At 35.4% G+C, this 122,431-nt stretch overlaps 1 protein-coding gene across 3 annotated transcripts; it reads right to left on the bottom strand.

The window, feature by feature from the left end:
- Positions 1-20,436: 20,436 nt before the first annotated feature.
- LOC149797410 (SLAIN motif-containing protein 2-like) lies at positions 20,437-106,528 on the bottom strand. 3 transcript variants are annotated; one of them, XM_089962195.1, is made up of 9 exons: positions 106,137-106,528; positions 86,645-86,790; positions 84,492-84,644; positions 72,123-72,281; positions 66,214-66,252; positions 63,633-63,737; positions 53,637-53,747; positions 46,805-47,123; positions 20,437-33,137 (listed from the first exon to the last, which is right to left on the bottom strand). In XM_089962195.1, exons 1-9 carry the CDS (start codon positions 106,418-106,420, stop codon positions 33,044-33,046), a joined length of 1,410 nt encoding a protein of 469 aa, XP_089818321.1. In that variant the 5' UTR covers positions 106,421-106,528; the 3' UTR covers positions 20,437-33,043. The 3 variants fall into 3 exon arrangements, with proteins under 3 accessions (XP_089818321.1, XP_089818322.1, XP_089818323.1); XM_089962196.1 differs by having other exon boundaries at positions 20,437-32,841; XM_089962197.1 differs by lacking the exon at positions 63,633-63,737.
- Between the last annotated feature and the right edge of the window lie 15,903 nt (positions 106,529-122,431).

Raw genomic sequence — 122,431 nt, 5'->3', positions numbered from 1 at the left:
TTGTTTGAAAATTAACTTAGGTGTAACTTTACTGATGGCTATTGTCACTGGTAAACACTTGTTGGTATTAATAACAACTAGAAGATGATATACCTTTTGCCAACAAAAATAAATAGAAATCTGTATGGACCCCAGCACAGTAAGGGCTTATCCAGGATAACATTTTCAGTTAGTAAAATTCATCTTTGCTGACAATTGTGCCACACTTCAAGTCCTATAATACCTAAATAGAAGTAATCGATTTTCAACAAAAAAAACCCCCGAACTTGTGAACTTTGTCTGCAGAGATACATCATCTTCCATCTTAATGACACTACTGAATCTGTACCTTTTGCACCACAATGCACCGCACCAATTAGTCATGTTCCCTGTTTCATATGCACACTGCTATCTACTCTGCTGCTTGAATGACAAATCAGGAGATGCAGATACCAGTGAAAAATTCACAATGACTTCATTTACAAGTGGTGTAAAGGTAAATTCCTTCAACTGAATGTTTTTTTCTGGATAAAATATTGTTGCATCAGGAATATAAACACTAATTTAGCTGTTGTATGTACAAGTAGGATGAGAAAATAATTTAAAAAATCACTGATACATACACTGATGGGATATTTTAAGGTAAAACACTTTTATACACTTTTATTGCAAGCATGGGTGGTTGCTTTTAAAGTAATGCATATACATGCTGCCACCGAAGAAATCACATGGTGGAAATGGTGAGAACTTTGCTATATGATAGCTCTGTATTTTGTTTATTATATGCATCAAAACCTGACAAAATTATAATATTACTCTGAAACAAATTGAAAACTGAATAATGTATCCATCCTGTTTTTTGCAGTTTGAAACAAAGCTCTTTCCTTCTTGTGATAACATTGCAATTTACATTACAGTGTTAAAATATAATGCACAAACCATTATCACCAACTTATTCTGGCACCTTGAAGAAACATTTTCAACTACATGAATAATAATAATAATAGTAATAATAATTGAAATGCAGAATATTTAGTGCGTCATCTGTTTTTTTGTTGGGTAACATTGAAACCCAAAGAACAAAAGTGGATCTGAGTAACTGGAAAGAAATGCATATGATAGTTTTATGTTCTGCTTACATTATCTTTAGCATGCTTTAGGAAAAAAAGAAACATTACACAGAAAAATTAGAGCTAGTATAAAAATGATGACGGCAAATTTGAGTCCCCTTTTCCTAGAAGACCATAGTGTGTAGGTGCCAGTGTTGCATTTTCCCTATTCTAGCACATTTTATCTTAAAATTAACTGTGAAGCAAATTTATTTCATGCATGCTAATGCCATGTAAAAGATGACAAGCATGGATTTAAATGTAAAGTAGCTCTCATCTTTGCTGCTTGTACTTGTTGGGTTGGCTGCTTTGATATTATTGTTGTAGCCATGGTTTTTGTTATCTTCGTTAGAGAGGAGCAAGAGAGATCTGCCTCGTATTTTTGTACCAAAATATAAGCTCCTATTACATTAAATTCCATATTACAAACTTGAGGAGGTACTACACATATTTTTAATTTTAAGATAGCAACTCTTCTGATTCTTTGACAACTTTGGTAATGGGGCCTATGGAGATTTGTTTTTTTTAATAATTTTATGTAAAATAAAACAAGACTAAATCGGCATGCAGAGGCAGAAAAACAGAAGAAAAAAGATATAATTGACCTTAACACACAAGAAAGGCATCATCACAGTACAGTGGAAAATGTATTGATATTGAAAACGTATTGAATGAGAATCTTAAAATGATGTGTCTAGCTTACGACCTTTAGACGACTGGACAATTAATCAATTTCATCCAGGTTGTCAAGTTGCTATAAATTCCTACTCTTCAAATATTTACCTGATCTAACATTTTAAAATTAGCAGAATACTTGCAATGTCTTAAAAAAAGCAGCTTTGTCTCAGAAGAGTAGTTATTTCAAGTTCCTACATAGAGTATATTCTTATATATGTATTTAACAGAGTAATAGCACTCTGCCTTATAAATTCACAATTCATGTTTTAGAAAAGTTTACTGAATCTCTGTAGCTTCTTGAAGAAGGCCCATCTCCTTAGTTTGATTTCACAACATGCATGCTTCTGTTTTCAGTGATTATTACTGTGATTCTCTTGTATTGAAAGAGCACTGTACATTTGAAATGAAAGTTAACAAATAAGCAATCTTGTTTATAAGTACATATGTCAGAAAAATGTGACATCTGCTATACTTATTATTTGAAATGTAAAATCAAACAAGTTTTTTGTATTATCCAGCACTGAACACATAGTTCCTCCTAATAGTATAGTTTATGGACCTTTTGTGTGCAGTTATAGTCCACTATATTAACTATTTTAGTCCCAAAATTGTATAGGCTTTTTGTTATCTGCAGGATTTGTATTAACATTTATGGACAAGTTTCATGTATAGATAAAACTTGCATGAAACAATTGCACATAACTGGTTTGTTAATAAATGGACATATTTAATTCAAATGGAAAGATGTGTTTGATTGATTCATGAGCTCAAGTTTATTTTTCCAAGTTTTGATCTTAAAATTGACCTTTAAGGACAGATTCCAATTAGTAAACTAGGAACTATTTTGGTGAGAAAAGTTCCATATTGTGTCATCAGTGCTATCATTCCATATCATTAAGCCAGTGAAAATGCTCTCATTTCAAATAATTAGACAATGAAAATGGTTCAGCTCCCAGGATATTTCTTAATTAAAATGTTTACTTACATTTAAAAAGAAGTCATGCCTTTGGTCTCTATAAATATTTACTCTGCAACATTGTGTGAGATGCTTTACTCAGTATTTGCTGTTGAAATTTTTAATGTGTGAGAAGAAGTATTGAGGTACATTTACTTGATGGATCAATTGGTGTAATGTTTGCAAAGTTTTGTAGATTTTTCTTAAGAATTCTCAAAAGGATATCATGTAGCCTATAACTGACAGGACTGTAACCTTCATTATACCCTCCATTAATCTGTCTGGCAGTGTGTCCGTAAGCACACCAGAACTGCTGGGAAATTTTTGGTGAAACTTCGTTGTTATTTTGCCTTTGGGGTAATCATCTGTAACAGCAATGTCATCCTTTGCTTACATTCCCTGGGATCAAAGGTCAGATTTACTCAATTTCATTTGCAATGACAAATATTTTATGACAAGTCTATATATGCAATCACTGCAACAGGATGCATCATCTATTTGATGGATTTTATATTATGATCCCTTAGTCACTGTCAGAGTGGGGATATGGAAGAGGTGGAATATGAGGTAGAAAGTAGGGGTAATTTAAATGGCAAACGATTGTAACTTGTTCTAGTTTAAAATTTAAAAACTGTAAATTGATATTTTCATTTACTTTCCTAGCAGAAAAGGCAAAATTTTATCGGATCAATGCAAACCTTCCATTTTAAATAAACTGATATAATAGTTACTATATAAGATAAAATTGTTTGGTAGTTTAAAAATAAAATTTCCCATTTTAAAATTGTGTGTAGACAATGCTGTTATATCAGAATGGTTCACTCTGGGATAGCTTGATTTGATAAGGTTTAATAACTAAGATGTCTAAAATGTATGCAATTTTCTTTTCTAGTTTTTTAATTAGTTTTAGGTAGTTGAGAAGTTCTGCATCTCAACAAAAAATGGCACAGAGTTTGTTTTCTGTACGGTTAAAATGTTTTACTCATTAACAACATCTTCATTTTTAAATGTTTGAAACAATTTGGTTAATGAACTTGGGAGATTTTCAGCAAATTTATTTGTTTCATGTTTATATATGAACAATCAATAAAAAATGTTGGTGTAATGAGTCATTTACTTAAATCTGACATCATGAACCTTTTTTTTTATATTGGTGCCAGTAAAAGATGTGCAAAAATACTTTCTGTCTGTTAATCCAACAATATCTCTCTTAGCAATCATGCAGTAATGTTGAATTAGAATATCCAGATTTTAAATGTTATGCTGAAGTAATAAAATGAAAAGAAGAATAAAAGTAACAATTATATCAATATGGAAAATGGTATGGAAGAAGCTACATAGAGGAGTTTGATAATTGGGAGGAGTTGGATTTATTTATTTGTTATATTGAAAGTACATTTAGTACTTGTAATTATCTTTAAATCTGCTTGTTTCTTGATAGAACAATACATGAAAATATGCAGCTATTCCTCTAAAGTGTCTCTATTTTTCCTACAGTTTTGAGAAAAGTAATTTCTGCATTTCTTGTTTGGTTTAGTAAGAAGTAGAAAAATTGTAACATTTGTACAAATAAGGTAACTGGAGGAAAAGAGTGGGAAAATAATTAAACATAGAAAAAGAGCAAAAAGTTATTAAATTTCATGATTGCAAGTCATGAGAAGAAAAAATGTTTTCAATTAAACTCTTCTTGATTGGGAGCTTCAAAATTTCACAGATAAAGTGATGTAAATCAATCAGGGAGGTCTATTTTGGAATGTAAACAGGTACGCCATGTGCCATTAGGTGTGGATAGCCATTACATATTAATGACACACCCAGCCCCTACTTATGGTTCCAAATTGAGGGTATTGGTATATGCTTTAATTTCTTGATGTTAACATTCATAATTTATGAACCTTGAAGACCTATAGTGATTGGTGCATTATCGAGGCCCCACAAAATAATATGCAGTAGAAGAGAAAAATCGTATCCCAGTAGCCCAGAACATATTAAAATTAAGGCTTGTAATTAAAACCCAGCAAGACAAGAATCTTTTGATGGCAGTGGTATGAAATAAATGTGCTTTGCCAACATTGATGCAAAATCAAATAAAGGATGAAAAAAAATTTTTGGCAGTTTTTTACACTGCTTGGAAAGATTCCAATGTTAAATTTTGAATAACTGAGTAATTAAATTAGAATTTCTTTAAGAGTTTTAGTCAGACAACCAGATGCTTTTGTTGGATAGCCATATTTTCAGTATGGTTATCCAGCGGTCAGTCCTACTTTAAAAAAAATTCTGCCCCTGAGTTAATCTGAATGGTCTACAAAATCACATGTGTCATGAAATCAAAGGAAGGAGATGAGGATATGGACAAGCAGAAGCCCATATAAAGATAAAAGTTGATATGGGTTGTGCTGGTTACAAGATTCAGCTTATGTTGAGATTTAAAATTGATGGAAAAGGGGTAAAACCTCCATTAAAATGGGACTTTGAGAAGTGAAACATTTAAAAGGTACATCAACATATAGTATAGGGTATTTCACTGAACAAATGGCATCCAGTTATGTTGAAGGGTAGCAGAGCTTTGGTCAGTCAAAAGAAGGGTGAATGAAAGGAGAGATGGATGAAAAAGGTAAATGCCTTAAATTGTGGTGCTCCATGAATTGTGTAATCTCTTAAACCTACTACATTATTTTTCATTAGATGTTTGCTGTTTGTATGCACATGCGTAAACACAATGTAAAAAGATGGAACAAATATGTTTCCTTGGTTTGTGATCATAATGCTTCTGCAGTGATCAACAAAACTTAAGTATCTGGTTGTCCTCTTCTATATGCCTGTCATAAGGTGTGGCTTGCACTTCAAGATCGTAAGAAACATACTGATTTGGAGGTACAAAGGTCAAGGTCAATGGATTAAAAATTAAAAGGTTTCTGCATATAAATTTCATTTCTCAATCAAGTACTAACATCAAAAGTTAGAGAAACACTTGTACTTGGGATAAAAAAGAAGCTTATTGATGTTGGGGTCAAATGTTAAAGGTCAAGGTCACTGTTACTGCAAGAAGAAAAATGATTTTTGCATTATAACTCTAGTTCTAGACCAGGCACCTTGTGGTGAGTTTGTTTGAGGGCTTGCACTTTACATATGGAAGAGGCCTATTGATGTGTGTATCAAATGGTTAAAGATCAAGGTCATTAATTAATCCCCAGTGCCAACCCTGCCTTACTAGTATTTATATAAGGATTATTAAGGAAGTGGTTGGTGTATAATGTGCCATTCATAGTACATGTTATAAATTATCCATTATGAGTACATTGGAGATTGTAATCAACTTGTATACTCCTTTCACATTGAAAATGTAAAGAAAAAAAAGTAATTACCAGGGAGAGTGGAAATGTAAAATGCAAGAAAAGCATGCATCATGCTTGAAACATGCAATAAAGATAGAAATACAATATTATTGTAATACAGTGTTATTTCTTTTACGAAGTAAATATGCACCATTGTGAATTAATTTTAACTGTACTGCACATTCAAATGAATATTTAAATAAAAGCACTTATTCAAGCAAGACAATGTAACACTCCTTTCTGGAAATACTACTTCTGAACAAGTGCTTTCCACCTGCACTATCAACTCATGTATTTTTCTTACCTCACTCACTCTCTCAATAAAGACTATTTCAAAAAGTTGAACTGTGCAGTATGCATGATCTGTTCATTGCACACATGATATATAGTTTGGACAAGTTTATTTCAGCAAGAAATTCAGTTTGTGCTGACTTAATGTTTTAAGTTTCAAAATCAATGTAGTCTATCATTATCTGATTATTAGACTGGGATTAAAGATGTTAATTACTGGTAGATGGACTGCAGGAGAAGAAGAAGATGAAGAGGTGGGTTTGATACTTGATGATTACCTGAACATGGTTTACCCTTGGAAAATGAATACTGTTTTTGCTGTTCTATGGATATTGTAACAGGTTTTTTTTTCAGCTGTGATTGTTTGGATGAGGCAGAGATCACACTATCTTCAGGATGTTCTTGGATAAGGCAGGGATCATAGAAGCTCATGGAAAATATGTATGTGTTCTAATAGGGATTAGACTAAATAAGCGTCCAGATTGTTGCAGACCTGGCAAACATCATCAAAAAAGGAGCTTCACAAATCCTGCATAGGGGTCATATAGTAACTCTGGTGATTCAATATATTTGAGACTGTTTTCAAAATTTTATTGGGGGCCCCGAGTGGCTGAGTGGTCTAAAGCGCTCTCTGTTACGGATCACTGCCATCTCACCTCTGTCTGCATGTGTTCGAGTCCAGGATTCGGCCAATGTGGGTATGTGAGAAAGCTTGCCAGTAGCTTCTCGTGGGTCGGTGGTTCTTCTCGGGGGTTTTCCCAGGTTCTTCCTCCACCATTAATACTGGCTACCATGCATAGCCTAACTTGTGCTGAAAAATTGTGTTAAACCCCACAACAACAACAACAACAACAAAATTTTATTGTTGATTGTTTTGATCATTGTTGCTACAAACAGGAGACCTACCATATTGTGAAATTTTTCTGCCACTCATAGGAGAGCTTCCAATCAACCTGTACATTTTATTTGATTGAGCATGCTTGTACATATATTGTTACAGTATAAGCATCATGGCTTTTTAGATTGTCCACTCCACTCAATCTGGTGGACACTGGTAATGGATTAATTACCCACTATGAGTAGTGGATGTCCACTCAATCTGGTTGATATCCCCCTAGTGGAAAACCAGAATTTCTAAACAGAGGCTGTTTACATCTAAAGTCATGTATTCCCAGTATAACTTTGACAAAAACCAATCATGTTATTCTAAGAATAAGATAAAAATAGAAAGTTGTTTCTTAGACTCACTGGTTTCTAAATCAAGGTTGGGACTATGTCAGCTTTAGGTGTTTACGATAAAACATTCAGGTAAAACTAATTTCTGGAAAATGTCAAATTCCAGTAAACAAAATTACATTATTCTAACATGCAATGAAATAAAAAATAAAAACAAACTTATAAACAGACAGCTAAATTAAATGCACATAACACATACTATTCCAAGACCCACTTTGAAGAAATTATTGAAAGTATTAATAAATAAACCTCGAAAAGAGATTACAAACACCATACTATTTATAAATACAGTGTGTGCAATCAAGAACATTGGAACATTATGACATACCAGAAGTCTTTACAAAGTTAATTCCACAAGAATAAAGTGTAATTCTATGTTTAACAAATAAAGATACTTGATGCTACAATAAAGTTATTCTGTACCTTTAGCATTTTAATTTTTTAAATGTAAGGAATTGTGTACACTGTATTAACTGCTGTGTTCTATCAGTGGTTATTCTAGTACCAAAACTAGTACACTTATGTTGTGGAAATCGAGGCTATGACATCATATCTATGACTATTTATGTTATGAACATAGTGATTTCAAAAACAAAAAAAATGTTCTACCAGGGATATGTGTTCAAAGCCGTTAAATATATGATGCCACATATTCACAGCAATCAATGCAATTATAGATTTTATAGCCTTGGCAAACATGTAGCTTAGCAATTCCAGGTGATATACAAGGCTTTATTGATAAAGCTGAAACTAATCCGATGTACAAATCTGGACAGTAAATACAACCATATCTAACACAGATACCCATTTTCAGAATGAAGTTTGCATGATAAGGTAGCATCATGTTTCAATCACAAAAGATGATGACATGATAGATGTCCAGAAGAAATCAACTGCTACTGCAATATGGACAACATCAAAAAAATTGTTCCCCATCCACACATACTAACTGGCCTCACCTTTTCTTTTTCTATGCCATGTACATGTTCAGGCAGTTAACCTTTGATTAATATAATGCTTTTATTTCAACTAGTCCAAAGTTTGTACAAGTGACTTTTATATGATGCTTAGTTTTGGTTCCCAAGATTCAGTGCAAGTTGGGAAATTTGGACATAAGTACAAATTTTAGTGCTGTCCGAATTGCTAAACCCTGTATAAATATGCTTTTGGTCTGCTCTATGTCAACAAAATATTTTATTTTGTATTTATGTCAATTTCTTAAAATCAATAATCTAGTCAAAATTAGTAACTAAACTGATCAACAGTATTTGCTTGGCTTTCAGAAATAATTTTTCAGTACTTACCATTTATATTGAAAGAATGTACTATACCAAATATACATGTATTCTATCTGTATTAACTGAAAATAACACAAATTTATTTAACACCGAAAATAGTCATCATTACACTTGATTCCTTTCATACATCCAGTTGCTAATATCAGACTCGTCAGATTACCAAACCAACAATCCTAAGGATACTTTTTAGCAGTTGATTACGGAATGCAGCATCACCTGTTTCACAGAGACTGCATAGCTCTAAGGTGGAAGTAAATATGCGTCTATTTCTTGAAAAAATGTGCTGCATGGACTTACATTTGGGTCAAAAGTACTAAACTGAGGCTGGACTAACAGGTATTTTAGATAGTGCTTTTTATATGTCATTGTGTGGGCACAATTTAAAAGTGACAGAAAAAATCATTTAAAAGAATGAAAACAGCTAATATATGCTTTATTTTTCCATTTGTTTGTTTGAAAGGAGAATTCTCTCAAAAGTACTATAATTAAACTTTGCATATTTTGTGAACCACCTAGTCTCGGGAATCATTGCTTGGAAATTTAACCTGCATCTCTTGTAATTAATGTATGTGAATGCATTTTAGTATGCAAGTTGTTGAATATTAAATGGCAATGAGTAAAACTTAAAAAGTGTTGAGCTGAGCTGAGAGGTAAGTTCCATGTGATGTAGTGAAGTCCACTATCACATAATTATATTCTGAAACTTTCTAATTGGGCCAATAAAACTCAATCCATCCACTATAAGCCACAACGTGGACACTCCACACCAACCAGTACATATGGCCTGTGGTGGAAACAGTGTGAAAGGATGGGTATGTGAATTTTCCATAACCCATAATGTGTGTATTGTAGACAACTAACTGAATCTCAGAGTAACCATGTACAAACATGAATATAGACTGTCTTACCAAGCCAACACATTACATTTATAAACATGTTCTGCAGAATGCAATGTCTTGTCTATCACTTACATTACCTTAAACAGGACCTAAATTCATAATTTTTTGATAGCTTAGTAACATTAATGTTCATCAAAATTTTCTTTTCACTGGGCAAAAACTTGTGGATAGCGTCTCTACAGCATAATGATGAAAAGCAATTACTATACATAGTAGCATCTGCATGAAACTCAACTGCATAACCACTCATGTGCAGTGTGTTGATGTGTACAGATATAGAGATTAATATATTTATTTAGTACATACAAATGATAAAAAGACTGTAGAATGTTTAACATATTAGTAGCATCTAAAATTACCCTCAGAGAGTAACAAAAGAAACCATTGTTCTGTATTTTGCTATTCATTTTGAAAAGATATTTTTACCAATACAAACTGGTATTTAACAACAGAACCAAGTGTCCTGATATCACACATCTTAGCTTGTCAGTGCAATTCCACACATGTAATGAAACTGTAGAGAGGAAGAAAAGTTTGAAGCAAGTTGTTATGCATATTTGATTTAATTATGTCTGATCTATTATATACTTATTTCAGTTTAATTGCTTGTTCATCAGTTTTATTTTTTGAAATTTTTTTTCATTACATGCTATTGTAATGTAAATTTATTCACTAGAGGTGATATTTTTTCCAGAAAATAGTTTGACCTTGACTGTTCGTTTTAGTAAACACCAGGTGTTGACCTAGATCCGGACCTTGATTCAAAATTAGTAGCAACCACGTAAATAAGTTCTCTTTTTATTTTAAAATAATTGGTTATTGTCACGGTCATGATGGAACTACTGAGTTAAGATGTAAACAATTTTTTAAATTTTATTTCTTAGAGTAAAATTGTTAGTTTTCGTCAGGGTCACACTGGGTGTTAGTGATCTTAACAAGTAAATAATTTCGACGAAGTTCTGGAACATGATCATGTGACCCCCTTTTTGCGTTTTAGAAGACGATGCAACCTTTGTTTTGGAGAGATATTCTCAGTAGTTGGGATTTTTCTTTAAACTGGAAGGTGTATGTTATGCTCTTTGGAGTTATTTCAAATTACTTAGATTCAAAAGGATTAATTTTTCCCCCCCGGAAAATACGTGTGCTCATGTGAAATTGTTGAACAAGGACAGCTTTTATTTCTTGCTTCTACAAGGAACTGTAGAATTCAACACTACAGGCTACAGCATATGTCATCGTCTTCCATCTTGGATTCTTCATCAGGACTCGAACTTGAAATCATTAGAAAATTTTGTTATTAGGACTTCAGAAATTTTATGCATGGATTATTCTTGGATTATCTTTGGATTTGATTCTTTAAACCGTCAGTTCATATTTTTTATTTTTACATAATTTTTCCAGGAAAATTTATATTTTTCAAAGCTTGTTGTTTTCACTCTTTACTGTGTTACTGTTTATTCGAGCCGAAACACGTTACATAAAAATTGGGGGCTCGTCTGGGATAATTTTGAATTTTGGATATAATATTTAAGAAACCTTTTTTTTTTTTTTTTTTTTGAAATTTGAATTCCCTAGTTTTTGAAATCTTAGTGAAATCGGTAAGCTTTTTCTGAAATATTAAAAGTGGAAGTCTTTCTTTCAAATCCTACCCAGGAACAATAAGATCATTTAAAAAAAAAAAAAAAAAGATGAATTGATTCAACTTGCCAGAAAATACGCTCTTTGTGAGGTAAAGCCTTCCTAAACGAAACAGGAAATAATAAATATTTTGGTTCAGTATTTGGTAGAAAAGAATGTTTTGGATAAAAGTGCTTTGGTTTCGATCAGTACGTCTGTATCAGACTCTGACATAAAAATGAAGGAATTAGAATTAAAATACAAGATGGAATTGGAGTTGAGGAAGCTGGAGCTTCAGAAAGATAAAGAAGAAACAGCAGTTACAAGAAAAACAAATGCGGTTACAATATGAGAGAGAGAGAGAGAGAGAGAAATGCATTTACAAGCGGAAGAAAAAGAGAAAGAAAGACAAATACATTTACAAGCGGAAGAAAGAGAGGGAATATCAATGTAGAATGAAAGAAATGGAACTGGCAAGTGAAAAGTACATTTATACTGCAAATCCAAATTTAAGTTTTAATCAGAGAAAAAGAAACAAATACTTTAATCTTTTTGAAAAAGTTGCTGAAAATTTGAAATGGCCAAGGGAGCATTGGACTCGGTTATTACAATGTGTACTCACTGGTGAGGGTGAGGCTAGTGGTATTCACAACTCACTGTCAGTTCACCAAAGTGGTTAAAGAATGCATCCAAAGGGGCTGAGTTAGTCACTAAAGCTTATGGGCAAAAATTCAGAAACTATAGAAAAGAAGCTGGAGAAACTCGTATCGTATTTGCTAACAAAAAAGAGCAGTTGTTTGATAGATGGTGCTTAGCCAAGAAAATTGAACGATATTATCATAGTCTCAACTTATATTACTTGAAGATTTCAAAAAATGTGTCCATAGTGACGTTGAGACATTGTCTTATCTTGACGGGCATCAGATTGGAACCTTGGAAAATGTTGCTCGTGCTGCTCAGTATTCTTTAAGTTCCTTGTGTAAATAAAACTTTTACTCAACAGACTTCTGGCAAACAATTATTTCAGCCTAATACAAGCCCTTCTAAAACTCAAATTGGCAAAATTTCTTAAAGTCAAACTTCAAATAAGCTTCATTCAAGATCCTTCTCTTCCTACGTGTACCTGTTGCAAGAAAAAAGGACACATTATTTCTTATTGTACAAACTGAAAAATAGGCATCTGAATCAAGACGGACCTATTCCAAATGCTCTTATTTTTAAGCGGTCAAGGTCACGTATTGAAAGCAATACACGTGTTGGGTCTAATAAACCCCAGTCTGATTTACCTTTGGAGCATTATGAATCGTTCATATCGAAGGGTTCTGCATCATTCATGGGTGACTCGGCCAATCCCATCCCTATTATAATTTCAAGGGACACCGGAGCTTCTCAAGTCTTTTTTTGTCAGATACTTTGCCTTTTTCTGACAAGTTTTCTTCTAATGAGAGTATTCTTATTCAGGGAGTAGAGTGCGGCTTTGTTAATATTCCTCTCCATTGTGTAAATAAGTCATCAGACTTAGTCTCAGGACCCGTGACAGTCGGAACAGTCTATTTTACCCGTTGAGGGCATTCATTTATCACTAGGCAACGATATAGCTGGAGACAAGGTTGTGGTTGATTCACTTGTAACTGACATGCCTTGCTTGGATCAGAAAGTCGATCCAATTGAAAAAGAATTCCCTGATTTATTGCCAGCTTGTGCAATTACCAGAGCTATGGCAAAGAAAGCTCTTGAGAATGATGTTGATTAGGAAAGTATTACTTTAGCTGACACATGTATTGGTCAGGTTTTTGGCAAGGTCACCTTCACTCCTTGTTTAGATCAATCAAAAGGTATTGATGACAGTGATCCTCTTTAAACTACTCGTTCTCTTTATCCTAATCAGGGTGATAAACAACAATCACTTGTCGTCGAAGAGGAAAAAGATCCTGAGATCTCTTGTTTGTTCCAAAAGGCCATTAGTGAAACTGATGCTACTGAAATTCCTGTCTGTTATTTCATTAAAAATGGAATTCTTGAGAGAAAACGGAGACCTCACGAGGTGCCTGCTGATGACGAATGGTCAGTAAACTATTGTAGATCAAAACCTTACAGACAGGAAATACTTAGTTTGGCCAATGAAACTCCTTTGGCTGGTCATTTAGGGATGAAGAAAACTTATCACGAGATCTTGACTCACAGCTATTGACCAAAAGTAATGTTAGTAAATACTGTAGATCTTGTCATACCTGTCAAATGGTAGGAAAACCAAATCAGAAACTTCTCAAGTCTCATATACAACCTATTCCTGCAGCTGACGAACCATTTAGTGTGTTGTTGGTGTGTGTGTGATTAGGATATTTAACGTAGCTTTACAAAAATTTCAGTCATATCGCTACGATGTCTGCAGTGTGGCAATTTATAGTGATGTCTAGCACTGGGGCATCATGGCACAGACATGTAGCATGATGTCCCACCCAGTCACACCGGGCCGACCAGTCCTAACACAAACTTCTTAATGCTGAGCGCAAAGCGAGGCAGATGTTAGTACCATTTTTGTAAGTCTTTGGTATGGCTTGGTCGGGGTTAGAACCCACGACCTCCCGTTTCCGAGGCGGATGCTCTGACCACTAAGCCATAGGAACGGTCACGAACCATTTAGTAGAATTATGGTAGATTGTGTTGGTCCCTTACCCAAGACAAAGTCAGGTAACCAATACCTGTTGACTATTATCTGTGTGTCAACAAGGGTTCCAGAGGCCATTCCGTTGAGGAATATAAAATTTAAAACAATAGTAAAGTTTTGATAGTTTTTACTCAATTTGGCCTTCCTAAATCAATCGGGTGAAGGGTAAAATTTTAGGTTTGGGACTTTCCTGCCTATTATGTTTGAATTTGGCATTCAGCAACTCAAGTCAAAAGTGAAATTATAGTTTGACAGAACTAAAATGGAGAACTTTTGAGTTTGGTAATAATAGAGTTCTGTCTCTCTTGCTCATTCTTTTAAATTTTATTCAGATTGTATATTACGGCCCTTACAAGGTTAAGAAGAAAATGAATGAGTTAAATTATAAAATTAGTGCTCCTGGGATCAAAATAAATTATGAGTGCCATTATATTGAAATAGCCAGGTTAAACATGCAATTAATTTAGTTGTACCTGTCCCACTCAGTGAAGATTTAAGTGAAGGAATATCATCGGATTCTACTGATGTTGGAGTGACAAATCTTCGGAATTCAGAAATTATGAAAGATTTTGACCAGAAATGTTCACATTTGCAAGAAGAAAGAAAGAATTGAATGTAAACAGTTATTATTTGAATATGAGCACTTATTTCCAGATGTTCCTACAAGAACCAACAAAATTTTCCATGACGTTGAAATTGTAAATTACAAACCTGTGAAACAACACCCGTACAGGGAGAACCCTCTCACACAGGAATACTTAAAAAAAAAAAAAATCATTATTTGCTGGAGAATGATTTCATAGAGCCCAGTAAAAGTTCACCATGTAAACTTGTTCCAAAACCAGATAAAATTTTCTGTATGCGTACTGATTATAGAAAGGTGAATAGTGTGACAAAAACAGGTTCATTCCCATTACCAAGAATCGATGACTGTATGGATAAGATCGCGAATGACAAGTATGTCACCAAATCTGACCTTCTGAAAGGATTTTGGCAAATTCCTCTAACGGAAAGAGCACAGGAAATTTCAGCATTCATGACTCCAGATGGACTTTACCAATATAAAGTAATGCCATTTGGGATAAAAGGGTTGCCAAGTACATTTCAACGTCTTATGAATATGATTACCTCTGGTCTAGACAAGTGTGATGCTTACGTCGATGATGTCATCATCTACAATAACACCTCGAAAGAACATTTAGCAACAATTCGGAAATTCTGTGATAGACTCTCAGATGCATGTTTGACAATTAATTTATCTAAAAGTGAGTTTTGCCATGCTAGTGTAACTTTTCTAGGACACATCGTGGGACATGGACAAGTTAAACCTACAGATGCTAAGGTCAAGACTATCTCTGAATTTCCCATGCCTGTTAATAAAGAACAACTGATGCGATTTTTTGGTATGGCAGGATACTATCGAAATTGTTTTCCCAATTTTCTATAATTGCTGAACCCCTGACAAATTTATTGAGTAAGAAAAACAAGTTCCTTTTGACTGAAAAATGACAGGAAGTATTTTACAAGTTGAAAGTCATACTTAAAAGCACGCCAGTTCTTACAGCTCCAAAGTTCAGCCAATTGTTTAAACTGCCTGTTGATGCAAGTGATGTTGGGGTTGGAGCAATTTTTATTCAAGAAGACAAAAATGGTATTGATCATCCAGTGTGCTATTTTTCTAAGAAATTAAATAAGCACCAAAGAAAGTATTCAACAATCGAGAAGGAATGTTTGGCTTTGATACTGGCATTACAACATACTGATGTTCAGCTCCTTCTTTGATTATTGTGTTTAGTGAACACAACCTACTTACTTTCATCAGCAAAATGAAAAATGAAAATCAAAGACTACTCAAGTGGAGTTTGTTGATACAGGAATGAGATCTTGACATCAGGCACATCAAGGGAAAAGATCATTTAATAGCAGACACACTTTCCGTGTATAACAATGTCTTATTTCATGTACAATGTGTGTACTTTTTAACCTCATATAAAATTAGTCTGTGGTAAAAAGAAAGCTTTATGCATAAATCTTTCTTTTTCTTTATGGGGGAAAGTGTTATATACACATGATTTAATTATATATGTTCTAATATATATTTATTTCAATTTAATTGTTTGTCAGTTTCAATTTTTCTAATTATTTTTCATTATATGCTATTGTAATGTAAATATATTCACTAGAGATAGTTTCTCCAGAAAATAGTTTGACCACGCCTGTTTGTTTTAGTAAAAACCAGGTGTTGACCTTGATTCAAAATTAGTAGCTACCATGTAAATAAGTTCTATTTTTATTTTAAAATGATTGGTTGTTGTCAAGGCCATAATGGAACTACATGTACTGATTTAAGATGTAAATTTTTTTTAAACATTTCTTAAAATAAAATGATTGGTTTTCATCAGGGTCACAGTGGGTGTACATGATCTTTAACAAGTAAATAATTTGGATGAGCTTCTGGAACATGATCATGTGACCCCTTTTTGCATTTTAGAATATGATATAACCTTTGTTTTGAAGAGATATTCTCAATAGTTGGGCTTTTTCTTTGCACTGGAAGGTGTATGTTGTGCTGTTTGGAGTTATTTCAAATTAATTGGATTCAAAAGGATTACATCTTTTTCTTTCCTGGAAAATACATGTGCTCATGTGAAATTGTTGAACAAGGACAGTTTGAAATCATTAAAACATTTTGTTATTAGGTCTTCTAAAACTGTATGAATGAATTATTCTTGGAAAGTTCATATTTTTTCATTTTTTACAGAATTTTTCCAGGAATTTCTTTTCTTCAAAGCTTGTTGTTTTCACTCTTTCTTGTGTTACTGTTCATTCGAGCCTAAACATGTAACAAAGTACAATGTACATTGTTGCTACATCATCTATTAATGTTGGAGTCATCTATCTTCTTTCCCAGATCATGTATTTAGGATCTCTTTCTCAGCATTGTCTCCTGGATCTCTCCATGCCCTGGAGATAAGACCGTGATTATTAACTTAGCAACTGTTCATTACCCCCTGCTAAAAGTATATGCACTTACTTGTCATGAAAAGTTGGCATGTATTTCTGGGTCTTACTCCATTCCCCTCAGCCCCCTGGAGTCATAATAACTTGAAAACCAATGAGATCACTACCCAAGGGAGCTGCTGTGGCTCAGTGGTTAAGACACTGGTCTTATGACCAGAGGGTTGTGGGTCAGCCTGATCTTCATTAATATGTGTGGATCTCACTCATAACTGAACTCCTTAGACCATAATGACAAAAGCTTAATTAGCAAATCTGATCTGAATCTGTTCAGAAATATGTTCTCTACTGTGTGCACAAGTTCAGCCAATCAGATGCAAGATTACTTCATTATTAAGCATGGATGGTGGTTGTAACTGAACCCATCCTAAGTTTTGAAAATAAAAGCTTAAATACTAAATTTGAAGTGTGTTCACAACATTAGACATCTGGATGCAACATCACCTCATTAATAAATGCTGCTGCCACTCATAATCAAACTCATCTTCAATAATGATGATGTAATTTTTCATACCAAATCTGATTAAATTCCAATCAGAAATATGGCTGCTAGTGTGTTAACAGGTTCAACCAATCAAATGCAAGATCACATGTGGATGTTGTTCATAAGCAAACTCATCCAGGATCTTGATGATATGAACTCATAAACTGAATACATGTAGCTGATCAAAATCTGAAAAGAAAATGTCCTCTAGATCAGGTGTCGGCAACTAATGGGACGTGTATGAGAACCAGTTTTGTATAATAAATGTAAGTACTAAAAATGATAATTGAAAGGGATGAAGAAATACTTGTTATGCAGCACTCTACAACTTAGCAGACCTGGCGCAGCAGTTCTAAAGAGTCTGCCAATGCCTGTTCTAGATTATTCATAAGCTCAGCCAAATAAAACTCAGGATTACCTCATTAATACATGTGGATGTTGCTCATAACTGAACTTGTCCAATATTTTGATGATACAAGCTTACATACCACATATTAAAATCATCATAACAAATTAAAATATATCTTACTCTGGGTTATAATAATACAATATACTGGCACATGGCTTACATGTATAATTTACTATTGTTTTTTGGCACATATTTTCAATGAAACCATTAAATTTGTTAACAGGCCTGGATCTACTGTGTGTACATGTTTCCTGGGACAACAATACACATGATGCTAACAATAGTTTTATATAAATATAATATGAAACCCTACCAGCAATTATTATTTGCACTCCAGTTATTTTTTTACTCATCTGGAGAGCTTTCATGTTTCTTGGGACAACAATACACATGATGCTAACAATAGTTTTATATAAATATAATATGAAACCCTACCAGCAATTATTATTTGCACTCCAGTTATTTTTTTTACTCCTCTGGAGAGCTTAACACATTAACCCCTGGTGACAAGTTTGCGTGGCAGGAGGTAGTAGCCTACTGCCAAGCTCTGTAGCGTCAAGGTCATGTAAGTGGGTGGTATTATAGAAAGGTAGACAGATGTAGCTCTACAATGATACCAAATATTCTGGAAGTTCTAGTTGCATTACAACTACAGATCAAAAAAACTCATTTTTTGGACCCGACTTTTTTCTACCCAAAATTTGCCCGCAGTCAGAATCTGATTTTGTGTCTGGATTTTAGACTTTTTGGTCTCAGATCTAAGGCAGACCAGTTTTTGAACTGCAAATAGACAGATGAACCTTTGCAAAAAGTAGGACAAGATGGGCATTTGGAATACAGAGTGATCTCGATACGAAAATAATGGGTCCGTTAAGCAAAAAAAAACAACAAAAGCTCCAACTTTTACCCTTCTGCTCATAAGCGAGCCAAATAGCCAATGAAAAACAATGTTTCTAACACAACTAGGCAGTATGTTATTGGAAGATCACCTGGAAGTTGGTGTTTTAGGATGTATTAAGAAATAGCTTTCAAAATGTGTTTCCTATTCGAAATTCAGACGAAAATGACAAAAACCTCCAGGGGTTAATGTGTTAAGAGAAGTGCTAACCCAACTTGCCAAGAAATGTCCAGCTAGCCCATCATGATCACATTCCATAAATTGTCAAGCTTTTGCAATTGATAAAGTTTCAATTCTCCTTAAAAGTATAGGGTGATAGTTTTTTTATCCCAGAATTGTGTGTAAATCATGTTTTGTAGTGTAGAAATATAACACCCCAAGATTTTTTTCTGACATGGCTCCATTTCACAGACTTTTGCATGTTTAGACCATAAGATCTTGGCATGCAGTAAATATATAAAACTAATATAGTTCTACGAGTTAAATATGCCAGGGCATATGTTTTGCAGAAGTATGTTTGATATCCATCAGATTTACACATCATATTTATATTTATGCTAATATGACCCCTATCTGAAGCAATATAAATAATCTAGGTGTCTAACAACAACATTAAAATAAGTCTCCTAATGATGGTTTAATTAAAATATTTTTGATCTTTTACTGAATTTAGCAAACAGTACATATATGTGTAAAATGAGTACCCAATTGCAAGCTGCAGAAGCCCTGATCCATTGCTACATAATGTACCAGCAGTACAAACTGCATGAGGCAGCCCAGATCCATTGGTGTATAATGTACCCTGATCCCATTTTAAATAATGTACCAGCAAACTGTACCAGCCCTGAGATGTTGTTGCATAATGCACTGGGTCTTTGCTGTTTGGGTTTACAGACTTACTCTGATATATACACTGTAAGATTTTGCAATCGCAAGAAAAAAAATTAAATTATAAAGGTTAATAAACAATAAAAGATAGATTGGACACACAAACACATACACCACAAACCATATTCTGCTGACCAAATCACTGACATGCATATAAAATTTTACAAACATATGTCCAGGAAAAAAATGGGTGATCCCACAGACCAACCATACTTATTAGACATGTAAAATTAACAATTTTGCAATTTCACATCAACCTTGACCTTCGACTTACTAATCACATTTAATGAGGGTCACCTCTCCTCAATGAAGTTTATCAAAACGGGGTGCAGGAAACTTGTAAGTAGACCTTAGACAAGGGTCTTAAACTCGAACCACATTGAGGGCCACATGAGGGCATTTTCGATGGTCCAAGGGCCACACCACCTTTGTAATCTCTCATGACACCTTGTGATGCCAATCATTTTGTGGGATACAGGATATGCCTTGGTGGGCTGAATGCACCTTGTGGGCCACGTGTTTGAGACCCCTGCCTTAGACCACGCAGCACCATATGTGGCATTTTAGAAATAATTACCATAGCTAATCAAGATATGCTGCAGAAATCACCTGTTTACAGTTAGATAGACAGATATCACTTTAAATTTGCAGAATACAAATTAATATAGAACCTATTAGTTGCAATATTTTTATTCCATTGTTGTTTCTATACATGACAATGTGCAAGCATTATGAGATCGTTTTCAGTAATCTATATAAAAACAGCAAAAGATACAAAAGTATCCAATGTATTATTAATAGCAATTCACCACATAAATATACATACTTGGCATTTTGTAAAGTTCCTCTTTTAAACATACATACTGATTTATTACAAGTTAACTGCAATAACCACATTTGTAATTTGTGCATAGGTGATTAATGTTTCAAGAAAAAACAAAGATATTATTCACACAAGTACACCTTGGCAAAAGTGACCCAATGGTTTAGCCTTGCAACAGAAAACATACATTTTCTGGGAATACATACATTTATTAGGGCTGTATGACTGCCACATCTGAGCTATTCCATTTAAATTTAAACAGGTGCACTTGTGTGTTTGTGGGGTGGGTGTTGAACATTTTTTAAGTTTTTCTTTCTGTACAATTTTAATGTTTTCCATAGGTGAGACACTAAATACAACCAAGAGGGTCAACTTCAAGGCCTACATGACAAAATCCCAAAGCATAATTGTAAAACATGTTACCCTGACTCCAGGGTGCAAAGGATGTGCCAGTATGTTGAATTGTTTTAGCTTCATAATTTTCATAATTATTCATCTGAAGAAATATAATCCATCAAGGGATTTAAAAAATACAAGCAAAAAAATGTACTCATAGCCCAATGCTAATTTTCTTGTCCTAGTCTCAAAACAATGCATCCCAAGAATAAAGAAAATCCATTAAGGGGTTTAGGAAATCCATCAAGGGGTTTAGGAAATCCATTAAGGGGTTTAGAAAATCCATCAAGGTGTTTAGGAAATCCATCAAGGGGTTTAGGAAATCCATTAAGGGGTTTAGGAAATCCATCAAGGGGTTTAGGAAATCCATTAAAGGGTTTAGGAAATTAAACTACTGATACAACTCCAACCAGAACCTTATGACTGTGACCCTGTTGTTGAGGTAAAAGGGGCCAGTGAAAAAGTAATAGAATGAATTCTTTTTTAGCTTTAAAATGATTGATGCCAAATACAATTAGAATCTATTAAGGAGTTTAGGAATTACATACAAATGGTTAACTTTAATCAAAACCTTAAAAACACTATTAATGCAAATGCTGCTAGAAAAGTGACAATCTCACTTCCCACTAATGTGTGCTAAAAAAATATCCCCAACCACCTTCTCTAGATAAATGCAATATTATACACCAAGCAAAATGCAAATAGATTTTATTTGCAACGTAAACAATGCCTTATTAAATATCTCATCACTGAGCAAAACAATTATCTTTGCCAAGCTGATTAAAACCTAACATTTACTATTAATTAATGCTTAAAATAATTAAAAGTTTTTTTAATCTCTTCATACCTCTGCTTTCTAAAAGGAAATCATTAAAAAAAATTTTAATACGAAATTCACTGTAATTTCTATTTCTGATTCTGAACAGCAATTTCTTTAGCTGAGAAATTTATCATGGAAATCAAGATTGGAATTTAATTAAATTTATCATTATCACCAAATGGAGACAGGACCCTGAATTGCAAGAAAACATTGTTAAGTATACAAAAAAATGCATTTTGCTCATGTATGATGCAACTCCAAACAGTGTACAAGCACAGTTGCCATCACATATTGCTCCAGCAGATCATTGTCTAAATTGTTCTATCTAATGCAAGCATGACCACTAATCTGCCAAAACAATATGCAGTGGCATACCTGGGTCTACACTGATTGGAGCTGGATGCATGTGAAACACAACTGTATAGACTATACAGTACATTGATTCCTATGAGAACCCCGTTTCATCAAAATCTATTTGTTTTAGCAAACAATCAGAAGTCTCAGTGTCAGTGCTGTTGCCATGTGTAACTGGCAATGAAATAAAGGATCCTTTCAGAAAGTTTATTCTTTGTGATTTATCATTATATGAGCATGGATTAAATATATATTTTTGAAGTAATGCTTATTTGTTAATCTAAAAAATCACAGTGGAAAATTCACTGCTATGTTGATCAATATTGACATTTGTCCACCTTGCTGAATATTCACTTGAGAAGACAGGCTATTTGGCAGTGACAAATTGCCTTCTGTACAAACAATGCATAATGCCTTCCTTACTGAACCAGTCCTGCTCAGGAGTAGGATGGCATGTCCTTAATGCATGTCAATTCCAGGCCAAGAACAGTAAATTTTCTTATATATATACACCTGTATGAGGTCAAACTTGGCTGTGTTACGAAGTGGAATAATACCATGTTTGCATGGCAGCACATTTTGACAATATGAATAAGAGTTACCCAAAAGGGCTGAAACTCTAACTGGGTGAAACCAATATCTAGGTAAACAAGACCATTTTTTAATTTCAATTGCTAAGTTCTGAAACTATGTATGGTTATACTTCATTGATAACAAGATGCTGAACCCTTTGTAAATATTGCCATCCACTACGGGGATTGGTAAAAGTAAGATTTTCGAGATATCCATGACATTTTAAAAGTATATTTCAATATGACATTTTGGTCTGGATGAATGACACAAGGGAAGCAGCATGATATTGATGGATAGGACAGTTTTAGCTGTGATAATCATAATAATCCATCAGGATTTATTGATCTACTTTGACTTAAACCCATGGAAAGGTGCAACTGAAAAACTGAACTACCACAAACTGTCCAGAATGGATGCCAGAGATGACACTCACAATGATGGTAGGTTTTAATTGTGATTGATGCAGTTTCTCACCAAAAGCCATAGGAAGTTAGCTACTGAGGTATGGATGACAACAGTGTTAAGTGTTCTTGTGTGCACCACTGTAAGAATATATTCCACTGCCTTTGTATGCCTCTGAGGTGGAAAACATCTTGCTTAAGCCATTTCTCCATCACTGTAGTGAGAACTGTTGATTCCTGTATTATGATTATTTGGTTTTAAACTAAGTTTGTGTGTGTGTGTGTGTGACTTGGATTTTTAACGTAGCTTTAACAATTTCAGTCATATCGCTATGATGTCTGCAGTGTGACAGTTTATAGTGATGTCTAGCACTGGGGCATCATGCCACAGACATGTAGCTTGATGTCCCACCCAGTCACAACCTGACACTAGGTTGACCAGTCCTAACACTAACCTCTTAATGCTGAGTGCTAGCGAGGCATCTGTTAGTACCATTTTTGTAAGTCTCTGGTATGATTAGCCTGGGATCGAACCCACAACCTCCCGCATCTGAGGTGGACGCTCTAACCACTAGGCCACTGGAGTGGTTAAAGTAAGAAATAGAAGAGAACAAACACCAACAAAGTTAGCTGAATTTGACATATAATATATTTCCCTAGAAATCAGAATACAAAGTGAAAATGTTAAAAGAGCTTTTGGTACTGCAAATTTAATCCCAAATAGTCCTGAAATTTCAAACATAAGTCCTAATGAATAAAGTTCTGAATAAACTTTATTGGTGTTTCAAATAAAATCCAAAGTGAAGGTGCTGACATGCCTCTAGTGCCTGTAGTCTTAAATGTACTAATGGCCTGAAGCATAACGATGTGCCAACAATCTTTTGATGAATCACAATAACATAATCCAATAAATCCTTGTCTGAATTCACAAAAATTTCAAGTTAATGTTTCTGTCCAAGAATATTATTATAGATGACCACTTTGAATTTTTAGTGAATAAATAATCTGAATAAATAAATTCCAGCCCAAATGAAGTACTGAACACAACAAATGATTCTGCTTCATGGTCTTACAGCATGAATAATTCGTTTTTCCAGTAAACAATAAATAAAAAATCTAAGACAAACAAAAAATAACCCGGATAAGGGCCATACATTCATTTCTAGAACAATCAAAATTATAATTAGGTCTGTTACTAAAAGTATCCTAAATAACATGATAAACATAATGTCCTTCACTCAGACTGAGAACATTCATAATATTTAACCTACATTCACATAGAAATATAAACTATGTATTAGTTGGTTAGAGAATATAAAAAAACGATTTCAGTCAAGTAGACAAGGAACTTGATTTTGGACAAGGTCAGCTACATAACCCACAGCATATAATGAATAAACAGTAAAAGCTTCGAATTAAATATACATTATGTATTAATATACCTGAGAGCATATTTTAACAAGATACAGACATGCAGGTTCAGCCAATCAGGATTGGGATGAAACAACGGTCATCATGGTCGCTTCAGCAGATGAGAGAATACCTCAAACTCCTGTCGATTCGTTTGTGAGATTGATCTGGTCATTGATCCTAAATTTCCCATTTTAGTGGAACAATCAGGCTGAGGTGACACTTTGATTCTCTTGCGTTCTATATCACCTTCAGAACCCTAGGTGTTGGAGGGTAAGCATATATATTAGGCTGTTCCAATCTATAAAATAGCATCGACTGTCCAGGTCTTTGAATCCAGGACTGGTGAGACAAAGGTTGGGAATTTGTCATTCAACCTTGTCACAAATAGGTCCACCAATGCTTGATACCATCAAGCACAGTTAGTGAGTGAAAACCAAGGTATGAAGAGACCATTCCATTTCCATTAATTGGTCCCTGTGGGATGAGTCCACTAATACATTCAGCTGTCCTAGGATAAGTCAAATGTGGACATGGATTTGTCAATGAAGACACTTTAGAAAATCCCCCCCCCCCAAAAGTACAAAGGTCTAGAGACTTGGTTCCACTTTGCCATTTGAGACAAGTCACCATAGTGGAGATGTTGGACAGAATGAGAACTCCATTCCCATGCAGGTTCTCCAGTCATAATGAAAAACTTTCATCTTGAGATTGTTGATATGTAGATGCCAATCCTGAGTGAGCTAAACTCCACTGGCAACCCATAATGATGGAAGGAGACTCCCCCAACCACCAGTCCTCTATGTTCACAGCCATAAAGACTGTGATTGTGGGAAGATATTCCAACTGAGGTTTCCTCAGCTTCGAGATGGAACCTCATATAGTGCAGAATGTGAAAGTTGGTCCAATGGTCAAAAGCTTGGCCTCCATTTGGACCACAATAATTGTAATGGGAGCCCAAAATGGCAATCTAGGACTAAGATGTTCACTGCCACATTAAACAAAAACAGCAGGGAAAGGAATTTTCTAGAGGGTGGATTTTTCTTTATAAGCAAGGAAGCTGCCATTGAACTGACACAGTTCTTGTTCCTGAGATAGACATACTCTATTTACTAGTGTTCAGCTTGGGATTGTCTTGTGGAGAAAAATGCCGGGGAAAACAATCACCCTTTCTTTGCTTCTTGTGCACTTTGTTCATGAGAACTGTGTTTTTTGAGTTTGTAAATCTGGAAAGAATGGTTCCCACTGGCCTGTGTTCTAGGGACAACCATGTGATCTTTGATGATAGTCTTACAAATCCCTCCACTGCGCTGTGACTGTAAGGAAAGGAAAGCTGGTATCCTTGGTGGCTTGTATGCAGATGCCATCAACCTGATCATTAAAGAAAAGATCAGACGATTAAGATCATAAGCACTGCATCTTGTTCACCAGTTTTAAGTTCATTGCTGCTGTTGAGGCCTAGACCAGAATATGATGGGCTGCTATGTTTTAGAAGCAGTCCATTCTATAAACAGATTCCAATTATATGTCTGGTGTGATTTGGAGTCAAAGAAGATAAACTGTGTTTCACCTGTTGACATTGCCATAGATACTATCTCCATCACTGAGTACATATTAGCCATGATGTTATGCATCAACTGCTGGGTATCCAAATGGACAAATGGTGTGGTGGGCTTTCAGAATGATGACCAAAGTTTGAGGGAAGCAGAAATGACAAACCTAACAAGACTTTCTCAGTAAGGTAGTCAATTTTATTCCACAAGTTAGATCAATTTTCAGTAAGATGTAACAAAATATCATGTATGTTATTGTCAGGCTGGAAAAAACATCTAGAAGTCCAGAATTTTGCTTCAAGACAGATGCAGTGGCGGTAAAGATTGTCTTCAACTAAAAAGTTTGTAAAGTGTACTTGGATCGTAATTACCTCCAGTACAGTTTCACAAACTGCAGTTCCAAACCCTTTGGAGCTCAATGGCTTCTTGCTACCTTTCAACTTGTTGTAATCCTTACAAAAGGTTTAAATTTCATGTGGCGATGACAATCATCCTTCCCACAAGGAGACATACTCAAATCAACACATAATGTCCAATAAGCATAATTGTTGCCCTTTCTGCTCTTTTCCATTGGAATCTGAATACTCCTTTTTATTCTCCTGTACTATCGAAACTTTAAAGAGGCTTCCTGCCCCTTTCGTCCTGCAGATGTATTGCTTGTTGGATGCCAGTTATAGAGAATTCTAATATGCAACAGCTTGATCATGACATTTCGCATCACAAAATATGCGCAGTTTAAAGTGTCTGAGGTTCTCCTTTAAAGATAGCCTGCTTACCAAATCCACTGAATCTAATATGAAATCCAGAAAAAAAGCCAGAATCTGGATGTTACCACAAAATAAATAATATTTCTTTAATTAGTGTTTTTTCCCCAATAAGTCTACAATTTAAGGGTCATATCCATAAGACCTATACAACATTTTAAACGTTGGCAGGTCTGGGAAAGGTACCTGTGCGAAAAAGCATTGCTAGACACTTGAAACTTGTAAATGAAGATGTAAGCAACCCAAAATATCACCTAGATAACACATATGGAAGACAAGACATATAAAAAAGGTAACACTCTATGAACTTTCTGCAGTGACATTCATACTGGAACATATAAATAGTTGAACTTGACATGTTACACTCATAATCTACCAGAAACTTATGATACTACGCAAGTATAACACAAAGTGGGTGAAAATAAAACATGTCTTCATTATAAAGGTTGAAATAATTTGATTTGTACAAAGAAGAATGTCCATAGATTACATTACTTAAGTGATGCCTATCTAACACTTGTACAGCTTGGAATAGTGTATATACCTCATATAAACCAACCAGCTTGTGGTGCAGGATTTAATGCCATAAACTTTTACCCTGTGGTGGAGGGAAAAATACCTACAAATCACAACCAGGCCTCGGCAGACACTCCTATGGCAACTTGAATGTACAGGGCTGGTCAACATTACTGAAAATTTTGAACATTCAGTGAATAATAATAATAACAATAATGCTTTATTTATAGAGGGTGTCTCATTAGTCAAGGACAATTCTCGCTTGAGACCCTCTTAAGGAGAGTATAACAATGCACATTATATAAAGATAGCGATAATTACTGTTTATTTTAACAAGTTTAGTATTAATGAAGAAGAACCATGGAAAGACAGGCATCAGGAGTGATTACAACCCCATACCATTTGAAGAATCAATCATCTTTATTTTCATTATTAATTTGGACAACTAAAAAAAAATATTAAAGGTCTCGTATATTCAGTACATGCATATTCAGAAAGGATGACCAACTTCTTTTGCAGTAATTTTATGCTTTTACCATATTGAAAGAAATCTCAAGACACTTAACACAATGACTTGACAAGAGGCACACCTTCTTGAGTTTCTCTTTAACAGCACAAATGTATCATACTGTTCCAAAAGAAAAGTCATCCTTTAAGACAGGGGCATCTTTTTTAATTGTATGCACAATGATGCTGCTAAGTGAAGAAGGTTTGACAATCAGGTAATGTTTAAACTGTTATTTAAGCATTTATAAATTTTTTTAAAAAATTCTATTGTTTTAAATGCAAATGATTACTATAAGTTGAGCTCAACTTGTGCTGTACTGATTTGGATTCCATATTTTACAATAGAAAGAGAGAGAGAGAAAAGGATGGGAACTTTACTAAAAAACCCAGATGCTCAAGTTTACTTGGTGATATAATTGATATATGGTATTTTGACACAACAAATGTGTATGTGTTTATCCCGGTTCAAGTAAGTTTTGAAACTTTGTATAAATGAGTTACATCTACTGTTGGTGTTTCATTGTTAATAATGAAAGGTCAAATTACATTTTGTGAGCATTTCAGAGCAAGACCACTGTCCATTTTAAGCAAGTAATCTGACTGACCCAAGAAATGCAAGACAGCAAACAGATAAATGCAGATTTTATATATTAGCTGTATTAATTAGCTGACAAGTTTTTCTTTCAATCACTGATGTTTCTTTTATAAGAATCAAACAATGAAATAGTCTATGGTTATTCAGTATGATTCACTTACTCCTGATTACAGTATTTCTTGTCAACATAATGGCACAGAAAACAAACCTGCAGAAGAACTGCTGTTGTGCTTTTAGGACATGTTATCAGTTTGCACATAAAATTAACATGTCAACAGCAAAGGAAACAAAGCATGCTGATGGCTTATGTTGTGCTAGGTTGTTAGTTTGCACATAAGGATCAATCTTCAAAAAGTGTACATGTCAATGTACAGGTACCTAGCTTGACGTTTTGCGACAATTTGTGACCCCAAAAAAAGCCCCTCAAAATGCTACTTTGATAATTTATATCAAATAGTAGAGTTTTCAATGAAAAAGAAAGGATACAAATTCTTAACTATTGCTTTTCTAAGCAATAACGTTTGCTTTTGCATGTTGATGTAGCAATAATTTCTTAAGCTTCAATTACCCCTCCCTCTATTATGTTCTGATTGGATGTCAAAAGAAATCAGACATTAAGTTAATGAGAACTCATACCAGGGTTTACCATCAAAGCTTCTGTGATTTTGCGCACTTAAGTCAGTTATGAATGCAATTCTGTTATTAATCTGTTCAACATTTATTATTCTTTTCACTGCAGAGTACAATATCACTGACTTAAAAGTGATCATTAATAAAAAGTACATTACTCAATGTGCAACAGAAAATATGGTCATGTCATTGTATAGATTCCAATAACATAGTACGGAAGAACAATATAGGTTCTGTTTTAAAAGGACTGTCATGTTAATATTATCTAAAATTTGATTTGGAAATATGTATCACAAGTTATCTTCGATAAAACTAAGAAATGTTTATAATTAACTGAATGATCCCATTTTTTGTGCAAAAACAGAATTGCTCTCAAAAGAGAAAATGATGTAGATAAATTATTGCCTCTCTCTCTAACTCCACTTAAAAGCATGTTTGCAGGGGTCATAAACAGTAAATAAATCCCATATTAACGAGACCACCTCCACTATTTGGTAGTTATCAGACACGACTCCATGAGAACGTGTGATGTGCATAGTCATTCTCCACGAAATGCTGTGGCAACTCCATCAGGATATGTGGAAAGCTGGTGGAGGAATTTCTCATTATTCCTCTTGTTCTCCACACACATCATGATGCATGGAGTTTCAAAAAACCCTTTGAGCTGTACTGTATATAGAAAAAGGATGATTTCTCGGAACAAATCAAGTCAGGGTGAATTTTGCCTTGAAATTTGCATGGAAAATATATGGCTATACTAGTTTTACTTCTTATAATTGCTCCATCTTCTTAGTCTATACATAAATCCTGGCTTACAAGTCCTTATAAAACCAGGATTTGGCAAAATAAAGAAGAAAATTTTTTATCAATCACTAAATCAATTAGTGAACAAACAGCTATGTTTTGGTCAGATTTCAGGTCTTGAAGGATTTTGTTTTTGAATAAATCTAAATTCACAGTCTAGTATATTGACTACCCTCTTAATACATCTAAATGGCTTCCTAAAATATACAAATCAGCTTTAAAGTTAAAGAATACAATTCAGTCAGATTTCTCATAACTGGATAGTAAGTAAAATTCAGTTCTAAATGGATAGTAAGTAAAATTCAGTTCTAAATGGCTTGTAGATGAGGAAATGTTTTTTAAATATTCTTTTATACAATCAAATCAAGATTTATGAAAATACAGACAATAAAATTAACATGTAAATAATTTGATGCTGATACATGACCATACTTCTGAGATGCAACCCATGTTAAGAATCCAAGCTTCAATGTTGCAGACTCTTTGCAACCCATTCATAATGGACAACATGTTCATTAAAAATTAGAAAATTCTATACGATTACACTGCATCTTCTTATAAACAGTTTTAATGCTGATTTGTCTATGTTTGGAAGCCATTCAGGTACACAGTTAGGTCCAATGAGTACAGATGGTGTATTCATTCTCTATTTCAAGTACCTTGCATTTCTTCTACAAAACATTAGATTTTGTCATAATTAATCTGCAATTGTCTTTTTTTTTATCTTGCCTGCCATTTTACACCTTTGTACAGTCAAAATGGCTGGTTTCTTGTATTTAATATTCTGATTTTACAGAGAAACTACCACCACACTCCATGCATCAGTATATCATCCTGACACAAAAGTACTCTTTCCATACCAGTGTTCACAAAGAACATTCCTGTTCCAACTTTATCCCATGAAATTTTATTTTTTTTCCAGAATTCTGTAAATAGAATTCAGAAAGGGAAACTTTGACTAAATATACACAATTCTGCATACTTGAACAAAATGGATCTACCACATATATTCATTACGATGAAAGTCTATGAAATATCTGACATCATGCCACGAACTGTTTGCAGGGTGTGACATATTGTACTATTCAACAAGTTTCATAAATTTCATCTCACAGGAATACTAGTTGTAGATTCTATTTACCTTATAATTGCAAAGACACAATAGTACCTGTGTTACAGTGTAACATGATTTTTATGACAGTAATTACTATTTATGTGATTATGTAAAAGATTTATGGCTTTGAGTGTATTTGACAAGAACATAAGTTAGAGTCAACTGTGAAAAAGAATTAATAAAGTACTTTCTTAACCTAACATACCAACAAAAAAAAACTTTCAATGTAAATATCTTGCAATGAAACAAGAAAAAAGATAAATAACAATTAAATGATTTATGAAAAAATGTGAATGAACAGTACAGCCTTAAAAATGGCTATCCAATTAACATATTATCAAGGAATTTACTGGGTATGTTGAATTACAGCAGATAGCTTACGACTCCATTTGAAAGACCATGATCTACGAAGCACGACTGAATCAGAATAACAATTCTTAACACTCTGCCAACATGGTGTTCCCATTTCGCCGAACAGTTGCTCACTGATAAAGCTCAGAACAATCTCTCAGTCTCCATCTATGCACTTTTAATACACTGAAATTCTTAAATCTATTTCACCAAAGATGTAGAATGTAGTATTCCACTCTATAATATGAATAAGGACAACTTTGGGTATGTTCCACAATGGAAATGGTCATGTCCCATAAATAGACATCACTTGTAATTTGGTTAGCAGAAATGTGAGAAAAACAGGAATGAATGATATCAAATGTATAGATGTAAATCTCCCACTGATTGTCGTTTGTCTTGCTTCTGTCTGGTTAAGATAACGTTTTGCAATGTTTGTTTCCTGATTTTGCAAACTGACTCCCCCTATTAGGCATCTATGCTTCTTTCTGCAACAAAACAGTCTCAATGAAAGGATAGCTTCTTTAGAGGGGGACACACAGATAATGTACTCCAACTGTACAGATGATGTGACCTTATGTAAGGGGCTGGTTGTTTTGAGAAGGGTTCATCAAAGAAGGTAAACCAGTGAATAAATACTTTATGAGATAATGCTTAAGCAGGGGCTATCTTGCAAATAACATAACTTAATTACGCTCGTTCCATTTAAATATACATGGTGTCAAGGTGATGCAGATTTTTCTAAATATATGCCAGGGTACTCTGATTGCTCATAGTTCTTATGAAATTGATACTAAATTCCAAATTGTATCTATGGCGACTACTCCACTGTCAAGGTGTCTTCCCTGGGTGCCAAGTATGTATTACAATAGCCATTACATAAAGATTCATCTCTTTTACAATCATCGATTACAGAAAGAAACAATCCTAAAACTGAAATTGACAAAATGGAATATGGCATACAAGAAAATGGAATACGGCATATAAGAAATGTCATAATGTGGTTACATGTCCCAAGCAATTATTCATACTACCTTTATATAAAAATGTGGTTTGTAATGAATGAATTTCAAACATCAGGATACATCTTCCAGTTCTGTTAAGAACTTTATTAATAAACTGTTAATATCACTGAGTTGCGATATTATCATGTGTATTATACATGTAGCACTGTTTAAGAATTCTTCAATAGAGAAAAATCAATAAATAGAATCCTTCAAATTGATAACCTCCTTCAAGACAGACTGAAACATATACATCTAGTCAGCCTTATTTGATCCACTGTTCACAGAAAAGTCGCTCCAAAACTTCAATACAGGTCTTTCTTGTCATTTCACAAGCATCTTCCTTTTGAAGATTAATAATTTTCATCATGAAAGAAATTGATTTTGAAAAAGATCATCACTGTACGAGTCTTCAAAACTCTATATCAGTACTTGCCACAGTTGTCTTGCTGATTCTGCCGCATCTAAGAATGAAATTATAAAAAATTTGCAAATGAAACTTAAACATCTCCATTAAATTACTCCATTAATTAAGCACAGTTCATATTCAGTAGCAATAAAAGTAATGAAAGACTTGAACAGACAGAGTCTGGTGATTAGACTGGGTACCAATTCTAAATGATAGGAACACCTTTTCAGTATCATTAGTTGCTAACCAGAATACCACTAAAAGCACCCTTCCCGCCAACTGTCATCAAAATGGTTATTGTTCCTACTGCCATTGCTGGGTGTAACTTGTCTTGGAGAGGGAATGCCAGATCTGCAATGACAAGAGATTACATTATACTTTGAGAGCTTAAAGTATAAAATGAAAACTCTTTTGACTTTGACAAATCCAACAATACAGATAAAGCAATAATCTGATTAAAAATATTTTCTGTCTCTAGAATATTGGAATTATTCATGTAACTTTTGTCTCTACTGTCAGTTTGTATTAAAAATTTGAACATATGTTTTAAAAGTTTAATGTTTATCTTTATATATATATTTTTTACAAAATACATTTTTTTTATACAGTTTTGTAACAATTCTACTGTTATATCTTGCACTTTATGTTTAAAGGACCAGGTTCACTTTACTTTTCAAATGGCACTAAAATCTGGTAAAAAAATAAATTTTCTTGCATAGACTTGTCACCATCATATGATACTACAACCACAAGTCAACTTGGTACCCTATGACATAGGCACATGCTGGTGTCACATGACAAAATGGTTATGAAACAATGAAAACCACAACATACACTTTTGGACAATATTTTACATCATGTACATATATTGCCCACTGCAATATTTTGTTAAATGGTTGTGAAGGCTAATCATGACATAATGTGAAGAAAAAAAAACAGGCTGAGTTGTAAATGTGTTCCATACTAAAATTAAAGTTAATTGTTTTTCTTGATCTCCTCAAAAATGCAATATATTACAAAAACATAAAAAATTCCTATAAAACAACTGGAGAAGAAATATGACCATCTGATTTTAATAGGTTAAGAAATATTAATACAATATGTGATTTAAACTATTTTCATCCATACACTATCATGGCAGAGTTTTAGAAAGATTAATTCAGTTTCGTACTTCAGAACAAAACCCAGAGATATTTAAAAAAAATATGGCTGCAAAGTTTACACAAATTTATAAACACATCTATCATACAGTAACTGATATGATAAAATTTAATGAAAATGATTCAAAACGCAAACTTTCCTCCATTCATAATGCTCAGCTTACATCTAGAGTTACATTTGTATAACTTTAACAAAGACATCTATCCATTTTTCCACATTCAAAATTAACTTGGCACAAACATTCAATTGCAATGAAAGAAAGAACAATTCATCTATACTAAAAGCTGCTGAACCATTCATATAGCATAAATGATTATGCAGATTTCAAGTATGGGTGAAAGGAAATGATGACATAGTTTGTGATATATTACAAACTGTTAGATATACACATTTAATGAGAACATCTTCCATCACAGATAATAATCAATCAAGGAGGTCTCGGTTTTTTCAGAAATGTAATTGCTTCATATTAAAATTATTAAAACTTACATCAGAACTCACCAAACTTGATCATTTACCATGTAAGTGCAAATATCTTTTCATAAAGCATTGAATTACCTTTCAACTTCTTTTATCATGGGAACATTCAAATATCAGTGATAATATGAACACTGAATATGGTCTAAAGTACAAATGCAAAATACGTGAAAAGAACAAGATGTACAGCAAACAGTCAATCAATTTAGATTAATGTGTTTACAATATGTGATAAATACCTAATTAAGATTTCTCAGGAGTCCTTTCATAAACTTATTTGATAACTATACATCTTTACAGACTGAATGTGACTGAATCCAATCTTTTTTTGCTTGCCGATCACAACAATGACATTGCATGGAACATATATTTATTTTTAAAATAGTATGATATAATTTAATTTTAAAAAGTTTTTGTTAATCTGACAATTTAGGTAAACAACTTCATTGTGATACTGTTTCATAGTGCTGCTACAAAAGTACAGGATAATTCTAGCGAACTTTTGAATAATGACAATATGTTGCCAGTTAAAACCTGAAGGTGGCAGAATTGGTATCTATCAAAAGCAGATGTCATTTATGTACCTAACAAGAAATAGAGAATATCTTTCCCAATATTTTTCGACCGCTCCAGTAACCTAAGTGGTTAGAGCATACACCTCATATGTGGGAGGTTGCAGGTTCAAACCCTGGCAGAGTCATATCAAAGTCTTATAAAAATGGTACTAACAGCTGCCTTGCTTGGCACTCAGCATTAAGAGATTAGTGTTAGGGCTGGTTGGCCTGGTGTTAGGATAATGTGACTGGGTGGGACATGATTCTACATGTCTGTGGCATGATGCCCCAGTACTAGATATCACTATCAACTGTCACACTGCAGACATCGTAGTGATATGACTGAAATTGTTAAAGCTACATTAAAAATCCAAATCACACACACATTCATATTTTTCATTTTGATACAATAACAATATACATGTAAGAAGCATCTCAAAAAAGTCAATACATGCAAATTTACCTTGCTGCTAAATATTAACATACAAGTAAATTTAAATGATTCTGTTCCCTATCAACTCTGCATAGTCTATTACCGTTTCATCCCATTTTGTCATGCTTGTTCAAAATATTGACAAGAACAGCTCTCTTTCCTTCCCTTTTCTATCTGCTATACCACCAATTTGTATATGTATTGAATTTGTCGTGTCTACTGTTAGACTGGATATTATATGATAATACAGTTTAGTGTAGTTAGGTTTTGTTCACTTGCAATCTATCTATTTGTGTGTATATGGGCACATCCATTTATATGCTCACTGATCTGTTCGCAGTCCTTCATACTTTTTATCTGTCTGTCTGTCCATCAGTTCTTTCAGCCAGTCATTTGCCTATTGCCCATCAGTCTATCTGATCTTTACTGATCTGTCAATGTCTTTTCATCTATTTATCTTCCACCCATATGTCCAAATTTTTATCCATCTATAGTTGTGTTTGTCAGCCAATCGAAACAACTGTCTGTCTTGTCAAAAAATTTGACTGCAAATGAAGGCTTCAAATACTTTTGGTTGAAACAGAAGATATATTAATTATGTAATACACTACAAAAGTTTGCTTTTTTTCATCAAAGTTTTACCTCCTGTTTTGCACTTTTAAGGAAGATTGGTGAACAGAAGAGTTCTTATTTTTGATCATGTGCATACCCACTTACCTACATACATACACTGCACACATATACAACAATTGCAAATTTGGAAATAAGTCTTTGAAATAAGTGCTAGCCTGAAGCCCAAGGCCTTTTTTAATCAGGCCAGCTAAATTTAAATTTTAAAGGCACATCTATTATAACTTTATGGTCTTAAAATAAGTAACAGGAAAGAATGCAAAGCAACAAGCTTTGTAAAATTTAACAAATAATTTATTTTCTAGGAATACAAAGTCAGGCTTCATACACAATTCTGAATGATAAATTCAAATACTTTTCCCAAACTTTCAAAGACCTCACATAGATTTCCAAGACCTGTTTTCACTAACATTTTGTATACAAGTTATGTTATATGAGAAAACAATGAATGCAAAATACTACAATACTGTTTAATGATGAAATTCAAACTATAATTAATTTCCTAAAATTAATTTATAATGATCTGGAAGACAGGTTAACATTCTTTGTCCTTTCAGAAATAAGTAACTTATGCATCAGATTTAATTTTAAAAAAATTGTTCTCTTAACAGACATCAGCACTGCTTTAAATGCATTATTATAGTTGCTGTTTTTTCTCTTCATTCATTTTGGAAAGAGAAGCCACCACTGTCATCTTTTCCTCTGCTCTTCTCCTGCTCATGTGGTGGATGGAAGATGCTCCATTATTTGAGTTACTGAGTATCCAAATTCTATCTTCATAATGTCATCTTATTTTGTTTCTGATTTTCACTGCTTGTAAACTATGTTCAAATTCATTATCATTTACGGAATTTTCTATAATATTTTGAGGGGCCAGAACTGGCAAAAGGCTCATGTCAATGCCAGATGAATCACAATCACAGAAAGGTAAGCGATTCTAAGAACTAGGTACCAGCATTCCTTTTAACCCAAATGGGTGAAAAAACATTGAATAGCTGAGGTATGACAAGGAGAAACAAATCATGTCTTGTTCTTTAAGTAATCAAAATCAATGGTTGATGTCCCCCACCATTTGTGAAAGGAATGGGCAAATTCAAAATTGATCCTATCAAAGCTCGCAAACTTCTAGAATGCATACAAAGTGCATTTCTATTTTAAAAGCTGCATCAAAACCAGTGGCAACTAGAGCAGCAGCTCAATGTTTATTCAAGTTAAAGCAAGGAGAATATGACAAAGTGGTCATACAATTCAGAACTACGCATACCCTAGCAAAATGTAATCTGATAACCTCTATAGAATATGTTGCTCTGAAAAGTCATGGAAGTCTTCAAACTATTAACTGAATGACAAGCCAGCAGCTACATTTGTAACCATAGCCAATACTGTCACAAAAAATGTAATACAGAAGTTGGAGACATCCAGATTTTGCACTTTACTGAATGGTGAAGTTATGAAGATTATAAAATGGAGATGCCAGAATTTGTTAATTCTGATAAATTCTTGAATAAATCAGTAGAAATTTCCAATGTTTTTCTCATTTTGAACTATATATATATATATATATATATATATATATATATATATATATATATATATATATATATATATATGATCAGCTATAATCAGAATATCAGAATAACTTGATAAGACAATACTATAGTAAGCTAAATACTTTTATTTTTCTGCAGGCCACTGAAATTTAGTGTGGACCAGTGCATTTTTTAAGTTTGCTGGACCAGTGCCGTGAAAGATTCATTGTAAAAACTGGTGACTGCATGTTATGAAAACATAACACTTCAAACACACTTGTTTAATGCTGTCTTGATTATTTACCATCAGGTCAACTATACAAGAACAGCAAAACTAGAAATAGCAGCTGACATGATTGTGATTCAAGCAAGGCAACGAAGATGATAAGAAACAAAATTAGATTAGTACATTAGTATCTTTATGACACAACAAATTTGCAAGTGCTTGTGTTTATGGAGGTTTTCCATGGAAAGCATTTGTGTGCACGTGTACTAAGGTGATGTTTTATAATTCTGATGAAAATAAATAATATTACACTGACATGTAACAAGATCACATTTACTTCCTCTAATTTACTTCCATGAAACATGTACCCATTCTAAACACCATACTATCATTCTGAATATCTCAGCTATTTCTGCTATGTCGGTATAGTAATTTGCAGGAAAATGACACATTTTTGTTCACCCAAAATTTCCTAGCTAAAATAAAAACCACAATCTATTCTGATTACCTCATCATTTTACAACTGGGTTATTGTAGGAATGACAGACGCTATGAATGAAAAAAATGATGCATTCACAAAGTGCAACAGAAATAAGGAAATTAATGCATCTTGTGCATTCCAAAAACATAGTATAAAGTTTTAAAAAAAAAAAGATTCACTGCGCTAAATGTATTTGAAATAGTTCCTTTAGCAAATTCTTAAGTTTTTATTTCGTTTTAAGTAGAGGGTTACATAATATGTAGTAGAAAGCACTAAAACAATCTGAGATAAATATAGACACCAAACATGATAATACTTCTATTGATAGGTCTTTTATTTGCATAAAGTCATTACTTATGTTAGAGAAATGTTAATTTGACATCCATCATTTTACTGAGAGATCGAGTAAGAGAAAGAGATGAGGAATCAAACCCATGTCATCTATTTTAGCTGCAAAGTTCTATACCAAATCAGGACTTCCATTTGCATGATACTATATGGAGACCCGAGCACCAAAATATTTAAATTTCATAGGGTCCATAGCAAGATGTCACAGGGTCCCACTGCCAAATTCCTAGAGTAAGACCAGACAGTCATAAGCGCCCTCATCATCATGCTTATGGTAACGAAGGTCGCATCTGTGGTAAAACTTTCCTGGTCAAAGTTAGGGTGATTTCTTTTAGCCTTGATTAACATTTTATTTTCAAGAGTGTACTTTGAAGTCTCACTAGAAATTTAAAACTAAGAGTCCCAGACTCCTATTTTGGTTAAAATAGAAGTCCCTTCTCAGAAGCATGTTGAACATTCCTGAAATCTTTTGAAACTAGATATCTGGCCGCAAAGATGCCTGTGAACATGTTTTAATTCTGTTCACATTTTTATTTCCCTATGAATTGCCTAATCCCCTTGGTAGTCTTTGCCAGTTATCATAATATTCTCACAAGACCAAAACCTAGGTAAATTTAAGTACATGTACATGCACCATGTAAATGACAATCATAGATCCACATAAGACTTTGGCCAACAATTTTTAATGTGTCTGACAGGACCCTTATGATGGTGTTTTAATGCATAATTTTTCATTTTATTGCATCAGCGAGGTACATTTGTGCATTACTGGAATCCCATTAAATATAGAAATCCACTAAATACTACTGAAAGCAAGTAAATTGTTTCTTGGAGAATACTTACCCAAATACATTATGTTAGGAATATTAGTTGCTACCTCTCGAATCCAGCCCTACTTAAAAACAAAAATAGTCTTTTTTCTGTCTATTTCAATAGACAAAAGGAATAACTCTTGCCCATTACCTCCCCCTGGCACAGCAAGATGTAGCTAGTTTTTAGCAGATCAAGATACTAATGATAATGCTTGCATGGCAGGTTGGTTGGGAGGGTTTTTAAGTAAGTGACTGCGTAAGTATTCTCTTAAAAATCTGCTTTCTCTTTCAAATACATTCCCTGATCACATTACGTTAGGACAATAAGCAATAGGAGGAGGGGATGCTGAGCTTGGACCTGTACCATGGGCATCCTTCTAGTGAAGAATAGCTGGATTCCCCATGTGAACAATGATCCATTTCCTAATTACATAAGGTGGCGCTCTACAGTTTCGTATTTTGCATAGGGTTAGTATTTTAAGAAAAAGAATTTCCCTGGCTTTCCTCACTAGTTATACTGGCTATTTAAAAAAGACCTTGTATATCTTAGGTATAATTCAAAGAACCTTCAATTCCCTTTATTTTGGTGTCTGGTTGATGGGTGTAATATGTGTTATAGAGTATACAGCTTGGCCTTATTCCAGATGTGCACCTTTCAAAAAAGTGCTAGCTCCACTTGGTCATTTACACATCCTGAACTTCAGAGGTAAATGCTATAAAAAAGAGCCGATAATTTTTTATTACATTTTATATATTTGGTAATTCATTCACAACACTTTCAGAACCTGATATTGTCTAGTTCATTCATTTTCCCTATTTTAATAGCTGCTACAGATAGTGTACTTTAGACTAATTCAGGCTGATGTTTTTAGCACAAGGGAGCAGTCATTTTAGTTAGCATTGTGCTTAGATCATGTACAATTTCCAAAAGTACAATATCCAAAGAAATGTCAGCCACATTACATCAAAGTAGCATAGAGGTATACCAACATTCTCTCCAGAGAGCATGTTTCAAATGCAAACAACTTCACCTTACACACTTCACTCTCTAAAAGTATATAATAACTGGTGAGCGCCCCCTGAGCAACACAGCTTAGGGTCACTTAACCTGTGACTCTAACACACATTTCAGAAGATGAATATTGAAATCTTCTTACCTATGAATTTCACTGTTGAATCTACCTAACCTAACAGGCTGTATTGATTAATCTAGTTGGGTCTTGTGCAGTCTGTGCTGCTGCCACCGGAACTACCAGATTCAAGGTTTGCCTCTGCAATGCTAAATCTCTGAGATGAAGGTTCGAGAAGGTTGATTTGGCATGCTAGCCAACAGCTATTATATCTTGGATCAAAATCGAGAAGAGCGAGAGAGTGACGACTCTTTGGTCAACAACAGATGACATTTTGGGCTACAAAGCCTGGTTGTGTCCTAGAGAACCAATGAACCCTCCAATATGAACTGAAAAGAGTTTGTATATAAATAAAAGATATGCAGCTCACTTAACCTGAATGCAGAAGCTAAAGATATCAGGAAACATGACTTGGATGATAGTTACTTTAGTAAAGTTTGGGCTACATGTTTGAAGGGATTCAAATCAACCTATGGTAAAACTCAGGATTGGTTCCATTTAGAAACAGAGTGAGGGATTTTGGTTGACTGGAAAGAACTTAAAAATCAGAACTAAAAGATCAGATAGGTCTATATCAGGCCTACAATCATGTCTGCCAGAATGTGTCCAATATCATGGGGTGGTAGCCATTGATACAGTTTGGAGCCAACATTTTCTCTTCAAAGAGCCAGAGTAAAAGTCAGCAAGATCAGGGATTAAGTCATGCAGAGGGACAATGCTGTTGGTATGGCACCAGTCCTTGAAAATGCACCACTTTCCCTCATAAGCCTTCAGAGTGTAGGGCCTTCTTGTTTTCAAGACTCTCTTCACAACTGAATTTAACTGTCTCGCAAGGACTGATAAGAGCTGAGCCCGTAGAAGAGGATGGTCAAGGCAGGGAAGGACCACCCATGACCATGGCTGCTGGAGAAGATTCAGGTCAGCTGGAATCTTCCTGGGCAGATATATCACTAGAACGAGTAGATCGGTGACCCAGGATGGTTCTCATCCAAGAGGGGCTATCAGAATCATCATGTGATTCTGACCCCATAACTTCTGGATTATTTTTGGAACCAACACTGTGGGAGGGGATGCAAATGACTACAACCCTTCCCAAAAATGATTGACAGTGCATCCACAGCCAAAGCTTTTAGGTCTGGAAGTAGAGAGACAAGCGTGGGTAGCTTGTGATTCCACCTAATAACACAAAGAGGTCAACCATCAGATGCCTCCATAGTGTGCAAATCCAAGTGAGAACTGCTCGATGAAGAGACCATCCCATGTGAAGGATTTTACCTCTTCTGGATAGAATGTCAGCCAAGACACTGAGAGTCTGCTAGTAATGTGTCTGATTTGTACACACTGATATGGAAATTGTTGCACTAACATAGAAACTGCCAAATCAAAACACACAGGCTTGGAGATTTGGTGCCTCCCTGTTTGAGATAGGTCACCACCACAGTTGTCGGACCAAATGAGGACCGTTTCTGCCTCAAAGTCAATCTGTCCAGAAGTGAAAGGTTTTGATTACAGCCTTCAGTTCTAGGATGTTGATGTGTAGAGGCTGTTCCCTGGTTCCCATGTGTCGCTGACAGTAGTGATGGTTAGCAACAGGTGGGAACCCCAAACTGGATGGCCAGAATTGGTGCGATTGTATTATGCATTCGATCCAATGGATTCAGTACAAACCCCAAGCATTAAGACTTTTAGAGGCCTGAAGATCATGTTCAGACATGCAGAGGGGACTTGCGCCACTGGCCTGCTTGAAATTGGGGAACACTGAACGTCTTCTCAAAAGGTCTCACATGCTGGATGGTTGGTGACGGCTATACAGCTGTTGATGGCTGGATGGCCAGTAATGGTGCAGTGGTTTAAGAAGGTGTATCCAATTTGATCTAATATGAACCCTGTGCACCCTGAATCAGTATTGCCAACAATGAATCCTTGATTGTCTTCCTTTACTGATTCCGTGTTTCCTTCCCTTCAATGCCAAAACAGAATATGGCTTTGAATGTGCATTTCATGCATTTAGTAAATATTTTTCCTGAAATGACATAAGAAGAGAAAACAAAGCATAGATTAGCAAATCAGTATGTGATTAACGAGCTTCAAGCATAGATTAGCAAATCAGTATGTGACTAACCAGCTACAAGCACTGATTAGCAAATCAGTGTGACTAACTAGCTACAAGCACTGATTAGCAAATCAGTGTGACTAACTAGCTACAAGCATAGATTAGCAAATCAGTATGTGACTAACTTGCTACAAGCATAGATCAGCAAATATGTGACTAACTAGCTACAAGCACTGATTAGCAAATCAGTATGTGACTAACTAGCTACAAGCATTGATTAGCAAATCAGTATGTGACTAACTAGCTACAAGCATTGATTAGCAAATCAGTATGTCACTAACTAGTTACACGCATTGATTAGCAAATCAGCATGTGATTAACTAACTATTGCATTAGCCCAGACTTGCCCTGACCACATATTACAAATGCTGTATTATTACAGACGGTGATTACTTAGTATAAACCATGCATGAGTCATGGTAGACTTTGAAGCTCTGAAGTTGCATAAATAACATTTAAATGGCCTTCTGTTGACAAGACACAAAAAGAGAAACCGAAGCATAAATTAGTAATTCAACAAGTTACTAACTCACTAATATAAATATATTCCCCATTACTAACAAAGGAACTGAAAAAGTCAGTGTTGCATTCAAAATTAAAAGACTAGGATTTGAACTTGTGCATTTCTATTATTTAACTGACTGTTCTACTAAATCCAAAAGTAACGTTGGATGTGTCAATTTGAACACAAAAATGGCTTGGATTGTCAAAGGATAAACTGGATGATGTTATCCAGTACGGCAGCAAAGCTAAAAAATTAGTGACACCTGGTGGTGCCAAGAGAAGTAATGAGCAAGAGTTATTGCTCTTTACTCTAATAAAATAGAAAAAGATGATTTTGTGTTTTAGTAGGGCTGGATTCACGAGGTAGGAGGCTAATATTCCTAACATATTGAGAGCGGGGGAACATATTCGAAGGAGAAATTGGTTTGCATGTTTTATTTTTTTGACTCAATAGCCAAATGCCCCAACAATCACAAACAGGAAACTGCATCAAAATAATTAAAAGTCTTAGATATATACTACCATATGACTAATTAGTTTTATCTATTGTGATATAAAAACAATTTTATATATACATTACAAGAACGAATAAATAATAAGACACATGTGGATACAACCAGGAAGAATGCATTAAAAATGTTGAACATTTAAGATTTGTCAAATTTTTTCTAATTATTATTGATTTCAACAATACGCAGAGATAACATTAATTAGGAACAATTACCAAACTTCTACAACATGCCAAGTCAGATTGATACAGTGTTACAATGGTCACTATCTTTATTTCTCTGGAAGATCTACTCAAGCTAATTTAAGTTTCCAAAGTATTATGTTATTTGAAACAATTTTATTTTGTGAAGAATGAAAGAATTTTAAAAATGCTCCAACTGGAAAGAACAATTAAGGACTCGTCTCATACAGTAAAATGCAGTCAGAATTGAACTAAAGTTTGCAGCTGGTTATATGTATATTCAGCGTCATGACTGGATTGTTACTCTTGAAGGACTCAACACACGGTTTGCATTTAAGTAGCTGGTATGATCGGGAATTTGAATGTCCATACCTCAGATGAATACCTTTCAAAAGTAGGATGACTTTGCACTGTTCAAGAGAAGAGCAACAAGGTTTCATCAAGCCAGTATGTAAGTTTGTTCAGATTTCTTTGAATAAAGAAAAACCATAAACTTATTGCAAAAGGTGTCTGTCAGCCTTTTGTATATGAAAAAATAATACAGTGGTATTACTAGTTTTTGAGGCATCGCAAATATGCTAATACTATCTAAAATCTTATTCAGTATCTATTACATAATCTTCATTAGAACTAGAAAATGTGTAAAATCATTTGATATCGATTTAGATAAATTGCTCTCTCTCTCCCTCTCTCTCCTTGCAGGGGTCATACACAGTAAGCAATGCCCATTTGACAGAGACCACGTCCACTCTGTGGTGGTTATCCTTGACGACTCTGGGAGAAAGCACGGTGTGCAGAGCAATTCTCCACAAGAAGCAGCAACTCTGTCAGGACATGTGGAGAGATGGTGGAGGTTTTATTTATTTAATCCTCTCTATTTCCTCTCCACCCCTCTTTAATGAATGGGGTTCCAAAAAATTCACAAACTCTACAACATTAAAACAATTAAATAAAGGTTATCTCACATTTCACATAAAAAAAAGCTGTGCAGTGATAGTTTTATTCCATACACATACCAAGTAAGTATCTAAAGAATAACCAGAACAATTATAATTTAATTGATTAAGTGTAGTTTACATAATATACGATGCATTCTTCTCTGGTCCCTTGCTGGGTCCCTCTTTATCTACTATGGTTTCTCAGTCCAGACATGATGTCACTGCAGCCAATATATGTTGTTAATAAGCTAGTAACTAAATTTAGATACGTTGTCATGTTGAATAAATCAGATGACTGGAGCATGTGATCAAACATTGTGTCAGTGTTCATATAGCAATTGGGATGTCTGTGTAGAAGCTGCATTTAATTTAACATTATTTTCAGAAAGAAAATGGATTTAGAGTTTTGGCATCAAACTATTCTTATGGATTTGTGCTGGATTTGAATCTGTCTACATTGGGACAACGTTATAACCATGACTGACAGAAATCAGTGATGCAGCCATCACAGTAGAGTCGACCCTCTTGCTCAACCAGTCTCGCCATCAATGGCCAACTATGATATGACATAGTCTCTGCCAAAGCTTAGACAAGATGAAGCATTCATTTCAGCCCAGGATTAGGGAAATGTGTAATTCATGTTTCTGGGGAATGTAGCACCAGCACTGATACTGATAGTCAGCCAATTCTCAGAACAGACAAATTCGCCCATGCACAACTGGAAGTTCCTTCAACACAGCCTAATGTTATTGTTGAGGGCAGTGGTGGCATTGCAGAATATGGTGGCTATGTTAGCTGAAAGTATTCACTCCCTGACTCTAGGGAAGCATGGACCCATCTGACACGCTATTCTTTACAGCATGCAGAATCATTGCCGCCGGATGTCCCCGTCTTGGACAACAATGCAGCATTAGGGGAAGACAACTTCCATCCTTTCTGTGAGGGTCACAACATAATATCAGATTTGTTTGAGCTAACTTCAGCCAATTTTGTTAAAACAATCTATGGGTACGGGGCAGAGTACTTGTCATTTATGGAGACAGTGCATCCAAATCTTCACTAATTCAAGAAGGTGCACAGATTCTTACAGCTCTCATCTTATAGATTTGGTTGGGTTGATGTCACTTCCTTAGTGACCTATTTTCCACCATATTGTGAGGTCACCTAGAATAATGGTGGCTGTTTTCACCTCAGCAGTCATAACTATGCACTGAAAGTGCCCGGATGTGAATAAGTGCTAAGATTTCTGACCCAACCTATGCAGAGAAAATCCCAAAAGAGGTCACAGAACTACCGACATTAACAGACTGGGAGTAATATTGGCCATTTTACTTTAAATTGCTCTTTCTCATAGAAAAAGTTTGTCAGAAGTGAGTAATCTACTGAAAATAGATTATCAGCACAGGGTACATACATTCTTCCTACTGACAGGGTACACAGTGATCCTGCTATAACTTAAAAGAAAAGTAGCCCTTTTCTTATTGATATAATGCATAGAGAGATTCAAACAGGAAGATCTAGATCAAGGATAAAGACAACTATTAAAAAGAATCAAACACAAAGATCAGGCATTGATTAATGCAGACAGACAAATCAAAATTATTATCTCTGAATTACGAACAGGAAGAATATGTGAGCAAAATGTAAACTTCTTTCCAATTCCCAAAACAAAATAGTACAATAAATTTGGCAGTATCTCAAAAACTCCTTGACAAAAGCATATGAAAACAAAGATATCAATTTTAGTTACAGATTATATTTGCTTACAACTCAAGTCCAACTGCAAACTGCATAGACCCAGATCTGTCATTGCTTAATGCACTGGCAGATTTATGTAATTCATTAGGAGTAATAAGTATAAAAAACAACATAGACTTTGATCTGCTGGAGCACTATGCAACATCAGGTTAGGGTCTTTGTTATTTGCAGTTGGACTGGACTTGAAAGCAAGTATAGACAGTAGTTTAATTCGGTTGTATTATCACGCTAACCTTTTGGGGGTGGGCAATCCTGAAGGTGTGGATCGCCCTGTATTTGTCATTCTAGGTATTGATCTCCGAGTAGATGGCTGTGGTAGCCCAGCCCTCTGGGGTGACATGCCCCGCTCATTTCGCTGCTGAGGTGTTTTCAAACCACTTATGCCTGGTGACGAGGTACGCCTCAGGGGCTGTAGCCTAGAAATCTGGCTTTCTGGTGACACTGGGTCTTCATACTGGGCTTGATCTAGATGTGGCTCACTGCCATGCAAGGAAAATTGGGGCTGAGCAAGGCGTGATACATTGGGAAGGCTTCTCCGCAAATGAGACATGTCTGAAAAAAATATAGTTTTCATGAGAAAAAAAAATTGGAAATGTGTTTCATAGCACTGCAGATTTAAACAAGGACATTCACTTGTGACCAGTACTATTACGTACCACCTCTATTCACCCCAGCAAATACTGAAACATCATAACTGACAAAATATTGTGATGTGAATTATTCAATCACTGGTATTGCCACAATCAGAAATGTTTTACCTAGGTCTAGCCATCAATAGTACCACCACTGCAGAGATGCTGCCAGGATTTTATCTAAAGGGGGAATTTCAACCTGTCACAAAAAAATGGAGAGTGGAAAAAAAGAGGGGGAGGAGGGAACACCCATAGTTTAATATGTACCGAACACTTCAATATCCCTCTCTTTCTTCGTACTTCACTATGAATGAGATCAAATTAAATCAAAATCTTTTGAAAAACACATCAGCATTAATCTGTTGACTCTTTCTGGGCTTAATCTGTGCCTTATCTGTCATCAAGTATTGTTCTTTGCTGAGACCCCACCCCTTTCACAGACTGCTTAGTCAGTTTGAACAAGTTGGAAAACTGATTTTTAAGATCAGTACAATCTTCCACAGATCATAGGTGTTGTCCTTTGGATATTTCTGCTCCAAAATAAGATTTTTCATTACATAAGCTCTGACAAAGTTTCACTTTCTTAGTTAAACCAGTGCTTTGCTGACTGTTATGCCAGATTTATATACTCCATATAAGCATTTAAGGTTCATCAGTGCTCTTTGTAAGACAGACATATTTTGATCAACATAGTTTTGTGGCACAAGATTCTGCAGGGCTAAGTTCCTTGAGTTGAGAGCAGAACGAGACAAAAGATTTCATTTCTTTTGTACGTTTGTATTGTTAGGTTGTTTTGCAGCATGTGTTCTGTACACACTGTTTAGGTATGATCCCTTTACTTTTCATACACAGTCAGTACCACAAAATGATCATTATTTACTTTACAATTGGTTTTTCATACTCTGAAATTAAGAATTGTTTCGTGTTAAAAAGAATTATGTGCAATACAGGGGTCTAGATATCTGCTGAACAAAGGATCAACAATAAACCTCCGCACTTCTGGTTATAAACACCTGAATGTCTAAATGAAGAACTTTCTGAAAACTTTAAATCTCAGGATTCTCGCCTCCATTGCCCTTTTCATAAATGAAGTTAATAAAAAAAACTGTACTAATAAAAACTTACAGTCTCCAACAGAAGAACCGTTTTGTTGATCCCAAAAGGAGTTTGGTTTTCACAAGTTTATTTATACACTTGGGTGGGAACAGAATGTGTTCACTTGTATGTGATGTTCTCTCCAAATAGTTTAGTTCATGGCTGAAACTACCAACAATTTTTGGAATATATGGGAGTGTGGGCCAGATTAAATATATGGCCTCAACTATCATGTAGTTTTTGAAAGGGGTACAATTTAATTTTAATGATGTAGTTTCTATTCTGTAGCTTACTCTTTATGGGATGAAAATTCCCCTCATCAATATGACTATTCATCCTCCAAAAGACAATTCTTCCAGAAATTTCTGGAAGCCAATCTAGCATCACTGGCCCATGTACAGTCATCCTGGTCTATTTTCCAAGGATGCAGACTACTTGTGGGACATCAGTGTGAGGTGGGAGAGAATCTGGAAATAGCAACAGGTGAGTATTACATCATCAAAATTAATTCTACTGCCTATCAAAACCAAATTTTAATCTCAGTAATATGTTACTTGTTCCTACTGCATATCCTGGCTTTAATGATGTACTTGGAAACTTTGTTTGAAAACCTTTCCTGGCAGAAAGATCACTTGAGATAACCCATGCAGGAAGGTGGTGAATCTGTGGGTTGTGCAGGAGAGACCCCTGTGCTGTGACAGAAGGTCCCTCCTCTGGGGCAAAATCCTAGGCTGACCTACCTGCAGAATGAGATCATTCAACAATGATGACTGAGGCCACAGATGGGCTAATAAAATGTGTGGTCTTTATTTACAGAATTACTTGTGGAATCATCTTGATTGGAAGCAAAAGTGTAAGCAAACAGATGATCTCACTTAAAGTCACTGGGGATCCCTATCTTCCATATTTCAATCGCTGGCTGATCATTAGAGCCCCTCTTGTTTGATGGTCTCTAACTGTTCACTGTGAATCAATCAAAGCACAAAGCACAAAGCAGCAACAGGGGTCATTTGGAAGAACAGAGTCTGTCTTCCTCTCTCCTTTGAATCTCCACTTTGCAAGAGGGTGATGCCAGTCTGTAGACCGCAACAATGACTTCTCTAGAATGAGGCCAAGGCATGAAGTCGATGTCTGCATAAAAGGGACGGCCCAGTTACCTCCATGCAATGGATGACCTCACATCCCACAGTAAATGAGTGGGCTAATAGCAAAGAAGAGATACCAATCTGACCCCCTTTCCTAGTCTTTGAGGGATTCTATGATAGTGCTTTTAGCAAGGTCCTCATCTGGCCAGTGGCAGAAAAAATGACAATCCTCTGTCCATTTAAAACTGTACACCCGATATAGAATGAGTGGGAATACCTGAAAGCTTTTTTATGCCCACAATTACCCCAAGTTTATTTCTTAGACATTGCTGAAAAGAAAACTTAAAACAAGATTAATAATCTTGTATAAAAATATATGATCTATGAGTATTTGCAAAGAAACAGACTTCACTACACTTTAAAACTGCAATACTGAACTGTGTCTGCCTTGAAGTCTTGTATTAAAAGAATTAAAACAATGACGTTTCACTCATAATGATTTCATCAATACTGACTGATGAACACCAGAGATAAAGAATAGTAAAAAGAACAGCATGGTAATATGAAATAATATGGAAATACTGTTCTTCACTGACTATAATAATCAAAAGGGTGTGCATTTACCACTAAAGACCAATGAATATGAAAGCTTCTGCGAGTCAAGATCAGCATAAAAAACTGAATGGAAAATCAATTTAGTGATATGTGCTCAGTAAATTAATAAAAGAGAGGTCACAAATCAATCTCACAAGAATATGGTGTTATTTATATTTAATTTGTATTGTTTGTTTGTTAGGGTTTTTTGAAAAATTGAATTTCGTTACATGCTATTGTAATGAAGCATTGTATGTTGGACTTGACCTTGTCCAAAACTGAGTTCTTTTCTACTTGACCTGAATTGACTTCTGTAAAAAAAAAAATACATGGATAAATTATTCGCTATGTGTATGGGTTTAAAATCAGAATTATTATTAACAGAAGCAAATATGTTTATTTGGGTCTAGGTCTAGGTTTTTATTTTTGTTGTTGTTGTTCTAGGGTTTAATGCCATTTTTTAGCACAAGAGAGGCTGTACATGGCAGCCAGTATAACTGGTGGAGGAAGAACCCTGGAAAACCCAGAGAAGAACCACCGACCCACGAGAAGCTATTGGCAGGCTTTCCCACGTATCCACGCTAGGCAAGCCTTGGACTCGAACCCACACAGACAGAGGTGAGATGGCAGTGATCCATAATGGTGAGCACTTTAGACCACTCGGCCACTCGAAGCCCCCTAGGTTTTTATATTTCCTTAGTTGATTTCACATAATCCAGGTTTCAAATAATGACTAATATTTTTATTTTGTAAGAATCAGATTCTTTTACATTAGATAATAGTTTTCTAGAAAATGCTAATTGTGACCTGAGATCAAGAGGAGAACTATATAATCTTGTAACAGGATTTTTCAGTTGTGCTTTAAGAACTATCAATTTCAAGTTGTATTATATGTTGTGTCCAGCTGGGCTGGAATTTATAACTTCAAATTATTGAATTCAAGTGATTATTTTCTCTGGAAATACAAAAGTGCTCTGATAAAATTCTTGGATACAGACAATTACTGGAATTTAGAGTGAATTATATGAGTGTAATTCAACAAAACACTGTTGGCACATTAACATTATAGCAGCTATCACAGACACATCATTACCTTCAGTACTGGATTTAGTTTGGACTGCTATCAAATTTTATTTAAGTCTTTAAATTATTAGAACTTGTGTCTGTAATTCTAGGACTATTCTGGGATTTAATTTGCAATACTGTAAGTTCTTTTTTCTCATTTTCTATTTGCATTCAAGGGAAATAAATTATTGAATTTTACAAAGCTTGTTGCTTTTCACTCTTTTCTCTTACTTATTTTAAGAGCACAGACTTGTAACAAAGGAAACTAAATAGATATCAGTTCCCAAAGACTGGAAAATATGAAAAATGTATTTACTATAAAAAAATTACCCTAACACCTCTGTGGAGATGAGGGTAACCTAAAGTCAAGGTTATGAATAAACAATAGTATGACATTATGGTCTTAAACAAAGTAAATGCAAGAGTGAAGACCCGACACATTTTGTAAAATTCAACAAATGATTAATTTCCGTATAACACAAAGTGGAAATTGAAAAACACAACATATTATTGTGAATTAAATCCCAAATAGTCGTACAAGTTCTATAACAAATATAAATGTAAGAACATCCAATTGAATTCCAGTGGTACCTAAAATACATTCCAATACTGAATGTGTTGATATGCCTGTAGTCTCAAATGTGCTATGTGACAATGGCCTGGAATGTAGTGATGTGCTAACTGTCTTTAAATGTAACACAATAATATGGCAAAAATGCCCTTGTCTGAATTCACTATAATTCCAAATGAATTCACATTAATTCCAAATGAATGTTTTGGTCCAACAATATTATTTAGCACTTTGTAATTTCAGTGAATAATAATCTGAATAAATAAATAAATTGAACCAAATTAAACAATGGATACAATAAGACTGATTCTGCTTCAGATGTTAAGGCAAGAAGGAATAATTCTTAGATAAATGAGATTATGCTCCCATTTGTTTGAACTAAGTCACAATTACCATTTTCTGGAAATACTGTCAACTTAATGGGAAGTTTCCATTCTGGAAGTTTCTAAGGTCACAATCAAGACAGTTTTGTATCTTTAACTCAAACTGAAGTAAAGATTTTTACAATTAATAATGATCTGACTATTCAATCCACAATCAGTGAGAACTATTAGCTATGTATTATATTGTTTACATAATAAATGCCACTGGTCAGGTAAACTATTAACTTGCTTTTGGACAAAGGTAAGTATAAAATACAGATGTACATAACATATAATCATGGAAAAAAGCCAACAAATACAAATCAAAGATACATAACAATGTATCCAAAAAATACAAACAACTCTAAAAGAGAATGAATTCTAAATTATAAAATCAGACTGAGGGTAAATGGGCTAGTGTAGTAGTGTCGTTAAGTGGCGGGGTCTGAGAATTTACCCCAGCAACTTGGCTGCTAGCACCCACCTACATTAAGCAAATCAACACATGTTTTTGAAGTAAAAGATATAAAAATTAAATTGCACAACATATTTCTTCACTCGAATCTAAGTAAGAAAACACTTACAGATGAAAAATTAATTTATCATCATGTGCCTGGATGATTTCTATAAATTCAGAAGTTAATTTTAAAACATTAATCTCAAAACTGAAACAAGCTGTCTATCCATGTCCTTGCAAAAATGTCATGAGATCAAATTTTGCTCAAGTTCAACTACCAAAATATAACAAGTGATGCATCTGTTCAAACAGATGTGTCAGCTGTACCAATAAAAAGAGAGCTAACTTGTTCAAGATACAATTCATGCCTACCCAAAAGCTTTTAACCTGCCTTCTGGAGATGAGCTTCAAGAACATGATGATGAAGATGGTTGCTTTTTGTAAAGCTCGACCCTAGTCATGACTCTAGTCAATGTGTTTTATTGTTTGAAACTGAAGAAAATAATTATAATTGTTAAAAATTGTGTTGCCTTGGAATTATTTAGTTTTAAAACTATTAAATGATACATGTACATTGATTTTACCCTCCCTCCCCCCACAATCCTCTGAGAAGAGCTTCTGGACCCTCAGATGCTGAGGTGCTGCCCCCACAACCCTGCAGGAAGAAGTCGCCCAGACCCCTGTACTATTTTTGTCGAAAACCCAAATACGTGTAAAATTAATGAACACACTACAATGACACATGGTTGGTTCCAGATATTACTGGAAGTAACCCTTTTCTGCAATAATGAATTCTCATCATGTGGACATGGTGAATTTCCATCCAGGAAAGGGCAAGCTATGCGAAAGAAACAAATAACATATTACTGATTTAAAGCTGCAATCAACAACTGAATCAACCAAGGTTTTCAGCTTTGTTCAAACTAGAAATACTACAAGAATACTCTAATAGCCCTTCATGTAGGACCACCTTCGAGACTACGAAGAAGTGGTCTTAAATGGGACGTGGTCACATTCTGAAGTAAGTAAATGGGACAAAATAAACATGGTTGCTATTAGGAAGTGGTCTTTATTCAATGTATACAATATGAGGTTTCAATGTATTTTTAAAAGCAACAATGGGGGGGGGCTGAAATCTATGCACCATCTCCTTTTTTATTTTTGACATTTGTTTAGATAATAATATAGTAAGTGCTGTGCTTACCTGACTGTGGATGTAGATGCTGGTTACTACCAAAAGGACTGTCAGGGGGACTGCTGTTATCTGAACCAAGACTATTGTTACTGTTGTTCATCTTATGATTTATTCCTTCAGCTGATAAAGAGAGAAATGACTTCCAAGTTTAATTCCCATATATTTGGCATGATATTCAGTTTTGATGAAATAGTCTAGCTTGCAGATCATAGTTATCATACAGGTTCACACTATATATATATATATAGTGTGAGCCTGTCATCGCATGCTCTGCTGTAACATGAATTTAGATATGATTGTGGCATGGCTCCTGAAAATTTATATACAGGTATCTCTCCTGGACAAGTAAAAAAAATCCTTCTTAAAGGTACAAAAAATAACGTGTAAACATTTATCATCATTTCGAGGAAAAGACTGCATATAAATTCTAATATAAGATGATTGTGACATAGTATTGTCCTCCAACACAAAAAAAATTTTCTTCTTAAAAGTATGAGAAAAAAAATGTGTAACAAGTTTATTCAGGGATTGTGTTAAGCTTCGGCAATGTCACAAACTGTGACTTATTTTCCTTAATGGTGACAAAACATCTGGAAATTTTTGTTTTCTGCAACATACCGGGACTAGCTGCAATTGACCAACCTTTCAAAGCAGGAACAGTAACTGCTGCAATTGACCAACCTGTCAAAGCAGGAACAGTAACTGCTGCAATTGACCAAATGACACCTAATTCCTTTTTTTAAAAGTACCTAGTAAAAATAATTTTGCTGAAACTTAAAAGAAAACTGATTATCTTTGAAGGACTGATTGCTCTGTATAAATACTAAACAAATGAAGAAAAAAAAGTCTCATTCATGTTCAAACCTTATTTGATGTTGTTGCTGCAATAATAAATTATCATTTGTTTGTCCCCCAAAGCTGCCTTTTAGCAGTGACTTCAATAACAAAATAATGCACCCTACAATGCTGACTAAAATCTTCAATAGAACAAAGAACCTTTCATCAAAAGGAAGTCAGCACCAAACTTGAATAAAATCTACGAAATCTGACAGATTGTTGCATTTTCTAAAGCGACTGGAAGGCACTCATTGTTACATGAAAGTTTCCTTGTTGCAGGAAAAAAGATTTTGCTTATGACTGCTACCAACGGTACAAATATAAATTAAATTTACAATCTTTTGAAACCACAGATATCTGGTTGTGAAGTTAAATGAAGATGAGGTTGCTCACAAAAACGTTTGTTCAACTTTTTAATTTGATCACGTTTTCATTTTCCTATGAATAGTCGCATCCCCTGGGTAGCCTTAGCAAGATGATAACCATCTCAGACCAAAATTTAGGACAATTTAAGTGCATGTACATATAGCATGTAAACAACTTTAGCCATGTGCTACTAGCTACAATATCATAGTGAATTGTTTAGTGTCAAGTGGATATAGATCAAATAAGGACTTCCATTATTTATTATATGTTTTATTTATGTTTTGTAACAGTATTTGACTGAATACATGAATTTTATAATGTGATCTATGCTCGAATTCATGGATTTTTCATACACACATATGGTACTTAATTATGTAATGTACTACACAAATATAAGTTGTCAATATATAGGTGTATTTCAGACTAGTTCACCTTCATTAATGAAAAGCACATATTTCTGTACCCACTTTTATTACCACCCCACCACCCTGTGCCATTTTTTAAGGTACATACATCATTTCAGCTAATTGATTTGACTGGTTATAACATGGATTGGTCTATAAGACAGTTGGGTGCAGGATTACAATATATATATATATATATATATATATATATATATATATATATATATATATATATATATATATATATATATATAAAATGACATCTTCTTAATCTGGCACAATAAATTTCTTTAAGCTTGAGAGATAATCATGTTTAATAACCTGTATAAAATCCTTCCCATTATTTATGATGTTATATAAATGTGAATCAAATAAACACTATTATTATATACTCATTTTGTTCTGTTAAATTTACATTGTGACTATGTCAGAATCATTCAGTATTTTACAATATTGCACTCATGTGCACTTCATACTGCACTCATGTGTGCCAAATAGTGTATTATGAACTACTCTGTAAACAAAACATGTACACTCACATAGTAGACACTTAACGTTTTGGCTGATTAAATTTGTTTCTGAATGAACTAAAGCAGACGTTTTGTGTAGTGCCACATACCAGCTGATTTGCCACATTCCACGTTAACTTTTTTGATACAATGTTTCAGATTTAGGCTAGTGATAGATGCCAGACAGGGTCCTTACAAATAACATGCAAGTGACAACGCATAAACTGTCTTCTTTAGCTGGTAATAAGAATGGCAAAAAAATGTACTTAACAGTTTTACATCCCGAATTTCCTCAAAATGTACTTTCTTAGTTCTGCAAATCCGAATTACATGAGCCATGTCATGGGTTCTAAAGCTTCATTACACGCTTCGAAATTGTAATGTAATTTCGACTACATTCCAAGTGCAATTACATCTTCCTTATTGCACTCAAAATGAAATTAACATTATATTCCATAGCGTCTTTTTGATAATTACAATTGAAACAATTCATATTTTTCACAAACATTCAATGACAGAACAGAAACACGCTTGCAGATATCAACATACTGCTCCACTGCTGAAATCAGATGTACTTCATGTAGAATTGGCACAGATAAATCCAGTCCAGAATCACTAAATTTCATAGAATTGACAAAAATATCAAAATCTGTTCATTCCAGACCAAATGGAATAGGTGTTGCAATGCACATCCATTTACAATATAATTCTAAATTTCAATTTTAAGTTTAAATTAGACCCAACCGCTTTTTTCTTTCCAAAGTGCTGTCTAGTGTGCGACCAAGTTCAAATTCATCTGGACGGAGTTATGTGCGCATTAATAATGCTATTCTTGTGTACTGATGAATCTGCGCTTGTGTATTTAGCTTAGAATATAGCATAAATTCAGTTACTCCATTTCTTTAAATGTATTTTTTGTTTATATAATTAAGCCTTAGGTAGAATAAGAAAATGAGCATATAATAAAAAGGTTACTGCATTTTGTATGGGAAAATATGAACTCATTTTGTTAGATGGATATAATGCACTCCCAAGGTCGTGCAGTATATCATCCAAAAAACTCGTTCATATTTTCCCATACAAATGCAATAACCTATAATTACAGTAAATAAAATTTAGGTATGGAAAATAATTCAATATTAAAATTGGCATATACATTACCAATCCATTGTAGAATGTATTAGAATGATTTCACAACAAATATTGTTGTGAAAAAAAAGGAACCTGCCATGGATAAAAGAAAATTTCCCCTACAAGTGTTGTACAGTGAAGCTATCATAGTACAGTATCACAACAGCATGATACTTTGTTCAGCTCGTCATAATAAATGATATCCACAACTGCAGCTCAGCTAATTTTCATTTAAGCATCTACCTCAAAATGTAGATAAACTTAGCATGTATGAATGACTTCTACAAAAGTGGTAGGAACATAGCAGCAGCAATTATTCAACACATGCTGAAAGAGAGTGGTCTATGTTCATGTAATGTGCCATGCTTCTGGAGGTATGTACACGTTTCCAAACAAGTCCGCATTCATCGATTCTTGCAGATGTAAAAATGTTCAGATGGATATTAATTAAAACAAACATATACGCATAATTGATTCAATATTTGTTTCATGATTCCCATGCTTTTCTAAATATAAATTTCCAGGTTTTCTCCAGGATGAAATTAATATTTTTCAAGGTTAACATATGACCATTACTGAATGGAATTAAAGAACATTTTGGACTATAAAACATGCATTTTCCAAATCTGAAGATGTTTCTCTTTCAAGACTCTCCAAAACATGTCAGAAAAAAGGATCATGTACAAAACCACAGAATGAGTCACACGAAACAAATTTGACTATAATCCCATAAACTGACATTTAAACCCATTTCAGTGAACATAATACAAGTTCTAACTTTACTTTGCTGACCTGCATTATGCTGCTACATGGAAATAACATAAGGAACATAAATTATTTTGCTTCCTTTCAAACCTTTAATTCTAAAGAATTCTAGAGCAATATATGTGCATGTTATACAAAGTAAACATTTCCTACCACTGTATGAAAAAAACCCAATAAATGCAAAGAATCTTGTCTTGTAATGAAAAAAGTTTAACCCTGAAATTATGTGAGCCAATAAAATCTCAAACAAGATTTTTCAACCAACCTAAACTTCTTAAGACGATCTGGTTAAAAATTCCATCATTTAAAGACATTTACAAAAGGGTTGATTTCAATTTTGACACAAGACCTTCAAAATTATATATTGTTGTATAAACAAGGACTGAATTTTCCGTAAAATCAACTTCTCTTCTTATAGTTCAATAAACCAGTCCCCAAACCTGTATTAATACAGGGGCTCTTATTGTTTCTCAATATATAATAAAAGGGACTACAATTTCCCATTTCTCCTGCATTCCATTTAAGATCTGAAACCAATGCTTCAAGCTACATGTCACTGTGTAATAGTTTCGCACCAAAGTTCAGCTCATAGATTCAAAATTTTTCTAACCAATGTTTCTGCCAAATATTTCAACCCCATTTTTCACAATTGGACCTTTTGGATGGAGTGTGGGTTCAGAGCAATTACATATCAAAAATCTGGAATCTGCTGCCATCATAAGATAGCTTAGCAGCAGGCCTAGCAAATTTAAACTAAGTTATATCAACTTATACCTGCATGAAACCTATAGGAATTTTTTAATTTTCTCAACAATGGCAAGTATTATAATCATTATGTCTTTAATCCGCTGACAGACTAGACAAAACTCAGCATAGATGAAACCTGAGTTAGTACTCGCCATTTGCATTAATAGTCACATGACTTCACAAATCTCAAATAACGACATCGAAGTACAATAGTCAAGTGATATCAACAAAATCCTTTTTAATGTTGTTGTAGAAAATTTCAATTATATTAAATGAAAGTCTGATACCTTTTGTAAAAATCAGAAAGAACATGTAATTCTCAACATATTTATTTCGAGAATAACTAAAAGAAACTCGGCCAGTCTGATTCATCAAGCAGATTAGTCTGGTTCCCTGCTTCGTATGCTCCCAGCACTAGAGAGAATATGTCAATGTGGTAGTCATGGGATACAACAAAACTCCGAAGTTGGTCTCAGAATAAATATAGAGAATTTTGTACTCTTTTGTTTTTGTATTTTTATTACAACCAGTATATGACTTTCATTTAATATTTTTTCTACAATATTTGAAAAAAAAGGTTGTGAGATTCTGTGTGTTCGTGCGACATGCTATTGAAATCGCTAGTACCAGCTTAAAATATCATCAACGCATTAGTTTCATCATCTTTCAACGGATTAAAGCATAACAATTTTAATACTCTAGCAATTTCTGAGAAAATAAATAATTTTCACATCGATTTCATGCAGGTATAACTCAATTTAACAACATTTAAGTTTGCTAGCCCATCCACTAAGCAGCTATGCATTAATGCCACAATGTTGGCCTCTTGTGATGCTAGACTGGTTTTCATACCTTCCATTAAAAAAAAATACTGATATCGAGCTGTCTGTGAAACAAAAAGTCTACTAGATGAATCTAATCCACTGAGTTTTGGATTGTCTCAACAAATATATTAATGGCAAACACCCAAATGATCCATTCTGCACCCTCCAAATATTCTGGTTAGAACTTGATAAATTTAACTCGCGATCAGTTCAGTTATGACTCAGTGATGTAATTGTTTTGAGCACAACATTGTGGAGGAAAATTCCTGGGTTTTTCCCAACTTTCGTCAACATTTGCAAAATTCAAGGGCTTTTCATGGTCGGGAAAAAATTATCATTTCTCCAGACTTTCTCCCGATTTCCCAGCAGTGTGGGAACCTTGCATTATTCATTGGAATTACAAAGTGCTCATTACTTTTGGAGTAAATCACTATTTTGGAATTATCGTGAATTCATCTTGAGACATTTTGGATTATATCAATGTCATATATTTTAAGACTGCTAGCACATCAACACTATTTCAGTCTAATGGTACACTGGCACATTTAAGATTGGAATTCACTCAGAACACCACTGGAATTCATTCTGAATATTCCATACATTTGGACTTGTGATAGAACTTTTAAAGCACTTTGCAATTTAATTCACAATACTGTTCAGTTCATTTTAAATTTTCACTTTGTATTCAAAGGAAAACAATTAATTTTTTAATTTTACAACAAACTTGTTGGTTTTCACTCTTTCCTGTTACTTAGTTTAAAACCAAATTCATAACAACAACTCTTAAAATACACCTACAATCATGGACAAAATTTAGAAATGTAATATGCTGTTTATAGATGACCCCTACAATCTTTAATCGTGGACCAAAGTTAAGCACACAATTTAAATATATATATAACACTGGTACCATGTCAAGAATGTTCTCAAACTAGACCTGACTTTAACAGCTTAACATCACTGGATTATACATATAGAAAATATAGCATCTCATCAATAACCAATTTTTTTCTAGTAAAGTATGTTTTTTCAATAATACTTACAAGATCATAATACATGTACCTTAGAACTAATACTACTTTGCAAATTCCCTGACTAGAACATTTTAGCTAAAAAGCATAAAGTTATCTGAAAACCCAGGTGGCTTATAGATAATTAATAAAGGAATTGGCGCCAAATCCCATAAATAGTTTAGTTACTACTACAGCTGGAGGCATGCTATCCATGTGGATGTAGAAGATGGCATGGTGAATGTGTATTATCATCAGGAAAGAATTGTTATGGGAACATATTCTCCTAGAAAAAAACTGGTTTCTTCCCCAAGTACACTAAATGATTATAATACCTTAGGAGAAGAGGTAAGAGGTGGAGGGGTTACATCCCCTTACTCTAAGGGATTTTACTACAAAGGTTTATGAATGAGGGAGCCTGATCTGGCAATGAAAACAGGGGCTGTCATATATTATATTGTTCAATTCTGTCAGAATTGCAAGTAATTCAGGTCAAAACATTGAGAATGGATGTGTGCTGTACATGTACTTTATATCCTATGCTTGACCTTTGTCAATGACTGAAGGTAGAGTTTCGGTTTACCTGATTTTTGTCATGTACATTGTAAATTTAGATGTTTACTGACAGTTGAGTTCAAGGTCTAGCCTTACCTACAAATTTAGAATGTTCTGGAAGCAAACTTGTGATCAACATCCTGGACATTTTATTGTCTCTTAGGTTTTTATACAAAGCTGCGGTAAATGAAATTAGTAATTCCTATTTTAATATCAGTCTCTGGAATCACAAGTAGTTGTAATGAAATATAGTTTTAGAGGAATCATTTATTTAAATTATTCATTGGAATTACAAAGTGCTCACTAGCATTCTGGACAAAAACACAATTTTGATATTATTGTGAATTCATTCAAAGACATTCTAGATTATATCATTGTTATATATAAAGACTGTTGATACATCAACCAAGTCAAGATTATTGGTGCATCAGCACATTTATTATTAAAATTCATTCAGAAACTTAAACTTTTGGACTTCTGATAAAACTTTTAGGATTATTTGGGATATAACTTTTAGGATATCTTGGCATATAATTAACAATACTGTAAGCTTCTCTTTAATTTTCACTGTGTAACTTTGAGAATTATATTATTTGTTGAATTTAACTAAGCTTCTGTTTCTGTTACATAAAACACAGAGTCATAACAGGTTGTGTTAATTCAGCCTGCCATTACCAGTGCAAGTAGGAAGCAGGTCTTATATGAGAAGTGAACCAATGAAACCCTCAAGGGCTGTTCAAACTGTGTCATACTGAGCCAGGCTAGCATGCGTGATAAATCCACTTTGGCACAAAACCAATGCCTTAAATCTGACAGCTGATCGGATAGGTATTGTTTTATATCCTTATGTTCCATGATGACTGAGTGTGTTGGAGATGTGCAATAGTAGCCTTTTATCATAACTGGTGCTAACTGTTTCTCGTCAAAGATCAAAAGAAGGAAGTTATCTTTTGAGGTTTGGTATTAATACTACAAAGCAGATGATAAAACATAAATTCAAATAATCATCACTTCTAGAAAAAGAAAACCGACTGCATGTACAAGCAAAATAACTGAAGCATCATTTATAGCAACAATGACGTGGATGCTATGACTAAACTATGCATGGAAACTTTAGTATTAGTACATATCAACCACAGCAGAGTCTTTTCGGTTTTCTACAGTTCACACAATACAAGCAAATAAAATGCACCTAATCCTATGTATTGTCTTATGTGTTTAGGCTCGAATAAACAGTAACACAAGAAAGAGTGAAAATTACAAGCTTTGAAAAATGTAACAAATTAATTATTTCCCTGGAAAATACTGTAAAAATGAAAAAAATAAGAACTTATGGTTTTAAGAATCGAGTTCAAAAATAATCCAAGAATAATCCACAAATAAAATTTTAGAAGTCCTAATAATGAAATGTTCTAATGAATTCAAGTTCTAGTCCCAATGAAGAATCCAAGATGGAAGGCAATGACGTATGCTGTATCCTGTATAGTGTGGTTGTCTACAGTTCCTTGTAGAAACACAAGAAACAACATTCTGGTTTTGGAAATCCAAATAAAATTTTTAAGAAATGTCTTTGTTCAAGAATTCTGTATGGGCACACATATATTTCAAGGGAAAAAAGAAATAATCCTATTGAATCCAAAATAGACATTAAAATAGCTCCAAACTGACACAACATAAAAACACCCAGACACCAAGTGTTTTAAGCCCAGACGAGATTCTTTCTCTAAAACAATGGTATAAAAACTGAATACTGCACAGAACAGATGCCTGGATGAGGGTCACATGATCATGTTTACATCACATACTCAAAACATGTCCATGATGAAAACCAATCATTTCACTCTAAAAAAAATTTTTTAAAAAGTTGTTTGCTTCAATAAAACTATTTACAAGCCTAGAGTCATATTTTCAAGACAGCCTTGATCTCAGCCTTATTATTCTCACAATAAAAATAAATAAAAAAAGAACTGGTTCATGTGACTTACTAATTTTGAATTAAAGTCGGGAACTAGGTCAGATTTATGTGCTTACAATTGAATCAGTCAAGATCAAACTATTTTCTGAAAAAATTCCCCAATTCACATAAACAAGATTATATTATAACAGCATGTACAATTAAAATAAATATGAATTAAATCAGATATAAGTAACTTACTTATGAAGTGGATGCTATAATACCAAATGTAAGACAATGTTACATGTAGTAAAGGCCAAATGATCGCCTATACAGAAAAAATTAATAAAGCGTCATGTATCAAACTATGAAAAGGACAATAAGACTAAATATAGAAAACTGACCTGTATGTCTCTGACTGAAGTGGAAATTATATAGCAATATCATGCAAGTTTTCTATATTACACAACAAACCTGGACCTATTTAAATGCAGCTATAGCAATGTGAGGGGACACATTAACAACCCATGCAGGTATGTAACAAGGATGCCTACGTTTGTGAGAATGGCAAAGTGTTGATACTGAAAAGACAGAAACTTTATCATCAAAGACAGAAAGAAAGGAAAAGTTGGAAATTTATAGATGGAGTATACGCCTCCAATTTGATTTAAGGTCAAAAACATCCAAAATATTTTCATCTGGGTTGCAAGGCATCTCTCTGTTTCGTCTGTAGAGAGTATGCCCCAACAGTGGATCGAAAGATTAAATAGTATGATGCTGAGTGGACAATTAATGCTTCAGACATGCGGCAAGACTTGCATGCAAATTTCTACTCAACATCATACACAAATACACATCATGCACATATGGAAAGGCTTGTGGTTTTAAGCTTATGGACAATAGTAAACAACAATGAACAATATTTACAAAACATGCTGTGAACATTGGTGCTGCATATCTTACCCTCAATTCTAGCAGGACTGGACCTATTAGACCCAGCAGGGGACCCACTGTTATCAGTATCACTACTGACAGGGGCCACATGGGGCAGCGGGCGGGATCTGAACCCTAAGTAGGGACAACCATGCTAAGTGATTATAAATACATTAACAAACATAGTATTATATACAAATGTGTTCACAAAAGCTAGTTCAGAGATTTCTTTGTCCCCTGTGTATTTTTGTTGAAGTTACCAAAATGGAAAGTAACTAATCTCATTACTTGGTGAAAAAAAGCATAAAATATTTAAAAATTATCTTGACCATAAAGATACTACCTTGACTATGCTATATGTGACATGTCATTACTGTTAAATCAAGAAAAATAAATGTGCCAAGATTCACACATGTACCTCATATAGCCTTCGAGTTATAAAGCAGAAACAATAAACTGAACTGGTAACTAATGGCTGAACATCATCATAACATAATACAATCTGCCTTACGGTGTGCAAAAAAAAAATTGTTTCAGAGGTCTGAAATTCAAGAATGTGGTCCACTATCAGGGTATGCACTCTGGTTGAGATTCTGGAGGTATGCACAGATAAGGCATGCATGTCCTATATGCAAACAGCACAATACTACCTCATCTCTTGTGATTTATTCTAAATGAGGATAAACCGAAAGATAATGTGATAAAAATTGTGTAACACCAGAATGACATGTTATGATCTTTGGAAAATATAGTTTATACGTGCAATGTATTGACATGTGAAATATACATAGGTGTCAACTTATCGGTTTTTGCATACAATTTTTTGTTTTGTGTGTATCCGGGACTCTGGAAATAATTTTTTGTTCAACGAGATCAGGGTGGCCTGAAACAACCAATCAAATCATACAAAAAGCTGTACTTATCCTTTGTCTGATAATGAAACGAGTTTCATTTTATGGTCCAACTCCTGTCTGTATGGAATCCTGTTGACAATCACTCAGATTTCTAATACTGACTGACCACCTGTGTAGTAAGTATGTTTTCTTATATTATACTTATTATTTTATTATTTATACTTTTTACTATCAAATGCATAAAGTTTACATCAATTTTTATACTTAACATAGTGTGGCAGTCATGCTGGTGTAGCCGTAATTTATCCGACTTTTCTGTGTGGAGATAAAGTCGATTTATTTAAACTTTTAACAATATACTAATTAAAATTAAATAGCCTGCTGAATTTAGCACTGGCATTTTATCATGCTGTCATAGTTTTGAATTAAGTTTGTCAGATACATAATGCAAACAGGAAGATGCATTGCCAGCATGACAGAAGTTGTTTTGGGGTTTAATGCCATTGTTTAAGCACATGATAGGCTATGCATGGCGGCCAGTATTAATGGTGGAGGAAGAACCCGGGAAAACCCCGGGAAGAACCACCGACCCACAAGAAGCTACTGGCAAGCTTTCTCACCCACTTTTGCCAAATCCTAGACTCGAACCCATGCAGACAGAGGTGAGATGGCAGTGAGCCGTAACAGAAAGCGCTTTAGACCACTCGGCCACTCTGGGCCCCCATTGACAGAGGTAGTACAGATACTGAGTGACTTCATTCTTGTGGCTTGAAAATATTTAACAGTCAATTTTATCAAGTTTTTGACCAAAATCAGCACACCATATAGAAAATTCATAACTTTTCAAACACCAGGTACACAAGTTTAATAGAAACGATCAACAGCTTACGAGGCATAAACCTCTGGACTACTACTTTTTCCATTATTTTAATTTTTACATTTCAATTTTTGGATGGCTTCAGGCGTAATATCTTGGGGTTTATAGGGAACAAAACATAAATTCATAACACATTTGTAATCTAGAAATTTTCCTCTATCACTTGTCAAATCTAAATTTTAATTTTTTTTTAATTTCTTTCATCAAGTTGAAATATCTATCCATCAAATGGCTGAGACTGACTCAAAGAAACGCAAGCTTGAAGACAATGACTGAGGTCATGGCAAGTTTCAGGCTGATTGGATTAAAGTCCTCCCTGGCATTGTATATGTATCAAAGTTAGGATCTTCCCATGCTTTTTGTTACATATGCAGTGAAGATATCGAAGTGTTGTATAGCATTTGTTGTTTTAAAACTGCTGCTCTTATATAATGTATGAATACATTTTTCATGTAATATAATTTGGTCATTGTAAGTTTTTAATTGGTCTGGTATACAGGTTTACATCTCAAGGGGTTGACACCTATTAATATACATGAATACAGAAGACCAAGAGCATAAATATCATGAAATCCAAATATATCAAAGGATGAAAATGATTACATAATTCACAGAAATACATTACTTGTTGAAAACTTTGTGGTGATGAATGCAGTAAAAACGAAATGTCTACAAAGTTTGCTTTTAATGTAAGTAGCATAGAATATGACCAAAATAGACGGGAGAAAATATAACTAGTGATATGAAACAGTAAAAGTGGTTATGCTGCAAGAATGCAAAGCATGTCATCAAGTTCCAGAAAATTCTATTATAGCCATTAGATTAATCTTCAACTCTAACTTCAGGTGTTACAAAATGGCATCCTCCAAATACTACTTACCTCTTCTAGGAGATGTCTGTGTATAACTTTGCCTTAAACCTGAAACCATAAAGTAAAACAAATAATTTTCCAGAACATATTGTCTTCCCCATCTTTTAAGTCTTTCTAAAATGAATTCATAATGGGTCATAAACTTGTGGTTTACTTGCTCAATGGTGAACTTCCTGTAGTACTTTTCACATTAAACTTTTATGCTGTATTTACATATGGCATATAGTTTATAACAGAGCACAAAATTTATGAACCTTAATTTACAGTTATACTAAAGGCTGTGGACAAAGGATAATGTAAATCAGGGGTGCACAACCTATTTTGGCCAAGGGCCAGATTGCATTTTCTAAGACCACTCATGGGCCAGAAACACTAATTTCTTTAACATAATTACTTTTCATGGGCCAGATTTCTGTGTTGTTTTAATTTGCCCTGAGGACCGGACAGAACACGGTCATGGGCTGGACCCAGTCTGTGGGCCGGGGGTCGTGCAAATATGCTGTAAATCATAATTTGTCACTCACACTAAACTATTTTCATAAAACAAAATAAACATATTATTAAAAGGACTCTTTAATATATAATCTTTAAATCCTGCAAGAATCTATTCAAGTTATTACTCCTAACACTAAACAAGGCTATGGCCTGCATGTGTTCACCCCATGATCAAAGCTTTGTTGCAAAACATGTGATTGTGATCTCAAGAACAAAGAAACAAGCAATCAGGTCATAGGATGAATTGTCTTAGTTTCATAACAATTCATGCCAAGTATGATGCAAATCCATCCAAGGGTATGAAATATAAGCAAAGAATAGAAACTTAAAAAACCTTACAGTCAATTTTCAATTTTCTTTAACCCCAAGCTCAAAGGGCAAGAAAGCATGTGCAGAATAAAAAATGTTTTAGGTTCATAATGATTCAACCCAAGCATGAAGAAAATCCATTAAGAGGTTTAGGAAATATTTATCCGATCATAACACCTTAGGAGAAACTACTACATCACAAATCCAACCCTCCCAGATTAACATTTTTCAGCTAAAAAGGTACAAGTCATCTGCCCAACTAGCTGGAAGTTAGGGTGATCTCCCTCGGATAGGAGACTGGTATCAAATCCAATGAATACTTCAGTTACTGTTGGCACAGGAGGTACACTCGCCATATGGATGTAACTGCAGCTGCAGGGAGTATGGGAGGGTGCATGTGTATTACAATTGGGTAAGTACTATTGAAGAAACAATTTAGTAAAAAATTGGTTTCTTTTTCAAATAAGTTACCTGATCATAATACCTTAGGTAACGGGTGGAGGATAACACATCCCTTTAAGTTACCCTGGAAAGGCATTTGCTAATTCAAAAGGTATGTGAAACAGCTTTTAGATAACTTGAACAGGGAGTGGCTTTGAAATAGTTTTTTCCCTCCCCAAAAACAGGCGTAAGTCATGAGTGTGTGTATGTGATTTGGATTTTTAACGTAGCTTTAAACAAATTTCAGCCATATCGCTATGATGTCTGCAGTGTGGCAGTTTATAGTGATGTCTAGCACTGGTGCATCATGCCGCAGACATTTAGCATGATGTCCCACAAGGTCACATTATCCTGACATCAGGCTGACCAGTCCTAACACTAAGCTCTTAATGCTGAGTGCCTAGCGAGGCAGCTGTATTTACCATTTTTGTAAGTCTTTGGTATGACTCGGCTGGGGTTCAAACCCACGACCTCCCGCTTCCGAGGCGGATGCTCTAACTACTAGGTCACCGGAGCGGTGCATTATTGTGAAGAAATCATTATTTGTTTATTATACTTATGATGACAATGACCTCTGACATTTAGGCCCCAGAATATATAGGTTGCTTTATTACCCAAATTGCAAGCCATCTGCAAAGTTTGATCAAGGATCTTCTGCAAAGACCATGGACTCCAGAATCAACAGACCATTTTTCTTTGAGTCAAAATGGCCTTGAACCATGGACCCCAGAATCAACAGAGTTCTCCACACCTCAAGTTCAAGCCAGCACTAACATTAGTCTAGGTTCAAGGTCTAGAAATTAAGTTATTACGCAAAAATGATATGCTTTCTTTCACAGTGACTATGACCTTTTGATCCATATTCAACAGGCTTCTTCTTTTCAGAGCAAGTACAAATCATCCACAAAGTTCAGTCAGGGTCTGAGTTATAGAACTTGAGCAACTGTGCAGAAACCGGTTTTCTTTTTTCAAACATACTATGACCTTTTATATTTTTATCTTGAAATCATCACAGTTCATTCTTATTCCAAGTTCAACCCATATACAAAGTTTGGTAACTGGAAATGGTGGAGAACCCATTATTGTGCAGAAACCATTCATGATAGGGTTTTTCTTTACCGTATGTAGTTTGGTGGCAGAAAATGCTGCAAAACTAAAGTTATCAAGCAAAATAGGAAAGTGAATAGACAGGTCGCTTTCATAGTCAAAGCATGATATCAGGGCTAAGAAACCATATTTATTTCTAGTAAAGTATGTTTCTTTGATAACATTTACCCCATCTTAATACTATAGAACTACTGCTACATTGCAAATCCAGGCTTCCCAGATTAGATTAGAACATTTTAGCTAAAAATATTGCCCACCTAGGTGACTGAATGATCTCTCTTTGACACCAGGACTGGCGCCAAATCAAGTTAATTCTTCAGTTAATACAGGAGCAGAATGTATGCTCATCACATGGATGTAATTGCAGGAGTGTGAAAGTGTATTATGATTGGGACAGTATTAATCAGGAAACATTTTACTATAAAAAATTGAGACACATCTCATTACTCTGTTAAGAACAGATCCAGTCTCCTACAGTATGTGAGACATCTTTTAGATAACCAGGCTGCTTGTACTTGCAGAGCTATCCTCAATGCGAGTCCAGTGAATTAACCCTGCCTTTGAAACAGAACCTCATATTATGCAGACTGTGAAAATTGGTCCAATGGTCAAAGGTTTGACCTCCATTTGGACTACAGAAACATTGTAATGGGAGCCCAAGGCGATCCAGGCCTAACATGTCTACTGCCACATTCAGCAAACCCAGCAGGTTAAGCAATTCTCTTGAAGACAGAATGTTCTGAATATGCAAAGAATCCACCACTGTACTAATTCAATTCTCCTTCCTAAGGGAAACATACTCTGTTTACTTACTGTTGAGTTCCAGACCTACAAGGTCAGAGATGTCCTTGCTGTCAAGGAGACTGAGAATGAGAGTAATAAATTACATGTACTGCTCCAAGATATAACTTGCCTGCTGTTTTTTATCGTTTAGTTTTGTAGGCGAATCACAGGAACTTCCTGGAAGCCATGCGAGTGGGGTCATTAAGTCAAGCCTCTTGCAAGTACACACTGATTGCATAGTCTCCCAAATGGATGGCAATCTGAACCCACTGTTGTATTTCATCATGAACCAATTATTAAATGATCATGATAGATTCTAGATCCAACACTGAACCCATGGTCATGATGTTATGCCTCAACTGCTGGATATCCAAACGGAAAATTGGTACGTGGGGCTTGTAGAACCTTTGAATACAGTCTGAGGGTAGGTGTCTATGATAAAAAGCATCCAACTGGAACTTGTAATTGATGATGTAAGCAGTGCAAAATGTCAGTAACTCTGACTCAAGCAATTGAAAGCAGATTTCTTCCTGATGTCAGAGTTGTAGACCAGGCAGGTGTTGTAGAGTAATGAGGACAGAGTTTTGATGGGAGTGGGCTAAAAACATCTTCTGTCCAGGCTTGTAAGGACGAGTCTTCATACATCATAGCAAAATCTCATAATGCAGTGTGAACTTAAGAGCCTGTTTTTGTTGTAGTGAAGCCGACATATACTGAGCAACCTGCAAACTAGCTGGATAAGAATGTCAAAGATGATGGCTTACAACACTTGCAGAATGTCATGAGAATAGCCCCTTACTTCCAATCTGTCGCTAAGTAGAGGTTCCTTTTGGGTGGCAAAGGACATCTCTTGGAAACTGAGGTACCATGCTGGACATCATATACCAGAAGTGTCTTATGGCACAATACAGGTTAGACTGATCCATGAGAGTGCCTTTATAAAATAAAATGGACATTGGCCGCAGGAAGTGCCAAGCAGCACTATGTGGGTTAGACTGCTGTATAACTGGGTTTATGAACTTGGTTCTTGGGTACTAAGGCACTAAGCTGGGCATCATACCAATCAAGTGCATAGTGGCACTATACAGGTCATGGAACTGTATAAAGTTCATTATTCTGGTGGCTGATACTGTATATGATTAATTGTGGTTGTGATGTTGTCAAGTTCTTGAGGCTGGGACATGGTACAGGATACTGATCTGTAGCCAGTCCATAATTCTGATATGTGAAATGCTAACTGAGGCTATTCTTACTTTCTTGCTCCCCAGTAAATTATATGATATTGAACCCTTGTGTGCAATCTGATGAAGTCTTCATCCCTGAAGATATGCTTCTGCACCTTCTCCTTTATTACTATAGAATAGTCCTGCATTGACTTCTGTCTATATTATGCAAGTCTGACATGTATTCAACATGTATAACCATGTATTCAAGGAGTGACAACCAGAGTAAGTTACACATGCAGAATCACTGTCAATCTGGTCTTGCCCATGGTCTAAATCTGTGGGACAAAAATAGAGCACACAATATATACAGGTGTAGGGTGGAATGCATCCTGCTATATGAGCTTAGCGATGTCAGTATAGAGCTACACACTATGACAATTACCTGTAAAACTGTGCATGTGGCCTGTATGGGTGGAGAATTAGAGCATCACTATTAATACTTACAAAGTGGACACTAAACGTTACTGTGCAATGACCAGTAATTGACTGCCCTATACAGGTAAAATCATTGAAGTATGACTGTACCTGCCATTCCACAGTAATGTTTTACTAGAATTGTTAGTTCAGTGCCTACTTCATAAGTATTAATAGTGATGCTATAATTCTCCACCTGTACAGGCCACATCAGAAGCTATACAGGAATATTAACGAATTTTCTATAGTGCACACTATACCTGCACATATAAATGGCAATGAAGTGTCATACTGACACCTATGAAGTGGACACCACAATATCCATTGTAAAACAATGTTCTCTGTAGAAAAAGCCCAATGACATTCTATACAGGTAAAATTAGTAAAGCCATGAATTGATATTTTGACTAGATAATACAGAAAACCTACCTGTATGTATCTGTACATAGCAGAAATCATTCAGCAATATTAACTGAGCTTTTAATATCAAGCACCAGACCTGCACTTGTTATTACGGTTACAGCAATGTGAGGGGACACCACTGCGACCCATGCAGGTATATATAAAAGGTGCCTAGAGAGTGAAGATGGCAAAGTGATAACAATTCTAAGTCAGAAACTTTATCATTAATTAAAGAAAGAACATAATATTTTTAAACTTATATATAAACCAGGGACAAAAGCTACTTCAGTATGTTACTTAAATTTGCTTCATATTTTCATCGAAGCTATTACCATTTGGTATTGTGCAAATTCTCAGCCAAGAAATATTATGGGATATACACAGTGCACAATTATTTCTAGAATTTTGTCTTGTATGAAATTGGAAGAATAGGTAAAATAGTTTGAGCACAGGAAGTGGTGCAATCAGACAAAATCACTTGAAGGATTTTGTTCACTGGCATAAAACAATTACTCAGTAATTAAGACACTTAATCACTGGTTGGTACATCTGAATTAGATTAAAGGTAAAATGGTTCACCTTCATCATTTTATTTGCACCACCTTTAAATCTCTTTTCTTGTTCTGGATTTGGTGTCTATTTTGCACAAATCCCAAATATACCACATGTACTTTATATGCAAAACTGTAATGACACTACTATTATTTACAATATTTTGAATAAAATGGGCAAAAATCTTACTTTCTTCTTGTAATTTAGCAAGAGTTTCTATGTCTGCCACATTGGGATATGTCTGAGCAACATTTTCTTTTGATACCTCCACTTGGTGGTTTTCTATTGAAGCATCAGACTCTTTACTTTTCTTAGGACGAGTAAATGTCCCGGAGTCTACTCTTGTACCTGAAATAGAAAGAAAAAAATGTCTTGAGATGTTGCTTACCAACAATGTATTTACCCATGTACCTAAGGTCATTATAGGCCTTTGACACTCAGAGTCCGGGAAGGGCGGGGGGGGGCCAGATGAAATGGGTGGGATAAATGAGTCTATAAGCAGAAATAAAAGCATTTATATTCAAATCTTATTGACTATATGAATAGAGTCACATTTTCTTCTTAACTTTTGGAATATGAAAGTTCTTTCTGTTCCTGTAATAACCTTTCTTACCAAGGTGGGCCATTTTTTTAATAATTTGTAAGGGTAAATGTGCATCCAAAGGATGGACTGTTCTGAAAACTAAGGGTGCCACACCAATATTTGAGGGTCCATGGAATGCACAATTTGAGATGTCTGAGGGTCCAAGAGTAGCATTATGAGGGTCCAGAATGTGCTGGGAGTACCTACAGATGGCTCTGTGCATAACACACCCACACTATTTTCTGTTTCATAATACTCCAGCAGATTAAAAGATCATCCCAATTTCACAAATACATCTTAAAACGAAAGTCCATGTTGCATTTTAATTATTACATACAGCATGCAGGAGACATTTTTTTATAATTATCACATATGAACAAAAATTTGTATATATTTTCTTTTACATAAACTGCATGTGTGTCTGTGTGTTTTGGATTTTTAATGTAGCTTTATATAAAAAATCAGTCATAACGCTATAGTGTCTGCAGTGTGGCACTTAATAGTGATGCCTAGCACTGGGGCATCATGCCACAGCCATGTAGCATTTTGTCCCACCCAGTCACACCATCCTGACACCAGGCCGACCGGTCCTAACACTAACCTCTTAATGCTGAGTGCCTAGCGAGGCAACTGTTAGTACCATTTTCTTTAAATCTGTGGTACAACTCAGCTGGGGTTCGAATCCGTTTTGGGAACCATTCCAAGGTCATGATCAGCTGATCGATACATGTTATGTCAGCTTCCATAATGTCAGGCAGAGGTGATGCAAAACAAGGTCATTCTTATCTGACTTGCTCTAGAATAATTAGTGAAAGTGGTCATAATACTGTCAACTTATTGGCATTTCAAACCAAATGAAAGCTCTGGATGTACACAAACAGATAGACTGCTCACTGTCATTTTCTGGTTACTAGAACAGTGAAATTCAGTATAAATAGTCATCTTCATCCAGTATGTGCAATGTTTAATACAGTGTGACCCCACTATAGCTATACTATAGCACACTGTTATAACAAAAATTCAGATAACACAATTGTGGCATGGCTCCCTAAATTTCATGTACATGTACTTTTCTCATGCACAATATCTTTCTTAAAAGTACAAAAAATAATGTGTAAAAAGTGTATTATCATTTTTGGGGAAGACATCATGTATGAATTCTAATATAAGACGATCATGACGTGGCTCCTGGGATTTCATATACATGTATTTATCTCATACACGACAAAAATAAATCCTTTTAAAAGTTAGAAAATTAATGTGTAAAAATTGAATCGGGTTCATGCTGGGCTTTGCCAATGTCACAAATTGCAATTTATTTTCCTTGTGGCAACAAAATATACCATCTGGCTATTTTTTCACCATGAAATTTGTTGGCTGTTTAAAATTGTATATACAACTTGGGTTTGGAGTGAAGAAATTCAGAGGCAAATAATTAAAGAAAGCAGCAAACTTGATATAAAATGCACTGAAATTTATATATTGTTTGATAAACAAATTTATTGGTCATACTGACTAACCACCTTAACAGTGCATTGTCATATCATAATCTACTTATTCTGACATCTGGCCTGAGTACTGTATGCTGTGAGATTTCAGCATTTTTTATTTTTTTTTTTTTACATTTGGTAGCAGAGATTGACTAGACGAGGGACTATCTCATAATGGATATTCTGGACAAAACTGTCAGATTATTGGCTGTTCACTAGTAATTAAAATATTTATTTTGACTGACCTCTGTATGTGGATGATAAGTAAAATTCCTCTTCTTTTCACTCATAGAATGAAATCCTTCATAACACTTATTTTTTCTGTAGTAATCCCTGTTAGAACAGAACTGAACACCTGTGTATTGTATGTAGGCTTCTTTTTTTATATATTTCTGATTCATGTGTTGAAGGCAGCATCACTCCACCATCAGAAATGTCAACCCCCCCCCAAAAAAAAACAACAGATCTACTTGTTGGTCTATCTATGCTATTGGGGACTAGCTACAATCGACCAACTTTCGACAGCAGGAAATATAATGCTACAGTCAACCAAGCAACAGCTAATTCCTTTAGTTTTTAAGATATACCTAGAAGAAATAGTTTTAATGACACTTCAAAGAAAACCGATCACCTCGGAAACACCGATCGTTCTGTATAAATAAGAAGCAAAGAAAAAAAAATTCAGTCTCGATCAATGTTCTACAATTATTTGATTTTGCTGCCACAATAAGAAACAGACATCTGCTTGGTCTTCCAAAGCAGTTTTTTAGTCCTGGCTACAATCTTCAATAAAAATAACATTTCATCAAATTAAGCCAGCACCAAACTTAAATAAAAGCAATAGTATCTGATAGATAGTTGCATTTTTCAAAGTGACTGGAATATGTTTATTGTGCTGTGAAAGTTTAAGTTTTGCATGAAAAAAATTATGCTAATGGTTGTTACCAATGGAAGCATAAAACGCAAATAAAATTTCCAATCTTTTGAAACCATAGATATATGGTCATCAAATTAACTGAAGATGAGGTATCTTGCAAAGATGTTTCTCAAATTTTGTAATTTGTTTTCATTTCCTTATCTGTAGTCTCATCTCCTGGGTAGCTTCAGCAAGGTGATAGCTGTCTCCAGCTGACCAAAATTTAGGCCAGTTTAAGTACATGCACATGTGGCATGCAAACAGCTATAGCCATATGCTACTTGTGATTTCTGCAACCAAAATAAAGGTGACAGGCTTACATAACAATAGTGGTTATATTGGGTTTTTGGGATGCAAAAGTCACTTCAATACAAACATAGCAGAAGTTACACAAGTACGAGGCATCTCTGCTCGCTTTGGCTAAACAGAAATGTAACCCTTTGCAAAACCAAACACTGACAAATAAGACAGAATGGCACTGTGTGATTTCTAGAGCTGATATAGGGCAATTTGTTCAGCAGAGTGATGTAAGCTTAGTTATGATTGCATCATCCATGACTTCTAGGAATAACATGATACAATACCAGCTTTAGATTGCATCATTGATTGTTTTGCCTAAAAAGCAAGTACTGTCCAAACCCAGTCATAGATCTATTCATAAATCCAGTCAAAGATGTATTTTAGACATTTCTAGTTTAAATTGAGATCCCTTCCCTTTATAACTCACTTATCCTCCGCCACTCCTAAGTCAAGGGTCATATATACTGACCAATTATCATATCAGAGTCAGTCAACAATTTTAAGTATCATATTTGTTCTCAGTGACTCAGAATTAGTAAAGTTTGACTAAGGTACATTTTTTGAGAAGCATTTTTGCTGTAGACCAGTATTATGAGCAAAACAAGCACAGCTAAATCGCCTTCTTCACAGACGGCTGCTACATCAGGATATCAGAGCGGGCTGGAAGGAGAGTATTTGACAATAGTTATAGGTAAGTACTGCAAAATTAAAATAGTTTTACCCCCCAAAAACTACATTTTAATAGCAGCAATAGCTTACGTATGGCTATTGTTTAGCTGAATTTGTCAGTAAGGAAGGTCCACTGATGCTCCATTAAACTGATTAAAAAAACTGAAAAACTGGAGAAAATACTCACCATTGGTGGAGAGGTCCATGTTATGGAGGCCACATGCTGTGCAGCAACAACGGGTCCCAGAGAAAATATGCCTGCACTTTGTTGTGATGAGCAGAGGTAAAAGAAGGAAATGCCAAAATACTGCCTTTATGATGTCCTCCAAAGAGAAGTGATTAAGGTAGGCCCATGAGGTAGCAACAGCTCGAACCTTATGGGCTTTAAGTTTCATAAAGGAAAGGCCTTGATCAGTAAGAGACTGTTATGCTCTTTTGATCGTGGCAGCAATCCATTGTGAAATAGTAGTGGCTGAAATGTCTATGGAGTCCTTGAAAGGGAGGAAAAGATGCTTCCTACCCTTTTTTTCTCACTGTGGATACCTTAAGACAGAAATGGAATGCCCTCAAGGGACATAAAAGCATATCCGAATCATCTGCAACATAGATTCAACTGAGACTGGGGATTTCTACTGGCAGTGGAGCATTGGAAGGTTATTGTATTTTGGCTAAAATTATGGTTGGCAAAGAAGGGAAACCGAATTATAATTCCCATTAAACCAGAGACAGCCAGTGTCAATAGATAAGGCATAAATCTCACTTTGTCGTTACACTGAGGCGAGGACAAGTAGAAACACAGTTTTGAGAGCGAGGCCCTGAAAAGAAGCACCACTCAATGGTTCATGGAGGTTTTGGTTAATATCCATAAAACACAAGAAAGATTCTATCTAGGTGTAAGAGAGCCTGAGAGAGGTCTCTGAAGCTCAAAATACTTAATAAGATCGGCAAGGTGCGAATTTGAATCAATTACCGTGCCTTGAGAAAATTTAAGTGTGTTAGAAATGGCAGCTCTATAGCCCTTGATTGTGGATACAGAGCATTTTTTGTTCTCAAAGAGAAACATAAGGAAATCAGCCACAGAGGTTACAGAGAACCAGCCATGATCAACATGTTTTCTACTGCACCAATCACAGAAGATTCTCCACCTGGCATCACAGACCTTGGATGTAACTCTCCTGGCCTGAATGATGCAACTGGTTGTTGTGGAGAAGGGATCCCCATTCTTGCAACACGAGATCACTCTTGAGGGGAAGAGACCTGGGTCAAGTGATCAACAGGTCCAGAAGATCGTTGAACCATGAGCGCTGAGGCTATAGAGGGGCTATGAGAATGATCTGACTTTTTGCAGCACTCAAGGAATCAGTCGGAGGGGTGAGAAGGTGTAAGCGAACAGCTGATCCCACTGGAGAATGAACGCCTCCACTTCCTAGGCTTCTTGATCCCAGACGGGACAAATGTAAAATAAAAGTCTGTTGTTGAGCCTGGCTGAAAATAGATCCACTAGGGACCTTTCCCACAGCAAGAACAGGGCTCTGTAACAGAGTTGTGAAGAGTCCATTCTGTGAGGATGGCTTTGCAAGTTCTGGAGACTGTCTGCCAAAACATTCTTCTTCCCCGGAATATGTCTAAGTGTTTTGTTCTCTGAGGTGGCCTATAGCACAGGGGATTCCAAACTTCCACACAAAGAGAAAGGGCATGTGTTCCTCCTTGGCGTTGGAGATAAGCCACGACAGACAGATGTGTTGCCAGAGAAGACCATGTCATATCTACACCTTACTCTCTAGATCTACCCTTACAAAACCATTTATACAGCCTTCATTTCTAGGTTGTTTATGTGGAGGGATGATTTGGATGGGGTCTAATGTCCCTGTAGAGTTGTATTCTTTGGTTCTAAATAAGCGCCCCAATCAGAATCTGATGCACCGGTGAAGAGATAGGAGTGCGGTTTGGGTGCATGCATGGAGACTCCAATCATGAATTTGTCATGATTCATTCACCACTACAAATGGTGATCAAGTGCTGGTCCTAGTAAGATCACTTTTGATCACTGTTGATAGAGAATCTTTGTCAGGTTTCCATCTTGCGAGGAGGAACTGCAGAGGTCGCATATGCAGACATCATAATAGAACCAAGTTGGCAGCAGCGTTCAAGGTTCCCAGAAGGGACAGGAACAGTCATAGCATCTACGGCAGGGCAAGGTGTTCTATCCGATCCAGTGGAACTCTGATTAAGTTCTGGTTTGTGAGGAAATTCATCCCCATGTAAACAAAGTCTTGTGACGGAGTGAGTTCCAATTTCTCAAGGTTGTAGAAAGGCCTAACTGAGTTACGACGGACCATCAGTGGTACAGATCCTGATGAAGGGACTGGATTTGAGCATTGTGGATCAGGCAGTCATTGAAATACTGGAGAAATGGTATCCCAGTAACTGGATGTATCCCACCACTATTCCCATTACACAAGTAAAAACTCTGGGTGCAGAAGAAATTCCAAACAGTAGGACCCAGATTTGAAAAACTTCCTGTTCTAAGCAAAACCAGATATATCTGCAGTGAGAAGGTAATATGGGGACGTGTAGATAGGAATTGTGAAGGTTGATGGAGACTGCCCAATCAGACAATCAAAGCTCATTCTGGATGGAAGAAGTGGTCTCCAAGATTCTTTCAGAAGAAACCGATTTAGTGTGAGTGAGTGTGTGTGTGATTTTGATTTTTAACGTAGCTTTAACAATATTTCAGTCATATCGCTATGATGTCTGCAGTGTGGCAGTTTAAAGTGATGTCTAGCACTGGGGCATCATGCCACAGACATGTAGCATGATGTCCCACCCAGTCACATTATCCTGACACCAGGCCGACCAGTCCTAACACTAACCTCTTAATGCTGAGCACCAAGCAAGGCAGTTCTTAGTACCATTTTTGTAAGTCTTTGGTATGACTTGGCCGGGGATCGAACCCACAACCTCCCACATCCAAGGCGGATGCTCTAACCACTGGGCCACCGGAGAAACCAATTTAGAGGGGACAGATTGATTATAATTGTTATGTACATTTGATTTAATTTACATATGATTTAATTGTTTGTAAGTTTTAAAATCTTTTATTTTTAAATTTCATTATTAATGGCAAAATAATGTAGTTTTGTTTACTAGGAACTCGATACTTTTCCAGAAAATAGTTTGCCCTTGACTGATTCATTTGTAAACACATAAAGCTGACCTAGTTCTCAACCTTAATTCAAAATCAGTAACAGTCACGTGAACAAATTCTATTTTTTAAATTTATTTCTATTGTGGGAATAATAAGGGTGAGATCGAGGCTGTATTGGATACGTGACCCTCAACTTGTAAATACTTTTTAGTGAAGTAAACAACTTTTCAAACAAATGTATTCTTAGAGGAAAATGATCGGTTTTTGTCAGGGTCCTGTTGAGAGTACATGATGTAAACATGATCAAGTGACCCTCATCTGGCCATCTGTTTTGCGCAGTATTCATGTTTTAAACCATTGTTTTTGAGAAATAATCTCAGTCTGGGCTTAAAACACTTGATGTCAAGGTGTTCTTTTGTTGTGTCAGTTTGGAGTTATTTGATTGTTAATTTGAATTATTTGGATTCTAAAGGATTCATTCTTTTTTCCTGGAAATATGTGTGCTCATACAGAATTCTTGAACAAAGACATTTCTTAAAAATTTTATTCAGTACTGTACAGAAAAAATCATACGTCATTGCCTTCCATCTTGGATTCTTCGTCGGGACTCATACTTGAATTCATTAGAACATTTCATTATTAGGACTTCAAAATTATATTCGTGGATTATTCTTGGATTTGATTCTTAAAACTGTAAGTTCTTATTTTTTCACTTTTACAGTATTTTTCCAGGGAAATAAATAATTTGTTAAATTTTTCAAAGCTTGTTGTTTTCAGTCTTTCTTTTGCTATTGTTTATTCGAGCCTAAAAACGTAACATAACGTAAAACTTTCCACTTTTCCTGGCAACTAGGAAGATATGAGAATAAAAGGCAGGTGACTGATCATTCATGACCCTTTGGATTGCCCCTTTCTGTAAAAGGATGTGCACTTCCTCCCTCAGTTTCACCAGATTTGATTGATGAAGACAGATGGGGTCCTGCATAGAGGAGGTAGTTCCCAAAACTTAAGCCGTTACCCCTCGTTCACTATGGAAAGAACCCAACCACCATCCAACGGGAATGCTTGGGAGATGGACGTGTGGCAGGAAGGGTTATATTTGTTAGGAAAGAATTAATATTAATTGTTATTAAATTTAAAATCAAACTCCAGTGCAAAGTAAATATCAATATTAATTTTGGATTTTTTCCACGTTATTATTAGAGGAAGTATCAGGTATGGTATGGTAACTTTGTGCAAGTAAAAAATAAAATAACCTTAAAAATGTGTCTGGTGGAGTGCTTGCTTCCTGGCTTGGTCCCTTGTAATATTAATGCTGTAAATGTGCTATCACATTTTGTACCTGTGAATGTGACTATCCACCTAGCATGTGTAGTACACCTCTCCCTCGATAATCCACACACAACGGGGTCCACAAACATAGACCACACTATAAGTGAGGGCATGAGTAGTACACCTCTCCCTCGATAATTCACACACAACGGGGTCCACAAACATAGACCGCACTATAAGCGAGGGCATGAGTTACAGAGGGATGTCTAAATACTGAGGGAAAAAAATCAGCTTAGACAGCGAGAAAACTGCAGAGGTGTGTGTTTAGAGAACAGGGCTGTTTAATGACTGAATCGTCATTTTACAATCACAATAACGTGCTTTTTTCTAATGAAATTGTTAGTTTTTCTATAAAATATTTATTTTCAAAATGTCCAACATGTGAAAGATTGTTCCAACTAGTTTCAACAACCATCACATGTACACAAAAACACCTGTGTTACATCACTGCTTTTTGTTTTGTTGATTAGTCTGGTTTCCGGAGTGTATTTATTAGTATAATGCCAAGTCAGGAGTCAAGGTAAGAGGGAACTAGACTAACTGTCGATACACCGCCAAACAAAATTACTTTTTTTTCAAAACTAAGTCGAAACTCAATTTTTGTATTGTTAAATTAGTACAATACTGATGTCATGATTTCACTGGAAGTAATAGTGAAACTTCATATCATCCTTGAGGATATCTTTAAGTGCTAGTTCCGGAATTCTCTGAAAATCGCTTGCCACAATAGTCCATATCTGTGAAAGCAAGCTCTTTATTTTACAAAGTATTCATTTTGCTTGGCTGCCTTGCTATCATTGATCACAGATACGAATGAGTCAGTTAACTTAAAGGGGACCAACATGCGAAACTGAAATTTGCGCAAACTTCATATATAATTTGCTATATGTATAAGGTTCATTTTCTGAAAATCTGTACTCTTTATTCTTACGAAGAAATTTATGAAAAATCGATCATCTCTCCCGATCCATCTTGAATAGAACAACGCACTTCCCTCCCCCTGTAAAAATAGCGGGTGCTATGTCATTTGAGACACTGTGTACGCACTGGCATTGTTGATAATGAATTATGGAGAACTCGCCCTGGGGGAACTCATCCCAGGTGTTATTTAGACGTCGCCCCATGGTGGTCGGAGAAGTCGCCCCACTGCGCCTGGAGAAGTCGCCCCAAGGATCATATATAGTAATGCTAAGATGTCGCCATGTGGTTGTTAAGGCTTTATTTATTGTTGTTTTTCTTCAACTTAATAGCTTATTAAATCTATAAATTTGCAACTTTTAACTTTTCCATTTGATCAACTCCGCTTCTGTACTTAACAAAAAAGAAGTGGTATCTATCCCTTTTGCTCTGCTCTTCAAATCATTAAATGCATTTTAATTGGAAAAATAGAGCGGGTGTAAGCATGATGTGACATCTGCAGTTTTATACATGAAAGGGTTCCAACCTAATAACTAAAGTCATCCTGAGACGACTTTATGGCATGGACCTTTATAACCCGAAATTCTTGCCATCAATAATCCAAAGGGTTACAGTATCATCTCTCTAACTGAACAATTTAATCTGATTTTTCATTGATATTTGCTAATTACTGACGAATGATACATGAACTCGATAAAAAGCATCACTGACGCCTACTCAGGAAATCCAGTTGCTACTGAGTTCAACATCATGACTAATGCACAGAATTTGGACGGTTTCTGAAAGCTATCATGTATTATGCCCATCATTTAGATAAATTTTTTTTGTTGTCAGTATTCGTAATTTTATTATTTCTCAATAAAACAAACTATTTAAAGTTGAATGAGAAGTTTAAAAAAATATTTCGCTACTAAATTGCTGATACACAATAAACATGATTACGTTATTTTATTATATATAACAATACCATGATCATGCATACTAACAGGATTTTGTTACTTTAAACGCATATTTGAACTGCTCAACGTACTTGGGACATAATGAGAAGATTATCTTTAAAAACAAATTTAGATGTCACATTTAAATCCTGGACTAAACTAAATAACATTTCACATGGTCTGAATCAGCTTGGAAGTTTGGAGAATCAGCCAGATATATGGGCTGAATCTAGTCAGCGATTTGTTCCGAATCAGCCTGGTCCGAGTTTGAGAGTAATTACCACATTAATGAATCATGTTACTATAATATATTTAGCAATCAAGAAAGTTAACAGTAACATTTGTTTAAAAAATTGTATCATGGTGTTCCGGTGTGTGTAGTTATAAGAAATCTAATAAGTTTATATGAACACACAGACTTTCAATTGTAAAACAGTCTTGAACGTAAGTGTGGAAGAAAATGCATATTCATCCGATGCAGTTACGTACAAAATCAAATGTGCATAATAAACTGATGTTGGAAACATCGAATGAAAAAGCTTAAACATTTCTTTAATGTTATATCATTTGGTAGATAATTCCTTACTTTTCAAAGATGGAGAAATAAAAAGAGTTAAATAATTGAGGATTGTTCCAGAGCTGCTATTATTCAAGCAATTTAGAGCTGTGCATTGAACAATCTTGTTTCTACTTGACACTTCGCTACACAAATTGAATACAACTCTTTTACGTTAATCGTCTCAAATGACATCAAATCCTGTTTGTATGGAAGGGAGTTAACAAATTCGGGGAAGGTTCTTTCTGTTTGATCTCGGAATACAGGACAATATTTTGTATGAAATGTTTGTGCAAATACAATAGATGCAAAAAAAAAAGTAGTCGGGATAGATTATATACACAAAGTACTAAATATCCTTCTATTTACAATAAAATTGTGCAGGTCGGGGTTTTTGTCCCCTTTAAGGTAGTTTATGTTACACACACAATAGCATTTATAAGTGTTTGACTGAAGCGAGTTCCAGCTGATGTACGACCGGGGCCGCTAGAATTTAAGTTATGTAGGATTTGCAAGCCCTTTAACTTTTCTTTTATTCCACCTCCTTTATTTGATTCTAAAGACATAATTAACATGATAATGCAAAGGAGGCTATATTTTAATTCAGTGCAACAATACAACAAATCCTTCCGCAAGGCAGTTATCAAAACACGGTTGGCACTCAATGCTTGCGGACATAGCTTTTATGGTAGAATGACACATTTTACATTTAAATACATTGTATTTATGATGATTACACTTAAAAGGTACTAAATGATAGAAATAACACACAAATTTGACTTATAAAAATTATTTAACTGGCATTTAAATATTAATGTACAGCCTAGACTAGGCATACATATTTTCATTGATTGAAATTTCCTTGAATACCCTTAATTATGGTGTACTAAGAATGTCGTTTGGAAAGAAAATGTAACCAATTATATGACTTCTTATTAAAAGTTGATAATTAACAAAGTTTGATCACAATTTCCAGGCCCTATCTACCATTTTTTACCATAAAACGAATGACATATCAGCGTTTCAGTTACCAATTTTGTCCACGATTTTCTTCAAGTTCAAGAAATAAGGATCAAGGCAGGGGTTATTTTTGTGGTACAAAGAAAGTGGGATCCTCTCCTAACTCTGCATTACAAGTGGGTTTGCGAGTTATCAGGGCACAAGTTATCGAGGGAGTGGTGTATGTAGCTTGGTACAATAAAGTGCTCAGGTACAATATAGTATCATCTTTGCCTCCTCTAAGAAAAAGAATTTCCAAAGATTTCCTCAATTGTTATACTGGCTATGTAATAAAGATCTTGTATATCTTGGGTGTTATTAAAAGAACTTTTAATTCCCTTAATTTTGGTATATGATTGATGGATGCAATTTGGGTTCTAGAGCATACAGCTTAGGCTCACTTTAGATTTACTTGTATATAAAAAAAAGAAGATAGCTCTGCTTTGGCATTTTTACTTCCTGGACTTCAGAGATAAATTGCACACAAAAAGGGCCAGTAACTTTTGTTACTTTTCATATATTTTGTAATTTATTATCAAGGTCTTAATCACAGGAAAAAAGTGTTGTTGAAGTTCACTGATGCATGCATAAAAGAATGTATGGAAAAACACAGTAACCACAATTTCTTTCAGAGATCTGGGGACAATTACATGCCTCAGATGAGCAGGACAGGAAAATAAATAATAAACTAAAAGGTCTCAAAACAAACCCATGTTGGAGACAAGAGATTGTCTGATAGCTGGCCGCTGTAATCGACTACTGCTGCTTGGAGTGTTATCAGCTGACTGGCTCATGGTAGGGGAGCTTCGTGCTGGAGTGATGGAGACATTGGAAAAGGCAGGAGTACTTGAACTTCTACTCACTGAAATTAAGCATAGCAAACTGATAACTGGATACTGTTTACAAGACAAAGAATACAAAGAACAGTACCTTACTTACTAAACTGTTACCTCCTTTGAGTTAACTAAGCCAATGAGCTGTTAATGCATCCTACTGTAGTCACTAAGAAAATCATTTTAAAAAGATTTTCTGATTTTTCCTTGGGATTTGCTAACCAGTAAAAAGTATTGTATTTAGCAGAAAGAGTTAAAGTCTAACAGAAAATAAAATATTTACCAAATTCTCTTGAGCTTTTGCAAAGGTTGTCAAAGTGAACAGCTTTAATTTGGCTCGTCCTGGAAAGGTCATATGCACCAAAGGTGTCAGGCATTTATTTCACATTAAAAACATATGCTGATATTTTTTAAATATGTCTCTACACAAGTAACATAGTCTTGGTGCATCTGATTCTACAACTACTAATGTGGATTTCATTAAATATATAAAAAGAAATTATTTGTCAGTCTGGTTGAGATTGGTGTTTCACAGCACAGCAATAACTTAAAGGATATATCATGCTATGGCAAGAGGAATAAAGACTTACACAAACACACACTATGGTAGCCAATCTTAGCTTATCTGATTGTGGGAACAGAGTTTGCAACCATCTGGTCACAAGAACAAAACATTAACCACTGAGCTTTTTTCTTTATGAGAGGAGGTGTTATGTATATTTAATATGTATTGTATAGTGGCTTTTGTCCATGTATTTTTATTGTATTGTATAATTAACCTTTGTCCATAATTTAGGGAATTGTTTTTTTAAAAACATATTACATAGCTAATATCTGTGACTAATTATATATTAAGATCATTATTACCTGAAGTAAACTTGTTTAGAGATGTTGGGTTAATGGTATATTTTTTTTAAAGCAATTAAGAATGTTCTAAAAGCAAGCTGTTTAATAATTTGATGAAGAAAATGACACTCATCCTGGTTCTGTTATTGTCTTAGCTTTTCATATAAATGGTGTTTAATTCAAAATTACTCATTCCAGATCTTAGTATCAGTTTTAGCAAAATCAATCAAGTTGTATTTTCTATTTATCGAAATTATTCACTGGAATGACAAAATGCTCAATAATATTTTCAAAGTCACTGCTTTACAATTATTGTGAAATCATTCAAGGACATTCTGGATTATATCATTGTGATAAATGAAGATTGTTAGCACATTGTCAAGTTCCAGGCATGATTTGATACATCATTACATTCAAGAATGGAATTCATTCTGAATGATCACTGCTTTTGTACTTGTAATGAATATTTGGGTTTTAATTCACACAACTGTAAGTCTTTATAAATTTTCACTTTGCATTGTAGGAAAATAAATTACTTGCTGAATTTTACAAGTCATATTGGTTTTTGCTCTTTTCTGCTATTTGATTTAAGACCATAGAGTCATGCTAGTATATATAAATTCATAATGGACATGGGTTGGACAATATTCTAACATAATATGCATTGCCTAATGGTGGGTGTCTAGCAACTTGGCTTTACAGAGATTTGGGAGAGACTCCAGGAGATAAAACAGAAAGTTACTGTACAGCAGCTTTTTTTCAACATGCATGTAACTTTGCACTTTTGAGCTTCATGCTGTTCTAATTTCACAATGCTACATATAAAATATTATTTACTATTACTTGTTCATTTATATTTTTACCTTTTTAAGGATAAAAAGGTGGGACACAGTGTTGTCCACCAACAATGGTGGAAGTGTCAACTCAGTTTTCGGTTTTTGGCAAGCCCACAACACCTAAAATAACTCTGAAGGTGAGAGACAGTGTCCCAAATAATCACTTATTATGAAATTTATATAGATCACTGGTCTCAGTGAAGACTGACAAATTTAGAAGAAAAAAAATAAAACACCTGTGAAAATACCCTGTAAAAATTCTAATCCAAGTGAATATACATGATGGTATGCTTTCAATCTATAATTACTTTGTATGATGAAGCAGTAGAATGTACATGGAAACTTACACCTGGCAGCTTCTTCTAGTTTTGATTTTAATGACCGTCTTGCCACATCTATGTCTGGACTTGGGTGGTCCAGGTCTTGGCGTACCCATTTATATGGACTAACACATGACTGCTTTGGTGTGAGCGGTCTCGGTGACGAGTACAACCTGAAAATAAAATGCATAAACACCTCATATAATACACCATATACTACAGAAACACTGTGTAAAACATTACATAAATACTATAATAAGACTACACAAACAGCATGTACATGTATAACACAACAGAAACATTAGATATTGGTACACCAGACTCATTAGGGGGCTGCCAAACATATTTGAAATAATTTAGAGTTTGGACTGGGGGTATAGGAAATCGCGATATCATTCCTATATTCAACTGTGTCTTCCCAAATGCTGTAAAATCATAAATATTCATGGGGATAAAATAATGAAATTAATCCTGCATGAATACTCAGTTTACAGTATATATGTACAATAACCTCGATTATTTGACTTGCTTAGTGGGCCTGAACAATAAAGCTGTAATGATACAGTGATATGTATGGGGAAAAGAAATTTTCTGGTGATAGTATATTGTATTACATTTTTGTATACACTAGAGAACTAAATGCAATTCAGAAACTCTGTAATATTGACACTATAATTCAATGATTGTTGTTGTTGTTGTGGTGGTGTTTAACACCATTTTTCAGCACACGATAGGCCATACATGGCAGCCAGTATTAATGGTGGAGGAAAAACCCAGGAAAACCACAGAAAGAACCGACCCACGAGAAGCTACTGGCAAGCTTTCTCACATACCCACATTGGCCGAATCCAAGATATAATTTGCTAAAGTTTTATGGTTTGTACAGACATTTAACATTTTATCTTTTTGATTTATATGTTTGTATTACATGTACTATGGTACTAAAAATAATGAGCCTAAAGTAATGCAGAACTGAATACATGAGCTTATGAGGACATTCTATGCCACACTGAGAAAAACCCAATATTTTCTTAATACTCAGCTAATAACCTTTTTCTTAAAAGCCTTAAAACAAGCATTTAATTGTCCTATTCTGAAGCCAAAAATAATTTGAACATTTTATTTAACATTTTACAAGTCATTTTTTTATATGAATGAAACCAGGGCACTGCACGGTAGTATATGTATATTTACCATGGATGTGTGTGTGCACATGGGATTATGCTACATCAGCAAGAAAATATTGATACATGTATCATCAAAAAATAAGTGTGTTCAGAAATGATCATATACATCAATGAATACTGATGGTCCACTCTTGGATAGATACACCAATGAAGATTCCAATCTGCTGATTGTTATGGGTGGTTTGGTCCTGTTTTGTTGTCAGTATCAGGGAGGAAATATCTCTTTCAGGGTGGAATATGTGTTATGTCTTGCTTTCCAAAACTGACAAAAAGGTGACACTAACACTGTACTTTACACTCAGCTTGCATTATATGTGAAGGCTGAACAAAAAGCAATGTACAGTATATGACAACAGCTTATATGATCAATAAAATGAAGCAAGAAATTGCATACTGATACACATAGATAACATATGTTCAAGTCATGTTACCAAGCTGAGTACATGGCCTTTTTACAAAGGCCACACCAATCATATATACAGCTGTTGTACTGCATTTATATACCAAGTCAGACTTTAAAATTCAATGCATGGTATTAGAAAATGCTAAACATACAAAATCTTGTACAATTTCTGCCTAGAATTGTTTGCTAGTGCAATGTACCTACATGTATTATGATCACTTGTAGCTCTGTTTTGTGTGAGGGAGATTCTGATTTTTAACATAGCTTTAACAATTTTCCAGTCATATTGCTACAATATTTGTATTGTGGCAGTTTATAGTGACGTCTAGCAATTGGGCATCATACCACAGACATGTAGCATCATGTCCTAGCCAGTCACATTATCCTGACATCAGGCTGACCAGCCCTAAAACTCTTAATGCTGAGCACTAAGAAAGGCAGCCGAGAGTACCATTTTTATACGTCATGGGTATAACTCAGCTGGGGTTCAAACCCACAACCTCCCACATCCAAGGTAGACGCTCTAACTACTTAGGCCATTGGAGCGGTCACTTGCAATTAATTATCCCTATGATTTAGTGTGGGGATATTGTGTTGTCCTGAACTACATGTAACGAATAAACTTCGAGTTTGGTGAGGAGATACTGCAAGAGTGTATGATTTTTTTTTTGTGAAAAACAATGTCAGATAAACAAAAGTTGAAATTAATTTCACTTATGACAAATTTTATGAGCAAGCATTGTACATGCATCTCTAGAAGAACACATACAGCATACATACACACACACACACACACACACACAGATATACCATTTGGACATACATAGAAGGATGTAATAAAAGTGGGGATCTGCTATGGCAATCCATTTCAATTGCTCTAGTTAAGATAGGTGATATTTATACTTTAATTCTCCTCCTCATGATTGTTATTATTAAATTGTTATTATATTATTAATATTATTAGTATTATTATTATCATCATCAATAAAGTCTACTTGACCAATCTTCAAAAGCAAAGAATCAGCATATGAATCACACCTAAATCAGGGACTCAGAATGGCTGAGTGGCCTGCTCACTTTACAGATCACCAACATCTCACCTCTGTCTGATTGTTTTCAAGTCTCAAGCCAACATGGGTATGTGAGAAAGCTTGCTGTGGGTCATTGGTTCTTCCTGAGATTTTCACCAGTTCTTCTTCCACCAAATGTACTGCATACCATGTGATGAAAACTGGCACCAACCAACCACACCTGAATTAGAAGGTAATCAGATTAAGTTACAGTGTAGGTAAAATGATGATTTTGCCTTGAGAAATCAGCTGGCTAAGCAGCACAGGGCAAGTTAAATGTGTGTTAGTGTGTGATTTTGGATTTTTTAACGCAGCTTTAACAATTTTTCAGTCATATCGCTACAATGTCTGCAGTGTGGCAGTTTATAGTGATGTCTAGCACTGAGGCATCATGCCGCAGACATGTAGCATGATGTCCCACCCAGTCACATTATCCTGACACCAGGCCGACCAGTCCTAACAATAACCTCTTAATGCTGAGCGCAGAGCGAGGCAGCTGTTAGTACCATATTTGTAAGTCTGTAGTATGACTCGGCCAGGAATCGAACCCACGACCTCCCGCATCCGAGGCTGACACTCTAACCACTAGGCCACCAGAGCGGGGCAAGTTAAATATGAAGCAAGGCAAGTAAAACTTACTGCTACCTAATCAAAACTTCATCAAACATGTAGGAAGATTGTTAAAAAAAGATATATATTGCACAAAATCCTAAATTCTGTGCAAGAAGAGAATATTTTGATTTTTCCAATTCTATTGCTTTCACTACTTGCAGACACTTCCATACTGAACACCTGCTCATATAAAATACAATTCTGTGGTTCTTTGAGTGACCAGAATTGATAGTTTTAATGTCATATTTTTTTCTTTCTTATTTCAAAATCTTTAATTCAATTGTGGTATTTAAGCTATAGAAAAAAATTAGCTCACAGCAATTCAGTCACATGCATGAAAATCAGAAGCTTGACCTGTTTACTCTGATTAATCCCCAACTTCTCATCCCTTCAAATGGTGTGGGGAATTACCACCCACCCCTATGACTTTTCAGCATGTGGAATTTTAGAATACCCTGGTGGAGAATTTATTAAAATATAATTACTGCTACACAGATTTCTGAAACCAGTAAACATACTAAGACTAAATAAAATGTAAATTTGAAACAAGTTTACTTGTTTATTACACGATCCATATTACAAGTTCAATGAATCGTATCTCCAAAATTGACCTAAATGAAAAAGTGTATGTGATCACTGGAACATGAAAGGGACCTGTAACCTACTTTTGGTATAATGGTTTATACTCTTCAGGGATAAATGCACATATAAAGTTTCATCCCTGTCTGTAAAAAGTGTTTCAGTAGTCAACATAAACATAAAAAGTGTACATTTATTGCTTAAGTGCAAAAATAGGTCATGGTGACATTCTTTTCATATGTTGGTGCAATACGCTTCCTAATCTATAACAGAAAATGTAAAGTTTCATGACTTTACAGGCAAAAGTGTCTAAGAAACTGCTGACCTATAATAAGCATAAAAGGTCTACATTTGCAAATACCAGTTGCTATGAGTCAATGCACATAAAACAAATAACAAACGAGTGAAAACCATCTGTAGATTTCAATAAATAATTTATTTCCCCAGGATACAAAGTGAAAATGAAAACGAAAGAAAAACTTATGGTATAAAAAATCCCAAAATAATCCTAGAATTACAGATACAAGTCCTACTAATTTAAAGTTCTGAATAAACTTTAGTAGAAATCCAAACTAAGTCCAACCCTGAAGATGTTGATGTGTCTGTGGTGGCCTGTATTATGTTGTTGAACCAACAGTCTTGTTGAAACACAGTAATTAATTCCAGATTTGAATTCACCATAAATCCCGGTGAATGTCTCTGTCCAAGAATAGCATGAGTACTATTTCCAGAGAAAATAATCACTAAATTAAACAATCTGGGCAAAACAATAATACAAAACTGATTCTGCTAGATCTTTAAGAAACAAATTAATAATCTTTCCAGTAACAAAGTTATATAGCCTTCCACTTAACATCTGGTCACAATTAACATTTTCTATACAAAAAAAACCATTACCTAATGGAAAATAACCTAAATTGTTCTTAATGTTTACAAAATAAAACATTAGTAATTATTAAAAAGTCCATTACAGTATTTACTCGCATATAAGCCGAATAATTTAGGAAAAAATAAAGGCCTGGAAAAAGGGGGGAGTCAGCTTATCCCCGGGCCAATATCTAAACTTGACAGTTTTATGGTCTTTTTCTTGACTACTGTAATGGCTGTAAATCTTGGGACACGAAAAAAAAAAAAATTCTGTGTCCTAAGACATAGGCACGTAAAAAAGTCACTTTTGGTGACCCGAAAATTATTAAACTGTTATAAGTACTACGACTGATTTTGTTATTATTTTGCATGTGCATATTTTCTGATTTCTCCAATACAAAGTTAAATAAAGGTAAATACAGACTTCATAATTCACGGGCCGGTTGAGTTTACCAGGGAGACCATGCTGATCTATCATGTATTGTACTTATACAGTGCAAAGCATGCATAGCATCACTCAAATCCTTACTTATTCCCAAACATAAATGCAAATTTTGCTTTATTCATTGTTTCGACCAAATTGCATTATTCCAGATAACATTTCAGCTAGTCCTTAATATGTTTCATTTACATTGAATCACGCACTCATGAGCTACTCATTTTCAATGATATAAGTGATCCTACAAATTGAGGTAATATTTTTAAAAAGGTACAACATAACCATCATAATTACATGCTCATGAAGAGTGGTAATAATAAAGGCTAAATTCTCATATAAATCAACATCAATCAATTTGAGTTTTTGTGTTCTAGCTGAACAAACATTATAACCTTCCACACACAGGAAAGCTTGATGTTATGGCATCTCCTACATTGATAATCCGCAAATTTTGTCTTTTGTTTTGCGAGAGCAGTACAGGCCAGTTAATCAATAAAATCCTAAAAATGGCTTGTGATAAGAGGGAATTTTGACCAGTAACTATACCAGTACATTGATATGTAATTGTCTTTTATTCCATAATATTAGCACAATTACTGTAGTTTTGTAAAACGGGGTGTAAAGCATACCCATGAACTGTTCAAAAGCCAAGGAGGCACACTGAATAATTTTTTTTAGAGATTGGGACCTAAAATCGGGCTGTTTTGCGTGACATTTTTAAAGCCTTGTTTTCACTAAATATTGATCGATCTTCCTGGTCCAATATGCGTGAAATATCGCAAAAAGACTCGCCGTTTCTCCCTGTGATGTGCCCTATTTTCACCCAGGATGTGCCCTCTTAGTCTTAAAGCTTCTTTCATGGGAATGGCGCTATAGCACATAGAGTTACAGCATTTGTAGTGATCATTCTTAGGACTGTGATTAATTGTGGACGATTTTATTGTTGTGGTTTATTTTTGGGTTCTGGTTTATTTTTTATTTTTGTGTTGTTGCAGAGGTAAAATAAATCAATAATTTACGTTAATGACGATTAAACTTACCATTCTATTTAGTGAAGAAGCGAATTCTTTTGGTGACATGTAGGTTATATTTCCTAAGCAAATCATATGTTTGGTGACTTGTAAATCCACCTGGAATAGCACCAACCATCTGTCATATGGCCATTTTGAATTTTGCGCTTGATATAGCTGTTACCAATTACCGGTATGTGTCTAAAGTATATGCAGGTTTGTTCCAGAATCATTTGCATGCAGTAAAATTGTACATTTTAATGAACAGAAGACATTAGACCTATAAAATCGTCCATCAGTATCAACAAAGATTTGTGAGGTTGATTTATCGGACAAGTGATATCTATGGTAACAATGAATTTCATGTATGTTGGTCTGTTGGACATTGGGAAAATGTCACTGGAAATACCAGCATGTGATTTTGAGCCAAATATTGATGTTTAGTGCGAGTCCGATGTACGTGTTGGATAGACAATATGCCAGTTATACTTATTCAAGATACCCATGTCTGAACAAGCAGACTATGGGAATGTTGGACTTAAAACCCTAATACAGCATTATGGAAGAGAAAAAATCTGGCATAAGAAGCAGTAAAGCACTGATTCAAGAAAGTGAATCTTTGGCAGAGTTCATGTTAGTGAAACCTCAGAGGTCTCAGAAATGCTTAATCATGCGTATTTGGATGTCAACCAGTGTGTGATTTTGAGCCAAATATTGATGTTTAGTGCGAGTCCGATGTACCTGTTGGATGGACAATATGCCAGTTATACTTATTCAAGATACCCATGTCTGAACAAGCAGACTATGGGAATGTTGGACTTAAAACCCTAATACAGCATTATGGAAGAGAAAACATCTGGCATAAGAAGCAGTAAAGCACTGATTCAAGAAAGTGAATCTTTGGCAGAGTTCATGTTAGTGAAACCTCAGTGGTCTCGGAAATGCTTAATCATGCGTATTTGGATGTCAATTTATTTTATTGGGGATGCAGAAAATCACTTGGGTGAGAGTCCTCCTTACACATGTAAAAGGTGGGCGGCAAAATTCAAAGACTTGCCAGTCCTGCTTCAGCCACCTGCTTAGTGGGAAAATGTGTTGATCAATTAGTTGTGCTGATATTTACAATGACAGAATTTAGTGTCTGAAAGCCCCCTCCCCCCATGTACATGTCACCATTATAAGAGTACATCAAAAGAACATGCTGCAATAGCTGGGTGGGCGGCAAGATCAAAGGCTTTGACTGGCAGCTGGGTGGGAAAATCTACTAATATGTACAGCGCTTGAATTCAGAGGCAGAAAGACCCAGAGATGTACATGTGGTCATTTATAACAGTACATGTAATAAACAACTTTAGCTTTCATTATTGTGTTCAATTCAGAGTGTAGCGGAATAAACAGTGCACGTGATTTCGGAATCATGACATGCTGAAACGTAGACTTGAATGAATATTTTGGGGTTCAACGGCAAAATGACGATTGTCACAAGATTCAGGAGACTGCTAAAGTTGCTAGAACTTATAGTTTGGATGGGACAGTAGCCAAATGTAAGAAAGTGCGTGATGCCTGGCTTAGAGCTTTGAATAAGACCTTCCTTGGCTTGACAAAATTCAGACTCTCTGATGGACAAACAAGAGCTACGTCAGTCTTATAAAGAATGTAGAAATTAAACTCAATGGCAACCATTATTTCTTATAATTTGCATAGTTTTCTAGGAGGGGACTGCAACTTTGGCTGGTGGGACTCCTATTTTTACCAAAATGGGAGTCCTGGACTCGTAGTTTTAAAATCCTAGCAAGACCTCTGGAAAACTTTTCTTTTTGGAACAGAGATATCCAAGAGAGAATACCCATGGGGCCATACCTGTGAGATGTTGAAAATTGCACAACCATAAAGAACAGTAACTCGTTCAAGCTAGTTATGTATATGCATTTCAGACAGCAGGCAATGAAAGGAGTTCTCAGCATAGAATAATATTCATACACAGAGGAGGAGGATCATATTAAATTCAGAAACAATTAACAGATTAATGCTCATAAGGAACATCAGAGAATCCCCATACAACATAATTACTGGTTGGCAGAACCACTATGGCAACAAAAGAATAATGAGACAAACTCTCATATCATGCAGATGTATTACCAAATGAAGTACATTCTCTCTATGTGCAAAAATTAAATGACATAAACACAAGAGACTGATTAATCTGTGTAAACTCAATTGAGGATGGATAAAAATTTGTCCTGTTTGTGTTCAGTTCTTCCTATGTATATTTTGATCATGGTGATATTTTTCTGCAGACCTTTTGGCACTAAATTCCAAGCCATCATTTGGTAGTTGTATTACAAATTGGATTACTATTGTCTAATACACAACATTTTGAAGCAGTGTCATTAATTAATGATGAAAATGACAACAAAATACTTGATGTCATTCTGATATATGGATTCTTTACTACACTACTAATCTGTTCATCTTCTTTTTTTTACCATCTCCTTTAGTTTTACTGGTACCAGTACTTTTACTGGTACCAGTACTTTTAATAAAATTGCAACTTCTAATTTCTTGCAATCTAAATATTTGTAATCATGCATTATTGTCAAAAGGTCAAATGTAATTAGTTTTGTTGTAAAAATCTAAAACTATTAATTAGCAAGGGACTAAAGTCAAAAGCAGGTCAACTTAATGTGTGCAGAAATTACTGCCATATTGCAGTATTGTGTGAAACAACAGAATAGTTGTACAAGATGTATTTTGAAAAAGCTGTAGCATCAGCACTTGTATTGTCACCACATATTCCATTTAAATAATATCATTATTTCTGCATATTCCTATCAGTATTTTCCCAGCGGTATTAATTTTCTGATCTGATGTTCGTTTCTTGTAAAAATTGTACACATCAAGAATTCTCACAGTATCATTAAAAAGCTATGTAATCTGCACCAAATTGAGTTTTCTGAGAAGAAATTCATTTTTTAACCCAAAAATCGCTGAAGCTATGAGTTCTGGCATTAAAGTCTCACATTAAATAACATTTGAAGCAGCCATGATAGTAATTTTGGATGCAACTGTACTAATTTCACCTTTGGTATATTCAAATCTTGAATGTGATGGAGGAACATGGCTCCAAAATAAACACATCAATTTTTGAACCTGTTAATTGACTATAAATCAAGTATATAATCTGAGTCCAACTGAATTGTTCGAAATTTTGTAATTCTTTTAACAACATCATAATTAGCTGTCAAATATGGAGTAAGCCTATGGTCTTTCTGCCATCCCAACCAAGACCCCACCACAACCAAGTGACCATGCCCAATGACATCACAGTAATAATTGCTATACAACTGGCGATGACATCTCTTTGAGAATTTTGATTTCAATATGGTTTACTTCTTACTCAAGTGAGAGAACACAACATGTTTACATATACAATGTTCTGTCTGAACCTGGAACAATTAGATATGGAGTACCACAAGGCTCAATTCTAGGTCCATTACTATTCATTTTATTTATTAACACATTAACCCCTAGCGACGACTTTACGGGGCAGGAGGTAGTAGCCTACTGCCAAGCTCTGTAGCGTCATGGTCATGCACGATACACTAAAGTGGGTGGTATTATAGAAAGGTAGACAGATGTAGCTCTACAATGATACCAAATAATCTGGAATATCTAGTTGCACTACAAAATACAGATAGAAAAACCTCCTTTTTTAGACCCGACCTTTTTTAACACAAAATTTGCCCGTGGTCTGAATCCCATTTTGTGTCTGGATTTTAGACTTTTTGGTCTCAGATCTAAGGCAAACCAGTATGAACTGCAAACAGACAGATGAGCCTTTGCAAAAAGTAGGATAAGATGGGCATTTGGAATAAAGAGTGGTCTCCATAAAAAAATAATGGCTCCGTTTAGCAACAACAAAAAAAGAAAAAAGAAGTCCAACTTTTACCCTTCTGCTCATGCGTGAGTCAAACAGCCAACGAAAAATGTTTCTAACACAACTAGGCAGTATGTTATTGAAAGATGACTGGGAATTTGGTGTTTTCAAGTCTATTCAGAAATAGCTTTCAAAATGTGTTTCCTACTAGATTTCAGGCAAAAATGCCAAAAACCTCCAGGGGTTAATGTGTTAATGACCTACCACTTTAACTAAGAGACTCAATATCATCTACAGATCTCTATGCAGATGACACAACATTGTCAGGCATCCAAAACACAAAGCATGAACTCGAAATTTCTTTATAGAATGCCTTAAACAAACTGTAAAACTTGTGCACATGCAATGGCATGGTAGTAAATACTGGTAAAACCAAAATATCATTTATCTCAACACAGCAAAAAAGGACAAATCTTGATAGTGATGAACCAAATCTGACATGGAAGGATAAAAATTTGCAAATGATCTGTCATGATAGACTACTTGGTGTTCTGGTAGATAATAACCTATCATGAACTGAACATATCAAACATCAGTAAAATAAAGTCAGTTCAAGTTTATGGCTTCTCAGTAAGATCAGACATTTTCTCTCTGAAAGGCACAGAAAACTATTTTATAACAGTTACATACAACTCTATTTAGACTAATGTAATAGAGCATAATGGGGGTAATTCAAATGATAAAAACATAGCAAAGGGGCCATCCATAAATGACGTCACACGATTTTGGCAGATTTTTTTTACCCCTCACCACCATGTCACACATTTTTTAAACAAATTCCTTCCCCTCGTCACACATCGTCACAAATGTGTGACCCCCCCTCCCCCCCAGGTGCCTGACGTCATTTATGGACTGTCCCAAAGCAGGCACATTTTCCGAAAAGAGTTTTAGGGCTAATATCAATTAAGAAAGAAGCAAGGAAAAGTTAGCTGGTAAGTTAAAAATATTACCTATTAAAGACCGAAACTGTTTGAGAAAAGCCAAATTAATGTACAGGATATCCTATTATAGTGTTCCTTAATATTTACAATCACCATTCCAGTATAGGCTACCTGGTAATACTCCCCACTTGTGATCCATGTCTACCAAACAGTATAAAATTCCCAAACCAAATAAGGAGTTATTTAAAAAAAAGTTTCCAATACTCTGGAACTCTGCTCTGGAATAGTATTCCAGTTGAGATTAGAAATGCCCGCTTTATTTCCTTCTTCTAAACCCAATATATCCAGTGGCTTCAGATATGCAGCTAAGATAAATAAATTCCTTTGTATGAGGGCCTCAAGGTAAATTAGTTCTTAGCTAATTGTGTTACCCTCTTTAAATAAGGTCATTATTATTATTATTATTATTATTAGAGCTTTAACAGAGTGGAACTGTAAGAAAGAGCGACAGATATTTAAGTGTTAGGTAAATATTTAACAATGGCTATTCTTCCTGCCACCACATTCTCATTGGAGATCAAAGATACACAAAATCCTGAAATCCTGGCAGCATCCCTGCAGGGGATATAACTTGACTATTTTATTTAACTTTATTGGTCTCTGGTTATCCCATGGTATTTCTATTACTTGAACATTATCTTACAGTGTGTCCAGTCAGCATGGTCAAAAAAAGTTTATAACCATTGAGAGTTGTAGAAGGTCTCACATTACTACAGATATAAAAGAAAGAGAACTATACTATAAATCAGTGAGATAAAATAGAGTATATATGGGTTTGACTGTCCCCAATTGGTTGATTATGAAAGTAAGATTTTAGTAAAAAGAATCTTTTGAAAGCTTGTCCTACTTGTAACTGAAAAAAAGTGAGGGACATTGTTTTATTAATATAATTTCCATCCCTTTACAGACCTGAGTTTGAAAGACTCTTTACTGAAATCAGCAGCTGACTCTTTAATGCAGTATTGAAAGCACACATTTCAAATTTGTGTAGGTCCAGAAAATGTTGCAGCTGTTACGGTTTTCTTTTCACAAAAGCTGTCGTCATAGATGTGTCTATACTGATACAAATTTAATCATGAGCACTCAAAATTTTAAGGTACTGAATTTTAATATCATGGTGTTGGCACAGGTTTACAGTGGGAACTGAATTAGTACAGAGAGTCCTGAACTCTTGTGTTTTGTGCAGAAACATGGAATCCAAGCAGAATACATCCAGAAATGTAGAGGTTTTCAATCTTGAATTTAGTCTCCCCACTGCATTTCACATTGATATGCATATTCACAGAAAATTAGTATAGTAGTAGGAAAAGTAAGTGACAAATTTAAATACATATCATAAACAAGACAAACAGTATGTGGGGGACAAGATCATAAGAACAGGCTGGAATGGAGAAGTATAATAAAAACAATAATGAGTAAAAGTGTGCCTCTTTTTTATGTGTGCAACATTATTTTCTGAGCTTCAGTAAGAAATTACATCAAAGGGAATATGATGAAGGGTGTACAATTAACTAAACCAATGTGAATTTACCTACTTAAAAGATGTATCAAATCGATTTTAACCTTCTGGTTATATCTGTTCTGGTCTGTTTCTGTCCATTCTGGTGATTATGTCCACTGAATCAGTATGGTTGGACTTTTTAGGGGCAAATTTGGCAGATTATGATTACGGAATACACTGTACTTCTGCCTTCGAGGTGTGAATAATTTTATTTCTTAATTTGTTGATTCTGGTTGTTACTCAATTCAAATGTATCATTGAAAAACATTGTTAGAGAAACTTTAAGTAAGCTAAAATGTAAACTTTTCAGCAGCATGTGATGCTGGATTGCTTAAGTCTTCTCCATCTCATATGCCCACCATGAAAAATCCATCTGTACCAACTGTTGATGAATGTTTGGTTACTGTCAGAAAGGCATAATTGACGATATTCAAAGGTCTACAAAAATTACTAGTCAAAATTTATAAACTCATACAGCTGTAGCAAAAATGATGGACCAGTACCTTTTGCAGCTGTTGCCACAGTGGAATATTTGGTTGATTTAGCTTGGTTTGTTTTGGGAATTTTTTTAACATATTAGGTGGAGGAAGAACCCTGAAAGACTACCAACCCAAACTGGTTGATCTGTGACAAAAACTCACTCTGTGTGATGTGCAAGTGATGTAAAAGCAAGCACCTTAGTACACTTGGGCACATGGAGCCTCTGTTGATATGATGTTTATCTCCAGCAGCCAAAGTCAATTAGACATGAGATCTCAGGTTTCGGTAGATCATTATGGCCTTTACACCATTTTCAGATGAAAACAATCTAGTTTTACTGCTGAAGAAAATTCAAGCATTTCTGAGACACCAAACTCCACTTATGTAGAACCACTGACGTACTTCCACAAGTAACTGACAACATTCTCATTTACACACTGGAAGCAAGCAATCACATGACAAACATCAAGGACCACTCAGCCATGGAAGCCCCTCAGATCTGTATCACAAGACAAGCGTCTTATACCACTCTGCCATGAAAGCCCCTCAGGCCATAGGTATAAGTCTCGTATGAAAGACTAGAAGTAGGAGATAGAAACTGTGACAACTGGACTGAAAATGCAGAATGCTACTGCTAGGCCATCAGTCATGATGATGATGCTGTTGACAATACAGTTAACTGCAATGAAATTGATTTTACAAGTACTCTGGGGAAAAAGATTCCTTGACTATATTTTTCATCCATTTTTTTAAAATCTAATTAATGATATAAAATTGTCTGACTTGCATATTTCTTTTGTTTTTTTAAACTTCATATTAGTCTTGCGACAAGCATAAAAATAAGACATAAGAAACTGAAATATGTTCTTACAAGAAATTATATAGTGTAAATGTAGGCAGAAATAATGCAACATCAATTCCACAGGCATTAATGACTTTTTTTCTGACGAATCATGTATTATAAGTTTAACAAAACATTTATTATTGAAAAAAATAATAACAAGAAATCATAGCATCTGACCACACATTTAAAGCAATACAAGATATAACTATTATTCTAATCAAAAGCAGCATGCTTGAGAACAAAGAAATATAGCAAAACATAGTGATCACTTTAGTTAAACACACAGTTTAGTAAGAATACAAATTCATGATGTCTGTATTTGAATAGAAATATCTATTATAAAATCTGTATTCATCAGACATGATTTTGGTATTCCCCAAAAAAGCTGAAAGTCTGGAAAGGGGGGTGGGGGTGGTACCTGGTGCAACTTATGACCATAATATATAACAAAATAATCATTTGAAAAACTAACAAACTTACCAAAAATTTCAACTTGACATGAATAATTTCACAATATTTATTGTCACATGAATTTGTTCTCCAATACTATTGGTGCTCAAGTTAATTTCATGTGCATGTCAGTGTTCATATTGTGATTAAGTCACAATAATTTGTCAATTTTTGCAGCAAATATATCATACTTATCTCTTTTCATAACAAATACGTAAAATAAACATCCAAGTACAGCCCTGGTAAATACTGATAAGCCCGACAAAGCCACATAAAGTCCAACAAAGCCATGCAAATTCAGATTAAAAAAGAGTGTATATTGTTCATTATATTGATGAATCAATTATCTTAGCCGAAAAACTAGTTTTCAGCATATTATGCAGATTTAAATGACCGAAAATTCTTTTTCATTATCTATTTCACTCAGTACAAGGATAGAAACGTTTTTAAACTAACAACACTGGAAAATATTTGATGTAAAATTGAAGGCATATGGTAGTGATGTGCTACTGTAATTCGATTAACATGCGTTAACGCGTGTTACAATCACAAGTAGGTGAGTAGACACGCGCTACCTTTAACTGAATTAACACAGAGGCAGTATAAGGGCAGTTACAAAATGTTGATTATGCAAAATATAAATTTGTTAATATGTGATTATGATTTATTCGCTTTCTTTCTATGAATTCCCAAAATAAAGTCAAATTGACAGTGTATTAGAGCAGAACATAATTTTTCAAATTGTTCTTAATACCGTTTTGGTTCTTTTCTTTTCAATCTTATCAAATGTATTCAATTTTGGACTATACTTTAAAGAAATAACAACAAACAAACATTACTGAACATTCATTATTACACTGAATTCATTAGATATACTATTATAAATTATAAGAGGTGGAATGTAGTGTAGTTGATCATTAATTTTACTATGCTTTATTACTATTTACATAAATTCACGAGTTTGGAATACAATTGCAAAGAAAAGCATGGAAAGGACTGTCAATTATTGGGGGCGGGGGCACCAGATTGATGTCCCCCATCTACTTAACCAAGAATATAAAGTGTTTTTCATGTATTTTTGTATCCCCCCCCCCCCACCAAGATGTGTATCTTGTTTAAATTTTACAAAAGAATTTTGATCAAAATTTTAGTTTATAACTAAATTCTGATGGGGTATTTATTAAGTCCTAGTGTTTGTCTTAAAGTGTAGTAGTCCAAAACATGGGTCTCATCCCCATTTTCAGATTTTCTATCCTTAATTTTTGGTGATCTTTGCCAAAGATCTCCTATGTCCCATGTATGTTATGTGTATCAATGCTATAGTGTGTACGCTATATAGTCTTTATGTAGGGACGGCAGAACTGTCAAATGTTTCCCAGTTATCTTAATATATATTTTAATATGGACTTTTCAAATTCATTTGTTTATCCTGGTATAAATTTAGATATTTTTGAAATTATTTGCAATTTAGAATTTTGGCGAGAGAAATGGTGTACTACAAGATGAAATTTAAAAAAAACGAGTGTTTTACATGAGCGACTATGGTGTGGCATTTCTCGCGTTAAAGTCTATTTCCAAAATGAGGCAGGCTTTTTGTTGAATTGTATTATTTACTTCATGTGGGTTTTTCTGATACTCTTTCACAGGCCTGTCCACTTCACATAGCGCCTTGTGACATAGCCCTGTGACGTCTATGTATCATACTTTATTAACATGAAGGTTTCCTGTTTCCCTCCTAATACTTTAAATGTTCTATTTTGTTAGTCCTATGCTACTGAGTTACCATTTATATTTTGAGAAAGTTGGTTAGAGAAAAAAAAGGGAATGCTAAGATTCTTAAAATTTTTAAGAAGTTGTGAAGGCTGAGTATGCCTTTCTTATGAAACATCGAACGGTTTGTTGAGTTTGTCAACCTGTTTTGTCAATCAGCCAAATGAATAGTTTATAAAATAACATACATTTCAAATATGTTTATTCAGACTTTATCAGTAATTATAATTATGTTGAAAACTAGTCCTTCCATTTGGTTAATTTATTCGTCAATATAATTTACATTATAAATACACTTATCTTAATTGACTTTTAAGACTGTCAGGTTTTGTGAGGATTTGTTAGGCTTTGTATGACTTTGTCTGGCTTTGTGTGATTAGTATATATTGAAAAAGAAATGCACTTTCTTTTAATAAGTTCAATGAACAATTTATAAAGTAATAAACAGTTTATGTATGATTTTGTCATACTTTGTTATTACTTTTTCATTATTTGATTTCGAATTTGTACTCTGTCGTCCAATTTTCGTTCATTTAATTTTGCATAAATATGTTGAAAACTAATCTTTCAGCTTTGCTAATTTATTCATCAATATAATTAACAATATAAATACACATTTTTCATTTGACTTCTCATGGCTTTGTGAGGCTCTGTCAGGCTTAGCAGTTTTCAGCAGATTCCCCCAAGTACATCAACTATATACAAATAATCCCATACATTCACTAGTCTTTTTCTCCAATGGACACAACCTGTTGATATTCCACTCTAGCTCTTTTTGCCGCTTTGGCAAATATTTGTTTAGCCTTCCTTTTTGACTAAATGTGCAATCGTTTCTTTTCCTTATCAATGAGAGCCTTTTTTCCTTTCAAGCTGGTACTTGTATTGGTGACATGCAGTGTGCATATTCTGTCAGCGAGCTACATCTGTTCTCTAGTGCAAGAAATCTTTCTTCTTATAGTAATTAATTTCAATTTTTCCAGATGCCTTCTTAGCTTCTATTTTTATAGGTGATGTTCCAAAATCTTCCAACCGAGAATGACCTAGAGAGGTCATCAAAATGTCAGTACCCTAGCCTCCAGTTTTCTTATAAACTGACCAACTAAATTTCCATTGATTTTTCGTTCCAGCCATTCCCATTTCCATATGTTTTTTTAAAAAATCTTTATGTAAACTTCTCGTGTCATGGTCTCTCTCAACAGGGGCCCCGAGTGGCCGAGTGGTCTAAAGCGCTCTTCGTTACGGATCACTGCCATCTCACCTCTGTCTGCGGCGGTTCGAGTCTAGGATTCAGCCAATGTGGGTATGTGAGAAAGCTTGCCAGTAGCTTCTCGTGGGTCGGTGGTTCTTTCCGGTGTTTTCCCGGGTTCTTCCTCCACCATTAATACTGGCCGCCATGTATAGCCTATCGTGTGCTGAAAAATGGCGTTAAACCCCACAACAACAACTCTCTCAACAACTCAGGATGCAATTTTTTTTGCTGCAAGCACACTTCTTCTTTCCATAGATATCAGTTTCCATTACACGAAGATTCACTGGATGAATTTAAACTTTTGACCAATCAGAATATTCTTTGCGAGAGTCGTGGGCTAACTAATATATGGAACGAATATGTTACAAGGGTCGTTGTGAAATGGACTATATCAAGAAAAATCGAATTCAAGTCAGGAGAAAAGCAGAATTCTGCTTTAAGACAGAGAAAAATCATATCTGATTCATAGATATTAAATTAGTAGGTATTAAGGGACTGATCAATGACATCTACAAATAAAAAGCCACCATGAAATTTTGTGATTTCACAGTATCAGAGACATACATTGCTGACAGACAAACAAACAAAAGGACAAATGATTGATTATAATGAATGAATGCAAATAAAAATATGCAGTAGATTACCGGGTATATGATCTATAAGAGTTCAGTAGATTACCTCCAGCCAGCTGTCATTTAAATTGCTTCTGTCCCCAACACAATATTAAAGTCGCTTCAATTGCCCACTAACCCATAGCCAGAAATTATGTTTAAAAAATATGCTTCTGTTGGGGGCAGTGTTGTTTGATTAAAACATACCTGATGGTGGATCTTAATTTTTTATAATTGTTTCTGTTGTGGGTTAGTTGAATTTCAAAGTGCCCACCCCCCACCCCCCGGTAGGGACATGTTTTACTGGAACAGCCCTAAAAACTATCTGGGGCACAAGCATCAGTGATACTGATAACAGTACTGGGGCTGAATAAGTTAAGAAATACCAGACCATTTCTCCAAGCTACCACTCAACATGGCCATAACTGCACCAGCTTAATATGCAAGTGCAATAAACTGAATGGTTAATATTGACGTCTCATTGGTAAACCAAAAACGATGTATTACACCACAAGATAAAACTTTTTTCAGTTTACTATTAAGGAGGCATTATTTCAATCAGTTTGCTACACTTGAATTGTAAGTGGGCACGATCACTGGATGCCAAGCAGTAGCATGGAAAAAGGTCAGGCATTCCTTAAAGCTATAATAGGATGTCAAAATTCACAGTAGGCATACAAAGTTGAATGTTGGAGCTAAACATGGGTACCAAATTGATTACACTACACAAAGTTTGGTTTGAAATATCAGCAGTGATTCATAAATAGGTTGGGTAGAAGGATATAGGTGTCTATTTTTATAGTTCATATATTGCTAAGACGTAAATTTTAAGCAACTTTACCAACCCTAGTCCAAAAACGTAAGACACATCACATGTTAGTGACGTTTTAGTGCTACATCTTACTGCCCAAATAACGACATTGTGTAGCGTGTTCCGATGTTGGCTGACATCGCAATGGGAACTCAAAGTTCAGGAATATCTCACACACTTGGCAGCCCATATCTACACTCTTCCAAAAAATTGTGTTATTAATATACTTACTGTGCTGTCTTTCTCCTGGTGGAATCAAAATCTGACACTAGCAAATGAACGCATTTTCATATACATTTGAAATGTTGAAATGTGACAGTAGTCAAGGAATGCCGAAGTATGTTCAAGTAGGTTCATGTTGGAATATTTGTTTTCAACAAAACGAAACGCTGCTTACTGTTCCAAAATCATTTCAACCCAATTTCGGCATTCTCCCCTTCCACCGCTTTCAAGCCAACTGAAATGTAGGCCAAAAAAACTTGAAAACAGATCCATTTGCTTGTGTGAGAATCTGAATTTGTCAGGAAAAGGACATCAGAGTAAGTAAAGTCGATTAATAAATTGTAACTTTAATTTGTAGAAAAGCGCCGCTATTGGCTGCCGAGTGTAAGATATTTCTGAAAATTTGACTTTCGATGCGATGTCAGTCGACATCAAAATATGCTTCACAGCGCGGTCATTTAGGCTGTAAGATCTCAACATAAATATCAAGAACGAGGTGGACTATGGTATACTAGCCCGTGTGGTTGTCAACTCACCAACAATCTTCTGAATCAGTCAAAGATTTGTCAATGTCAATGAGATCTACATCATCTAGAACATCAATTTGGGAAGATTTGTTTTCCTTGTCGTTTATTCTACTGTTCAAGGTACTGACTGATTTGCTATATTGCTTAACAGGTTGTCCATCTTGTATAGGCAAATTATCACTGGGCAACTTTTTATTCCGTAGCAGTTCATTTTGGTGCTCGAGCTTCTTTATAAGATCTTGAAGCTTTCGAACTTCTGCTTGTGGGTCAATTAATGAATCTCCTGAATCCATTAATGAGGTCGTTGTACGCTTAGAACCACTTCAGGTATTCAACTTAATCAATTTCCTAAGAATAACAAGAAAACCCAACGATTTTTGTCGCCATCTTTATGATTTAAGTTAGGCATGCGCAATACAACTAATGATTACTTGTAATGGTACTTGTGCAAACGCATAGACGATCCGGTACGAATAAGTACGCGCAATATAAAACGGGGTAAATTTGGATAAGCGGGAACATATTCACATTTTTCAACAGATGCTTCGCATTAGATCCAGTGGCGTCGCTAGGGGGGTGCGGGGGTGCGGACCGCACCGGGTGACACCATGTCAGAGGGGTGACACCAAAATGAAAAATTGCAAATTTTACAGAGCACACACTGCTCGGTCTAGTCGGATTTCATAAGCGAATAACCGATCATAGTTAAATACATGACTAGCAGGCACAGCAGTGGCGTCGCTAGGGGGATGCGGGGGGTGCGGACTGCACCGGGTGACACCATCAGAGGGGGTGACACCAAAATGACATTACTAAGGATTCTGTATGGTCTGTTACGGAAGGAGGACCATAGAGGTGACACCATGAGCTACCGCACTGGGTGACACCAACCCGAGTGACGCCACTGATCTATTAAAAAAATATGTGTATATTTCGATTCATCGTGTTAACTATGTTTTAAAATGGATCAAAAGTCCAACTTACCATGCAAATTTGGCCTCATTGTTTATATTAACTGCACTGAACAAGTTCAAATCTATAATTTATTAAATGTCTTCATACCTCGGATGGTTTAAGCGTCAGCCTTGGATGCGGGAGATCGCGGCTTCGAGTCACAACAAAGACTTGTACAAATAGTACTAGCTTAGCACTCAGCATTTCGGCCTCTCTAAGCATCCCAACACACCCCAGGACACCCCAAGACACGCCAAGACTCTCCAAGAATACCCCAATATTACATATATTCGCACCAAAGCTCTCTAAAACGTACAAAGAAACTAAAACAAAAGCAAACACACATACGGACATTGTTACTATCAATGATCGGTAGTATTGGTTGATGGCCTTGTTTCCGATAAGCTACAGAAACTAACTCTTACGCATCAAATCTCTTTAATTTTATATTATTTTCTAAACAATTTCCTCATTAAATGGCAATGCACCATATTTCTCTCATTTATTTTGTTATAAGCGGTTTATGTACAAATTTTTGCATAAAATTACTAACAGACGTTTAGAATACATGACCAGTGTTTCAAGCCCCACGGGAGTGATTTCCCTTAATTTTAAGTAGCCCGAATCCCGTTATAATTCCCTTGATTTTACATCAATGTCATGTTTGTTATATCGAATGTAATTTATCTAAACTGTCTGAATATATAGATGATTTAATGATTAGGATTACCTTATATATATATATATATATATATATATATATATATATATATATATATATATATATATATATGAATTATGGAGAACTCGCCCCTGGGAAAACTAGCTCTGGGAGAACTCATCCCAGGTGTCAGGAGATGTCGTCTGGAGATGTCGCCCCAAGGATAATATATGCTAATTATGAGATGTCGCCACATGGTTGTTAAGGCTTTATTTATTGTTGTTTTTCTTCAAATTAGTAACTTATTAAATATATAAAATTTGCAACGGAGTAAAGCCATCAGATAATGGCTTTGGCTTTTCACCAGACTCACTATTTTAGCATTTATAAGCAAATCTATGAAGCTGCTAAGAAGAATGTCACAAATAGTCAATGCAGCGAAATCAGTACACTACACTACCAAGATCATGGAAAGTTACAGCTGCAAAGAGCTCTTCGAGATTACTAACAAGCTAATGTCAAGGAACAAATCTACACCACTTCCAACTACCTTCTCTCCAGTCGCCCTTCCGGACATGTTTGCAAATTTCTTCCGTGACAATGTACAAACCATTAGAGATAAGCCTGACACCACAATTTCAATTGACTCGTCGTCGCCATACAGTTGGGATACAGAATTTGAGCGGCAACCATTAGCAGCATTCGAACCTGTCTCTATGGATTTCGTACGTACAATCCTGATGAAGAGTGCACCAAAGTCATGTGAACTTGATCCAATTCCAACGTCACTGCTGCTTGATTGCTTAGATCCAGTATTACCTTCACTAACTGATGTTATTAATACCTCTCTCTCATCCGGGAAATTCCCGTCATTTTTCAAAGCTGCCATTGTAAAGCCTCTGCTGAAGAAACCAACACTAGACCATAACGATTTAAAGAACTACCGCCCAGTTTCTAATCTCCCATTCATATAACAAATCTTAGAAAAGGTTGTACTATCCCAGCTTGTATCTCATCTGAATTCAAACAGTCCTTTTAGTAATGTACAATCTGCATATCGCCCTTACCACAGTACTGAAACTACTCTACTAAAAGTAGTTAATGACATTCTCTCTGTGTTGGATAGCGGAAATATTACAGTCCTCACCCTCCTTGATTTGTCTGCAGCATTTGACACACTAGGCCATGATATATTACTTCACCGTCTCCAGCATGTTTGGCTATCATGATACAGCCTTACTGTGGTTCAAGTCCTACTTGGTCAACATGACACAAATTGTATCTGCAAATGGAATACACTCCAGCCCAGTTGATCTATGTTGTGGTGTTGCACAGAGGTCTGTTCTTGGAGCTGTTCTCTTCATTTTATACACTCAGTCGCTCTCAAGTGTCATAGATCATCATCCAGTGTCTCACCAATTGTACGCTGATGACACCCAAATATACAAATCTAGCCACCTAACTGAAGTTGGTGCTACCATCCAAGGTGTAGAGAGGTGCATTTCTGATGTGAAATCATGGATGACATGTAACAAGCTGCAGATGAATGATGTTAAACTGAGGCCATTCAGATCACAACACAAATACTTTCTCATTCACATCCTTTACTTCAAACAATAAATATCAGCAACACTAACATTAAATTCACACAATCAGTACGAAATCTAGGTGTTACTCTGGACAGTACCCTCACATTGGACCAACATGTCATGAAAATATGCAAGGCTGTATATCTTGAACTGAGACGCATCAGCTCAGTTCGCAAATATCTTTCAGTTGATGCCACAATAACATTTGTGTGTTCATTAGTACTTTCAAGACTGGACTATTGTAACTCAATTCGTTCTGGTTCATCTCAATATCTGCTCCAGAAACTTCAAAAAGTTCGAAACACAGCTGCTCCGATGGTACTTAGAGTACCACGATCAGAGCACACCTCCCCTCTGCTCTGCACCCTACACTGGCTATCCATTCGATCCAGAATCAAACACAAAATTTGTTCTTTGTGCTACGTTTCACTGTCGGACTCTAGTCCAACATACCTATCCGACCTCCCCCAGTGTACACACCAGCAAGATACTTACGCTCCTCTTCTGACAATCGTATACTCATTATTCCCACTATGAAAACAAAGTCATATGGACAGTCTTCTTTTGCATACCAGGGCCCAGCAACGTGGAATGAATTGCCAACTGAACTTAGACACAAAGACAGAGTGATCCCATTCAAGAGTGCTCTAAAAACTCACTTATTTCGACTGCAAGAACAAACTTAAAGACTTAATAATGTTTCCTACCTTAAATATTCTCAGCATGTTTTTTACTTCTTCTTCTAATTTCATGGTGTTTGTTTTTGTAATCATATCATTACATGTTTTTTATCTTATAGGTGTTGTCTAATGTTGTAAAGCACTTAGAGCTTCTAAAGATTAGGCGCTATACAAAGTCCTCATTATTATTATTATTATTATTATTATTTAATTTATGCTTATTCAGGCACGAAAAGTTTTGAAAGAAACGGATGACGTCTTTAATTTTAAAACAACATTTACGTCATTACGTAACGTCATAAATGATATACATCGTCATAACAATTATATATATATATATATATATATATATATATATATATGACAGGATCTTAAGGATACACGAGTCTCTAATAAAACTTGAATTAGTAAAATAATAAAATAAAATAGAGACAAACATTCATACATATAATTATATTGTTATAAAGGATATACAATATAGCAATTTAAAAAAAAAATTACAATTTTATATAGTGCATTAGCATTAAGTCCATTAGGATACAGAGTATCTAACTTATGAATCCAATAAGTTTCTTTTATGAGTCTATTCATGTCACCATGCACAATATCTATTGTCATGAAAGAAAAATCGAGTACAGAGTGATTATTGGTGTTAAAGTGTGTTGAAATATTAGAGAAAAACTGAGGATCTCTATAAAAAAAATTTATATGAAAGCGTAGATTATCAATTTTTTCTTAGAAAATTGTTGAAGTGTTTGTCCAGCATATTGCATGCTACATTTTTACAGGTTATCAAATAAATCACATCAGTTGATGTCCAGTTAGTGTTATCACGTAGAGAAAATACCTCTTTTGTATTAGCACTACTGAAAGAAGTACTTACTCTTATGTTTGCACATCGAGAGCACCGGTGTATGTTAAATTTTGATGACGAAAATTGTTTTCGTTTTCTTTTCTGTCTGTTTAGTTGTAATTAAAAAATCTTGCAAATTCTTGGTTCTTCTATAAGCTAGAACTGGTTTAATTTTGTAAAGTGATTTTTTACGCTGGTTTTATTGGATACATTTAGGAGACTATAATATTTATTAATCATACGACCTATATTAGTTAATGAAGGATTATATTGTATTTTGAAAGGGATTACATCTCTCTCTCTCTGTATTTTACATTCTGCTGTGTTTAAAGCCTCATGCTGAGTAAGATTCCGGGCTTTGTTCAGTGCAGAATCAATTACATTTGTAGGATAATTTATATTTTGGAAATATGTTTGTAATTTATTCAACGAAATTTGTATTTGACAATCATCTGAAATAATGCATCGGTATCTTTTGGACTTGCTATATGGTATACCGTGTTATATGACATGGGATGACGAAGAATGTTCCACATATTGGTGGATATTAGTTTCCTTGATATGAATTTGTAGAGATAATGTTATCATTTTTTTTTAATTACATATACATCTAAAAATGAAACATGCGTACTAGATGCAGTATGAGTAAATTTAAACGTCAGATGGACATGATTTAGGCGTTCAATACACTTTTTCAGTTCTTCAGTTGAATGGTTCCAGATTATAAATATGTCATCTAAAAATCTGAACCAAACAGATGGATTAAACTTGCTGCTGATGTATAGTGTGTGTTCTAGTGAGTGGTATTGTGGTTTGTTGTCTTGATTGTGTTGTGGGTGGATTGTCCCTGTGTTTTTGGTTCCAATATGGTTAGGGTTTGTTTGAGTTTGGGTTTCATGGGGCCCTTTCCTTTCCCTATGTATTTAAATTTTTCGGTGGTTTTCTCCTGAATAGGTGGTTGGTCATATTTGTTAGATGTGCTGGTGTTCTGTTTGGGAGGGTATTTGCTCTCAAGGTGGGTCCCTGATGGTCCTGGGGTTTGTCTGTTGTGTATTACTTGTTTTTTTGTGTGTGTTTTTTCTTTTTTGGAGGGTGGTGTTGGGTTGGGTGGACACTCTGTTTGTTCAAATTAGTTTTATTAACTGTGTTTTTTGCGCTGGTGGGGGTGGAGTTTTTTTTATTTCTTGTGGCTGTTCTTAGTGGGGAGGTTGTCTGATTTAGTTGAGTTGTTTGGCTTTTGTTGGGATTTAGTTCCCTTTTTGCTTGTGATTCCTGATGGGCCAGGTGTTTGGCTATTATGGATTACTTCCTTTTGGGTTCTTGGGATGGGTGTTGTGTTTACAGTTTTTACTTTGGTTGCTCTGTTTGATTTTTCAGTATTTTGTAGTACTTGCTTTGGTTCTAGTTCAGATGGTTTTTGTAATCGTATTGGGGTTGTTTTCGATTCTACGTTTGTTCCTAATTGTGGAGAGCTTATGATCATGGTAAAGTCTCCGTAAATATTTTCATTTGATGTCATGGGCATAGTCTCATCTAGTTCTTCATAGTTGTATGATGCATTTGGGGAATACTTTTATAACAAAATGCCGCAATACATTGAACAAAACTAATCTCTTAAAATTGAATTAGCTTCGATTTATTTTCTGCAGATATCTTTTATATGTTTTACTGCCGCTATAGGTAACATGCTGATTCGGATCAAGTCTGATTGGAAACACGCTTATTCGGCGGAAATTATGGGATGATTTGTTCCAAAATATAAACTGATTTAAAGAAGAGAGAAACTCAATAAAACATATATACTTGGTTTATGTTAAAAGTTATAAATGTTTCGCAAGCATAGTAAGAGAATATAAAAGGTAAAATTTCATCGTTTAAATTTACATGAAATAACAAGTTTCTAGCTGAAATCAGCAAAAAATATGAGCTATTGCATTTACATTTTTTTAAAACTAAAATAACTTTCCAATGTTTCAATGTTTCAATAAAGAAAATATAAATTTAACATTTTCATAAATTAGGCCATTATCAACACTAAGAGAAATATAATATTTTAAATAAGTATAAATAAATTGGGAAGAATCAGCCATGGTCCGAATCAGCTAGCATGCGCCTAAAGTGACTATAGTCTATAGATAGATATATCAGGTACAAAACTAATTGACCAATTCATTATTTTTCGCATTTATGTTGATATGTCTTATCTGTTTCTCTTTTATGTAGCGACATCGCTTCATGGCTTAAAGAATCTTCAGTATGCTGCAAAACGTGAGTCAGTCAGGATAAATCCTCTCAGTTTCTACGGCAAATCGTTAATCCAGCCTGAAGAGTCACTCAGGTCGTGCTGCTCTAAGGGCGAATATTCCTCGATATGGACAGTTATGGCTCTATCAACAGTAACTGGGTTGCCAATACAGACACTATATCCTGCAATGAATGGACCGACTGACAAGGCGCCTGAAGTACCGACGAAACTCTTCTCGCCCGATGCTAACAAAGAACCCCTTACAATAGAATGGAGTAGAATGGGTTACCGGGCCAAAGGCCCACTGTTAACCATTTTGTCCCAGTGTTCAGGCAAGGTACCACTGAAGATCTGGTTCAAAATACCAGACACTTCATGCCAAATGATATAAGCACGCCAGTTACCGATCGGAAAAGGAAGGCGACATTCCTAATAAAAGATAAAATGGGCCTCGAATTCATGGTCGCAAATCCAATCTAGATGATCATAATAACACTGAATCATTTTTGCACACATCAGGCGTCAAAACGGTAGTCAACCAACCAACAATATTTTTAAAAAAATTTCAGGTTAACACAACTTCGTCATTGAAGAAAATGGAAGCGATACACATAGTTTTAGATAATACTACAAATGAAAACAATTTACCTTGTCCCGACAATGTCCGACCATTACCTTCAGGCAAATGGCATTCATCTGATGAAGCTTACCATTTGATCGTTAAAAAAGAACACTTACATACATATGTTCCTGAAGGAGACAAATCCAACTGCTTCGTATTGGTCGAGAACAGCATGAACATTGACAGGATAAAGGCAAGGAAAAATGTGAATATTTCGCCGACTGTGGGATTTGGGACTTTGCAAAATGTAATACCGACAAATAAACGTTTATCATTGAAAATGAATACCTTAGAAAAGTAGAAGTTAAGAATAACACATGCTGCATTAAACGTAGAGCATAGGGCCAAGTAACTTGGGAAGAACTGGATCCTCAACCCGATGAAGAAAATGTAGTTATTTGGAGCAGATATTATGCTACACTTAAAAGTGACCCTGATTTTAAGAAAAGAGTATCTTATTTTGTCAAAAATAACGATTCCAGCATCAGTAGTGTCACGTTTACCCCGACCCAGAGAAGCCCCAGTTTGAAACATGTATAATCAAGGTAATTCTGACAAGCCATTGTTTGATGTTAAACATTGCCGCAGGCTAGCACTAATCCCTTACGTAAGATTGCCGTGGCTAGAAGTGGAGAGCCCGACCTAGGAGCCCGTCCTAGGCTGCCAGATAGTCAATTATCACCTAGATGTGGAAACGTTTGTCCAGATCAAAAGAAGTTGCCCGAAGAAGTGGGAGTGTCTTAACCTCTTTTCCCTGCAGACAGACAGCCAGGTTGAACTGGCCGCTAAGACGATTGGATAGGGTCACAGGCCACCCAGTCAGAATCGAGATAGGGGAGAGACCCTGATTTGGCTAGAATGATATCTTCGCGTCTTCCGGCAAGAATTAGTTCGCTAGAGAGATTGCCCAGAGGAGGATAGGGTAACACCGAACAGCCATTCGTTATTGACGGGAATGTCTTAGAACAGGAAATTCTAAGTACAGACAGAGAAGTCAGGAGAAGTTGAAGTCTAGGAGGAAAAGGGGAGAGAAGGGAAAAAGAGGAAATTGGGAGCGAAATTGGAGGAGGAGATAGTCGAGAGGGAAACGGAGTCGAAAGAGGTGTTGGAGGAACGGAAGGAAGGAATTAGCAGGAAAGAAAGAGATGAGTAGACGCAAGGACAGGGGGAAAATCGAACTCACACTGTAAATCACGGGATGAATTAGGCTGTCACTTGGTCGAGGGAAAGACGGGTGATTGAGAGTTTATCGTTTTAAATTATCGAATTTATTAAATTGTTATTAATTGAATTTCATCTTCGTGTTCTCTATAATTTAACCGTCGGCATTGCTGACTGGGGGCTCAGAGCTGCAAATCTACCTCGTTACTAATTTAACTTTCTAACCCCACGAGCCCGGGTGGAACTTTCATCATAATTTAATTAATATATATTGGAAGAACCCCACCCCAATGCGTGCAACCGTCACAAGTAGCATCCCTGTTTATAAATATCAAGGCAATCATCAACCACTCGCAGCATCACATGGTAATAGGCGAGGAGAAAAACATTTTATAAGAACTCATCAGAGGACTTTTGACAAAATAAAGGAAAGAATAAAGGAACAGATACGGAGAGAAATATATCGTGAATTGAAAAAAGATGACTCATTGACTGGCGCACGTGACACTAGAGTAATAAGCAACGTCAAGTACAATGAAAAAATGAAGTCTGCAAACAAACGACGTAACCAAGCCAACGTCGCTGACGATATGTTATAAGTCCTTGGAATGATAAATGAACATCCGTTTGTGCGAACAAAGATACAGAACAAAGAGCAGGTACCATCTATCATTTGCTATACACCAGACCAAATTACTGACCTAGTACACATCTTTACGTATGGTAATAAACAACCAATAGGTATAGACAGAACATTTAATCTTGGAAATTTGTACGTAACCACATTGATATACAAAAAGAAAAGAGTTGTCGGAAACAGTACAAACGAACATCTAAATGTTATTGGCCCTGTCCTTCTGCACAAAGACAGAACTTACAAGAAATTTCTGGAACATATTGCTACAGAGCTAGATAGAGATATTGAGTCTGTGGAAGTGTGAATGTCGTGAAAAAAAATGGAATTTGGAAGTGATGATGAGAAGGGCATAACAAAGGCAAAAGTACATGTATTCCCTTCAACTACACTCCATCTTTGCACTAAACATCTGAAGGATAATGTCAGGCACTTCCTTGAAAATAAAATTTGGGGTGAAAAAGGGTGAACGTGATATAATAATGGCCAAAATATTTGGTACCGGTTGCATCACAGACGCAAATACTACAATCGATTTTGAAAGCCGGTCAAAACATCTGGAAACAGTCATCAACGAACAGCATCCGACATTTGTACCATACTTTACCAACAACTTGAAACCAAGACTTCAGAAATATGTTTTCGAACATACCGCAGAAATACTGTACGCGTGTATTGGACTAATAACAATGCAGTGTCCACAAACAACATTCTAAAACTCTCTGTTGATTAGAAACCAAAACACGCGCAAGACCTAATACATAAACTTTTCAGCGTGACACAGCTCCATTTCATGGATTATAGAAACGCTCTTCATGACAGCGGGAATTATCAGTTAACAAAAGAAGAACACATATACCATATACACGACAGCGTCTGGAGATGCAAATCCGAAAAGCATAAGAAATAGATTTTCGCAAAGTTCCTCAAGGATATTAAACGTACGCAGAAATAAAAGTACATCAAATCACAAGTTGGAAAATATTCCCTAATTAATAAGGCTAGAGAAACTGCACGAAAACCTGGTCAGCAAAGAAGGCATGTCAATGAGATGAAGAATAAACGCCAAACACATACTAACAAATGAATAGTTTAATTGTTTATGCTCTATGCTAATAATTGTCAAAATAAAGGAAAGGATGAATAGTTAAATTGCTTCTAAGATAAACTAATACTTTTTTACTATATGCTCATTTTTTTCTACGTTAACTTTACATTGTCTGAATCGTTCAGTATTATCCGATACTGAACTCGCGCTACAACACACATATAGCATTCACGTGCATAAATGTACTACTTTCTATTGTAAACAAACAATGGACGCAGACGCCAGCACTTTTGATTTGTAAACAACTCATGTACACTTGTGCAAGAGGCGCTTTACGTTGTGGTTGTTTAAATTTGTTTCTGAACGAACAAAAACAGATGTTTCGTAGACTGCCACATACCAGCTGCTTTGGCACATTCCGCTTTAAATTTGTTGATACTTTGTTTCAGATTTAGGCTAGCTACAGTATACCACAGACGCGAGGAAGGGTCCTTACAAATAACATACAAATGACAAGTCATATCTGTCTTCTTTAGCTGGTGATAAGAATGGCAAAAATATACTTGCAGTTTTACATCCTGAATTTCCTCAAAATGTACTTTCTTAGTTCTGCAAATCCGAATTACATGAGCCATGTCGTAGGTTCTTAATCTTGATTACACATTTCGAAATTGTACTGTAATTTCGATGACAAGTGCAATTACATCCTCCTTACTACACTCAAAATGAAATAAGCATTAAATTCCATAGCGTCTTTTTGATAATTGCAATTGAAAGACTTCATATTTTCCCCACATTATGATTTCAAACATAAAATGACAGAAACAGAAACACATTTGCAGATGTCAAAACGCTTCTCCCTCGCTTCTTTAATCCCATGTATTTCACGTGGAATTATCACATATAAATCCAGTCTATAGTCACGAAATTTCGTAGAATCTAAAAAAAAAATACCAAAATCTATTCATTCCGGATCAAATGGAAAAGTTGTTGCAATGCGCACTCATTCACAACATGACTCCAGATTTCAGTTTGAACTAGACACACCGTTTTCTTTCGAAAGTTATACCCGCGACTAAGTTCAAATTTATTTGGGGGGAGTTATGTGCGCAGTAATAATGTTGTTGTCGTGTAATGATGAATATGCACATGCTTATTTAGATTGGAATGCGGCATGCATTCAGTTACTTTGTTTCGTGTAGTGTATTTTGTTAATATAATTAGGCATTAGGTAGAATAAAATGTTTTAGCATATAATAAAAAGGTTACTGCATTTGTATAGGAAAATATGAACTCGTTTTGTCTGATGGATATACTGCACTCCCAAGGTCGTGCAGAATTTCCATTCGAAAAACTCGTTCATATTTTCCCATACAAACGCAGTAACCTATAAATATAAATTAAATTTGCCATATTGTTTAACTTATTTAACGACTTATTTGTGATATTGTAACTTAGTTATAAATGTTGATAAATATTCACGTTACTGTACCAAAAACTCTTCGTCAAAACGGGAAGTATTTCCTTGGCAAATCCTGACCTCACTACTTTTCCTGTTACACCAAAAAATCGCTAAATATTCGCAGTGGTTTTTTGTGTTGTTTTTTGTTGCTGTTGTTGAAATTTAAAGTAGGTATTATGTACAATTTAAGGTGTTCTTGGAGAGTCTTGGGGTGTCCTGTGGTGTATTGGGGTGTTAGTAGTATATGGGGCCACACTAGCGACAATGGGAATTAGCATTACAAAACCCCTTGGGCCACTCTAGCGACAAGGGAAATTTAACATGGAGAAAAACCCTGGGTCACTCTAGTGACAAGGGGAATTGAACATGGAAATTGAACATGGGAATGTCACCTGGGGATCAGTGGGAATTAAACATTGGTAACGTCATAGGTTTATAGGGTCAAAACCTTTTATAGGGTGAAATGTATTTGTAGGGACAAAGGGTTGATAGGGACAAACATAGACATACAGAAACAAACAAATACACATTGAAACACACAGAAAAGAGGACAGAAATATTCTAAAGAAAGACTCACAGATAGAATAGAGACTCGATAAAGAAAAGTCTGTTGTATGGGTTCAAAACATTTATTCAAGTAAATATATACATGGGCTCTCTGGCCTGTGCTTTGGTCTAAGCACTATCCATTAAATACATAAACATTTGAGCATAAAAGAAACATATTTACGAGTTGTTTAGTTATTGACTCTAGTAAACTAATGTTTAAAATTAACGTTCACTCCTTTCTAAAATCACTTCATATGCAACGAATTTACATTAAATGTTCGTTTATAAGAAAAAGTCAAAACAAAACAAGTAACAAACAATCAAATAAGAAAAAGTTCGTGTTTGTCTCTCTATCCGTTACACACGTTGTTTAATATCTGGTCAGCTACCACTTGTGTCCCAGCATAGATGTTTCCGATCTCGTATTCCCTGTCAGTCGTAAATCTGATGTTACGTCCATCGTGCTAGGTACACTTATCGGTAAGCAGATCAAGAGCAGTGATCGTCTTCTTCCCATGGAGGTGCAACATATGCCATATGAATAGTCACTTTTCCATCGGTGATGTCAAATTTTTCTCTCACCGACCGCACGTCTTCAATAGCCCTCAAAAGTTTGGAAGAAGTTATTTCTGCAGGTGTGCTAAATCCGAGACATACAGGCGAGTTCAAACTGTCGTGATACATAGATAGGCTCAAACGACCTTCATCTTTGACTTGGCAATGACATTTGAATTCCTCTAACAGTGAGTCAAGTAGATCCGTAATGAAACCTGATACTTCCTCGGCTGGAATGTCAGACGCGAAGTCTTTAAATTTCATCGTGTAGGTGTAAGTTGTCGTTCTAAATTTTCTCGAGGTCGCTGTCTGGGTCATTTGGATGCTAAAATACTCCTTTAGGTCTATTGAATCCTTTCCCTTCTTGAACGCACTTTGCTGTGACGGTGTGGTGGTGAAAGAGGTCAATGATGTTTGTTCCTTCTCTTTTTTCTTCTGCGTTGAGTTATTCATCTTTCTCGTCGCTTGTCCTCGCAATGAAGTGTCGTTCTTGGAAGTCGTCCCTTTTTATACTGGGTGATATCAGCATGTACATAAGGTAAAGTTTTGTGGTCTGGAAGTTTCACTGGTTGCACGTAGTTTGTCATGGCATTAGTACATAACAACTAAGATGTGGTATTGCATTGGTGATGTGATCGTGAGGCATAGAATCACACCCGAGTTTCTCGTTGGACTTGAGTCTTACGCTCTATACTTGCTGTTTGAAAGGATTCATTTTTGTCGATTGGTCTTGGTAGTGACAATGAACTATTGGTCTTGGACGTTGTCCCTTTTATATGCTGACCAATATCGATGTGACCGTACGGCAACGTAAAGTGATTGGGAAGTCTCACTCGCTTCTGGTACACGATTTGATAGATTTTTTCCAGGGGTCGACTGACGATGTGGTGAGTGGGTAAACGTACAATCTTGTTCGGTTGGTGAGTGGTCACTTTAAAGTTTCCATCTTCTCCCGATTGCAAGGCTTCTTTCAATACCCCAAAGTTGACCACTCGACTGGTACGATAATTCAGAGTCAGTCCTTTCACTTTGCACTCCGTGTGCACTTCTCCTTGTTTGTCCCGGTATTGGTAGCCGTAATTTTTAGGACCTCCACTCGCGAAACTTAGAATCTTGTCGTCGGCATGTTCGTCTGTCCAGGCTCCTAAACGGTTTTCTTCGATGTTAGGGTGTTGCTGACCCGGTCGATCGATGTAGATGCAACTGTCCGTGTCAAAGTACAGGACGCGTTCCCCTAACAGTTCTAAAGCTTCGTACAATTTTAAGCCAGCATGAGCTGTCACGTAAGCCGCAATGATGACATTTCCAAAAGGGTCGTCTTGTACAAAGTCCAGATCTTCTTCGTAATTGACCAAGATCAAATTCTCTCGAACGACGTCCACGTGTTTCATGTATTTGGTTTTGTCGTGAATCATCTGGAAGTAGCGGGAAGGTTCTGTCAAATATTCCGTCTTGGGTAAACACGGTCGTTGTGCCATTTTACCCCACAAGCAATTTAACATCACTTTGGCAAACGATCGCCTGCCTTCGTTTTTCTCGATGTGGTCTAAAGAGATGCCTTCTTGTTCATAGTATTTCTCTTTGAATTGTATTTGGTCTTCGGGAGTGTGACACCAGGAAGGATAGCCGCTGGCTTCTTGTTTCAGTTTCAAAAAGGCATCCACGTAGTCAGCGAAAATGCCTTTCTGACTGGGATCACCCTTGTGGTATTGTTGTGTCTTGGGAAAGTGGCAAATTTCGTACACTTCTAACAGTTGGTATCCCATGTCCAGAGCTTTGAACAATTCTACGCTGACCCAGGTTCCCGTCAAGGCACGTTCTTCCTGGGTGTGCTGACAAGGTTGGTCTTGGTTGCACGTTTCGGCACAAGTACGGCACAATGGAAACATCAGTTTGCCTTGACAATGGTGAGGTAAGACGGGATGGTATAGGTTCGTGGGAGGCAAAACTTTACACTTGATCAAGCCTTCGTATTGTCGAATGTTTTTCAGGTCGATGCGTTCCGTTAACAATTGCGGGTGCCCTACAGGAAAGCGACAATATTTGCACACGTAGGGATACAGCGAACACACGTCCAAGTATTTGATTTCTTCTCCTTTCTCTTCGTCGGCTTGGTACAGCAAACAGGTGGCATTGGTCCTTCCTCCGTACAAACTATCCCTCGGGTTCAGCGGATCCATGAACTGGTAACCTTCCACGAGGCGTTTAAACTCGGGATCGGTTTTCATACGGTGATCGTACTCGTGTTCCCACATTTCCACCACTTGGTATCCTTCCTGTTCCAACTTTAGGCGTCGCTGACAAGTGTCCTGGTACAAGTCTTCCATGGTTCGTTGTAAAAACTGATTTTTAGTGCTACGATCAGGGTAACAGACGGGACATCCGTGAAATAAGCAACCGTTAAACTCGTACACGATCTTGGGGTTTTCTAAGTCCCAGCCATCTACCGAATATGTTCCGATGGTCTTTTCACCCCCTCCGTTGCGGGCATGCTGAATCCATTTGTTTTCCTTGTCGCACAAGTAATGTAACCAACGTAGGGCTTTGACCGAGTATAGACGTTTGACAAAGTTGGTCGTTTGAGGGCTGATGACAGCCACGGTGTTTTCAGGCATGAATCGTTGTCGATACACTAAGGAACACGCTTTGGCAATGGTGCAAGCTTCTTTCAAAGGATCGACCCCTCCGTGTTCCATGAACAATTCTCGAAATTTTCCACAGCAACGCCGTAAAATGTCCACGTCGGAACGACAATACTTTAGCATTTCTTCCTGAAAGTCGAAGGGGTCCGAGGCGTGAGCCTGGTACCAAGCGTAGAAAGCTTCTCGTTGTTCGGTACGCATGTTGTCGGGGTCGTAATAGTGAGCCTCAGGTAAATGGGGTAGAACGGCGTGTTGATTGGCTTCCGTATTGAAAAAGTGTGGAAAGTACCCTTTAGCCATTTCTGTCATTCCAAACGTTTTAGGCATTCGACTCAAAGGCATGGCCAAATAGCTCATCGAATCTTTAAACTGTACTTGTCCCACTTGCATGAAAATGATTTTGGCTCCGTTCAAAGTCACTTTAGGACGTTCGGTGCCATGTTCCGTATAGTATCTGAGAAGAAACTGTCCATCGTATCCGGAGAAATTGTGAGCCATCACCGTGGCATGACGATGACAATCTCCGTAACGTTCGATGTCCTCTTGGCTCCACGTCTTGTCGATGGGGTCTAAGACCCATCGAGCGAAATCGGCTAGCGTGTTCGGTCCCCGAAAGATTTTTTCACGTCCTCCAGGAATCTTGCTGCAG

This window comes from Sinohyriopsis cumingii, chromosome 6, assembly GCF_028554795.1.
Source record: "Sinohyriopsis cumingii isolate HCF-2022 chromosome 6, ASM2855479v2, whole genome shotgun sequence".
In the NCBI taxonomy this organism is placed as follows: domain Eukaryota; kingdom Metazoa; phylum Mollusca; class Bivalvia; order Unionida; family Unionidae; genus Sinohyriopsis; species Sinohyriopsis cumingii.
This window is presented reverse-complemented; position numbering and strand designations above follow the sequence as displayed.

Excerpts from the sequence above, each read along its gene's own strand:
- LOC149797410 (XM_089962195.1), bottom strand. The coding sequence starts at position 106,420 with ATGGATTCAGGAGATTCATTAATTGACCCACAAGCAGAAGTTCGAAAG. Across the intron at positions 72,282-84,491 it reads ATCTCTTGTCTCCAACATGG|GTACAAGAGTAGACTCCGGG; the intron begins GTTTGTTTTGAG and ends TTTCTATTTCAG. Across the intron at positions 47,124-53,636 it reads GCATCTACATCCACAGTCAG|ACATGTCTCATTTGCGGAGA; the intron begins GTAAGCACAGCA and ends TATTTTTTTCAG.